The sequence below is a fragment of the Phalangium opilio genome, unplaced genomic scaffold (assembly GCF_054372755.1).
Source record: "Phalangium opilio isolate 3A_F unplaced genomic scaffold, DU_Popi_V2 ptg000056l_1, whole genome shotgun sequence".
Lineage (NCBI taxonomy): Eukaryota > Metazoa > Arthropoda > Arachnida > Opiliones > Phalangiidae > Phalangium > Phalangium opilio.
In genome coordinates this window covers 4,330,040-4,474,218 of record NW_028324175.1, presented here as the reverse complement: position 1 = coordinate 4,474,218, position 144,179 = coordinate 4,330,040, and the positions used below count along the sequence as shown (strand labels likewise).

Sequence of the window (144,179 nt, the reverse complement as noted above, 5' to 3'; positions counted from 1 at the left end):
AAATCCTAAATCTCCGATTTTATACAAAACTTCGATAGGGTAATTGCCTAAACCAGTTTGATAAAAATCTGTAAAATATCTGCAAACATTCAAAACCCATTGTACAATCCATAATGAAACAATCACATTCAGTTTCGAATCTAAGTTGGAGATTATCTCCAAAATTATATTGTGTTGAATTCCCAATTCATGTATTTTACGCTGGGTTTTCATCATATATTCACCCCATGATACAAATTTCACGTAAAGAGTCACGATGGTAAAACTTATCACTGACTGAGTGAAAAATACTACAAAAATACACAATGTATATGAAATGACGTGGATGCACATGTGTAATATAGAAATTTAAATCATAGAATAAATGGATTGTATTATTTGTGTTGAAAACATGGAAATATTCATGGATTGAATAGATCGTTGCTAAAACTATTACCATAATTTGCACATAATCCAAAACCCCTAGTTTCAGGCTCTGATAGTTAAGGTTCAAATTTGAATCAAGTGTCGGTAGATCATTAAATTGAATCAATGATTTTAAACAAGTAAATAAAACTCCACGCTTTGACATTGATACGTTAACGATGTAAATAAAAATAAACTCTGTCGCTATGAAAATTACATTATTCAAAGAGTTAATTAAGTTACTGAAATTGTTATACAAAGAGTACAAGTCTAATCGCACAAAGTTCAGCAACATCAATGTTATTAAACCACGCGTAACGATGGACAGAATTTGACTTGATCTCGTGTTTTGTAAGCCATGGAAACCACCCAGGAATTTTAAACATTAAAAAATGAAATTGAAAACGAACCTGGTTTTCACACAAACAAGATCTTCCATAGTTTAAGCAAAGTATCCGTAAGTATTTCGAGGAAAAGCCGGGTTTCTCTCCCCTAATTTAGAGATTAATGATAGAATTAATAAAAGAAAACCTTGATAGAGTCTTCAGGGCGTGAGAATTGTTGAAGGACCAGCTGTGAAATTGTATTCGAAATTTCGACAGTTTAAATTTTATTTGTGGGTGGTAGCAGACGCGCTCCGACTAGTCATTGTATTTACAGTTCGAATCTCACGAACCTCCGCCGATAAATAAATCTTAAACTCTTACCACAATCACTTTTCTCATTGCTTAATCATTGTTTATATACTAAAACACAAATGTGTCAAGCAGAAGAACACTTTACAATATTGATTCTCCGTCAAAATCACGCAAGAGTTCACTTTGTCTGGTGTTTCTTCTGACACTTTAATTTAAAATACTCTTTATTGATGTACGTAAGAACTCATTTTATTTTGACAAATGGTTTTTTGCTGATATTATTTTAACTCAAGCTACGATTCGCTCTGTTAATTTTAATAAATTATTGATCTTTGTAATAACGCGAAAAAAGGGAAAGTCGCGTTTAGATTGTCGTTTTGAAGCCTTGAAATGGAAAAGTGCAAGTTGAAATAATCTTTAATAGTCTTGGACAACTATTGTGTCTACAGTGATTCTTGATTTGTACTTGTTTTCAATGTCCATTGAAATTCAATAAATTTACTTATGTTATAATTGTAATAGCCCGGGGCTACAAGCTAGTATTCGTTTTTCCTATAAAAACTCTTCTCTATTTCTGGTGAAAAACACGTAACTTTACTTGATTGCATTAAACCGCCTGAAACCATTCTCAAAATACTTGCTTTTAAAATTTCTCTCGATTTCTTTTAATTTTGAAATTGGGGAGCAGGATTTAAAGCGACGGGTGACAGAAATTGAAAGGGAGTAGGAAGCTTTCATTTAAATTAAGGCAATCGCATAATCTTCACTTAAGCTTTAAATATCTCAAGTAAACGTAAAACACAATTCACAGTGCTCAATGTTACTTTTACAATTAAATGCAATGCTTAAACTTACTTTTATAATCTCCTTCCTTTTAAAATACACAAACGAAAAAAAGCATCTCACCACAATCCTCTCTCATTCACTCTCCCTTCAATGACGAACGAAAAATACTGCCAAAGGCGGTTACTCTGATACTACGAATACACCGACAACAGGACAGGTGAAACTAATATCCACATCGTAGATGTTCATCATACGATGTGGCTAAAGAAAATGATTCGATTCCCAAGTAAGGAATATCTTTTTACTATGACAAGGCCCCTTATTTACAATTAAAATAGAGCAACGTTTTACTAAGTTAACTTTAATGATACATGGATCCTTATTGCAATAGCAAAACACAAAATACATTTTGAACCTTTCAAAATTTAAAGTGCATGTTAAGATAATCAGAAGTCCATTAAATTAGCCTAGGAAGTAAACAATTACAGTAACTGGTATAGCGTACGTCTCTGCTGGGGTAAGAACTCCTTCTAACTCCATGGATAGGGGGTTAAATTTTTCCCCCTTTCCTAACACTGTTATAAATCTCGAGCTCCTCTCTAGGAAGTCTTTCTTCACGTGAGCAGGGCGGGACTTCTTCAGCCCATGAACGATGGATCTCTAAAGGGTAGATCGTTTGCTTTATAAAAAAATTAAAATAGGTTTATGAAGAGCCATAAAAAACTGAATGACCTTGACTGTTCCAAAATTCACCCCCCCCCCATCCCTTCTCCTGATTCTATGCTAAAGAGAGCTCGGTTTTACAGTGGAACGGGGCGTTTTCCGGTCCCTTTAGAGATAGTGTTTATTTTCAGCCAATAATTTTTCTCTCTCAATAGGGCAAATTTTGGCGTCCGAGTCGCACCTAAACCGGAGATCTGAGAAAAATTATCGAGAGGTGGCGAATGTGTCGCCCTTCTTCAGTATTGCTACACAAGAGAGGGAAGTCCCAAACCCCGCTTTTGGTTACTTCCTAGGCTTATTTAATAGACTTCTGAAATAATCTATAGTACTTTAAAAAAGTTTTGTATCAGCAATTATTATTACATTGATTCGTACTTGTATTTACAGTTCTTGGCAATTGCCAGAAAGGAAGGGAAATAACTCGATATGTTAAAATTTTAATATATATAAAGTTTTATTCAATTTTGATTCACATTCTTCAATTAATTCTTTACAGTTTGTCAAATTCGAATTATTCCCTTGTTGCGGTATTAACGTTACCATGAACGCAAAATACGACACTGCACCCATAAAAATAGTTAACAGTAATCCACTGTTAATTATAACGCAACCCAAAACGGTGAAATTCAATTCAGCGAGTCTTATTTTCGTTGACAAATAATTCTCCATGATCGTGTTTTTAAAGCTACTGTGTTCTCGAAAGTTGAAAATAAGAGTATTTTGCTGGTGGTGTTTTAGACAAAAGTTCAATAACAATTTGGTGCAATGTGACATTAGCGACAATGAGAATAGAGCAACTGCGGTGCTAATTGGAAATCCCAAATTTCCGATTTTATACAAAACTTCGATAGGGTAATTTCCTAAACCATATAGATAAAAATCTGTAAAATATCTACAAGCATTTATAACACATTGTACAATCCCAGGGTTGGCAACTACCTATCCAGTCCGGTTTAAACCACCTGGTTTAATCCGGATTAATCCACTTAAAAAAATCCACCTAAAATATCCGGCTTAATTATGAATGGGGAAAAATCAATTTTGTGCCCTAAAAATAATTTAAATACAACCAGAAACAAGGCAAAAATATATGAAGCGATAACTAAAGATTACTTATTATAAATGATAAAACTAATAGTTATGAATATGATAGCAGTTACTATCCAGCTACAGCTTACAATATATTACCAGTATTACTCGAACTTAAGCATAGCGTGGTTCCAGTGGATCCCCTACAAGTTGACTTTCCTTACGAACTCCAGTTTTGGCTTGGGAAAGCTAGAGGAATTTGTGGGCGGGATTTATACGTGCATGTATAAATACCGCCCACTAGCCTTTGCCAAGCCAAACCCGGAGTTTAGAAGGAAAGTCCCCTTGTAAGGGATCCACTGGAGCCGCGCTATTGTTAGGCTCGTGCACTCAGGAAAGAAATAGATTTCATGAAAACATTTTAGCAGTTAAATTAGAAGACGATTTTGTATTGGAACCGGGACTAGGGGTCGGGGAGTGCCCCAAAGCTCAAATAAGAGCTAAACAGAAGTACTTTGCCTTCAAAAAAACCTAAAATGACTCGTTTTTTAAAAAATCCGGATAAATCCAATAAAATCCGGTTTAATCCAATAAAAACCACTGGTCTGGATTTTATTCAAATTATCCGGATTTTTGCCAACCCTGCAAACCGAAGCACTGTTTACAATATTGATTCTCCGTCAAAATCACGCCAGAGTTCACTTTGTCTGGTGTTTCTTCTGACACTTTAATATAAAATACTCTTTGTTGAAGTACGTAAGAACTCATTTTATTTTGATAAATGGTTTTCGCAGATATTATTAAAGTTCGCTTTGTTAATTTTAATGAATTATTGATCTTTGTAATAACGCGAGAAAAGGGACAGTCGCGTTTAGATTGCCGTTTTGAAGCCTTAAAATGGAAAAGTGCAAGTTGAAATAATCAACTATTGTGTCTACAGTGACTCTTGATTTTTACTTGTTTTTAATGTCCATTGAAATTCAATAAATTTACTTATGTTATAATTGTAATATCCCGTGGCCATAACCTAGTATTGGTTTTTCCTATAAAAACTCTTTTCTATTTCTGGTGAAATACATGTAACTTTGTTTAATTGTACAAACCGCTTTAAGACCATTCTAATGAATAAACCTCAGTATATACTCGCTTTAAAAATTTCTCTCGATTTCTTTGAATGTTGAAATAGGCGAGCTGGATTTAAAGCGACGGGTGTCAGAAATTTAAAGGGTTAAGCCTAGATTAGGGCCAATAGGCTAAAATAAAGTCATACCATTATTATACATGGAAGCTAAGCCTTTGCAAAAATAGCGCAAAAATGTGGTGTTTTGGACTTTGCCTATAACAATTTTGATAAATCTCTATCATCCTTACTCTACAACGTAACCGAGAGTTAAGAGAACAAGGGATAATAAACATGAAAAATCGGAATAGCCCCTTCCAAAAAGTTTGACTGCCTTTGTTTGTTGTTTAAGTTCTTCGCGCATGCGCACTTGGAGCTAAAAAACGTCATATCTAGGTTGTGAACTAGGCTATGCGGGGAAACTACTTCCTGTTTGTAGGAAGAACTGAACTGACTCAGACTAAGAACATTTTTTCAAAACTTTTTGGAAGGGGCTGTTTACAAGGGTCTTCTCAATAATGCGCCGCTTCCCCAGTGAAGGTGAAAAGCTACTATACAGTGGTCTAGAGCTCCCTACATTCTCCTATTTCCAAACAACCAATGAATCAAGAGACATTAGCAACGTCACTGTGTGAAAAAGAAGTTGGGCGGTATTTCGCGGCTAGTTTGAATTTCAAAATATCTAACGTACTTTTCTTAATTTTAAACGGTTTAATTCGATTTTTTTTAGCACACATAATTTTAGGCACATATTTTTACCAAAAACTGCCCTCATCTTGTACTAGTCGGAAAACATTGATTCTATCCCTTTAAATAACAGTAAAGGCTACTAAGATTTCCGTGTTTGTACTTGTATTTGAACAGTTCTTTAAAGCTGGAGACAGTTTGTATTTTATAGCAAACAATAAAAACTTTAACCGGAACACAGTTAATTACAAAGTCACGTTGAATTTTATTTCACATTCATCAAAACAGTTCTTCCAGTTTGTAGAATTCAAATTATTCCCTAAATTTCTTTGATGTGGTATTAAAGTTACCATGTACGCAAATTACGGCACAGTACTCATAAAAATCGATAACAGTATATCACGATCAATTGGAATGCAACCCAAAATTGTGAAATTTAATTTAGCAAGTCTTATTTTCGTTGAAAATAATTTTTCATGATCGTGTCTTTCAACAAAATGTGTTCTCGATGTTTCAAAATAAGAGCATTTTTCGGGCGACGTTTCAGACAAAAGTTCAATAACAGTTCGGTAGAGTCTGACATAAGTGACATAACGAATAGTAACACGACGATGTTAATTGCAAGCCCTAAACTTCCGATTTTAAACAAAACTTCGTTAGAATTTTTGCCTAAACCTTTTTCATGAAAATTGGTTAAAAGTGAGCAAACATTAACAACAAATTGTACAATCCATATTAGAATTATCAAATTCAATTTTGAATCTAATTTGGAAACTGTCTGAAAAATTCAATTTCATGTATTTTATTCGGGGTTTTTCATTAAATTTTCACCCCATGACCTAATTTTAAAATTAATTGTCGCGATTGTAAAAATTACCGTTGATTGAGTGAAAAACCATACGTAAATACACAATGTGTAAGAAATGACGTGGGTACACATAAAATAAATAATAAAAGTGTGTTCTTTCAAACATTCCAAACCATAGCCGCTTAAATGAATAGTGTTACAAAAATGTACATGCTTTAGGATTGAAAAAATCGTAAAACCGCGACAAAAATTTGCAGAAAATCCAAAACCCATAATTTTAAGGTCTGAGAATTAAATTTTAAATTTGAATTAAGTGTCGACAGAACATCGAATTCGAGCAACGAGTTTAGACAGATAAATAAAACGCCACGCTTTGACATTGATAGATTAATGTCGTAAATTAGAAAAATATTTGTAATTATTTTAATGGCATTGTGCAATGCTTTAAGTACGTCATTCAAACTGTAATATATAGAGTAACTAAATCGTACAGAATCCATACACACCAATGTTATTATACCACGCGTAACAATGGACCGAATACGACTAAATCTTGTGTTCTGTATTCCGTGGAAAGCACCAAGAAATTTTAAGCATTCAGTAGAAAAAGAAGCTAGGTTTCACACAATCGGGAATTTTCATGGTTTGACAAGGAAAAATATTAATACCGCAAATACGTAAACTTTAATTTTGAGCGAAATTCTATTCGTTTTCCTCTACTAGTTTTGACTTTGATAAAATTTATCAACTACAACCGTAACAGAGGCAAGAGAATTTGTGAGGGAACTGCGGCAAAATTGTTTTCGAAATTTCGACTAGGCCTACTTATTAGACGCGGCCGGACAAGATTTTCCGATTTTCAAGTTCTACTGTTAAGAAGCCTCAATTCTCGCTGTCCGAATTGCTGGTAAACTGTATAAGCCCTATACTATTAGGCAAAATTAAAGTTTGACACTTTAGTCAAGTTAGCTTAGTTTCGCTAGACTACGCCCTTTGCTTTGTTTATGTACGATAACACGGAAGTTTGAAACAGACCCGCCTTGAGAACCATTTATTTTGCGTCAAAATAGTGAAAAAAAAAAACAGCTTAGTGGTTAAGTATACTATTTATTGAAGTTAGAACTGTCATTTTATTATGACAAAGCCTTCTTTAGATATTTTAAATAGTGCAACGTACGTTTCACTGAGTTAACTTTAATGGAACATCGATCCTTATTGCAATAGCACAACATAAAATACATTTTGGACCTTTCAAAATTTAAAGTGCATGTTAAAATATAGCACATCAAAAAACTATAGTACCTGCAGTGCTTATTACATTGATTTGTACTTGTATTTACAGTACTTGTCAATTGCCAGGAAGAAAGGGAAAAAACTCGATATTGAAAGTTATTTTTTTAAAAAATATAAAGTTATGTTCAATCTTGATTCACATTCTTGAATAATTTCTTTACAGTTTGTCAAATTCGAATTATTCCCTTGTTGCGGTATTAACGTTACCATGAACGCAAAATACGACACCGCACCCATAAAAATAGTTAACAATAGACCATTGTTAATTATAACGCAACCCAAAAGAGTGAAATTCAAATCAGCAAGTCTTATTTTTGTTGACAAATAATTCTCCATGATCGTGTCTTTCAAGCAACTGTGTTCTTGAAAGTTTAAAATAAGAGCATTTTGCTGGTGGCGTTTTAGACAAAAGTCCAACAACAGCTTGGTGCAATGTGACATTAGCGACAATGAGAATAGAACAACTGCGCTGCTAATTGAAAATCCCAAATTTCCGATTTTATACAAAATTACTATTGGGTAATTGCCTAAACCATTTTGATAAAAATCTGTAAAACATCTGCAAACATTCAAAACCCATTGTACAATCCATAATGAAACAATCACATTGAGTTTCGAATCTAAATTGGAGATTATCTCCAAAATTATAGTGTGTTGCCTTCCCAATTCATGTATTTTACGCTGGGTTTTCATCATATATTCACCCCATGATGCAAATTTCACATAAAGAGTCACGATAGTAAAACTTATCACTGATTGAGTGAAAAAAACTACATAAACACACAATGTATATGAAATGACATAGATGCACATTATAAAATGGTTAATAACGGGGTGTTCCTTTAAAAATTTTAAACCATATATATCGATTATATTATTTGCGTCGAAAACATTGAAATATTCATGGATTGAATAGATCATTGCTAAAACGAATACCAAAATTTGCACCAAATCCAATACACCTAATTTCAAGCTCTGATAATTAAGGTTCAAGTTTGAATCAAGAGTCGGTAGATCATTGGATTGAATTAATGATTTTAAACAAGTAAATAAAACGCCACGCTTTGACATTGACACGTTAACGACGTAAATAACAATAAACTCTGTTGCTATGAAAATTACATTATTCAATGAGCTAATTAAGTTATTGAAATCGTTATACAAAGAGTACAAATCTAATCGCACAAAGTCCAACAACATCAATGTTATTAAACCACGCGTAACGATGGACCGAATTTGACTAAATCTCGTATTCTGTATGCCATTGAAGCCACCCAGGAATTTTAAACACTTAAAAGTGAAATAGAAAACGAACCTAGTTTTCACACAAACAGGAACTTCCATAATTTGACACGAAAAAAAAGCCGTATTATTTACTTTTGAAATATTTCGAGGGAAAGCTGGGTTTTTTCCCGTAATTATGAAATTAATTTAAGTGTTCATCCACAACCGGGTTAAAGTTTTCAGGGCGTGGAAATTCTAGAAGGAGCAGCTGAGAAATTGTATTCGAAATTCCGACAATTTAAAATTTATTTATGGGTGGTAGCAGACGCCGTCATACTAGTCATTGTACAGTTAGAATCTCACGAAGCTTTTCCGATAAATAAGCCTTATGATCTTACCACACTCACTTTTCTCATTGATTGATCATTGTTTAAATACGAAAACACAAAGGTTTCAAACAAAAGCACTCTTTACAATATTGATTATCCGTCAAAATCACGCAAGACTTCACTTTGTCTGGTGTTTCTTCTGACCAGAGAGAATTTATAACAGGGAGTGAAACTGAGGAATATTATGTAGCTCAAAAATCACGAGATCAACAAAACTGGCCAGGTCTATTTCCGGTACTATTTTTTTGTGGCCCCTCCTTTTAGGGTGGGTCTTGAATGTTGCGGGAGGGTCTAGGGGAGATGGACACTACCAGAAGTTTATGACTTCTTATCCTGGGAAGTGTTGGACTATAACCATATCCGGAACCATCTCTGTTAGCTAACTTCCTATTAGGTCCGATTACTACGCCACCTACGGCGCTTCTCTCGGTTAAAGCTGGCACGCTGATATGGGCGCCAGCAGCGGGCAAGTAACGAATTTTTAAGGTGTGTCCTGTGGTTTAAGTAACGATTCAGAAACGGTGACAAGAACAGCTGTTTGCTAGAAATTCCGTTCAAACTAGCGTGGGGTCCTAGGCCCAAGGGATTGTAATGGATTTTCATAGAGTTCTAGACAGACGGCTTTTCAACGGTTGGCGGTGAAGAAGTTTTGAACACGCCCCACAGTTTGAGAGCCACAGCCTCTCAGTGTGTGATTTTTTTCAGTAGACTAGATCGTTTTTCTTGTGGGGAGGAAACTTTCGACCCTCTTTTACGATTGCCATAGGCAATTTTGACTAGCAGGGATGGATACTATATAAAGCCTTAGTGTCCAATACTTCCCAGGATAAGAAGTCATTAACTTCTGACACTACCTTTTTAGGGAAAGGGAACGGTCTGACTAAATTAACTTCAAATGGCGCCAGTCGCACTCGAAATCGTGAACCCTTATTGGGTAATTGTACAACCAACAGTGATTGAGGGCAAACTTTAAAATTAAAGGAGAGTCATGTGACCGGAAAGTTACCTGGCCAGTTTTAGCGTCGCAGCCTACTTGTTTGAGCTACATTGTATTTAGCACTGTCAAAGCAAGAGCTTCCACTCCCTATTATGAATTCTCTCTGTTCTGACACTTTAATATAAAATACTCTCATTTTATTTTGATAAATAGTTTTTGAAGATATTATTATAAATCGAGCTACGATACGATCAGCGTGTTTAAATATACTACTCTGTTATCTCTGTTTACAGACGAAAACGCACAGGTGTCAAACAGAAGGACATTTTAAATTTACTTATTCTCCGTCAGCATCACGCAAGAATTCTCTTTGTCAGGAGTTTCTTCGGACAGTTTAATTTATACTACTATTTATTGAAGTAAGAACTGCCATATTATTATGATAAAGCGGTTTTCAGATATTATTGTACATCGAGGCTACGTTTCGCTCTGTTAATTTTAATGAAATATTGATCTTTGTAATGACGCGAAAAAAGAGACAGTCTCATTGAGATTGCCGTTTTGAACGGACAAGTGCAAGTTGAAATAATAATATTCCAGGAGAACTATTGTGTCTAAAGTGATCTTATGCTGATTTATACATGTAAAATATTTGAAATTGGGAAAAACATGCTTCTTATTTTTATGGAAAAGAGGGAATTAGAACTTGAAGCCCAGACGTGTTAAAATTATGTTTTAATAAATACATCGTTCTGTTCAATTTGGATTCACATTCTTCAATGAATTCTTTACAGTTTGTCGATTCCAAATAATTTCCATCTTGTAGATAAGACCCCTTTAAAATGCTAAAGGGAAAAAATCTCACGTTTTAAGGTTAGCTTCCCATTGAAAAAGCAGTGTATTTTTTCATGTTTTTCCTAGGAATTGTCATAAGCAGTACTGAAAAAGTACAGCGAAGTTAGTTTTCAGAACACGATTAGCAAGTAGTTTTGCTCCGTCGGGATATTAGTGCGTGTGCCAAAAAGGGGGAAAATTCTTCCGCTAACTCCACTCTCTATCCGCTCGGTCCCTAGTTAGAAACGACCAGACAAATACCACTTTCAGGAGATGGCTAAGCAGACGATGGGGGAGGAGCTACACTTTTCAAAAAACTTAATAAATGATAAGGCCTCGCCATATGTTTCCACCATCAAGGGAACACCGGGAGCTCCTTTAGCCATTCCAACTCCACTCCATACATTCCTGGTACTATTTATTGAAGTAAGAACTGTCATTTTATTGTTACAAAGCCTTTTATACATATTTTAAATAGAGTAACGTTCTGTTCAATTTTGATTCACATTCCTCAATTAATTCTTTACAAGTTGTCAAATTCGAATAATTCCATTCTTGAGGTATTAAGGTTACCATGAACGCAAAATAGGACACTGCACCCATAAAAATAGTTAACAATAAACCACTGTTAATTATAACGCAACCCAAAACGGTGAAATTCAAATCAGCGAGTCTTATTTTCGTTGATAAATAATTTTCCATGATCGCGTCTTTCAAGCTACTGTGTTCTCGAAAGTTGAAAATAAGAGCATTTTGCTGGTGGCGTTTGAGACAAAACTCCAACAACAACTTGCTGCAATGTGACATTAGCGAAAAAGAGAATATAACAACTGCGCTGCTAATTGGAAATACCAAATTTCCAATTTTATACAAAACTTCGTTTGGGCAACTGCCTAAACCATTTTGATACAAATCTGTAAAATATCTACAAGCATTTATAACCCATTGTACAATCCATAATGAAACAATCACATTGAGTTTCGAATCTAAATTGGAGATTATCTCCAAAATTCTAGTGTGTTGCCTTCCCAAATCATGTATATTACGCTGGGTTTTCATCACATATTCACCCCATGATGCAAATTTCACATAAAGAGTCACGATAGTAAAACTTATCACTGACTGAGTGAAAAAAACTACATAAACACACAATGTATATGAAATGGCATAGATGCACACTATAAAATGTGTAATAAAGGTGTGTTCCTTTAAAAATTTTAAACCATAAAATAAATCAATTATATTATTTGTGTAGAAAACATCGAAATATTCACCGATTGAATAGATCGTTGCTAAAACGAATACGAAAATTTGCACCAAATCCAAAAGCCCTAGTTTATAGCTCTGATGATTAAGGTTCAAGTTTGAATCAAGTGTCGGAAGATCATTTGATTGAAGCAAGGAGTTTAGGCAAGTAAATAAAACACCACGCTTTGATATTGATACGTTAACGACGTAAATAACAATGAACTCTGTTGCTATGAAAATTACATTATTCAAGAAGTTAATTAAGTTATTCAAATCGTTATACAAAGAGTAGAAGTCTAATCGCGCAAAGTTCAGCAACATCAATGTTATTAAACCACGCGTAACGATGGACAGAATTTGACTAGATCTCGTGTTCTGTATGCCATTGAAGCCACCCAGGAATTTTAAGAATTTAAGTAAAATAGAAAACGAACCTATTTTGCACACAAACAGGATCTTCCATAATTTGACACAAAAAAAAATTCCGCTTATCCGTACTATTTACTTTTGAAGTTTTTCGAGCGAAAGGTGGGTTTTCCCCGTAATTTTGAAATTAATCAAAGTATTCATCCACAACCGTGTTAGAGTCTTCAGGGCGTGGAAATTGTAGAAGGAGCAGCAGAGAAATTGTTTTCGAGTTTAAGGGAAACCTGGTGAAACGTAATAGCATAAACCTACTAATAACTAAAGTTCCTAGTCCGCTAATCGTTAGACGTTCGAACCCGCGTCTTTCTTTCGAGTGCCAAAAAATAGAATAGATATTTCTGAACCTAATGCTGACGACGCAAATGAGACTCGCTTGAGAAAACCTTGAGGATTGCCTCTTATAAATCGCGGGCGCTGATTGGCCGGTAGGTCGCTTTACCAAAAAAAAAATGGTTCAGCTAGTCATCTTGCGACTTATTGCCATACTTATCTAACGCCTTTACAATGCATAGAGGGGTGGTGGCTAGCCCCTATGCCACAGCTAACCGACAGCGCCCTATACTAACTAAAATTCAAATGCATGTTTTGGATACAAAACTTCAATAATTGTTTAATACTATAAATAGCGCTTTAAAAAATCAGAAAAAAAATCAAGGCGGCATATTTCAACATAAGGAATCAGAATAATAATACTTAATTTTTGCCAATAGTGTCCCTTTAAGTGAGTTATACTGCCGTTTGTAGATAAAGTTCATTAGAACAGTTTAAGTAGGAAAGTCCAGGTTTGAAATTTTCAGAAAGTTGAGAGGGCACAATACTAGCAGCCGCGAAATGTTTGGAGAATGATTTTGATCTTTCACGGTGCAGCGGCATAAATTTGAGGCCTTAAGAGGATGCAAATAATATGTGTTACGAGGTAATTGTCCTGGTAACGGATAGAGACGGGTAAAGATAGGAAGAGGGCCTGAAATTGCATACTACCTGCAACACTATGTGAAAGAAACCTGTCTTTTGACCAACGTAAAACCCACACTCAGCCTGTTCAATGATCAACCACAACCACTACATAGATTTTAGGGCAAGAAACTTTGTGAGGTAACCGCGGTAAAATCGTTTTCGAAATTTTGACTACTTGTTTTAGACGCGGTCAGACAAGATTTTCCGATTTTGAAGCTCGACTTTGAATAAACTCTCTCGAACACTCGCTGTCCGAATTACTGGTAAAATAACCCCTCCTAGTACGCAATATTAAAGTTTGACACGTCAGTCGTGTTAGCATCAGGTTCGCTAGACTACGCCCTTTTCTTTGTTTATATACGATAACATATATATATACGGGAAACATTAATTTTCCGTCAAAACAATGTTAAAACTCTCTTTGTTACGGGTTTTAAATACGATTTATTGAAGTAAGAACTGTCATTTTATTATGATAAGGCGTTTTCAAAATATTTTAAAACGAGTAACGCTTCACTTAGTTAACTTTAGTGAAACATTGATTAATATAGCAATATCACAACAAAAAATACATATGAACCTTTCAAAATTTAAAGTCGATGTTAAAATAATCTATAGTATCTTATAAAACTATAATATATGCAATGATATTTAGATTGATTTGTACTTGTATTTACAGAATTTGTAAATTGCCACACGAAAGGGAAAGATAACTCGATATGTGGATCATTTAAAATTATGTGTTTATAAATACAAAGTTCTGTTCAATTTTGATTCACATTCTTCAAATAATTCTTTCCAGTTTGTTGAATTGAAATTATTTCCTCGCTGTGGTACTAACGTTGCCATGAACGCAAAGTATGACACAGTAGCCATAAAAATTGTTAACAACAAACTTCGATCAATTGATACACAATTCCAAACGGTGAAACTATATTTAGCGAGTCTTATTTTCGTTGACAAATAATTTTCCATGATCGTGTCTTTCAAGCAACTGTTTTCTCCGCGTTCCAAAACAAGAGCGTTTCGCTGGCGACGTTTTAGAGCAAAGTTCAGTAACAATTCAGCGCTATCAGACATCAGCGACATAAAGAATAGTACAATTGCGGCGTTACACAAAAGCAAAAATTTAACGATTTTATCAATTATTTGGTAAATATTTTTGCCTAAACCATATTGATAGAAATCCGTAAGCCATCCACAAGCATTCATAGCCCATTGCACAATCCATATTAAAACAACGACATGAAGTTTTGAATCTAAATCAGAGATAATTTCAAGAATGGTCGTGTGTTGCGACGCTAATTCACGCGTTTTACTCGGGGTTTTCATCAAATATTTACCCCATGACTGAATTTTAACCATAATAGCTGCGAGAGTAAAACTTATTATTGATTGTGTGAAAAAAATAATACACATACATAACGTAGAAGAAATTACGTAGATGCAATTTAGAAAATAGATAATAACGGGGTCTTCCTTTAAAAATTCCCAATCATAGAATAAATGTACTATTTGAAATGTGTTGCAAAAATTTAAATTTTCACGGATTGAAAACATCGTTAATGCAAGTGAAATAATAACTTGCACCCAATCTAATATTCGTAATTTGAAAATCTGAGAATTCTGGTTCGAATTTGAATGAAGTGTTGGTAGATCATTGGATCGAAATAGCGAATTTACACATGTGAATAAAACACCACGCCTTGACATTGATACATTAACAATGTAAAGTAGAGAAAACACTGTAGCTATGGAAATTAAAGAATTCAATGTCTCAATTACGTCATTCAAATTGCTATACAAAGGGTACAGTAGTAGCCGTACAGACTCCACCAATAAGAAGGTAATTAAACCACGTGTAACGATGGAGCGAACTTGGCTCGATCTCGTGTTTTCTAGGCCATGGAAAGCACCCAGAAATTTTAAACATTTATACATGGTATGGAAAACGATGCTACTTTCCACACAATCGGGAACTTCCATATTTTGAAAGTAAAGAAATTATTGCCACGTGTACGTATTTTTTTCCTCTCCGAGTGACGGAGAGATATTACACTGGTCGTAACTGTCTGTCACCACATTCGCAGTTGGCAAATCGGAGCAAACGTATTCCCAAAATCCGGACCACGTTCGCAGTTCATAGAAATCAATATTGGCTTCTACTCCACTATCATCGTTAGGGTTAAGATGTACGCTGCGATCGGCTATGGTTATGAGAAACGTTTAGCGTCCCAATGGCAAAGCTTGCACCAAAGGTTCACGCAATTGCGGGTTTTCCAAACATTTTCTGTGAGTCAATCGCCTTATATAACTTAACTTTACAAAAAATAGTTAAAGAGGCATACGCTAGAAGTAAAAAGTTAACAATAGCTATGTTTAAAATGGTTTTAGGAATATCGTTTCTTATAACGACTTAACTGGAACTAATGTAAATTACAAACCATTAAAATAATTCATATCAGTAATATTTACTTAATTATTTAAGAAAAACCTCAGGATTTGGTACATAGCCCTAGTCCCGACTAGGAGAGGTTTATTTTGGTTTCCCAACTTGTTAGTTTGAAGCGTGTGGACTAAGTGGAGTTTGAGAAACGTCTTCGATTGAGGTATCACAAATTTCCAAACAGATGAAAGTAATCTTCTAAAAGTATTGTTCAAATTTGTTTAATAGAATTATAATATTGACATTGTCGTTATTACACGAAAACTTGTCGAGGACCATAATTAAATTTAGTTTGAAGAGTTTTGAAATTTTTTTAAATATGAACTAGCAATGATACTAGACGCGATCAGAAGAAACTTTGCCGCGGTCGAAGCTCGGCTGTTGTATGCCCCTTACAACTAGACCCGTATCGCCAACCTATCTTATTACTGGTCAAGGCTACGCCTCCGAATATTGAGTTTTTCAGTTTCTTGTACACTACTTTAGCGTCGACAACGCCCTTATATCACTCATAAAAACATTTCTTTTCAGTTGACATAAACGACGTTTGTTAAAATTATAAATGGTCTTTCCAAGCCATTGTTACATTTGTTTGACTTTTTTATATTTTTCTCATATTTCTTTAAATAGAGTTTCGCTCGGTTAAATTTATTTTTTATTGATCATTTTATAGCCCTATGTGAATCTAACCTCTAATAATTTAAACAGACCGATTGAGTTCAAGTTATTTACTAGTTAAGCTAACCGGTGTTTCCCTTGCGGGTTAGGGACTCACTGTTGTGTGTTTCGTTGCTGCGTAAACAATAAACACCAGTGAGCACGTATGAGAAGGAGCCTCGGAGAGACATGCCCAATTAACGCAACAGAGAGGGATAAAATCAGAGACGTTATATTATATTTATATCAAGCTGTGCCCATATAGTTACCTACCCCTTTCCCTTTTTGACTCTCCTTCTTATACGTACTCACTGTAAACACTAAATTGTGTATGAAATATCAGGTTTTTCTTTTTCAAGAAACAAAAGTTTTTTCTTTTTCAAGAAACAAAAGTTTTTTCTTTTTCAAGAAACAAAAGTTTTTTCTTTTTCAAGAAACAAAAGTTTTTTCTTTTTCAAGAAACAAAAGTTTTTTCTTTTTCAAGAAACAAAAGTTTTTTCTTTTTCAAGAAACAAAAGTTTTTTCTTTTTCAAGAAACAAAAGTTTTTTTACAACTTCCCGTTTAAACAGAGAGAATATATAATAGGGAGTGGAAGCTCTTACCCTTGACAGTGCTAAATAAACTGGCCCGGTAAATTTCCGGTCACATGATTCTCCTTTAATTGTAAAGTTTGCCCTCAATCACTGTTGGTTGTACAATTACCCAATAAGGGTTCGTGATTTGGAGTGCGACTTGCGCAATTTGGAGTTATTTTAAGTCAGATGTTTCACTTTCCCTAAAACATTCTAGACCCACCCTAAAGGGAGGGGCCACAAAAGGTTGTACCGGAAATAGACCTGGCCAGTTTTGTTGATCACGTGATTTTTGAGCTACATAATACTCCTCAGTTTCCACTCCCTATTATAAATTCTCTCTGGTACTCCCTATTATAAATTCTCTCTGGTACTCCCTATTATAAATTCTCTCTGGTACTCCCTATTATAAATTCTCTCTGGTACTCCCTATTATAAATTCTCTCTGGTACTCCCTATTATAAATTCTCTCTGGTACTCCCTATTATAAATTCTCTCTGGTACTCCCTATTATAAATTCTCTCTGGTACTCCCTATTATAAATTCTCTCTGGTACTCCCTATTATAAATTCTCTCTGGTACTCCCTATTATAAATTCTCTCTGGTACTCCCTATTATAAATTCTCTCTGGTACTCCCTATTATAAATTCTCTCTGGTACTCCCTATTATAAATTCTCTCTGGTACTCCCTATTATAAATTCTCTCTGGTACTCCCTATTATAAATTCTCTCTGGTACTCCCTATTATAAATTCTCTCTGGTACTCCCTATTATAAATTCTCTCTGGTACTCCCTATTATAAATTCTCTCTGGTACTCCCTATTATAAATTCTCTCTGGTACTCCCTATTATAAATTCTCTCTGGTACTCCCTATTATAAATTCTCTCTGGTACTCCCTATTATAAATTCTCTCTGGTACTCCCTATTATAAATTCTCTCTGGTACTCCCTATTATAAATTCTCTCTGGTACTCCCTATTATAAATTCTCTCTGGTACTCCCTATTATAAATTCTCTCTGGTACTCCCTATTATAAATTCTCTCTGGTACTCCCTATTATAAATTCTCTCTGGTACTCCCTATTATAAATTCTCTCTGGTACTCCCTATTATAAATTCTCTCTGGTTTCAATGAACACGATGCTCAATTAGGGGCTATTCATAAAGCTAAACCCTTACAAAAAATTTAAGCTGTAATTTATCAGCATACACGCTTTTTTATCACTACCACGCTGTAATAGGTAAACATTATTGCTTCCGCCAGGTTCGATCCTGGGACAGTGGCACCAGGTCAAAACCCTTCTGCGTGGAGGTTGCAAGTTCTCTCATCGCTTGTTAAAGGGAGGATTAAATGAAAATTATCTATCCATTCTTCTACTAATTATATTACTATTTATTAAATCTCACGCTAATTTCATTCCACATGGAATGATTAGAAAAGAGATTGTAAATTTATTCAGAAATTACGTAAGTACCAACTTATTGGAAACTTAAATTTAGCTATGAGTGCGGTTTAGCCTATACTACTCGATACATGAAAAACCAGAATTTCCATGTATCATTTATTACTCCGAGTGGTTATGTAATAACCATCGGAGTTACGCGCTGATACTCAGTTAGTTATTTAGTGGGGGCATTGGATGCACGCGAATAGGCGATGCACACGATTCCATGGATAATGCAATCGTAAAAAGTGACAGCTTTGATAGTTCAAAAAATCGTAAACGTAGTGTTCCTTGTTGAACTCTATCTCAATATTTTCTTCTTCGAATAACTTTGAGTAAAATATACTCGAAGCAATTGTATACCGACGGAAACGATAAACCTAACCATAATCCCAAATAACCGCCCACGTTGCTGAATACATCTCCAGTCTGCAAACACAGAAACTATTCTAATGGCAAAGAATAGTATAGACGGTGTACAGAACCGATTAATTTGTACTTACACTGATCCTTGGATTATGGTAATACCTCACGTTTCTAGCGCTATCGGTGTCAATGTATATTGTCGACTTGTGTTTCTTCAGCAAACTATATAATTTCGGGGTTTTTTTATTTAAGAATTAGTTGTGCATTTGATATTTGCCGAATCCTGAGTAGTAGGGTGTTGTTTTTCGTCTTAAGGCGAGTACGCCTCTTAAGCTCTTGCCTTTTCTAACCTAATCAAAGTGAACGGAATATTCGACACACTGCGTCGCCCTTCCCATAATACGAGCAGCAACGTCTCTATACTCGGCAAATAGCGAATATGTTGCGCCGCCTTAATAAGATAAGGTTCGCTTACTTGTGTATCTGTGAAGAGAAGGTAACGGAAAAGTCGTGAAACACCAATTCACAAGATTTGCGACACATCAATGAACAATTTTGCTTGATTTCTTTCGTGAATGTTGCATTGTTGCATAGAACTTTTTCTAAAATTAGCAAAATATAAAAATTTTCGTTCGAAGGCCGAGTGTCTATGGATGGGCATTGAATTCGTAGTTTTGAGCTACGTAAATCTGTTCTTGTATGTTTTTTTGTGTGGAGCTCGAATACACGGAAAGACCTTCATAAGGGATTACACTAGATCTCATGGATACTTTTAATACGGCTGTAATTGCATTAAATTTTTATTGATCATGGATGTTACCAGGGAGCTAGAGATGGGAAATTACCGTAATTTTTAAAAACGGAAATTTACCGGGTAAATTACCGATTGAATTTTTGGGAAAACAAAAATTACCGTTCAGTCGGTAATTTTTGGTAATTTATATTTTCCTGTGCTTACAATCCATTACTTAAAACAAAGCTTAATTGTGAGCACTATCTGACTGCTTTTCACGTATTTGTGGCTTTTTCTACCAAGACGGCAACTGTGGCCTTTCTAATCTGATTTCTAATTACAGATTTATTAAAAGGCTAATTTCTAGCGCAACTATGTAAGTACTGGTTAGCGAATAGCGCCTGGTGAGTCATTTTGGAAGTAAACACAGAAATAATTGATCATCGAAGTGTAAAATGAACATTGTTTGGTAATTTACCGATAGATTACCATTGTAAAATTACGGTCAATTATAAAACGGTAATTAACGCGGTATTTGGTAAATTACCGGTAATTTACGGACGGTAAATTGGGAGTTAAACTATACTAACTGCTTTTATCACATATGATCATATCTTTGAGCATGGGATCTCCAAATGGAACGCATTTACAATATTGATGGAATTTTACCCAATTGCATACTTGTTCGCAAGTCTGAAATGTTCACAAAATATATTACAAAAAGAAACTCGAGATGTAGCGATGGTTTACTTGTTTATTGAGGAGTCTTGACCATTTTCCGTATTGATATCCGGTGTATCTATAGCACATAGTTTGATAGGGTGGTGGGAGAAGGTAAACCGTGGTCTTGACAAATTGGACATTGTAATGCGTACCGGAAACGACCCTGACGTTAAATGTTTTCGTAGAAGGAGGATGCTCGTCGTTGTGCAAGAACAAGTAACCAGAAGCGACGCTGGAGCTCTGGAACGTTTCATTTGTCGTTTCCAAAGGGTCTATGTGCACGATAAACGAAGACCTAAATTTAACAATAACCGAGGCTTCATTAATCAGGACAATATAGGAGGTTTGTACAACCGGTGACGGAAGGTGGAGTTGGGGGAAGGAGGATATATAAGAATGGAGACCAGTTCTAGCAGAGAGAATTAATAATAGGGAGTTGAAGCTCTTGCCCTTGACAGTGCTAAATACAATCAGGAATGTATTGACGGATTGGAATGGCTAAGGTCAAATCCTAATCGGCGTGAAATGATCTTGGAAACAAGTGGCGTGGCTTAATTTACGCTAGTGACGTCATAGCCTGACGTAAAAATCGTATTTACCACTTAAATTATTTTCATTGGCTGCCAAAAAAAACTTGTTTGCTATAATTCTCCACCCTCTACCCTAGGTCCTCTGTCTAGGCTGAGAGAATCGAATATGAACGCGTACGGCGGCAATCAGAGCATTTAACTTTAAAAAATCTAAAAGGTTTCTTTCTGCCATGCCTTTTTTAACGAGTCATGACATTTGTTGCCTTCGGTAGACAGCTAAACAGACGTAGGGGGAGGAGCTACACTTCTAAAAAAAAGGACTCGCCTTATGTTTCCACCATCAAGGGTACAACGAGAGCCCCCTTAGCCATTCCAGCCCCTCCATGCATTCCTGATACAATGTAGCTCAAACAAGTAGGCTGCGACGCTAAAACTGGCGAGGAAAGTTTCCGGTCACATGACACTCCTTTAATTTTGAAGTTTGCCCTCAATCACTGTTGGTTGTACAATTACCCAATAAGGGTTCGCGATTTCGAGCGCGACTGGCGCCATGAGGAGTTATTTTAAGTCAGATGTTTCCCTTTCCCTAAAAACGGTAGTGTCCATCTCCCATAGAGACCCTCCCGCAACATTCTAGACCCACACTAGAGGGAGGGGCCTCAAAAATAGACCTGGCCAGTTTTGTTGATCACGTGATTTTTGAGCTACATAATATTCCTCAGTTTCCACTCCCTATTATTAAATCTCTCTTGTTCTAGAAAGGGAGAAGTAAAAAAACAAAGCTGATACAGCATGCAGTGGCGCGCAACTTCGAGTCTTCGACCCGCAAGCCGTTGATAAAGACACGCGTCACGTGATACTTGTTGTTAACGAGGGATATTCAAAACTATAAACAAGCTGATGATGCTAGAGCTAGGAGGATTAATGAACGCATGCGCCGCGAGAGGGTAGCGGTAACCATGTCAACCGGGGAAGGGCACAGTACCGTTTTCTGAACCTTGGCTGAAGAAGAGAGACTGTGGTCCAACAGCACTGCGTTCTAGTCGCGTTAAACTCTAGGGTTAAATTAATTGGGCATGCAGTTGACTGGCTAGGCTTTGTTAAGTATAGTGGACATATTTCTCAAATTATTTAGCAGCATGCCTATCAAAATTAATGTTGAATATACGGGCATTAATACTTACCAATATATTCTCCGTTACTTGTGTAAGTGGCATCTTTCCAAGTTGGATTTAAACACCAACAAGATCTTTTGGTCCCTAACGGGATCCAAACTGATTCCCTAATACATTTGTCAAAGAAAATTATAAAGTATTTAGTTAAATATCGCGAATGAATAGAAAAGAAAACTTTGAATCATTTCATAACCAGAAAATGTTCAGAGGCAAACTCGCTTTAACATCAATAGTTAGACAGTGAAACAACTCCAAGGGACCAGTACCATTTCGCCAAAGTTGTGACTTGCATCGTTCTCTACTGAATCTACCTTGATTTGAGAGATACGTTTCTAAAAATGCAGATACGACCGAGACGTAACTTTCAACAAATGAACGCTGCCCTGCGGTAGGGAATGAAGAGATGCGTTTCTTTTGGGTTTTAGCATTTTCATAATAACTCGTGATGAGTCACAGAGCACCCTCCGCAATTTATTTGGTCCCTTGGATTTGCATTATTACTTTGTGAGAGTTTTTAAAATGAGTATATACTTTATGCATTTTTCTTGGGCATTTAAAAAGGTTTTGTCATCCATGTATAGCTTTAACATCATTATCAAGTCTTCCTCTTTTGTCACCAACTCGTATCTTCGTGTTAACATGGTTTGTTCGATACTTTCCATACTTGCGTTCATCTAAATTACATTTTCTTGTCTTAAATCAGCGTTGAAAATTATTAAATGTTCAAATTACTCGTAACATATTTTCCAAGGCAGATTTCCGAAACCTGAAAATTTAAATGTGTTGGTTAATAATATCATTATGTTACGTATTAAGTTTATTCGTCTAGATTTAAATATCATGTCCAAAATGGAAGAGATCGTAACAGCGATTACTTTTTCTGGACACAGCGATGCTGCCAATAGACCTTTTCACACTTATGGCCGCGCATGAGCAGTTGCAAGTTTGTTGGCATGAGTTTTACACTTCAATGGAGTTAACGTCTAAAATAAACTAAGATGGGCGTGTTTTAGAACGTTTTGTAATTTAATATTAAAATAAAACGCCTAGTATTTAAACCGAGAGAGTAAAATTAAAACCAGGTTAAGAAACAAACAGTTTTTAAGTTCTAATGGAAACGGTGCAATGATAATAATTGGTTAAAACTCACTAAGCCTTGGCGACCGTATGGGATCGACGCTTCATCGGCGGACATCGCGGATGCCGTACCCGAAAGCGCCGCGTATAACACGCTCGTAAGCCTTGGCGCCCAATTTGGTCTGTAGAATATTATTAACTACCCCAATTTTACGTCTATTAATTGAATTCGATAAAATTTTTCTTGGAAGTTGAATTTATACTTTTACAACCAATAATACAACACTGTTTTATAAAAATAAACTCAAATGCCTTAATGCCTAACTAGTAAGGTAAAAGCAATAGTTACATAAATACGACTGGCAACAAAACATTGTTTCTGCGCATGCTCACCTCTCGAGAATTTTACCCCCTTTTCACCCTCGCTCTAAGTGTGAAAAGGTCTATGGAATAAGAGTTTAGTCTAGTGAAACTGGGTATGTTTAAAGTATAAGCAAGAGGCCTTTGATCTTGGTAAAAAAATAAATTTACGTGGTTGCGTCGCAAAATGTTACTCCTGGTATGGATGATACACTGTCTTCGTCGATGGACAAATCGACGCTTGTTGGATACGTCAAGTACACAGTCAAAAATATGTACAACTGTATGCAACAAATTAACCCGACACCAATGTAAAAACTTAGTTTCAAAAACGCCATGCAATAATTCAGTAACTTTTTAAATATATCCATGTTTGTTTTTGGTACATGATTTATGCTTCGTCTTTTCACGAAAAGAGTTTTAACGCGACTCGCATTACGTTTAAGCATTTTTACCGCTTTCAAGTTAGTCGGACCAATAAATGCAAACGAACAATTTCATACGTAGCATTGCTTAAAAGAAACGCCAAAAATAGTTATGACGCTAACCTTTCGATTTTTGTATGGCTCGAATTGCACAAACTATGATAAAATTATCTTGCAATATTTGCCATTTGACGACTTTTGTCGGATATGCTCTAGTTGGCACTGAACGCCCTCACCCGTTGCAAATGACTTCGAAAGACAAACTCGACTTTACGCGCGTCTATAATAAATTTTATTTTTCATTTTCATCAGAGAGAATTTATAATAGTGAGTGGAAGCTCTTGCCTTTGACAGTTCTAAATACAATGTAGCTCAAACAAGTAGGCTGCGACGCTAAAACTGACCGGGAAAATTTCCGGTCACATGACACTCCTTTAATTTTAAAGCTTGCCCTCAATCACTGTTGGTTGTACGATTACCCAATAAGGGTTCGCGATTTACAGTGCGACTGGCGCCATGAGGAGTTATTTTAAGTCAGACGTTTCCCTTTCCCTAAAAAGGTAGTGTCCATCTCCCGTATACCCTCCCGCAACATTCTAGACCCACCCTAAAGGGAGGGGCCACATTCTAGAGACTAGACCCACCCTAGAGCCACAAAAAATAGTACCGGAAAGAGACCTGGCCAGTTTTGTTGATCACGTGATTTTTGAGCTACATAATATTCCTCAGTTTCTACTCCCTATTATAAAAGCTCTCTGTTTTCATTAAGTGACAAACCATCCGCGGAGTAATAGTCCCATAGAGAAAACGTAATCGTTGACAATTGATATTGGTCGTTAAAAAAAGTGAAAACGAGTGGTCATTGTAGGCGGACAAGTTAATTTCAAAAAAAACTAACCTTACTCAATTTTGTAAAATCTAGCGCTGTAGAATTATTTAACCGGTTCATTAAAAAATCACTGGTTAACGTGTAAATTCATTTGGATTAATTTTAATAAAATGTAACTTGGACGAAAAATTTTGAACTTTGGAACTCTTTCTCGATCCTTTTGTTTTATATTTAACTTTCACTATACATTGATCTCTTACACACTGTGTTTTTATAAATAAATAAAGTGTCGCAAAATAAAAGCAAAATATTCATAAAGAACACTTAAATAAATGATAGAAATTTAATGGTGATATGAGTGATTCTGATTTGTATTTAGAAATTTTGCAACAATCAATATGCTTATGCAAACATCGATCTTGCGGTAGTTAGAGGCTTGAAAGAGAAGTAAATAGAAATAGTCTTAGTCCCTTTCCAAGTCTTTAGCTGATGATATTGGATGGAAATCGTTCAATCACACAAGATTCTCCAGCGAATTTAGTTACAACAAATATGACTGACGGTCGTACAAAAAGAACAAAGAGTGTAGATTAAAGAGAGTAGACCGATGTTAAAGGGCTCGAACTAAATTATTTGTGGAGATAATTCACTTCAGCTTACCAATAGACCTATAGGCCACGTTCTCCAGGCCTTAAACACTCATGATCTCCCACTCTTACGCACTCCACGTCCAGTCGCTTCGCGCTTAACGAACAGTTGATCATTGACCCTCCCAAAAAGCTAAACCGCAGGTGCTTGGCAAAAATATTATATCATTTGTTGTTTCTCTTCGATGAGAAGTTAAGAAAACACCAGACAATGAAAGTTCATACTCTCAGTTAATACCTCTTGATAATGTCAATATATTCAAAACAGAGAGTGGGATGTAGATCTGACGCCAATGCATAATGATGTGTCGAAATGGTTGAATGTTCCATATTTATTAAAGTTTGTTTTGGTATTTGGAAATACACCTTTCGTTCAGAGCCGTTGTCAAGCGAATTCTATTTGTGAAGAGAAATCTCTCAAGAATAAACGTTAAGGTAAGTTCAGGAGTTTGGAGATCAAAAGGTATAACATTAATTACTCGCGATATTTGATTATGCTGTGTATGTATATCATTGAATCCAAATTCATTAATTTCAATTAATCAACGTTAATCCAGTAATTTGAACCATTAATGTTTCGCATATCGCCTAGAGATATTTGTGTGCCAGATTAACTAGGTAAAGTGGTGTCATATTATCCATGTATTTGGCTACCAACTGGGCTAATAAATACAAGAAACATGGAGAAAATGTAAAGAAACAGTGCACAGTATACTACTAACTGTCAGGGATAGATTTATTTTTTAAGACGGAATGGGTAACAGGGTTATTCGGGTGCGCGTCCAAGTCCACGACCCCCTTACCCGTGACGGAGGGGTATGAAAGAAGAGGCGGGTCTTATTTTCGTTTTGGCGTTGTATGTATATCCGGGTCAAATAAACGTCGTCTGCCCCTTCGTCTGCCAAGTTGGAATGGGCTCGGATTGTAATTTTTGAAAGAACATTGTTTAAAAATGGAAGTTACACAAGACATGGGTCTTGCAACTAAGAAAACGGGGAAGACCCAAGAACATTAAAAGTGAGTTAGAATTGAGTAATAGTATTCATAGATATTACAACACAATCAGGTTTTAACCAAACACTAAGCTCACAAAACTCCTGGCCATTCACTAAGCCTTGGTTAACTTCATCAAATGCGTTTACAAAATCATGAGTATAGTTGACATGATTGGCTTAAGAAAGAGTTAGCGAACACTTTTCACCCTTACAGATGTATTCCAAATCCAAAACACTGGCACCAAATTCACTAACTACCTTCTTAATTGCTATTAAAAACAATTCCCGAATAATTACCGGACCCTCGTATTTAGACGGGTCTATTTTGAACCCCTGTGAAGACGCTTATCTGTACAACTCGATCCGCGGACGCTGCGCTGCTTGTGTCGTGACGCGCGTGATCGAGTAGGCTATGGTACAACGCAAGAGGGGTCGTAGTCATAGCGACAGAGGTAAACAGGAATTACGTATTTTTGGCCCTCATTGTCAGCAACGTCACCAATACGTAGTTTTAGTGAGCCAATAAGATAATTTAATTTTTTGGTTACGTGTTGAAGGAAGGGGCTATATACTCGGCTATGAGTCGGACTGCCGTAAAAGCCAAACGTTGTGCATTCCGTCTTAAAAAAATAAATCAATCCCTGGTACAAAAGAGGTTAGTATCTTAAAAACATCCACATAGAAGGAATCTTTATAAAGTGTTTCGTGTCTACATGAACATAATCCTGTTCACGGTTTCTACTCCATATTATACACGCGGTAAACGCCAAGTAGCATTGTTAGTAGTTTATGGACAAAAAAACCCCTGACCATTTTTCTCCATTTGCAAAAATACTGGTTTATTCAGGTTTCGTACGAACCTTGCTAAAATTCGATTTGTCATATTTTCCATAAATATCTTTCCAAGGCCTGAGAACCATTTCATAATATTCTCACATATATCGATATAATGATCTCAAAAACTGGCACTATAGAACATGATAACTGTGACAAGGTAATTTTTCTGTTACGTTAGACATCGTGCTAATTCCCATCCTTCGCTGCTGATAAGTTGCACTCAATATAAATCGTTACACTCAAAAGGTAACATCAACAAATAAAGCTACTTGTCTTGGTTTAAAAAATTTTGGGTGTCGTGCAAGATAGAAGAAAAGCAAATGATAAACTTTCTTATATATTTAAAGAAAAAATATGTTTATAGCATTTATCTAATTCAAAGTATAAACATTCAATTGTCAAACAACATAATTTGAATACTGCGTAAACCAAGGTAATTAGTAGCAGGGATAGATTTAGTTTGAGAAGTAGAAATGGAGAACAGAGTAATGTGGGCGCGCGTCTAAGTCTTGGACCCCTTCCACGGGACGGAGGGGAATGAAAGAAGAGGTGGGTCATAGTGACAGAGGTAAAATGAAACTACGTATTTTTCACCGTACCCGTCAGCAAAGTCATCAAAACGTAGCTTAAGTGAGCCAACAAGATAATTTAAACTTTTCGTAACCTGTTTGAGGGAGGGGCTCCTTACTGGGCTATGAGTCGGATTGAAGTAAATACTTACCGTTCTCCTTTCTTACTTCAAACATTAAATCTATCCCTGGTAGTACAGTCAAAACATTTATCGCGTGAGAAGTGTTGGTAATAACTAACGAAGAAAATATTAAATATTAATTATATTTATTTTAATATTTAAGATAATCTTGTTTCTCAATTCAAAATTAATACGGAAAGAGTTAAAAAGCAGTCTATGTTTTTGTCTGTGTGTGTCCGTCCGTTGTTACAGTAGTGCGCTGCGTTAGAAGTTCGTTTTGTTTTAATGTGTAAAGAAATCCTACAGAACCATAATATTCCCTTTATCCTTAATATAAAGTGAATATGTGGAAATATTTTTCGTAATTATGATGCATTTAGTACTTTTGTAGCTTTAAAGCTCTATTTCATTTTGATATTCCAAAGCTTGTTTTTAATATTATTATTTAAAATGGATGTTTATATATTACTTAAGCTATACTACATCTCTTTATAGCATAATCCTTTCTAAAGTGAATACAAGCACAACGCTACTATGTTGGTCGAATGAACTTTTATTTGTCAATAGGCCTAGTGAACCAAAAAGTAAACGCTTGGGTATGGTTTTCGTTTCTGTAATGCAGAGACATTAACGGTTCAGAGTGAGCCGAAAGTTAAATACACTTTTAAATAATTAGGCTTAGATTTTATAATCATGGTGGAAATCTGGGCCGCGTTCAGCAGAGCCCAGCGCTGATAGCAGTGTCCTACATTTTGACGTCACGGTGGTTCGCGCTGAGCTAGCGCGGTCTTCAAAGAGAATAGTCGGCTTTTTGAAAAACGTGACGTAAAACGCGTAGTTCTCAGCTTGGCGAAAAAACCATGGAGGAATTAATACAAATAGCTTGATGATTCTTATGGGACTATAGCTATTTAATTGGCGTGAAACCAGTTGATCACGCGAGAATATTAAGAGAAATGTTAGTTTCTAATTTTAATTATAAAAGTTGTTATCTATCTCTATAAATATGTTATCATACAATTTTTGTTAAACCTTGGTACCTTGCACGCTTTATTGCGCTAGCGTCATTTATAAATCGCCGATGACCGGAGAAAAGCTATGACGACAGACCTCACCGGTAAACATTTCCAAAATCCGCTGTCTTTTTTGGTGAGCTCTGCTGAACGCAGCCCAGACCAGTGAAAGGTCTGATCGTAATCGGATAATAGCTTCGTGTTTTCATGCTTTTTATGGTACGCATTTACTTTCAGTGTGTGTAGCCACAAATAAGCTTTGGTGTTATGTAACGTTAACAGTCATGTTGACAAACTAAGAAAATCGTTGAGATGAAACGAGAGGATAGTGTTTACATGGCAACCCTGTTGTGAATATGGCTTTGAACATAGAGGGCATACAGTTAAGGAGTAGAAAATTGGGCCTTTACAAACACGTAAAGGTAATATCCCTCCAAAGTTTTATCTCTTCATTTCCCGTTTTTCCCCCATCGGATGATTTTAATGTGTACAAGCATATCATTATTGGATGTAAAATGTCGTCTGATTTACAGTATATTTGCTATGCTTTGTATACTGCTTTAATATTTCATAAATTTTAACTTAAGAAACATTTCCATATCTGGGTAAATAAGTTTGTAAGTAGTCGTCTTGACTCGGAGAGGTAATATTTTGGTTTTCCCAACTTGTTCTAATGGTATATACGACATACAAGTTTATCTGGACTTATTGGCTTCTGACAACACCATCATATAGTCTTCTGTGTATACCACATACACGCCAATCTGAAACATTGGCTTCTACTCCATTATCATCGTTGGGATTAAGATGTACGCGCGATCGGCTTAAGTTACGAGAAACGACCAGCCTCCCAATGGCAGGGCTTCGACCAAAGGTCCACTCAATTGCGCTTATTCCTACCATTTGTCAATCAATCGCCTTATATACCCTAAATTTCCAAAATTTGTGAAAACGGTTTACGCTAGAAGTCAACCGTCAACAATAGCTATATTTAAAATCATTTTAAGAATAACGTTTCTTTAAACCACCTAACTAGAATTAAGGTAAAATACTGACGATTAAAAAAATTAATATAATTTATATTTATTTAATTATTTAAGATAATCTTCTTTCTTCCGAACGACACAAGTGAAAGTTTATATAGAACGAGTAATGAAGATTGCATCTGAATCGAAACACTATGCGCATATCAAAATTAATATAAAGCGAGAAAAATAAAATTATCTCTTACAAAACCATAACATTTTCTTATTGTAGAATATTAAATGAAAATATTTAGTATGTTTCGGCATTACGATTCATTTTGTAGTTTTGTAGCTAAAAAGCTCTGTTTCATTTCAATATTCCAAGAACATCTCTTATATTAATATTTCAAATTTGGTGTTTACTTTTTAATTCAGCTTTACTACATTTATATACAGTGTAAACGTGAAATTAAACTTTCCCAGTTACACTGAATGCTACATTTAAAGATTTTGGTAAGTGTTGTTCGGTTTGGTTCCATGAATTCGTGTGTCTTTGAGGAGGTCTTGACGGTTCACAGTGAGCCGAAAATTAAATACACTGTTGAATGAAATAAATCAGGTCCTTAAAAAGAACTATTGAGGATATACAGTAAAGGTTAAACGTAACCATTTCGCACGCGTGGTTTTGATCTTGAGAGAATGAACGTTATTCTTTTCGCGCTCGAGGAAGGATTGTTTTCAAGGTCCTTACTATACGTCAGATTTAAACTACAATCAGGCACAAATGGAAATAATATAAAGTAGTAAACTTTAAGGTCTCGTTTCACTGGTCGAAAAATCTGCGTTCTACTTTAATATTATCATAAGTTTATCATGCCTCTAAGTACACAAATATGGGTTACAACTGGGCATCTTCTGCAGGCTACTGTTACGTCAGAACTCGTATAGCGCTTAGATCCAAAGAGAGAAAATTTTGAAATTCCTGTCGCGGTGCAGTCACCAAACGGACGAGACGATTACTAAATGGCTCACATGGAAAAAATTATCCATTGGAATAAAGGAGATTTTTACGTTTCGTATAGGCAGGCATTGGGAGGGGGACGAATTTTACTTAAGCAACCCCCAAAATCCCACTCTCTCTCGTGAGATAGAGGCGGTTTCAGTACTGAAACATTTTAAAAGGGTTAAAAGAAATGCTAGACTAGGAAGTACAATTTTGTTTTGAAGTTGAGGTAATAAATGATACGGAGAGAGTATAGGGTTTCATTAAAGAGAGCCAGACAAACACTATTTCCATAGGAGTAGCAGCCATATCTCAACTTAGAGGCATGATAAACTTATGCTTTCTGTTATCTGTATTCATCTTTGGTATAATTCGTAAATATTTTGATAAACCCTTTGCTTGTTGAATGATTCTCGTCGTTTTCGATAAAATGCTGAAAGGTTCAAGAGCTTTTAGATAACAGCAACAGTGACGGATTTGATATGTTTAAAAGTGTATCTAGGAGTCCCTTGTCGGGTTTAACATTATATATTACCATAACGTTGATAACTGAAAGACAGTTGCCTACTTAATTAGTTAGCCACGAGAAATCCACGAGCCACAATTTTATGAAAAAATGTTCCTTTAATCAGTCGATTACAAAAGGTCAGTAATATTAAACATTATACCATCAATATTCAGATAAAATACACCACCTTGAACTCTTGAATATTAGGGTAGTATCTAATTTAAAAGATGGAACTTGTTTTATCTAGGTAAGACATTAATCTCAAAATCCGCGGGCAAATTAAAGAAGGGGTTGTTTTCACTCTGCATTTTATTGGCGTTTCTGCTCGCCACAATGCGAACTTTGCGCGTGACATTTGCAATGATGAGAAATAGATCATTTCGAGCTAATTTCTCACCAATGCACATTCGCTTTCCTTCGCCGAATTTAAGATAACCGGGTATTTTCTTGGACGCATAGTTACCATCCGAGTCCAAGAACCGTTCCGGCTTAAATTTCAACGGTTCTTCCCACAAATTCGGATCAAGGTGTGTAGCGGTAATATCGAAAAACACGATTGTCCCGTAGGGAATTTTCTTGCCGCCAATTGACGTGTTGACGTTGGTGGCGTGAGGAACGAGTACGGATAAGGGCGGTTTGTACCTCAAACATTCCGAGATGAAGGCCCAAGTGAAGGGACAATCTTTCCTGCGGTCCACGGTTGGTAAACCGGAACCTAATTGTAATTAAATTGCATTTCGGTATAGGTAATATCGGGATAAACATACAAACGACGTAGGTAATTCTAATGGTGCTTGTTCCGAGCTTAAAGGCCGACTTCCAGCGAAAAGGGCTCTAGCGAACTGACAACCGAGCATCGAGACTAACAGTGGAGCGACCGTGCCGATTTTCGAATCCCCGCTGGGGCAAAAGTTGGAAGGCTTCTAGCTAACTGAAAACCGTGCAATGTGGTTCTAGCGAACTGAAGATACGCAATAGAGAATTTCCTTCCGAGGAAAGCAAAATTCGAGAGGAAAAAAGATTAAAAGGATTTCTGTTGTTCATCTTCAGTTCTCTAGAACCACATTGCACGACTTTCATTTAGAGAGAACCCTTCCATCTTTTACCCCAGCGGGGATTCGAAAATCGGCACGGTCACTACATTGTTAGTCTCGATGCTCGGTTTTCAGTTCGCTAGAACCCTCTTCTTTAGAAGTTGGCCTTTAAGTTTCATCCTAACATAAGACCGTTAAGACGGGAGAGGAGAATAATTCCCCGCGACCCATCTATTGAATCCTACGCAATTAAGAAAATGTTTGTACCTATGTTGTCGTCTATTTCTTCACGAATTTTTTCCTGAATTTCAGGAAAGGCAGCTAAAGCTTCGAATACCCACGTGATGGCAGTTGTAGTTGCGTCGGTACCAGCTGAAAACATAAGTATATCTTGATGTCGCGTTTCCCCGGAGGTGGATAGGTCGAGGCGGAACTGTTGCGTGGCCAGCAAGACCTCCCGATCTCAACCCATGCGATTTTTTTCTTTGGGGCCATCTCAAGGACTTGGTATATAAGGTTTCCCACAGTTCGGTTCAAATCGGTTTGGGACTAAAACTGAAACTGAACTGAAACTTTTCAGTTAGGAGTTTCAAGAACTGAAACTGAACTGAAATTATCAGTTCGGTTCAGCCAAGAAACCGAACTGATCAGTTCAGTTTTCAGTTATAACTGAACTGAACCGAAAACCCCAGATTGTAACTATTAACCACTAACTTTTTCTACTACTACTAAATATTTGGAATCGTTAAGTGTCATACCTTAAGAGTCATGTTTATTTCACAAACTACTAATTATTAACATTTAACAATTTAACTTTGACTAATTAACTAATTATGATACCCTTTTTCTAATGTTGTTAATTTAAATAAGAACTGCTACTTCATGGAGTAGCATTTCTTATTGAAATTAACAACATTAGAAATATTAAAATACCATGGATCAGAAATTCAATATCTACGATATGATACCCTTTTTAGTTACTAATTATTGGTATTCTTTTAGCCTGTGTGTCTCTGCAGAGGGTCCCAGCTAATCACGGGACTTAAATTAAAAGCTTATTTCTATACATAATTAAATATACGCGACATAAATGATGAAATATACGCGACTCTAATAAGGTAACTTAGGGCTGTGCGAATAGTGGTTTTTCAAACCGAATCGAATACGAATCGAGTACTCGTTCAAACGAATATTACTCGTTTTTCAAAAATTCTGGTTCGAGTACTCGTTTTTTTTCGATTAATCGGTTTTACCAGGCGAATATTCGTTTCAAAGCGATTAATCGTTTCCTAAATACACGTAGCAGTCTAAAAATATTGTAGTTCCACATAGAATGGAATTTTTCCTAAAACTGAGTAATTGGTGAGAAAAAAAACTAAATATCGCGAATTGCGCAATCGCAATGAAATTCCATAAACAAAACAGCTTCATATATGTCATGTGACCACAGTCCCTCCCATTTCCAATCGATTTCTCGTTTACTATTCGAATTTAGCCCATTGGAAGCGAATAATCGGTTTAGGGAGCTGTATTCGTATGTAAATCGGTTATTCGAATTTCTTTTCGAATAATCGTTTCTTAATTCGAATACTCGTTTTTCTCCAAATGGCAAATTCGATTCGTCGAATCGAATAATCGATTCGAATTAAACGAATACTATTCGAAAATTCGAGTATTCGCACAGCCCTAAGGTAACTTTACGCGACACATCCCCCAAAATATCATACAGCTTGCAATACTAAACGATGCCAGTTTTCTATTTTTCTACTTATGTTTGCGGGAACGTATTGATATCGTTTCTCGCGATAGAGTACTTAACTAACTCTTCAGTTCAGTTTTTATCAGTTCAGTTTAAGAATTAAACCGAACCGAACTGAAAACTGATCAGTTTGGATATGTGCAAACTGAAACTGAACTGAAGCAATCAAATCAGTTTAGTCCCTAAACTGAAACCGAAAATAACTGAACTGAACCGAAAACTGAACTGTTTGAACTGAACTGTGGGAAACCTTATTGGTATACCGAAGTGAAGTTCGCATTACGACAAAGGATAATTGATGGATGTGATAGCATCCGTACGCGAGCAAGTTTGCTTAAACGTTGATGGTGCCCATTTTGAAAATTTTTTGTAAAACAATGTAATTGGGTTTCATTCGAATTATTTTAAAAGTAATGGGGTTCGATTCGAATTATTGTAAAAGTAATGGGGTTCGATTCGAATTATTGTAAAAGTAATGGGGTTCGATTCGAATTATTGTAAAAGTAATGGGGTTCATAAGAATTATTGTAAAAGTAATGGGGTTTGATTCGAATTATTGTAAATGTAATGGGGTTCATTCGAATTATTGTAAATGTAATGGGGTTCATTCGAATTAATGTAAATGTAATGGGTTCAATTCGAATTATTGTAAACGTAATGGGTTCAATTCGAATTATTGTAAACGTAATGGGTTCGATTCGAATTATTGTAAAATGAATGGATTCGATTCAAATTATTGTAAAATTAATGGGTTCGATTCAATTTATTGTGAAATTTAAGGGGTTCATTCGAATTATTGTAAAACTTAAGGGGTTCATTCGAATTATTGCAAAATTTAACGGGTTCATTCGAATTATTGTAAAGGTTAAGGGGTTCATTCGAATTGTAAAAGTAATGGTGTTCATTCGAATTGTAAAAGTAATGGGGCTCATTCGAATTATTGTAAAAGTAACGTGTCTAATTGAAATAAAGAATTAAAGACTGGCCAGTTACCAGTACATCTGAACAAACAAGCAACCGATATCTGAGCTACTTTCCTTGCCTTTAATTACAATCATTAATAAAAACCAAGGGATTAACGCTTTTGGCCGTTTAACACGTTCATGGTCTTCCACTAGGTTTGAACTTATTTCGATCATTGCCTTATGCTCAATAATCGAAAACAATTGGGTCAAAACCACAATACTAGTGCTATAATTCTGCAAAATCTTGTTTTTCGGCCTACTTTTGAGAGCCCATAACGTCGCAACGGATCGCTTTACCCCAAAACGTCATAGGACCTTTCGGACTCCTTTTGACCCAAGGAACATGCCTGTTAATTTGTGCCAGACTTTTCAGAAACACCCTGTATATTCACCTATTCCAATCCGACCGGAACCAAAATTGGGAGGTTCCATTCGACCGAACTCCAGCACTTTGGGCGGTTTTCGCAAAGTGGAAAATAGCCTCAATATACTGCACTTAACGAAATAGGCCAGGACAGATAGACTAAAAATGGGCTTGACCTAGAACATTTTAACATAAAGATGAAAATTGGTACATGTGTTGTTTTTGACCCAACAAAAAATAAACTAAAAGTCCCCAGCTGTAGAGCGCGAGCTTTCGCAGCCATTTTGGAAAATGGCCTCCGGGAATGCCAGCTTCAATGTATTCCACATTCTTCTTCAACAATTCTGAAAATTGGTGCATATTTGGATTGTAGCCACCGGATCATCATTGTAAAATTTTAAAGCTCTGTGTTCGATATTTTGGTCGCCATATTGGAAAATGGCCGTCGTGAATGGTGGGTGCACAATATTTCACCATGTTGTTAGAAAATTATGAACATTTATAGATTTTATAATCAGAGCTGTGTGAACCTCATTGTAAAATATTGAAGCCATTCATAAGATAGTTTGGCCGCCATGTTGGAAAATGGCCGCCAAGAATATCATTTAGATACAGTATATTTTTCAAAAATTATGAAAATTTGTGAATATATTGTTGCAGACCGTCTAAACATCGTACTTAAATATTGAAGAAGTACTAAATATAGTTTGGGCGCCATATTTTTGATATATCTATTTTTGAGTATATGATTTTCATGAACGCATTAAACACTATAAAAATAACTATTTCCAAGTCTTAGTTATCGACCCCATCTTTAAAAATGGTCGCTGAAAGATTACTATTCTAAAATCTGAAACAAAGAAAAGCAAAGCTATATTACTCAGATGTTGATTAGGGAATATCGTTTAATATGGGGTTTATATTATCTAGCGTCCTTAAGAATTGGATTTAAGACACGTTTTGAACATTTCGTTCATATTTATCGTCATCCTTTAGATTTTTTTTATTTTAACATCAGGAAGGAGAGTTGTGTGAATGGGTCTTCGACTTTCGCGATCGCGAACCCATACCCACTGTTCGGGATTAAATCGTTTCCTAGCTATTGTTGACTAAACATTGTCATTAAAAACTCTCAACGTACTTGTAAGATGTTGATTATCTGTCATTACTTCAAACCCCGCCTTATCATAACCACATCCAGTTACAGCATGTAAATGAAAGTGTTCTCGGAACCTTTTTAGCCACATCGTAGTATACGATGAGGCTCTTAGTTTTTTTTTCTCAAATGTCTCGATTTGAGATCTCTTCTTGGTGTGGTTTTGGTTTCAGATTTAAGAATGAAGACGTTCCAATTCGGGTGTGATGGTCTAGTAAAAGAACCAAGATATTCCGCTACTACAATGGCTAGGAAACGATTTAAACCCAGAAGAATGGGGATGGGTTCGCAATCCCGAATCCTAAGACCCATTCACACCACTCAAGACCAACTTTTATTACTAATTATCTTTAAGTGCGGAACCTCTTGTGTAAAGAACTGTGAATGTAGACGATCCGAATTATTTTGCTCAGCAATGCGTGGAAATTGTCGCGGTACTAGCTGTGACGGAGCAGAGCAAAAGGACTTGTCGTGGCTGAGGGCGCCCGAGTTCGGGGTGCCGGTTCGGGAGTTGCTTGGGTTCGCCCTAGGTTTGGATCGTTCCCTAAAGGTTTCGCTCGGCCGTTTCGCCCCGCCCAGTTGTTGCCTTTGGCTCTCCCCGCTATTGGCAGAAGCCGATTAGGCTTTACACATGAAGTACGTAACATGTGCCTGGTGGATCTACACGATACTCTCTAAGCTCCTAGGAAAGAACCTCCCCTTACGCGGAGGGAAATAGTTCAGTAACGCGACTCCTTCGGATCCATCCGATCCTTCCGCCTAAAGAACCGATTTACCACGTACCTAAATTCGAGAACTACTATAAAGACTGAGTAGGGTGTCTAAAATATTCTAGAGATAAAACTATTCACAATACCAAAGATTATTTGGGAGTAAGGCGTTAAAATGTTATAAAACTGGGTAGTTTTTGCTTGGACTATTTAAGACGCCGTGCATCTGTTTTTTAACGAGGTATTTTTCTGTTCTCGCCATTACGGCGGCTCGAGACGTCACATGTTTTCGAAAACGGAGTTGTTGAAACGTCTTACCCTCAAAGTGCAAATGGCTCTTTTCAATTATTTACCAGCTCGCAAATAATGAAATTTTTTAAGAAACTTATGTCTATTTGAACGGTAGAAGTAGTTTTGTAAAGAAAACTGTAGGAATAGCATTATTGGAATTTAAATTTTAAATCCCGCGCCAAATTTTCGTCTGTCAAGTGTTCAGCAATCAAGCGCTACGTCACGCCATCAAAAAAGCCATATCGATTGGATGATTTTTTGATGGGCAAGCGTTGAGCATCATGACGTCAAAACCGGAAACGCGAAAAAGCGTACAGTAGGGAAAATCTGACATCGCTTAGTAAGCGCTGTCATCAAAGAGGGTCAGGGTACGTTCAGTAACCCTCTTTGATGACAGCGCTTACTCAGCGATGTCAGATTTTCCCTACTGTACGCTTTTTTGCGTTTCCGGTTTTGACGTCATGATGCTCAGCGCTTGCCCATCAAAAAAAACCATATCGATTAGATGGTTTTTTGGATGGCGTGACGTAGCGCTTGACTGTTGAACACTTGACAGACGAAAAGTTGGCGCGGGATTTAAAAATTAAATTCCAATAATTCTATTCCTACAGTAATTGTATTCGTTTTCTTCCAAAACTACTTCTACCATTTAAATGGACATAATTTTCTTAAACAATTTCATTATTTGCAAGCTTATTAATAATTGCAAAGAGCCACTTGTGCTTCGTAATGATTTGAGGGCTAGTAAGACGTTCCCCCTTTCGAAAACATCGCTAACTTCAAAATGTCACTTTTCCGTTCAACAACCTTTTACGTCACTATGACGTCTCGAGCCCATCAACCTAACATCAAGAAAAAAGCGATTTCTTTGAGATTTTCGTTACTGAACGTACCCTGAACGTACCCATTAACTCTTCAATTCAAATAGACATAATTTTCTTAAAAAAATTGACTTTTTGCGAGGTCGTTTTAATAATTGAATAGCGCCATTTGCGCTTCGTGACGTTTTGAGCAATGAGATAGATAGAGTTACAATTCAAATCGGCTTAATTGTTTTTATCAAGCACGTTTATCAAAACATGACAGCGCCACCTGTCAGCCCCTAGCGGAACTAATTACAACTTTTACTCGCTTATTTGCAATCAGAAACATCGTTATGATTTTTATTTCATCTATTTATTAGATTAAAATGGACTAGTTTTTATATCCCGAATCCTAAGACCCATTCACACCACTCAAGACCAACTTTTAATACTAATTATCTTTAAGTGCGGAACCTCTTGTGTAAAGAACTGTGAAATATACTGCACCCAGCACTCACGGCGACCATTTTCCAATATGGCAACCAAACTATCGAAAACAGCTGTAAAATTTTACTATGATGTTCATGTGGCTCTTATCATAATGTGCACCAATTTTCATAATTTTTGAAGAAGAATGTGGAAAACATTGAAGCTTGCATTCCGGGCGGCCATTTTCCATGATGGCGGCGAAAGCTCGCGCTCTACAGCAGGGGAATTTTAGTATATTTTTTGTTGGGTCAAAAATAGCACATGTACCAATTTTCATCTTTATGTTCAAATGTTCTAGGTCAAACCCTAAAAGTCCTTGGCTAATAGTGTTCATTGATCAGTTCGCCCGATAATAACTGAGTAGCAAAAACTTACATTTTCAAACGATTTGAAGGCTTATCGTAATCCGTAACATTTCTTTCTATATTATTCAGTGGCGCCGCCAGGGGGGAGGCTGGGTAGGCTCCAGCCTACCCGTAAATTTCAGAGGGGCCCCGAAATGAGGTAACCATAATTCTAAAATACCATTTATACAATATTTTGACCTACAAGATAATTTACGCTAGACAAAGTTTCACAAGTATGATGACCCTTTTAGCATTTGATTTTTACAATATTCTACAAAATGGGAAATGGGTTAACACTCGTGGTAAAAGTTTTTGACTAGCCTGATAGGTTATCTCGCTTTTTGATTTTTAGCATAATCGTATGATGAACATTTTTCGTACGTCATTTGAAGGGAGAGTGAATGGGAGAGGAATGTGATGAGGTGCTATTTTTCTTTTGTCATTGAAGTGAGACTGAATATTAAGCATTGCATTTAATTGTACTAGTGAGGTTAAGCATTGTGAATTGTGTTTTACATTTGCTCGATGTATTTAAGGCGAGAGATAGGATTATGGTATTGCCTTGATTTAAATGGGAGGTTTCCTACTTCCTTTAAAATTTCTGTCAGCCGTCGACAATAAGGATTTCACGCTTTCAATCCCGCTTCCCTATTTCAAAATTCAAAGAAATCGAGGGAACTTTTAAAAGCAAAAGGAACTATATACTGATGTTATTTTTAGAATGGTCTTAAGACGGTGTTTATTACTGGAAGTTACGTCTATTTCTCCAGAAATCGAGAAAAAATTTAAAAGCAAAGGAAAATATATACTAGTAGCAGGAGTTCATAACAATCCCCTTCGGGGTTATTATGAACTCCTGATACTAGCTTGTGGACTCGGGATAGTACAATTATAACATAATTACAGTTATTGAAATAACGCTTACGACCAATCATTTTACCACTGCTTAAAGAATTTTAAAAACTTAATCAAGAATGTTACGCTTTCAAGCGCAACGAGAGGCTAATCACACATTGGGAAAGGAATTTAGCACTGTGAAACAGTGAAAGATAGGTCATGGTGAGGCTAATCACTCAAATGTTTTGTTCCTCTATGAAGTCAGAATTACGGGTAATCATTTTAGCACAGTTAATGGTAGAGAATCGAGGGGCTATTCATTCAAATTTTCTGTACGCCTGTTTAGTACAGTACGATGTGGCTACTATTACGAGCCCTTGGGTCGTCTTGTTTCACGCTCTTTACCTAACCTTCTTCTCTCCCATTCCTTCTGTTCCCATATAACTTCTAGGTCAGACTCCTTTTGGTAAACCGAGTTCCCCTTTCCTCACCACATCGACAGTGCACAATGACCTCACAGGGGGCTTAACTGAAAATCCCCTCACCTCCCCCCTCTCTCTCCGGCTCCGTATTTTTATTATTTTCGCAAACTATAGTTTATATAATCAAGGATAGATTTAATTTTAGAAGTAGGAATGGATAACGGCTAGTATTTGCTTCACTCCGACTTATAGCCCAGTAAAGAGCCCCTCCCTCCAACACGTAACGAAAATTTAAATTATCTTATTGGCTCACTTAAACTACGTTTCAATGACGTTGCTGACTGTGACGGCGAAAAATCCGTCATTCCTTTTTACCTCTGTTGCTATGACCCGCCTCTTCTTTCATACTCCCCCCTTCCCGGGAAGGGGATCCGGGACTTTGACGCGCGCCCAGATTACTCTGTTCTCCATTCCTACTTCTAAAATTAAATCTATCCCTGATATAATAATATAAATTGTCTATTTTCTGAAAATACTGAACTTTAATACATTATGATACAATATGATAAAAATAGTTGTAAATATAATATTATCGACGCTGTGGAACTAAATGTTTCTCTTGAAATTTTAAACAAGACGGCCCAAGGGCTCGTAATAGTAGCCATATCGTACGAGTGAATAGCCCCTCTATACCCTACCCTAATGAGTGGATAACCCCTCTATACCTTACCCTAATGAGTGAATAGCGCTATCTTTTACAATGCTTAAATGATTTACCGTGCATAAAATCAGAGTGAATAGCCCCTCGATTCCCTACTCTAAAGTCTAAACAGTGATTAAATTATAACCGTATAAATTTACTTATGCTGTAATTCTAATATTCCGGCGAATCGAAGATCAGATAGTTTTTAGTGATAATCCCCTCGATGAGTTTACAACATAGACTTATGCCGATGCACACTTATCGCATCTTATAAATTTCAAACAAGGACTTATGCCCAGAAACTTTTGAAAGAGAAAGTTTAGTTATAGTGATTACGCATTTTAGTGATTATCCCCTCGAATTACCTTTAGCAATGCTAAAATGATCAAACGCATAACGCTCATTTAACACTATGTTAGCTCTATCTAAACCCACATTTGAATTAACCGCCAAAACGTTCCAGTCAAACATAACATAGATGACGATAGATACCGAACGAGAACGAAACACATGAAACGGGGAAAATCGTTATCTATTTAATTAGCACATAAATAAAAAGGAAATAAATATAAAAACCCCAAACATACAAATTCATAAGTATCCGACCCCACAGATAAAAATTCAAAAGTATCCGACCCCACAGATTAAGAGGTACCCCACCCCACATCACCCTGACATTTTAGAGATAAAAATAAATAATAAAAAACTCGGGGTTTCTATCAAGTCTTTATAGCTCAGTGGTAGAATTTCCGTTTACTACGTGAGCGACCCGGGTTCGAATCCCGGCTGCAATCTTAAAAAAATTTTAATTAAAATTAAATTTCTAACCGAGCCCAGTTACCCCTATGGGTGGGTTGTGGTAATATAAAGTTCATTTTAAGCTAAAATCTGACGATAACGATAGCGAAAACTCCGGCCACTACTGTTACTACTGTTACTACTATTACTACTGTTACTACGGCTCGGGTCAAACTAAGAGCCTATCGTATACTACGATATGGCTAAAAAGAGGCCCCCAAATCTTCCTTAGCCTATCTGCAAAAAAATCCTGGCGGCGCCACTGATATTATTGTAAATAATGCTTCTAAAGTTAAATTTATATTCAAATCAGGGTAAATAGACATGTTGCAGTAAATTGTTGGATTTAAAAAGAAAATGTTTTTAGTTGAATTTTTAAGCAGCAGAATCAAGCAATTTTAGAGCAGAATGTTCTTTTCGTTCTTATTGCTGTTTTTATTCTTATGAGGAAATTTGTAAAACACTTTTCATCGGTATGAATAAATTAGTTTTACCAGGGATAGATGTAATTTTAGAAGCAGTAATGGAGAACAGTGTAATGTGGGCGCGCGCCAAAGTCCCGGACCTAGGGCTTAAAATTATGAACTGTTCCTTCTTTTATGACATCTGATTGCGATATCTTTCCCGCGAAATCGTCAACAGTTCATTGAACGTCGTATTTACTTTCAGTTATTAAATCTGATCCGATAAGGTGATAATTTTCATCCGACCTAGCGCTATCTGAACGATTTCTAATCTTATATCTGTTCAGATATCTTTTTAATTTTACAGATATCCGTGTTTAACTTTATACACTGATTACATGTACAACCATTCCAGTACACATTAAAACCCTCAATTATTTAGCCAAGACTGAGATACAGAGATTCATGTAATTTTACAAGCAGGAATAGAGAACAGGGGACTTTTTGAGCACGTCAAACACCCTTCCTTGAGTCGGGGCCGGGGGGGTATGAAAGAAGAGGTTGATCATTAAGACAGAGGTAAAAAGCAACGATCTATTCTTGGCCGTCTCCGTCAGCAACGTCATCAAAACGTAGTTTAAGTGAGCCAATTAGATAATTTAAAATTTTCAATACGAGTTGAAGGGATTGGATTTATACTGGGCAATGTGTCGGACTGAAGTTTACACCATGAACCTTCTATATAATGGACCAAAATCTTAATGGCGGATCCCATGTTAAAGTTTTCTTGCTAAAGTGTCCCAAAATAATAAAGAAAAAAAAGCTAGCAGACGACAAGGTCTTGGAGAAAGACGGTACAATGTAAACTAGTAAAATGGCCGCTTGGTCTCACTTCGCTAAGACTTTGGACAAATGTAAATTTTTTTGCATCAATTTAAAAGTAGAGTTTAATAAAATAATTAAAAATAGGAAAATTAAAGATTTGTGCGTTTGGCAATTGTGAGAGTGATTCAAAGAAATTAAAATGTAAAAACATAAGATTTGTACTCTTCCCAAAAGCGTCACGTTTGTATACGTTGTACCGCGGTGCGCGTACCTTGCAAAATTGGCGGGAACTGCGCACAGACGTTGTAAGCAGAAAAAAAACCTCCCAGTTTCTGGCAGGGCCGGATTAAGGGGGGGGCAGAGGGGGCATCTGCCCCCGGGCGCCAGCAAAATAGGGGCGCCCAAGATGTCTGGTGATACCCAAATCTGAACGATTGTTTTATTAAGTTTTCGAAAAACTCAAAAACATGACGTTAGTTTTGAATGATTACGGGACTGTTTTTCGTTTTTAAATAGGTATATTAGCTGTCGAGAAAAATTTATTACACCAAATTAGTTGGGAGGAGACGATAAATAGATTTTCCGAGTCTAAATCTAGAAAAGCCTATTCAAAGACATAGGCAGGGCTGATACTAAGTCACTTTTTTCAAATTCGGTTACTAAAAGCAGAAGGGGATAATACAAGAAGGATGACACTCTGTATCCTCTTAATGCTTTAGTTATGTAACGTCATTCTTCCCAGGCTCACCCTTTTAGTTTGCTTTCCCGCTCATCAAACTACAAATGGGCATCGCACCGTAAGGTGAATTCTATAGCTGTTTGGCACTAAATCCCCAGCAATCATCCCACAAACCTCGTCTTGACGTGGGACAAAAATGCACAAGCACGTCTTGCCAAATAATTCAATGCTAATAGAGTAATGATGAGGGAACTATTTATCGTGTATGTGATTCGGTTTAGTAACCTTGCTCTAAATGTTCCGATGTTGGGAAGAGTGACGTTACACTTACCCCGCTTTGTGGTACACTTCTCTCGAAGAGAAGTATTATATACTTCTGCTAAAAGTCACTTTTCCAAAAATTAGTTACTATTTGTCTTTTTTTTTGGATTTTTGAGTCTTTCGGTATTATTTATCTTCTCGACCACAAGGTTAAACGTAATATATTTGACTGTATGACGGTTTAAACGCAAAACAGCGAGATTACAGTTGATCAAACCTAAAAAATTGTGGAGCTCGCTTCGCTCGCTCATCAAATATTTAACTTAATATTTATAATCAATCCAATTCAAATGAATGTTTTAGTTTTTATTTAAAACGACATCAATTAGTTTGCATTCTGAGCTGTGCTCCAAAATGGTTTAATTCAGTTTCGCCGTAGAAATTTTATGATTGGACCTTTCCTTTGTCTGGAAATATCTAAGCCCATAGATTGGGCTTAATTACGGCACCGACCTTTAAAATATCTTTAACTACTGAAAATAATTATGAAAATCGATCATGTCTGAAAACATTTCATTTAAAGTGCCCTTATTTTATAGCTTAATTTGCCCTTATTTAGTCACTTTTTGCTTACTATTTTATACTCAGAATTTACTTGTCGCTTAAGATCACCAATTGCAGTGGCGAAAGATCCTTTTCAAAACTGAAAAGGATCAAAACCGCGCAAAGAGCGACAATGATACAAGATAGATTGAACAGTTTAACGCTATTAAGCGTAGAACATGAATTGCTGGACGAATTGGATCTTCTAACTATAATTAAGTCCTTTGCTAATGCCAAATGCCGAAAAATTCAAATTTAGCAGTACCAATTAAAATGTATTGAATATGATTATTAGCATTTTGTCAATGATTTCGATATTAGTGAATAAACATAGAATTTTTAACTTATACTAAAAAATCAGGGGCATCGCGTTAGCAATCTGCCCTAGGCCTCGCATTGGCTAGATCCGGGCCTGCCCCCATGACGGCCATGTTAAAAGCTGACGGCTTTGATTTTCGGTTTAAAATGCTTGATTTTTCGAGCGAAAATCCCCGATACGCGCTTTAACATAGAAAAATAATTCTTTGGGCGCAAACAGCCTGCGTCCGCGAGTCGCGTGATCCAGGAGGCTATGGTTTTGAAATTATTGCGCTAGCCGCTAGTGGTTTGCCCCTACATGGTTTTCGAGGATGTGAAGCGAGATTTTTCAACAGTCAATAGTAGGCTGTCTACACTCTTTATATGTCTATGATGTCCAATGATCGCATCTTCTTTCAATGTATTACATAACCTAATATATGACATAATCCCTTTAAAAAATACTAGTGGTCACTCCTTTTTAAATTTCTAGTACATTTTCTGAAATCTTATGTCGATTAATTCCATTGCCAATTTCAATGGAGTAATTTCTCGGAGCAAGAATGAATGTTTTCTTAGTAACGCTTCAATTTCAACTAAGTATACAATAATACTACTCCTTGGTGGTAGTTTCTAGCAGACAACGGAACTCCAGCTCCATCTCTCATGTCTTATCCCAGGATAAGTATCCCTGAGTTAGCGGCTATAGCTTATGATTTCCCGGCGTCCAGTGCCGTCCACCCACCGTGACAAGGAAACAAGTTTAACGGCACGCGGTATTTTCGGCGGGAAATTGGGTAGAAGAGGACAAGTTTATGCGAGTGTGCCGGCTGTTTTCTGGTGATGGTGAGTGAATATTGTTTAACTTTAAGAATAATAAACTAGCTATTTATCCAAATAATGGTAGGATTTTACTTTACCTACCTAACCCAACCAACACTTGATTCTGATTAATTAGGCCACGGGGAGTTCGGAAAAAATTTCAATACTACACTAGCAATTTATTGTAATTACTTCAGAATTTTGACCGAACTCGGGGCAAGGGTTATCAAATGTCAGATCAGACGACGGTTTATAAACTTCTAAAATAGCGCGTGATCCAGTGGGCTATGGCTATGACATAAAATTCGTTGGTTTTTTCATTGAGTTGAGAAAATTACTACTAGAGTGGCCTTTGCCTATTGGGGTACGTGGGACACTTTTGAAAACATGGGACGGACGGATAGCTTCCAAGTTTCTCACGCGATGGTGTCTCCATCTCGAAGCCTAGATGAGAAATGTATAAATACATGTATTCTTGAAATCAGTCAAATTTCCCGCCTTTTCTTTTAGTTCCCTTGTTTGCACCGGGATGGCGCCACGAGCGCATGATATAGTTAATTGGGTCTTCCCGCCTTTTCTTTTAGTTCTTTTGTTTGCATCGGGATGGCGCCACGAGCGCGTGATATAGTTACTTGGGTCTTATATCCAAGGATGGAAGACTATTCTAGGGGTAATTTTCTCAACTCAATGGTTTTTTTTCGCCGGTCACGGACTCCCGTGCCTGAACTTCACCTGACCTATTTAGCCAATCACATTCACATTCAAGAGATTTCCCGCCTATTCCGCCTAATATTTTCAAAGTGTCAACTGTCACGATCAACCTTGGATAGTTTTGTCTATTCTCAATTGAAGTTAACATTTAGTTTGAATTAAATATTTAATTAATCAAGAATGTCGCGGAGAAAACCTTTAAAGGGAGATCCGCAGAAGGAATCTCGCGAGGCTTTAGCCCTAAAAATAGGACAGTGGGCTTTTGATGAACTTGAATATTCGGAAGAAGCAACTCGACCTGTTGTTGCGAGTGCGTGCAAGGTATTTCAAAATTTAAGTAAAGGCGTAAATGGGAAATTGTGGGAAAATGTAATAAACAACGTAAAACGAGTCAAAACAGATGGTCCAATTAACGCCTGTACTAGTAAAGCTTTAAAGAAACTGTCAGAATTGAATGAACATTCCAAGGCTCTTGATTTAGAGTTAATGCGAGAAATATCTAATGTTGAGGAGTTGCAAAAGACAGCAACTACCCTTCAATCTAAGATTGACAAAGATTTAAACCAAATAACCCACCTTCAACGCGTGACTGTAATGTTAGAGTCCAAATCCGAAGAAACCAAGTCTAAGGCCTTACATTTTACGCGAGTTAACAATCATCTTCGGGAGAGTTTTGAGTTATTGAAAAAACCTGACGAAATAGTCGATGAATCCTTTTCAATCGCAAGCACGTGTCAAAAAGTACAAAAACGGAAAATTTTAGCCACAAATTTAATGATGGAGATTGAAAAGAATGTTTATTCTCTTTGCTATGATCATTGTATTGGAAAGCTTAATACCGAAGAAGAGTCCTTCAATAAAAGAATTCTCACGGCACAAATAATTGACTTAAAGAAAAACATCTCCTTGAAGACCATAATGAAATGCTTAAGCCATCGAGCCCAAGAAGCGACTAATGATGTAACCAAATTAAGAAATGCATTTTCCATCAGAGGACAAATGAGTGATCTGGGTGAAAGGGCAGCTTCAATGGGGGATGGGAAAGGCGATTTAATTCACGAAATTGAGGACAAGTGTATGCAACACCACTTTCATACTTTGCGTTGTAAACACGCAGCAATTGATTCTGAATACAGAATGATTCGTAATCAGATTGAAACCTTACTTTTGAGGAGGAAAAACCTTGAAAAAAAAATGGCCGCCTTAATCTCAGATAGTTCCAAACGTCAGATGATCTCTGATTTATTAAAATCCGAAATAGGCTTAAAAAACGCGGAGACAAAGTTAAGCGCAATTCGCGAAGAAATAAATCTCATTGAAACTTCAGAATTTAACCCAAGTTTGAATGAAAAATTGGAAATTATTGAGGAAACTGAACGATTGATTCGACAAAAGCATATTTCAATATTGTCCGCGTTGTCTACGAATGCGAAAATGAAAGCTGAAATAGTTCTACGCTTCCAAAATCGAAAAGATGCGAGATTAATGTTTACACATATGAATCTTTGCAATAACTTAACATCTATCGAAATATGGAAGGAGAAAATGGCACTAGGATTTCACACGTTCTGTGAACTGGATATCGAAAATTTATCCCGTCTAAAAATTAAAGATAAAGTTGTCCCTTACACAAAGACGAACCTCTCTTTAATTGAACGAAATCCGTTTTTGTCCCAAATTAAAGACATATTTAATGTTTCTCGAGTTCAAAGCTTTGACTACCTTATGAAACGCGCCATTAATGAAAAACAGATGTACGCAATCAATGGAGACATTTGTCCGCAACAAGTGCAACTAATTAATGAAATGAAGAATTTTCAAGCAAAGCAACGACAATTTGTAGAAGACTATCAGAAACGTTTGAAAGACTTGAACCGTGAAATGGCTCAATGTGTACCAGTTATTAAAGAATTCTTAAACGAAATACCCCTTATTGAACAGAGATGTAAAGAGACTGCGGAGCAAATTAACACATGGTGGACTCTACCCGCCTTTAATGTTAAATTTTAACAAAATAATTAACGCTTCTTAACCATTGTGATTTATCAAATAACATTTTTGTTACATTTTCACTTCATGTCCTAACAAACCCGTAGCAGAACCAACTATTTTGTCTTTTTCAATTAACCCCAATGCAAAAGCAGCGACCAAGGCTGCACTTTGTTCCGCAAATTTCTTGTTCTTTTCACTATGAAAAACAAAGACGTTAAATTGTTTATATAATATTAAATAACCATGCACTTACTAAAATGAACTTGAGTATTTTTGGCCTCCAACTATAACCGCATAGATGAAAACATTTTCTCCATTGGCCACTAAGGAATATTAATACTTAATTATCTTTGTAATTAAATTAATAATAAAAATTATATATACAGTCTTATAAAAAGGTTGCTTTTTGTTATTTTGTCGCGTCCAATTTAACAAAATTGTTTTAGGTAATTCTTCCATTGGAAACATTGATCTTTTTACGCAAAAAATATAGTCAGTCAATTCAAGTGCAATTAAGAACGGATTAAAATTATTTTACTTGATATATCTGGCTTTCATAATCCACGTTTCACCGTCTTCAGTTTTCATTTTCTTTAATGAGACTTCTGGTGGTTCATCTTCATTACCATTTCCATCTATACTTTCTTTACGTTTCCTATTATTTTGAAAGCTGTGAGCTTAAAGCTTTAAATTCTTTTGGTATTCTTCGTAATAGTCTAACACGCCCCATAGTTCGCTAAAATTGTTGTAAAGTTTAAAAAAACAAATAACAAATCAAATTTTAAATTATATTTACCATATTTCCTCCATTCTTTGAGAGGCCAAGAGCTTTTTTCCACGTTCAGACTCGTAGTGAAGCCAACATTTGTTGAATGCAATATTTTGTATTGTGAAAATGGTTATCATAATCTATAGCCTAGAAAGTAACACGCCTTTCAATAAATTATAATTTAATTATTTTAATTAATTAAATGTAATACCAATTTTAAATAAGCAACAATTAATTCATCCAATGGTATTTTCCCTTCTGGTCTCAAAATGGAACAATTTTTTCAATTTGTCTGGCAAGCATCACGGAAGAAGCTCCACACCTCTCTTTAAACTCTTTAATATCATTGTAACAATAAATTTCACCGGAACCACCACTAATTTTATTTAAACAAAAGGGGTTAAAGTTTCAAAGTTTGCATTAAAAATTTAAAATTGAATTTTTTTTCTATACTTTGCTATCACCGGGATTTTTAACATTTGGGCTATTTGTTTAATTTCTTCATTTCTGTTCTTGTGTTGAGGTCTCTCTTCTTTTCTTCGCCCATGAATGGCTATAGCGGAAACAGCCGTGCTTTCAATGACCTTGGCTAGTTCTGGGAGCACGGCAGTGCTCCCTGCCGTGCTCCCAGCCAAGTCGAGCACTGACATCCTTTTCTCGAAGCAACTCGTGGCACTTTTAAGCCCACTGTAACTTCGTGATGGGTTCAGGTAGAAGTCTGAAATTTTGCTTGCCGCGAGGACTGTCAATCCTAGCTATAGTTTCCAAATTTCAAGTTCCTACCCTATATACTTTTCTCGAAATATCGCAGGTGAAACTTACCTTATTTTGTCACTCACTCACTCACTCACCGATCATCAAAATTCTAAGGTACTTTTAGGGGAGATAGAAACTTAAAATTCATGATTTAGTTTTCATTTATTTTATAAAGCACAGAAAAATTAAAACATCCCGAAATTTTTATAAAATTGTTCTTTAGTTCTTTATTTTAAAACTAGATGGCGCCGCCGTCTTTTCAACAGAAATAGTGTGTGTTCTTGATGAAAGGACGTAATGGTCCAAAGTTAACCGAAAGTTAAATATATATTAAATCTAATAGGAGTAGTAGTTTAAAAGAAATGTGTCGTAACTGATGCTATTCTTATATTAGGATATCGCGTACAATCGTTATTGCATATTCTCTGCGGGTCGAAAGGGGTAATTCAGCGTAAATATGGACAAACGTTAGCGATTATATTAGGAAACGAAGTACCACGAGTAGGGATGGCAAAAATACGGAATTCCGGATCATACGGAATACCGTTTTGAACGGAATTCCGGATCATACGGAATGTTTTCAGCCAACAGCCCAACATTACTCAAGAATCAAGAGTAAGACACACCACTATTGTATTCAATCTTCATCTCTTCAAATAATACAAATGGAAACCTTCCATAAACGGCGTCACACTCTTAAGGGGGGAGGAGTTTCTGAATTTGTGACGGTCCGTGACAAGGGGGAGATTGGCGTAATGCTATTCGTGGCGTCACATTCAACTTTAATTTTGTTAGGAAGTCGGTGTATAAGAGGGGCGGATTGGCTCTCTTTCGTGATAAAATAATAAAAATAAAATTCTAAATACCACCGTTGAAGCCGGTTTGAGGCCAGAATTGAAACCGTTTTGATTCCGGAATTGAAACCGTTTTGATTCCGGAATTGAAACCGGATTGATTCCGGGATTTTTCGGCTCGTAAAAAGAATCCGGAATTCCGGAAAATTCCGGATTTGACATCGTCAAATACCGGTTTCGGAATTTTCCGAAAACCGCCATCCCTAACCACGAGAGGGTCTTGTTTTAATATAACTACCGAAGTATAACAAGAGGATCTACAAAAAGAAGTGAGATCCTATGAAAAACATTAACATGTACAAAAATGGGCCAAGCCTCGCTCGTGCCCTCTCCGCCGTAAAACGTTCTGAGATCCCATCAGGGCCGTCGCCAGGGTCAAGTTTTAGGTAGGGCCGTGGTAGGGCATATTTTCGGACGAATGCACCTTATAATCGATGCGTGTGCCAAGTCTTAGCACAAGATTTTTTCTGAAAAGTCTGGTTCAAGATGATGTATTTTAGAAAATAACTTAAAAGTTCCTAATGTGAAGAACACGTCGCATCATTTTGCTTCAGATTGTTGAATTAAAGCCGTGCTATAAGCCTTGGTATACTCATCGGGAATAGGGTGGATTAGTATGAAAATCGTGTCTATACAAGAAATTTTAAAACTTTGTACCTTTTATTAAAAATTAAGCGAGGGAAGAGACAATGTCAACGAGGTCTTAAAACAAATTAATAGAAGGGTTTAACAACTATAAAAATCATAATTACGCAAGTCATAACAATAATATGTAAAAGAAGAAATTAAATTGTCAAAAATAAGTATGAAACTTGTTCATTAATTGTTTGATCTGGTTAAACATAAATCTCAAATACACGGTTTAAAAATTAAGCACTACTGCGACTAAACGATTAACACTAAATGACTAGTCACTCTTTACAAAACCTCCTGGATCACGCGAAACCGGGACGCTGCGCTCGGGCTTTGGAAGCCAGTTCAAAGATATATTTCTTTGAGCGTGTATCTTTGACTGTCACTTGAAAATTCGAGGCCGTCAGCTTTACCAAGACTGTCAATATGACGATACTAGTTATCGCGCAAAGTTTTAAAAATAATGGTTCTTTTCCTTAAAAATGTCTATGTTTCTGTGATAAGTACAAGAAAGTTTCAATGAATTTTGAAAAAAAACTATTAGTTTTAAATTTCTGAACCCTTTGCACGATAATTTAAAGCCCTTCATTATACTTCTCACTAATATTTCAGAAGACTTGAACCAGTGAAACCGTAAAATAAACATATTTCCTCCTCCTCATGGCTAAATCCTTTAATCATAGCTAATTTCCGTTTTAATTTTTTTTGTAAAAAGACCATGAAATGTGAACTTTTGAAACTTGGCAAAAAAATAAAATAACCTTACGCAGCATATATGTTGACCATAAGCTAAAATATGTATCAATGACAATAAAGACTCAACTAACATTAAGACAGATGCGGTTAGGTTTGTAAACGACAATAAATATGCCAAATGACGAAATGTTCATAATTTAAATACAATATTAATATTTTACGTTCCTCAACATTAGTATTTATATTAAAAATTATTTATTTCACATTGGCAGGAGTGGTTGGGTCAGGTTACGTTTGCGAATTAAAAATAAATGTCAACTAGCATTCGCGTAGATCTATTACAAATAAGATCCCATCTTACAAAAAGGGCCCTGATAATTAGTATGGTTTGTTTCACCTTTTCCAAAATATATGAATAGATAATTGCTACGTTTTTCAAATTATATAACCAGCTTTTACCTTTTACAAAATATTGGTCCTAATAATTAGTTGCTACGAATGCGACAACCACACCAGGCAGGGCCCCTATTCCGGAGCATAGGAAAAAACTTATTTGTAGGCCTACCTGATTTCACGAAGCTCTACACAGTAAAAAAAGAACATTCGAAATTGAATGTTTCAGCGTTCAATACCTTGCCACTGTGGTGGTACGCCTTAGCAATCAAATATTAACGCATAAAGTGGTATTCAATTGTACACGTTAACGAAATGTTCATATTTGAACGCTAATATTGATATTCAAAAATTCACGCTAACGAAGCATTCAGATTAGGTCATTTTGGCATTCAAATATAAATAAATAAATAAATAAATAAATAAATGCTTTATTTAGGATATCCTTTTAAGATAATATCTTGTTTACGAAAGGGTCCTATGATTAAGTTAAAATTTCCATGACAAAATTAAAAATTTTTCACAAACGTATTGCGTTATTCGTTAAAGAGAGATAAGTTTTAAGTTCATTTTTAAAAATAGTAATATTATCCAATATTTTGATAGCCCTAGGTAGTTCATTCCATAATTTAATTCCATTTTGCATAACACTCTTGGTCCTGAATTTAGATGGGAAAACTTCCACCACAAAATCGGTGTCACTAGCTCTAGTATTTTTATGATGGTCATGTGGAGGGAACCGTTCGACAATATATTGGGGCACCATTTTATGTTTAATTTTAAACATCAGTATTAATAAGTTTTTCATATAAATTGAATTTAACTCAATGATATTTGCACTTTTCCTCGCTAATGAGGCGGACGATTTCTTTGGCTGTTTCATAACTAACCTAGCACAATTATTTTGCATGATCTGCAATCTTTTTAAATTAGAGTTAGAAGCAGTATTATAGAAAATGTCTCCATACTCAAAAATAGGTCTATTTTATATGATTGCACTAGCATTTAAACGAGAGCGTTTTGGCGTTCAAACGAGATCGTGTTTGCCGTTCAAACAAAGTAGTGTTTGGCGTTCAAACGAGGTCGAGTTTGGCGTTCAAAGGAGGTCGTGTTAACATTAAACGAGATCGCGTTTGGCGTTCAAACGAGATCGTGTTTAGCGTTCAAACGAGATCGTGTTTGGCGTTCAAACGAGGTCGTGTTTGGCGTTCAAATGAGGTTGTGTTTGTCGTTCAAACGAGATCGTGTTTGTCGTTCAAACGAGATCGTGTTTGGCGTTCAAACGCGATCTTGTTTGGCGTTCAAACGCGATCTTGTTTGGCGTTCAAAGGAGATCGTGTTTGGCGTTCAAACGAGGTCGTGTTTGGCGTTCAAACGAGATCGTGTTTAGCGTTCAAACGAGATCGTGTTTGGCGTTCAAACGAGGTCGTGTTTGGCGTTCAAATGAGGTCGTGTTTGTCGTTCAAACGAGATCGTGTTTGGCGTTCAAACACGATCTTGTTTGGCGTTCAAACGCGATCGTGTTTGGCGTTCAAACGAGGTCGTGTTTGGCGTTCAAAGGAGATCGTGTTTGGCCTTCAAACGAGATCGTGTTTGGCGTTCAAACGAGATCGTGTTTGGCGTCCACATATAAGCACTTTTGGCGTTCAAACGAGAACGAATTGGCATTCATACGTAACTGTTTCGCGTTATAATAGGATTGCATTAACAATTTAATGAGAACGATTTTGGTGTGATCAATTCACGCCATGGTCAAATATTATTTGCCCGTATTAATACCCTAATTTAAGCCTCTATTCACCTAATTTACCTCATTTTAATACCCTATTTACAGCATTTCAAGTTGATTTGACTATAGTAGTTAACCGCTTTCCTCCCATTCTGCCGACAAACGCCGCAAAATGGGACAAACATCTTGGGTTAAATGTTCCCAGTGAAATTAAATTACTAATTCCCGGGAACGCAAAGATTCTATCTTTTATTGCAAAAATCTACTTAACCTATAAGGATTGAGTGGCTAGATAAAATGAGCACTAAACCCAATTATTTTGTAAAATATTTAGCAAAATTGACAGTTTACAAGAACCAAATAATTTTAAATTAAAGAAATGTACCTTTTAAAAAACATTTCTTGATATTTATTTTCATTTTTAAGTCATATGCATCACATAACACTGCAAAGAAATTTTAACATAAAACAAGTACCCAAATATGATTTCCTAACGTATAAAAAAGACATCAGCAAATATTTTATTTTTAAACGCTGCCGACGATAAAAAATTTCTTATTATTGAAAAAACCAAAAATATTACCTCTCCGAGTCAAGAGGACTACTTACTTATTTAATCTAGATAAGGAAATATATCTTTCTTTATTGATGTAAAAATTTACGAATTATTAAAGCTAGGCTCCCTCTTGACCGAAAATGACGACCGAAAACTTTAGCGCTGCGTGAAAAAAATGAGTTTTACGCAGGCCTTCGACGGCAAGACTTTAGTTCGGTTTACACATACGACCGAATTCAGACCCAAGGAGGCGGTCGGCAGGTGGTCACGTGGCACGAGTTGGAAGAACTTAAGCCTTTGATTTTCCTTTGATGGTATCTTAAATAGGGAGCTTACTTCTACCAAATTAAGGTCAGAGATTCAAATCAAAGGTCTATTACATACAAACACGGCAATAGCGACTAGCGATCAAATCCGATTAGAGAATTCAAACTCAAAAGTTCATAACATGCAAAGGTGGCAATGGCGACTGGCGAGTTGAAAAAAAACCTCAAAGAGGCGATAAAAAACTCCCCTATTATGAGGTCAGCAGAAGCTTCATCCCGAAACGAATTTTGATTGGTTATGAAAATAATTTTACGTCGGCCTCTGCTTCAAAAATAGAACACCAATTCTGTTCGACCGAAAGCAGTTTCGGTGACGTAAGGCGGAAGATGTTTTACCGCAGAGGTACTTTTGCAGTGTTTCCGTCGTGTTTTCGGTCAAGTGCGAATGAGCAGATGACATTTTACATCCAATAAGAATGTGCCTTGAACACATTAAATCAGTCAATGGGGAAAAAACAGGAAATTATGTGCATAACTTTTGGGAGAAATATAGTATTTATGTGTTTTAAAAGACCCAGTTGTCTACGCCCCAACTGTTAACCCTGTATTCTCTTAACTACATTCACAACTGGTTTTGCAGTATAAACACTATTGTCTCGTTTCACCTCATATATATTCTTAGTTTGCCAACTCGGGTTTTAACGTTCATTATCACCAAAGCTGATTTGTGGTTAGACGCAATGAAAGTCAATATGCACCACAATAAGAATGGAAACTCCGAAGCTAAAACCCGATTACGATAAGCCTTTCAATGATCTAATTGCTACCATGGTGCTTACATCTATTTTAATAACTAGACCTTATTTAAACGTGTACTTAACTGTTGGTTCACTCTGAACCATTAATGTCTCTTTAATACAGACAAAAAAATCAAAACCCATAATTTACTAAATCTCGGGTCTCAATTACTTCCTCTTTGGCTCACTAAGGTAATTACTGATAATCCTTGATTTACCCGACGGATCCTATGCATTAGTTTTCTTTTTGTAATCACTATAGCAAAGATTATTGTATATACAGATGTAGGATAGCTTAAGTAATATATAAACAGCCATTTCAAATAATATTATTAGAAAATATCCTTGGAGTATCAAAATGAAACAGAGCTCTAAAGCTAGAAAACTACTAAAGGCATCGTAATTACGAACAATATTTCCACATATTCACTTTATATTATGAAAAAAATGAATATTAAGGTTCTGTAGAATTTCTTTACACATCAACACAAGACAAACTGCTAAACAACGGACGGACACACACAGACAATCACATAGACTGCTTTTTAACCCTTTTCGTACTAACTTTAATTTGAGAAACAAGATAATCTTAAATACTAAAATAAATATTATAAATATTAAACATTTTCTTCGTTAGTTTTCCGCCTTATTGAGCGTTACATCGTTTTAAAAAAGAACAATAAATCATTCTTGAGAGACTTGACTAATATTGACGTTTGAATTGAAGCATACGACTGCTGCTTCGCCTTAATCAAATAGGTAGTATATAAAGGACTCGAATCGCAGCTGTTGATAAGAACATCGAAATTGCGTGAACCTTTGGAGGAAGACCCCGCCATTGGGAGGCTAGACGTTTCTCGTAACTATAGCCGATCGCCGCTTATGTCTAAACCTTAACGATGATGATGGAGATAGAAGCCAGTATGTACCAGGGTGAGAAATAAGGCGGTGGCACTGGGCAAATGACCAGTTTAAAAATTGCTTTGACCAGTTTATTTATTAAATGCCTGAGGGTCTAGTGGTCACCGTGACCACTTTTTAAATTCCCCTTCTTTAGTAAAAAATAAATTCCCAGTAGTGGGTTATAGAAATTAATACATATAAAACAAATAGACAGTATATAAAACCTAGAACCATTTCAGCGCAGTTCTGACAGTATGTAGAAATATTAAGTGGTCATTGACCAGTTTTTTAATTAAAACCCTTGGGATCCACTGGTCAAATGACCAGTTTAAAAAATTTCCTTATTTCTCACCCTGGTATGTACAGATTGGTGTCCATGTGGGATGGACAAAAGACCGGATGATGGTGGTATTTAGAAGCCAGTATGTACAGACTGGTGTCCATGTGGGATGGACAAAAGACCAGAGGATAGTGGTGTTAGACAGACAACGGAGTAATAGCCATTATAAGTGGAATACAATTTTCCAAATTTCAGGTTCGGAAATTGAGAACACATTTACCCCGATTTTCCAACTGCGAACGCGGTCCCCTGGGGTGCAACATCAGACAGATTCGTCAAAATTTGAACCTCTCCGTGACATACGTCACCCGGAGAGGTAAAAATTCAATTTATAGCATTTATAGGATGTGTGCACAAGTCTAATATTAAGAGGATCAATGCTTAAATTTGGAACCGTAGGTATTAAGGACACCTAACCTAAACTTAGTTTTACCTAACACTTACCAAACCTAACCTTAGCCTTTTCTAACCCTAACCCAACCTGTCCTGACCTACAAAACAAGCAATATTTTTAAAAAGGCAGTTGTTTATTGTATATAAACTTAGCTAGTAGTTTTCACGATTATTTAGAGAGGACGATTGCCTATCAAACTTAGTTATGTAATCAATCACCCAGTTAAGCAAGTAATTTAGTTTAGGTTTAACCTCCATTTTCTAATAATATTTCTTAATTTGAGTCTGTGTGTGCTTGTGTTCCTGAACGAATCAATAGTCTGAGCCAAGAAAATCGACTTAATAATGGTAATGAATAATTGGCAAATTATTATGCTCTTGAACATCAAAATATTATAAAAATGATTTGTTGAATTATAATATTAAAATTTTGATTAAATGAACCTGGATTTTTACCATTGTAAAAATTACACCCAAAAAACTAGCCAAGAATTGCTTCCGTGAACTTTAAAAAAGCTCTCCTTTGAACAGAAAAAAAGCTCCCTTGTGAACACTCATAACGTTCTCGTTAAAATGCCATAAACGGTCTCATTTGAAAATTAACAAGTTGGGAAAACCAAAATATTACCTCTCCGTGTCAAGAAGATTATATAAACTTAAGTATCCAATGAAAACGTTATTATGTTTCTGAGTTGGGGTTTCCCATTTTTGTTGTTGTTTTGAAAAATATATCGCAATGCACGGGCCTTGATAGATATAGGAGGCAATGAATGAAATATATCACAATGAACGGGCCTTGATAGATATAGGAGGCAATGAATGAAATATATCACAATGCACGGGCCTTGATAGATATAGGAGGCAATGAAGGAAATATATCGCATGCACGGGCCTTGGTTGATATAGGAGGCAATGATAATCTCTCTCTTTGCACGAGAGGTTTATCTTTAATATTTAAATAAATATAATTATTTTTAATTATTTTTAATTATTTTAATCTTCAATAATTAACATTAATAATAGTTAAATCGTTTAAAATAAAGTTATACCTATTATCTTCTCAAACTTTGCTAATATTGACGTTTAAAGTGAAGGGTACCCCTCTTGCCCGCTTTTTTCAAATTTGGGGTATATATACGATTCGTTTCCATTATAATAGTAAGGAAAAAGCGCAACTGCGAAACCTCTGGTGGTCGATCCCACCTTATGAAGGCTAGACGTTTCTCGTAACCCTAGCTGATCGCCGCGTATATCCTAAAACCAAACGATGATAATGGAGTAGAAGCCAATGATACAGTTTGGTGTCTATGTGGAATAGACGGAAGACCAGTGGATGGTGGTGTTAGAAGCCAGTGTAAGTGCAGACTGGTGTCAATGTGGGATTGACAAAGAACAGAAATTGGTGGTGATTAGAAGCCAGTAAGAACAGACTGGTGTCCGTGTGGGATGGACAAAGACCAGAAGATGGTGGTGTGAGAACTCAAGTAGAGGAGCCATTTCCGTGACTGTGAAAGCAGTTCGGAAATGGCGAACACGTTTGCTCCGATACGCAAACTGCGAACGCAGACACACAGACACACACAGACAGAAACACACACAGACAGACACACACACAGACACGGCCGTTACAGAACCTCTCCTGGACTACGTCACACGGAGAGGTAAAAACAGTCACATTTGAACGCCCATAATGCTCTTGTTTTAAAGCCAAAACACTCTTGTTAGAACACGAAAAACAATCTCATTTGAACGCCAAAATGTTCTTATTTGAACGCCTAAAACGCTCTAGTTTGAATACTAATACAATCCTATTAGAACGCCAAAACGACCATGTCTGAACGTTTCATTAGCGCAAGGCAGTTATTCAAAATTGAATGGGATAAAGATTCTTTTTTGAGTGGTAATATATAAGCTGTTCAAAAATGAATGCTATTGGTTAGTTTTGAACGCGTAAAACACTCCTTGATAAAAATTGAATGTTTCTGGTTAAATCTGAATTCGTCAATAGAGGTTTGTTCAAAATTGAACGGTCGTCATCATTTTTGAATGCCGAAAGCACGCTCATTTTTTTCAGTGTAGACCTCCCGAGAGTTCAGAATCATCCAGTGTGGCCGATGTGTGAGAAATTTTGGTAAGATTTTAGTCTCTGTGGGAAAAACGTATTTTCCGAAATCGGTTAAATGTTGGAATTTCCCTGTTTAAGTGTTTATAGTGCAGACTATGCAGTTAAAATTTGTGCATTTTTCCCGGTTAAATAATTGCAAGTGACATTTTGAGATTCGGTTATTTTAAATTTGACACTGGAAAAAGAGTAGCATATTTTGAGAATTTTAAAGCTTTATAACGTTTTGGTGCATTTGTACATATTGTCAAAGCCATGCGGAGTGATATTTCATATAAAGCCTAGTAGGAAAACATAGTCCAGATAAATGTGACTGTAACTTTTCTTCCATATTTTAGCTGGGGGGCGTGTGGGAAATGTGAGAAATTTTTCAAATGGAAGTGAGAAATCCACTTTCAAACATTGGCAACACTGGAATCATATGCTCTACCGTCTACGAAGAGTGTGCCAATTTGCCAAAGCTTGGCGAAAACGTTTTTCTATGCCATGACAATAATTATTTAAATTTCGTTTTAATTATATGGGATTTATAAGGCTTATCCTAATGTGATGAACATAGTCGGGTGGGGTTAGGGGTAGGGTTATCAAACTAAAGGCTCTTTCAGACGATCCAACTTTTTGACTCAGCTCGATGGGTCAAAAAGTTGTATCAACTTGCCCAACTTTTGAAGGGAAAAGTGTAGTAAATCCTTCCTTTTCACACAACTAAACTTTTACCGCCAAATGGAACTTTTTAAGCGCCACCTACCTTGGCACTTACGAAAAAACCCGCGAAAAAGGCTTTTTTTGTAATTCATTTTGATTGGCTGGAGAAATGAACTTAAGAAGTTGAGTCAGCAAAAAATTGGATCACTGATCCAATATTTCCTAGCCAATTTTTTTGGTGACTCAACTCATCCAACGTCTATTCACACGATCCAACTAGTTGATTCAACTCGAGTTGACCCATCAAGCTGAGTCAAAAAGTTGGATCGTCTGAAAGAGCCTTTAATCATTTCATTAGTCACCCTCATATATTGTTCTTCATATTAATGCATTTCATTCTTTCAAATATTTAATATTACTATTAAAATTTATAGTAAATATTTTAATCTTTCACCTCTTAAATCTTGTACCTAAAAAAATATAGTAATCATTTATCTTCAAATTCTTTAAAAATAACATCCCAAATTTAAATACTTATTATTTGCTCTTTAAATACTCATTAAAGATATTTTATTTTATGCATCAATTGAACTTGTTAATCATATAAAGATAAAAACGTTTTCCATGTCATTCGATTTTCTGGAATTCTTAATTAATTTAGATCACAGTCTTTAGATCGTTATAGAAATGACGGATTCTTATCTGAAAGCCTAACGAAAATACTATTTTTGGCACCCCTACTTCGCTAATAATACCTGCTTTATAAATAGGCCATTTCAATGGGCAGGAAACGCACGGTTTAAAACAAAACTTTCCTAGGTATTACATTTGTTAATTTCACAAAAACATATAGGCTCACATTACCTAGATAAATTATTTATTACTATAACAAGTTGGGAAAGCAAAATAAGCCTCTCCGAATCGAGAAGCAATTTAGAGGTTTTTCTTAAATAACTAAATAAATAAAATTGATATTATTTTAATCGTCATTAATTTACTTTAATTCTAGTTAAGTCGTTTCAGGAAACTATATTCCTAAAATCATTTTAACGTAGCTATTGTTCACGTTTGAATTAAAGCGTATGCCTCTTTAAGAATGTTTTGGAAATTTAGGGTATATAAGGCGATTGATTCAGATTTAATGATAAGAAAACACGCAATTGCGTGACAATTTGGTGAAAATCCTGCCATTGAAAGGCTAGACGTTTCACGTAACCCTAGCCAATCGCCGCGTACTTCTTAATCCAAACGATGGGAGTAGAAGCCAATATTGCTTTCTGCTCTGATTTGCGAACTGCGAACGCGACGACAGACAAACAGGAAGACACACACTGAAAAGTTCAGTGTAATACCTCTCCGTGATGTCATCGTCACTCGGAGAGGTAAAATCGTTTCTCCCCAAAAAGGGTCAAATATTATACAAAAACGAGTTTTGCTTCGCAGTCCTTAAAAACTGCATTTATACTCAATCCCACAAATAGGTTTTGAAATTTGGAATCAACTTTAATCGATAAGAAAAATTTTCTTTGAATTGCATAGCTCAAATATTTTTTGTCATTCGAAATTTTCCAAAAAAAATGGGTATAAATGCGGCCTTTTGGAACAGAATCCGTTTTAAATTTTAGGACGATTATCAGTTCAAGTCATTAAATTTCAAAAGTCTAGCGTACAAACATTTCAGTTCAAGTTCAGTAACCACTCAATTTATGAAATGCATTGCACATCAAGTCTAACACTATTATTAATCAAAACTCTATACCATCGATCCATAACCATTTGTTCAGATAACAGTTGCCACATACCAATTCCCCAAAACAGCAATTTATATTATTTCCGTGGATCAAACAAATTGCAACATCGTGTGTATACATCATACAACGTCACTAGAATTCATAAACTTGTTACAAAAATTCATTCTGTAATTGCTTGCATCGAATAGTTCACACGCGTAGTTTATATGGTAATACGTTTCTACAATTAAAGCTCAAATGTGGAGAGGACAAGTATTATTGTAACTAGCTTATACTCGATGTGAGATGTAAATATAGCGATAAAATACATGACAATAGATCATCGTGACTTTCATTCGAAAATTACAAGTAGTCTCGGATTTTTTGATGAACAACTGGTTTTGCTATCGCACAATGCTTCCGGTATAATCTTTAAAATAAAAAGTTAGGGTATCCACTCACCGGAGGGGGGGGGGAATATGTTGTAGTATCAGGGTTCAAGTATATCAGTAAAATAGTCAAAAACATTTTATCTCCATAAGATTATCAATGTCTTACAATTTATATGCTAGAGTATGCCACATTGAATGAAGGTTCAGTTTTTACAGAGCTAATATTAGAACGGTGCAGGTATATGAGGCACTTACAATCGTACGCTATATACTTTCTAGGTTTCTACACGGCATAGAGGTGATATAAATTAAAATTCATACACTCTAATAAAAATTTAAGTCAAATAAATATTCTGAGTTCTTACATTACTTGTGAAATTGATAGATTGATCATGCCGTATGTTTCAAAGGCCGCATTTATACCCATTTTTTTGGAAAATTTCGAATGATAAAAAATATTTGAGCTATGCAATTCAAAGAAAAATAGAAAATTTATCTTATCGATTAAAGACAAGTTGATTCCAAATTTAAAAACCTATTTTTATTTATAATTTCTACAGAAATATAAATTTCTAATTTCTTCAGAACAATTAAATTTTAATTTCTGGCCCTTTGTGGGTTTGACGTGGGATTGAGTATAAATGCAGTTTTTAAGGACTGCAAAGCAAAACTCGTTTTAGTATAATTATTATATTATTATTCGCGTCCGTATGACCTATCCCCACGGGATCCAATAGGAAAACGCAAAGCAATGACGGACATGAAAGGGGTGGGGCTTACTTGTCAACTGATACCGGTGCAAAATCTAGCGAATTATTCTTATTGCATATTCCATCTTGCTATGGTTTAACTATTTAAATAAATCGGTCTAATTTACTTACGATTTTGCAATAAATCAGCAAAGTATATCCAGATGCACTTTGAAAAAGTCCAGCAATTCTTTTTCCATAATTTCATTTGTTTACAGGTAGCTAGAAGTGTCACTAGCGATACTAATATCAGGGAGAAAGCGTTCAACGTCCAAACTGTGTTATCGTGTCCTTTGAAAAAGTCCAGCAATTCTTTTTCCATAATTACATTTGTTTACAGGTAGCTAGAAGTGTCACTAGCGATACTAATATCAGGGAGAAAGCGTTCAACGTCCAAACTGTGTTATCGTGTCCTTTGATGGTGAGATTCTTTTTTGAATGCTCGTTCATAATGGGCGAGGGGGAAACCACAAAGAAAATTTTGTACACCTGATTTCAGATTTCAAATGACTTCAATTGAACTATCATAGACTTCATTTGACTTCAAAGACTTCACTAACTGTATTTGATTTCAAATGACTTCATTAAAATTTAAAAAGACTTCAAGTGACTTCAATATAATTTATAAAGACTTCAAGTGACTTCAATACAATTTTTAAAGACTTCAAGTGACTTCAATATAATTTTTAAAGACTTCAAGTGACTTCAATATAATTTATAGACTTCAATATGACTTCAACATAATTTATAGACTTCAATGTGACTTCAATTTAGTTTGTAAAGATTTCAAGTGACTTCAACATAATTTAAAGACTTCAAGTGACTTCAATATAATATGTGAAGACTTCTAGTGACTTCAACATAAGTTAGTGACTTCAATAGAATTTATAGACTAGAGCCGATTTATATTTTTTCCCAAGACTTCATTAAATTGCAATAATTGAAAAGTATCTATGTACTTTGCTATTTATTAAGTACTAAGATGCAGAGCAACCAAAAGCAAGTATCGATGCCGAATTATATGGCGCAGATACAAGCCCGAATAGTATTGGTCCATTTGATCGCCGCTTATGTCTCACTCTAAAGAATTCTGCGGCGTTATACGCGGGAAAAATATGATCACGTGATCGGCCGCCATTTACGGAAAGAAGATTTTATATGGCATAGCTAACTCGATCACGTTCGTGAGCGCGTGGGCTTTGTTTTTGAAAGTGATTATCGTCTGATTCATACTCGGATTCATGGTTCAGAGAACTAGATGGCGCAGTTTTTAAATAGGCAGCTTTTATGTCGTATTCTCTGACTTTTTATTATTTTCTTACACGTTTCGAAATTAAGGTTCCCAATTTAGTTAAATAATAGTTTATTAAGCCAATAGGTGATTATATTAAGTATTTGGTCTTGCTGAACTTGTTGAAAATAAGAAATCGTCATCACGCCGCGATTTTTTACGTGACTTGACACGTGATTTATAGTAGAATGCGCGAGATGAAATTTGTTTTCAACAACATGAAAACAAATTTCCTCGCGCGCATTCTTTATCCATGATCTTATGATTCTGAGCGCGAGCGCCATTTCTCCAGACTAGATACGTCACTCGATAGTGACGATTTGTTATATTTTTCAATTAACTAATCCTTCTTTATATATTTACTTATAAAACTTGGTCACAAACAAAAATATATCGTTTACGAATATTCTTTGAAAACGGAATGATTAGCCGCCGACAATAAGTCCAAAAAGGCAAAAAATACTGGGGGAAAGTGTCTGGCACGAGGGTAAGATTGCATTGCACCTCCAAAAACGGCCGAAAATTGAGTGCCCTCTGTAGAGGAGGCGTTACTCCAAAACGGACCAACTCTTGAAAATAATAGTTGTAGAAGAGGAAATTTCCAGCTACGATTTTCCAAAAAAAAACCCCGCAAACCTTAAACAATACTATCGTATTTTTTGACTAACATAAGCTGTGTAGCTTGACCGCAAACATTAGAAGTGAAGTGCGAAAGAACCTCAAAATTTCGCAAAGTAAGCTTATCACTGGTGTATGTATAGAGCTATTTCAGAGGGGGTAATGGCTACGTCACCAATGCTATTTGCCCATAGAGAAAACCCTCACAAAATATCCGCCCTACACACTCAAAGGCAGGCCCAATTTTCGTAGCAGACGAAATTTTTCCCCCACTGAAATAGTTCTATTGTGCCAATCAGGTGGAATATCGCTCCATTCCAAACCTATAGCGACCCTGTTGATGAGGAATTAATACTCTCATTCTTTGTGAATATTAATAATCGCCTTCAAAAATACTATTATCTATTATTATAATCAGGTTGTGGAAACTTTTCTGTTTTGGATTTTGTACTATATTCTGTAAATAGTCTCTTTTTATCCGAGCTGAGCCTCCAAAAACACGTTTAGATACACCAAACTCAGTTTCAATCGGTTGGTTTTTCCACGCTAACAAATAAGCGCACGTACACGCGAGTGAGATTTCATCGGACCTCACCTCGAGATTCCAGAATGGAAATTTACCGCAACCCCAGGAGAGAGGAATTTTTTGGGAAACAACTGGGAGGCTCCGCTGGGTCAAGAGAGGCTACAATTTTAAACCCTTTTTTGTGACTTTACTCTAAAAACTTGTATGAGAAACTGAGAAAGACCTGGCTACCCTAGCAGGCAATGGAAAAAATTTTGTTGTTTTTTGTTTTTAAACTCTGGACTTTTACTTTAGTTGTTAAAACTCGGCCTTTCATCCTCGAACCAACTCTTGGTTTAGTGATTTTTAATCTATCCTAGAAACCTTGTTTTTCAGTCGGCAAGGTTTTAGTGCCTAATTATCTCTCCACCCTTCAAATGAACTATTTCTCCCCCGCAGACCCAATCTTTAAGAAACGAAATGAGAGAAAAAAATTCATATGCAAGGAACTTCATGAGACTTGAATAGATTTGAAACGGAATTTCAATAGACTTCAAGATATTTTTAACGGATTTCCTTGGACTTCAAGAGATTTTTCAAGAACTTCATATGACTTCAAGCGATTTCCAACGGACTTCATCAACTTCGAGAGATTTCAAGGGGACTTCGTATGACTTCAAGAGGACTTCGTATGACTTCAAGAGATTTCCAAGAGACTTTCGAGAGACTTCGAGAGATTTCCAAGAGACTTCGCGTGACTTCAAGCGATTTCCAAGGGACTTCGCGTGACTTCAAGCGATTTCCAAGGGACTTCGCGTGACTTCAAGGGATTCTCTAGGGACTTCCTAAGACTTCCGAGATTTCAACCAAATTTTGCGATTTATAGAGACTTCAAAAATAATTTATGGACTTCAATCGTGATTTCAAAAATTTTGTACACCTGATTTCACAAGTGGTTTCCCCCTCGATAATGGGCATGCTTGAAAATATGGAGAATGAATCGAAGTAACTAATCGGAGAATCATGATGTAACATCGTGTCCATTTCACCGGCGAAATATTGCAGTACAACAGTGTCTAAAATCTTTTAAAAAAATATATATATTGTGAACTAAAATTTAAGAAGCCTAAATATGAAATTTTGGATTTAAGGTTTGCACTATTGTTTTGTTGAATGCATCAGTTTCTAAGATTATATATATATATTATACATAATCAAGTATTATAAAAATTGCATTGCCACGAGAAATTTGTTAATAAAAAGGCAAGGCATTACGCGATTGGTCGGAGGACCTTCTTTAAAATTATCCTTAAAATCTGAACCTAATTTGAATTTTAAAATCATTCGGAAGTATTTCCTGAATGTTTGACTATGCAGACTGGTCTTATAATTAGTAGAAAAATCGATAAAAAATCACTTGATTTTCTACTTCACCCGCCCTTTAAACTGTAGGCAATACGTTAAACATTATTTCGATTACAGCAGTCTATTGCATTACATATCTATTATTCACGTTATCAATCCTGCAACACAATATGGTAGGAAACATACTATTTTCAGTGGAATAATACTATCCCATAGAAGCTATTGGCCACAAATACCGAAGCCACCCTGTATAATAAAAATGAACGATTTTACAAAGACAATAAAGTCTAAGAAAATCGATAGGTTAATTCGTATTCAGACCCTTCGAGGCATTATTTAGTCCCTACGGGTTTTTATTTAGACTAGAAGCCATAACGAGTGGGGAGACCCAAAAAATACCTCTCTGAGTCGAGAGGAGGACTATCTACAAACTTATTTACGTAATTATGCAATTATGGCTCTTGATTGACAAGCAACTGCTGAAGTTTAAATGAATGAATTATTATTTACAAATAGGTTGCGTGTTAGCACTACAATCTCGTTATATTTCAAAGAAATTCTTAGTTTACTCCACTATCCTTGATTTAATTGTAGTGATGAACGGACTTTGGACCGTTAAATTCGCTCCATAATGGACACGTAAAACAAGACAATTTTTTTTAATCAACTAAATTCCAGTTGCACGCCAGGATTGTCACATCGCGCGCAAATTTAATTCAAATCTCGCGATAAATTTCATTCGGCATGGAGCGTGCCACGAGAATTTTGTTAGCAGGAAAGGCAGGGCGTTACGCGATTGGTCAGAAAACCTGAACCTAATTTTAAAATTCTTCGAATATTGTATTTCCTGAATGCTTCACTATGCAGAATATGTTGAAGTTTTTCTTTAATAAATAGTAGAAAAAAATTTAATTTCTTGCATAAAGGATTTTAATACCAAATTGCCCGAAAATGTGCCCAACCGCGGCCCTACCAAAAATTTCACCCTGGCGACGGCCCTGTTGACACCTGACGAACGGAGGAGCGAACTGAAGGCGCGAATAAGTAAGCGAATAAATCCAAGCGAATGAAGGAGCAAAGAGCTGTTACTAGGCGAATTAAGGGCGAGCTCTCCAAAATTTAAGCGGTGTCATAGCTGTAAGGGGTGCTATATTGGCGGGAAAATCAGAAAACTGGGCTGGTTTGTCTTTTTTCATAATTTCGTATGGATGTTAGAATGATAGAAAGAAGAGGATGCTCGCATCGCATTGGCGTAGGATTTTTGTCCACCAGCCAATAGTTGACAATGACTCCGACAACATTTTCATAGTTTATTGCAAATGGTGGGTCCTTATATTCGGAAGAACGACACAATTTTGAGAGAAAGCATTCTGCCAGGTAAACGTCTTGTTCTTGCTTAAAGATAAGGCCAAGTATATTTGGATGAACGAAAGAAAAGAAAATCTTCTTTGGTCGCTTGATAATAGATTTTTGCGCGATAATAGATAAGAGGGCTGAGCAGCGAATAAAAAGGCCTCCTACCCACCCACATTTTATACGGGCAAAGCTGACCTATTCGTTCCGGGCGAAAGGGGTGAGCGAAAGGCCAAAACTATGTCCGAATAGGCCAACGGACGAGCGAACAGTTCATGACGGGCTATTCGCTTCTCCGTTCGCCAGGTGTGAACCAGGCTTAAGACATCGATGTCATCTTCTAGTCATCGATATTTTTGATGCCGGTTACTGAACGCAGCCATTGTAAATGTAATAGTTAATGTCAATCTCGCGCCTCAACACGCTGCTATTCTATGCTGATACGAGATCTGAAGTTGGAATCTTAAGAAAATAGTATATAGCTCCCTAGGGTTTTGGGAACACCCTGTCTTTACCCTTAAACAAGCACCCAATTAAGTTCACAAAAGAGGGGGCGTGTAGCTAGGTTTTAAAGGAAGTTCGCCAAACTTCCCAATCCTTTCGGACGATAATCAAAATTTTCACATGAGTAAATAAATATGCTTATGACAAAATAAAGAAGACCATTGTTGTAGCAAAATTTTTAACTTAATAAGGTACCATTGTATATAAAAATATGAACAGGATAAAAAAAATTTTGGAGTAAAATTTAAAATGAAAAACAAAGAAAAGGAAATTTAAAATAACTAAAACAAGTTAACTAAATGATGAAGGGCTAAAATTTAAAGGACGATTTTCGAGAAACTGTCTCCAGCAGTTTGCGAATGGTTTTTTCCGCATGCGAATGAGATTTTAGTTCCTAATCGGGATCATTTACATTTAATTAATTATTATAAGACAGGCAAGCTAGAAGGCACATTTTAATTCAATTATCCGTTTTTCACAACTGCTCTTTTCGGCCGAGATCTACCATCATCGCGAAATTTCGACCGCACCACCGCCTTATTTCCCTCGCAGGTTATTTCCATCCCTGCATTTATAAAGATTGAAAATTTGTTGACCAATAAGATTCGCGAAAGCCACGCGCATTCGAAGGCGATTGAATATAAAAACGGCAAACCGGTCGTGATAGAGTTTAGTTATCGATTTGACGTGTGAAATTTACTATAAAAATATTTTTGCCGAATATTTAATTAATAAAGTTAAGTTTAATTATGGCGTCGTCAAAGCGAAGATTTATTTTGGGTGCTCTGCTGCAGCCTCTGCATGAGTTTAATAGCGAGTAGAAGCCTTGGTAGAAGGACGACCGCAATCCTGTCTTGATAATAGAAAGGTAAGTTAGTGTTCTTCGTCTTCAATACAACGCGTGCTAAATTCAGAAAGGTTTTATGATGTGCTGCTAAATGCGCGCCTGTTTTTGTTATTATCAAGTTTTATCTCAGACCACTAATCAAAATACAGTTTTTCCAATTAATTTCTTGATGTTAATTATATGATAATTAATTACATTTAAGTCGCGGAAACTATTTTAATCGATATTTTCATAGTCATAAAAACCCCACCAGTTCCTTCTTCCTAGCCACGATCAGAAGTAAATAGATTATAAACAAGAAGTTAATATCTCCCCGGCATGGGCGCGTTATGAAAGTTGAGATTCCCGCTCCTATTCCGCGGCAGCGCACAAATGGCGTAGCACCTAGCGAACCACTTGACATGTACCTATCGTATCTAGTGTCGCGCCGCTCAGACAAAGTAGTGCGGGTTGTTGAAGGTTTAATCGACGCGCATGCGTTCTAAAGGTAATTTCAATCAGCTGTCTGCTGTGAGACTGTAACAGTATAGCCTAGGCCTAGTACAAAATCTGTGAAGACTACATGTGATTGCCTATGAATGTGATAAAATAGTAATATGAAAAATGGATAAGGAATATGATTATGACGAATTCGTGAAACAAAAAGATCAACGTAAAACAATACTACAATGTTGGGAGAGCCAAGGACGTTTGAAAAATTTTGTTTGCAACATGATGCAAGAGTATGAGGTATTATTCGTAGGTTTCAGATAAAAATTGCACTGGGTCGATACCGAAGGCGAAACTAAAATCGTTTTTTACGCGGCATTATGAAACTAATTACAGTTTTAGACTAGTATTTTAATATAATTTACCATAATTCAGCTATTACCCGCACTACTACGGCGCCATTTTCCATCACGTAAGCGCGGCTACCAATGATATTGCCCTAAATTTACTCCCATGATGCTTAGTAATTTGTACTGCTTTCCAATATCTCTTGTCGCTTCTATGACGTCATGCGAACATCCTATTGGTTACAAGCAAGCCACGTGATACTTGATACTAATTTTACATAGCATGCAGGCGGGAAGGTATGATTGACTTAAAGCTAATAACTTTTTGATATCTATTTACTTTTGCCACGATGTATCTAAAAATATAACATAACCCAACCTAAACTAACCTATAATATGAAGGGTAAAATATAGAAAAACATGGAAAATATATATTTTAATTAATTTACGCATCATAACTTTAACAAATTATCCTATAATTAACCTTGAATAAATGATATTTATTGATAAAACTGTATTTTGAATGTGCGAGCTAAAATTTAGCCGTTTTTACCCTGATAACGTAGGCGTTGGTAGTACGTCACACACTCCCAAGTCTTACCGCTGTTCTGGTAGCCATATTGGGTGGTCTCAGCTTCGTTCTCGCTTTAAACCCACCAATATGGCAGCGTAAATTTTGTCACGAGACTCTGCTCCTCCTCCAACTGAAAGCTCCCAATTTTGTTATTTTAGTTTCTTTCTAACCAAATGAGAGTCGCGCATTCAGCCATTCATGTTTTAAGCGTCAACTCCTAACAGTCCGACCTAGTTAGATCGTGGAACCCCCCTTTAACTATTAAAGTTTGCGTAGGGAGAAAACAGCAACGTTTCCGTTAATTGGAAAGTAAATCCGCCTAATGAGATTCATCAACTGGATTCCAACGATTGCCTCATTCCCGGGACGCAGTATGTTTTTGGATTTTAAATTTTAAATTGGATTTTAAATTTTAAATTGGATTTTAAATTTTAAATTAGATTTTAAATTAAAACTCTTAAAGCCAAAATGTTAAATTAGATTTTAAATTAAAACTCTTAAAGCCAAAATGTTAAATTAAATTTCAAATTAAAACTCTTAAAGCCAAAATGTTAAATTAGATTTTAAATTAAAACTCCTAAAGCCAAAATTTTTGAGTTATTTCAAACATTGGCCCACGCTTTCCTCCAAGAACCTAGTTATAGGCCAGTTCAGGAAGGCCTTAAATTTACAGTTCCATTTTTAATTAAATTTTAAACTTTTGTAAAAATTAATATTGGTTTTATTTTTCCAAACAATAAATGATCTAACTTGTTTCCATAACTTCTCGCTTGATTGATTTTATGAAAATGCTCCAAAACCATAGACATTATAACATACTATTTAAGCCTAAACTATTGGGGAAGGCGGCGCTTGAACGTTTTTGTGAGGGATTTTTCGCTTCTTCTCCTTGGCGTATGTGATGGGGTGGCGCCTTCTGTTGACGAGCGAAGGAGTTATTAAATAAAGCGCGGGAAATCCAAGTTGCAATTTCTGCATTTTTGAAAACGTATTTTTAGATTACCTTCGCCGCGTGTAGGGGCGCCACCAGTCTTTCACCCCCTCACACACGCGAAAGGGCGAATGCCTTAAAACCGTCATCTTTTCTCAACCCCTGCTGAAACTATTATTATTATCCACCGCCAAATTCTAGATAACGGGAATTGTTCCGAGTTGTTAAACCTAATTTACTTCAATTTCGTCTAATTAGATTAATTTTAATCAAAAAATTATAATTACATTACCAGTTACCATTCACGCGGCTTAAGACGATCGGTACAGTTCTTCTCACGCTGCTTCTTCCGCTTTGAACTGAAAGCCCATAGCCAACTCGCTCGAGGCTCTGCATCACGACGCGAGCGCGGATCGAGTGGGCTATGGTTTAGGAAACGTGTCTCTTTGGGAGTTTGGGGGCTCGAGTTGGCAATTTGTATTTATCCAGTTCTTATTATGGAATTAACTTTAATTAATTATCACGAAGATCGAACCATCTATCATTTGGGCCTTTTATTTAGTTTTCGTAAGTGCAACGTTTGTTTGTTTGTTAAAAAGCCTGGCGCGACTTTCGAACGCGCCGCGGTCACTTCACTCGCAGTCCATAAGCCTTGGCTTAAAGTTGACGCGTCAAATATAACTGTATTTCATTTAGATTTCGGTAATAAACCGGAAGTGTTCAGCCGTTGGTTTAAAGTGTTATTGCCATAATTTTCGTCATCCACAAACTTCAAATGCTTCTAGTTTATTATGATATGTTTACTTTTGTATTTGGTTTCGTAGCAATTTATAAAATTGCAATCAAAGTATTGTAGCGTTTGGAAAAGACCTAGTTCAAATTTTGTTTCGCTTGATGACGAAGTAAGGAGAAATTTTCTCTCTTGATGTCGCTCACGTGACGCCTCTTTGTGTCTCAGCGCCGCGTTAACCCTATATTATTCAGATTCGCGCCGCGGCATTAGTAGAGTCGGGAGTCTTGGGCGCTTGGCTTTTCCGCGAGATGCCGTGAGTAACGTAGCAAGGAGAAAAACCTGCCAAAAATCTCCGCAAATTTGCTTTTGCCTCCCAAATTTCAAGATTGCGAAGTGTTTCTTCTGTGTTTTCTCTCATATTTAAATATTTATCAAATATATTTTTGGAATCAGAAGAGTTTAAACTCTCAAAAAAGTAAGGTTTTCTTTAGATTTGAGATAAATTTTAAATCGGGTCACTATTCCTTTAAGCGAAACAACGTGATGAATAAATATTTCAGAATGTGTTTATAGTCAGAAGTAAGATAAGGCACTAGAAGTAAAGAGCTCTAGCATTGGTGGTAATAGATCCTGAGGATTTTATTCGTCGTTTCCATCCCTGCGCCTACACTAGACTGAGAAACAAAATTGGTCGAGTTCCAAAAACATTTCCTACCCCCATTCCCCTCAACCTAAAGCCGGGGGTGTACACGGACGAAGCGGGTGCTTGAATCTAGTTCGGCTCCCATCTACCGCCACCCGAGAGAGAGTCTCACTTTTTGGAGGGAAAACTCAGTAACCTCTAACAGAGGGCCAACCGTTGCTGTCTTATCAAGAATATTCACTTTCGCCAAGTGAAGAATTTTAGTAAACTCGATACTTCAAGTCCCCTATCTTACTTCTGTTATAGTTTATTCGCATCTAAGTTTGAACGTTTCTTTCTCCTTAAGCATTAACAATAATTTTTACAGAATTTAAATAAATCTTATTGAATGTATTTAATTGCGATGGTACGGAGGCCAATTCTTCCTAACCATTGAACGAACCAATCTTGACCCTTAATTCAAGTACTCAACTCTTATTTAAGCCGTAAACGTCTCGTTTCAATTTTGCGTTGTATCAAAAGTAGATAGGGGGAAAGTAAAGCTCGAGGATGGTTCCCCACCTTTGACTGTGGGTTTCCTCTAAGTTTAGAAGCTCTCTCTCCTCTCCCTTACGCCCTATGCGAGTTAGCCAATGACGTTTGAGAAAACACCCCAACCCCTTATCGATTTTTTTAGAGGTAGTTCATAGCGACAGAGAGAATTTAGAAGGGGAGTGGAAGGGGTGGTTTGGAATGTAGCGCAACGTCGTCTGCTAAACGTTATCTAGGCAGGTCGATTTCCGGTATGATGCGTTTGTAACAGAGATATTTTAGAACACGTGGCCGGAAACTCGCCTACCCCAAAAAGCTCAACGCGACATCTTGTTTGGGCGTCATCACGTTTAATAGAGTCAAAGGGGGGCCTTCCACTCCCTTTCAAAATTCTCTCTGATAGCGACGGCAGCGCCCCGGGACAGTAGCCGGTGAAATTGTCTGCTCTAAAGGAAAATTCAAATCAACCAAGTGTTACATCGTTTAAAAATTCGGGGCGCTGATTTTTATCCTTTAATAGTCCATGCAAAAAGAAATGCAGAATAACCACCACTATCTTCTTCATGTTTTGACTTAAGAAGATCACAAATCATATCATATAACAGTTCATTCATGGATCCATTACCTTTCATACAGTTAAATATTCTAATTCTACTTCCAGTATCGTCCGTGGTAAAAAGATCGTCTTTTATTAATTTTAACGTTTCCACTCACAGATGTTGCTTTACCCTATATCCGTATGCAATCTTGTTAAGCCTTAGCTAGTAGGAGTCCTTTTAAAACTGTTTACAGAACTATTTTTCAGTTGCAAATAGGCACTGGCAATGTGCAATGCCTCTCCTACGCGAGGGGGTAGGAACTGTGAGAGAGAGGAAAGGGGGTTTCTAGGTTTTCATGGCGCGGGGATCTTCCAAGTGCTTTACTTTCCCCCTATCTACTTTTGGTTGTATCTAAAATTTTTCTTGGTCTCGTCAGGGATAGATTTATTTTTTTTAAGACGGAATGCACAACATCTGGCCTTTACTTCAGTCCGACTCATAGCCGAGTATATAGCCCCTTCCTTCAACACGTAACCAAAAAATTAAATTACCTTATTGGCTCACTAAAACTACGTATTGGTGACGTTGCTGACAAGGAGGGCCAAAAATACGTAATTCCTGTTTACCTCTGTCGCTATGACTACGACCCGTCTTGCGTTGTACCATAGCCCACTCGATCACGCGCGTCACGACGCAAGCTGCAAGCAGCGCAGCGCCCGGGAGACCAAATTGTCGCGGACCGATCGCTGCATACTTCTTAATCCTAATGATGGGAGTAATACCAAAAATCGCTTTCTGCGAAAACGTTAGCTCCGATTTGCCATTTTCGAACGCGGTGAGGGACACAGACACGTCCAGTGTAGTACCTCCCCGTGACGTTATCGCCGCTCGGAAAGGTTAAAAGAAGTGACATCCTAACAAAAACACTTAAGTGCTAAAATATGAAAATCTTCGTTTAGTAGCTGCTAAACCGTATAAATTCTCAGATTTCATGTACAACCATGTCCCATATAAATAATTTTTAGTTTTATACACTTTATATAAAACATACTGTCACTGGCTATAGCACAGCAAAATTGAGATAATAATAAAAAAGTAAACATTATTATATGCAAGTGGAGATATTTAAAACTTGCCTGTGAATAGGATCTCAGAACATTATACCGTGTAGCATGTCCAAAGTGAAGCTTGTCATATTTTTCATGTTTTTGTTTCAGTACGGATAACTAGTTTAGAAGTTAATTTAACCAGAAGTATATAATACTTCTCTTCGAGTGAAGTATACCACATAGCGGGGTAAGTGTAACGTCACTCTTCCCAACATCGGAACATTTAGTGCAAGGTTACTAAACCGAATCACATACACGATAAAAAGTTCCCTCATCATTACTCTATTAGCGTTTAAATATTTGGCAAGACGCGCTTGTGGATTTTGTCCCACGTCAAGACGAGGTTTGTGGAATGATTGCTGGGGATTTAGGGCCAAAGAACGATAGAATTCACTTTACAGTGCGATGCCCATTTGTAGTTTGATGAGCGGGAACGCAAACTAAAAGGGGGGGCCTGGGAAGAATGACGTTACATAACTAAAGCATTAAGAGGATACAGAGTGTCATCCTTCTTCTATTATCCCCTTCTGATTTAACTTAAAATTATGATACTCTTTAGGCTTCTTTAATTGTAACTTACAAAATATCAATTTACAGCTAAGCGACTGCAAGACGCTATCTGTACTACATGTTGTGTTGTTAAATTATAAGACTACTTTGCCGAAACCCATAACCATAAACTTTCAAGTTAGAAAGCTGTTGCTATATGCCTTATTGGTATATGACTTTCTACTTTATGATCAATTCAATAATATTCATGAACGCCCTATCGTCCACAGCAAAGAAACAACTCGAAAAAAGTTCAAGTTTTTCCGGGGCACAGGGTGATTCCCTTGAGGAACAAAACTTAAACCTCCGTTTATAATTTACTGATTCATGGTTTTGGAGAATAAGGGACTGAATGCATTTTTAGAGAAGGTTTAATTTGTAAAACTACCGCTCTACATTTTCTTTTTGCCTTTTACTGTTTAAAGTCTAGTTGAAGATAACATTTTTTTAAGTATTATATTTATATTTTCACAAACATTATCCACTAAAATTAAATAAGGTCGATGTCTGACCGGGCCCCCGAGAGGTACGGGCCCCGGGAAAATGGACCGAATTGCCCCGTCTCTCGACGGCCCTGGTCTTTGGGCGTGACGTCATGATGCTCATCGGATGCCCATCAGAAAAATCAGCTGTGAGGTTTTTTCGATGAGCATCAGATTCATGACGTAAATTTCGTCATTTTGCAAAGCAATGTACTATTTCGGTAATAAAAGGTTTATGACAGAGTTTTAAGAGGTAGGCGTTTCGATTTAATTGATGAATTGAAGTACAATATCTTTGCAAATAGTTCGGTTTTATTATATAAGCCTCTGCCATAACGTCATCATAATATCGTCGCCATTTTGAAAAGCATGGATTTCACAAAATTGTGCAGTTCAACAACTGCAACGTCATCATGACGTCAAAAGAACACATTTTCCCAAACATCGATGTTTTTCCTGATGAGTGTTACTGAACGCAGCCCAAAATAAACCTCTCCGAATCGAGACGCAATTAAAGAGGTCTTTCTTAAATAATTAAAATTGATATTATTTTAATCGTCATTAATTTAGCTTAGCTCTATTTAAAACGTTTTAAGAAACTTTATTCCTAGAACAATTTTAAACATAGCTATTGTTGAGGTTTGAATTCAAGCCTATGCCTCTAAACAATTTTTTATTTAGGGTATATTCACTATAAACTTGAATATACAGCTGCGTTACGCTGTCTAACCTCTGGATAAGGTTTGGACGGGGCTTAGCGAAAGGAGACATCAGTCACGTGTCTGCTAGTGTTAGGAGCGGGAGAAGGAAGGGGGAGTCCGGGGTTGTGTAAATTCGAAACGTCACTTCCTCTTGTCTCGTGATTGGCTATTAGAGCTACGCAAAACGCGTCAAAGCTAGGAGGGTAACACCCAAACCAAATCGACTTGATTGAAGGGGCATATGGCAGAGCTGTATATTCATAGTTATATAGATTCATGCTATAAATGATAAGAAGAGCCGCAATTGCATGAACCTTTGGGGGAGTTGCCATTGGGAGGCTAGACGTTTCTCGTAGCCCTAGCCGATCTCCGCGTACTTCTTATTCCTAACGATGATGATGGAGCAGAAGATAATATTGCTATCTGCGAACACGTTCGCTCCGTTTTGCCAAATGCGAACACGGTGACACAGACACGTCCAGTGTAATACCTCTCCGTGACGTCATCGTCACTCGGAGAGGTAAAAAGCAGTTCAGATTATAGTAAACGAAATTATCACAACTTTATTTTTTTACATTTGACTTGGAATTATTCAAGGTTACAATTTTTAAAAAAATTAAATTTTTTAAAAAATTAAAATTAACATTAACAGATAACCAAATAAGCGTGGCTTCTTATTAAACTTTTTGCAGAAACTAAAACTTTTTAATTTATTCTTTGCAAGTTAACGACATTAAAATTTCTTGGCATATGGCTTTGGCCAGGGGTGGGGGAACAGCATTTCCAATCTATAAAAGTATCCAAACAACATTAGAAATAATAATAATTAAAAGTTCAAATAAATGCAAATAGCAAATTACCAAAAGTATATAGATATAAAAACAAAAAGTACACTTCATAAACAATTCCCCGCCTTTGGCTGTAGACGGCATGTAATCTGAGAAGCAAACTACCCCAAGCTCAACCGCCTACAGGAACTAACCAATCAGGGAAGAGCTTTTCTGACGCGGTCATAGGTTTATAGAAAGCAGTACATGATTCTGGCCATCCAAACGTTACTTTTTGATACTCATTTATGAGCTTATTCACGGCTTGTTCCCTGTGCCACGGTCGGGAAGGTAATCATACGCAGAGGGGCCTTCAACACTATTCCGGCATAAAGGAGGCCGACGGCACGAGAAAGTTTCAATTAACGAAGTGTACTTTTTGTTTTTAAATCTATATACTTTTGAAATTACTAATCGTACTCAAGCCATAAATCATGGCCGACTGTGAAATTTTTCATCTTTTTGCTAGTAGGAGGCTTGTCAGCTTCGCTAGTCACAACAAATAACGTGCGCTACCAACACAGATTTGACAATGTTTTAACTATGGGGACATTGATTTATAAGCATTTTTAACTTATTTAGAAATATTTTCGTCATTCAATTTTACATGAAAAGTCATTCTAATTCACATTTAGCGTCCCATTTCATAATTTTCCGGTCATTATTTGACGAATAGTCAAGACTGAAAGTTGGCGTATTTGGAGAAAATGAATCAGACTGCCTTGGTCAACATTGAATAGTAAAAGCCGTAGAGTATCAATTTTCTGCACGTTTAAAGCAATGCCGGCATTCGAAAATAATCGGCGGAAAATTGAGAAAATTGTAAATTGGAACTTAAATAAAATCAAATTTAAAATCCAGCTTCAAAAAGATTGGCTAAGTATATTTAAAATGCTCCGAAACCAAGTTCACTTTCAAAAAATTGTCACCATATTAAAATGATTACGAGAAAATGTGTGTTTGTAAGGGCGAAAGTCAGGACTTGTAACGCTTAAAGGGTCAGTAAAGTAGTCGGCGGACCGTTGAAGTTTTTTTTAAAGTCGTTATTGACGTCACAACACCTCCCCCCCAAGGGATTGCAAAACAAAAATATTTTGTGTTACTCAACATTATCGTGCAAGTGATAAAATATGGGCAATCACAGCACCTTTGTAAAAAAAATTCTCAAGGGTCCGCCTATTCTTCATAGTCCCTTTAAGTCCGCTCCTCGATTTTACCGTAACGGCTCTACAAAGACAAAAAGTCTCGAGTCTACTATCAAAGTCGGCAAGGTCCTTAACAGTGCCATTATAAGACAGTTAGTTAAAAATCAAAAAATTCTTTAATAGGTTTTTTCACGTTACCCAGGGCTGATACTCACTGATACGCTCAATTTCAATTGAATAAGTGAAAAATTAATTTAAAAATAGTAAACAAAAAGTGACTGAATAGGGATAGGGCAAACTAAGCTATTTAAAGGGCCACTTGAAATGATGTTTTCAGAGATGACTGATTTTCGCAATTAAAGATATTTTAAAAGTCGGTGTCGTAATTACGCCCAATCTATGGGCTTAGATATTTCACGCAGTCAACGGAAAGGCACCTCATAAAAGGTCTACGGCGAAATTCAATTAAATCATTTTGGAGCACAACTCAGAATGCAAAGAAATTGATGTCATTTTAAATCAAAACCAAAATATTCATTTGAATTGGATTGATTTTAAGTATTAAGTTAAACATTCGTTGAGCGAGCTTCACGATTTTGGGCTTTGATCAACTGTGATCCAATGTTTGCACCGCCTTACAGCTGGGCAATTGAAATATATAACGTTTAATGTTGTGGTCGAGAAGATAACACCGAAAGACACAAAAATCCAAAAAAGTGACTTTTAGCAACCGAATTTGAAAAAAGTGACTTAGTATCAGCCCTGCGTTACCACATACCCTATGCGCACATTATTTAGAACAATACGTACCTGTCTGTGGCGCTCGAGAATATTTCCGCAGAATTGAAATCTATCTGGGAACCCCTGAGACCGCGAACACTCTCTGACACTTATCACCCGATGATCACCGGGGTGTAGTATGCAACCCTGATAGAATAAAGATTGAAATTAGAGGCGCAACTATGACCAACTAGCTTTTACCCGCGGCGTCGCTCGCGTGTAATAAGAACTTCCATGAAAATGATATAAAGAATGGGTGGATTTTACTGATGACTAATTTTTTGAAGCACCCTAGGAGCGAGGGCACTCGGCGTTGCCCGTCGGGACATTTTTTATTATTTTTCACGCGAACATTATTCCATAAAGAAGGGTTTTTAAATTTCTGGCCGCCATTTAAATAGATGGCAACAAATTGAACCCAAAAGACCATTCAGCCCGTCTATAGGTTAAAGGAAAACAGTGTACTAAATATTAGTGAAATCGGTTGAAACGCGCGGACTTTGTTGCATAGAGAAGATCTTTTACATTTCTGGGCGCCATTTTTTAAGATGGCGGCGGATCGGAAAAATCTTTCTTAGTACGCGCCTACTACTTATGAGTAACTTTCCTGAAAATTTTCAGCCTTCTAGGGCAAGCGGTTTTGGGCTGGGCGACGGGCGTTGATTATCAGTCAGTCAGGACTTTGATTTAGATATAGATAGACTTTTGAAAACTTTATGTAATACTTATCAAACAATTATAAAGCTTGGTTCCAATTTGACAACGATGGAATATAGTCAATTATTTCCGTAATATAAATTGACTAAAATATAAAAGAGTATCTCCATCCAGGAATACAAATATTATTGAAAGATATCACTTTGCAATTATTTCAAGAACAAATTAAACCTTGAAATAAATGTTTGAACTATATTCATTTTAATCGATACTTTAGTCTTCTTATTGAAGCCCTCGGGATAGAGTTGTCTAGGCGGTACTAAAGTCAACATTAGAATATGTCGATGATAAGCCGAGCTGGCTCGAAAACCAGAATCGGTTCCGTGTAAACGGTCCAACACACCCAGAGCTCCAAAATTTTGATTGAACCTAATAATTTATTCATAAATTAAATATAAAGAGATCGTAATTTATTCAGTCATTTATTACTTCAAATGGTGAAAATCGTGGGCTTCTGGAGATGGGAAAAATGGCAAATGAAAACCACTGTGAGAGTTTAGAGTAATAAATATCATTCCAGTGAACCATAGCCATATGACCCGAATGTGAGAGTCCATAATTAAAGGCCCCATATATCCTGGTAACATATTTGACATCAAATGCTCCACAGGATGACAATAAATCGCAGTTATTGATATGGGTGAAGTCCATGAGTGGTGCTGTTTGTGGATATGTTTATACACAAGTGGACGGTGCAATAACCTAATAAAACAATAGATATTTATGGACTAAAATTGAAACATTTTTACTTAATTTCCACGAGCTAAAAGGAACTACCCACCCTAATCCTGGAGCGTTGACCAAACCAAACCCGAGGGGGTAGACGCTTTGGATCTCTGTGTACACCTGAGTTCAAAAAAGTTCAGCTTTGACAGTGCATTGAGTTCAAAGCCTTCGGAACTCACAGTTCAGCTTTGACAGTGCATTGAGTTCAAAGTCTTCGGAACTCACAGTTCAGCTTTGACAGTGCATTGAGTTCAAAGCCTTCGGAACTCACAGTTCAGCTTTGACAGTACATTGAGTTCAAGACATATCGTACACCTGAGTTCTCAAGTGTCTACCCCCTCGACCAAACCTAACCCTACCTAAGCGAAAAGAAAAACCTAATCTAGCCTGGCCTAAGTTTGACCAAACACTATCGACTTTAATTCCTTTCAAAAATATGCCCGATAAAGTAGGCGGAAAATGAAACAAGCTGTGATTTTCCGAACTTTTACCTCACCTATGACTGTAATAAAACCCCGTTTCTTGTACAAGAGTGAAGATCATAAACTCGAACAGCAATCTTTGGAATGTCGGTAACTGTCCACAACCGCAACCTCGCAGTTTCAATAATAGGAACATAACTGCGCTGAAAGGTATTACCACTAGTTGGTTCAAGATCACTTGAGCGATTACTTTCCATAAACGGTTTGTTTTTATCTGATATAAATATAAATTCTGGCAATTAAGAACCCATATATGACACGAGAACCTTTAAAGAGAGACGGGGGGGGGAGGGTTTCAGAGCCATATAACTGCACAGTGTAAATCCTAGGTTCTCATCAGTCTAGTTTTTAAATTCAAGAATTGGGGGTTACTGGTCCTCGGGACCAGTTTCTTAATTGCAAATCTGTAGGAGAACAAAGGCTGGGACCACTCCGTTGACAAGTTTATTATTTCGGACACTAGGGGGGTCACTGGTCCAAAGGACTAGTTTAAAAAATATCCTTATTTCCCAGACTGGGACTCATCATGCCTTAATTAATTGTTAAGGTTGATGACATACTGGATACTCTCTTGCATTTTGTACTTCAAGAGAAACTCGGATTTTCCAGTCACATCGATTAGAGTGAAAAGGCCACCCAACACCCAATAGACTATAAATCCCATTAGGTTCAATCCTGTTAAGACAGATTATTTAATTAATAAGTATCAGGAATGCATACAGCTATAAGGAATCATTATGCAGCCATGCATATTCTCATTTACGTATGACGAAATTTTACCTCGCGAATAAGCTGTATTACACTTGGTCTTTCAAATTAAACATTTGCGCGAATAACTTGAATTAAAAGTCAACTTACCCCAAACCGCCGCATTGAAATCATCTTTTCCGCATAGTTCATACAAATAATCCCATATATTTTTTACCTCTCCGTGTGACGTAGTCCAGGAGAGGTTCTGTAACGGCCGTGTCTGTGTGTGTGTCTGTCTGTCTGTGTGTGTGTCTGTGTGTCTGTCCGTTGTTACACCCACGTGACCGCGTTCGCAGTTTGCGTATCTTCACAGTCACGGAAATGGCTCCTCTACTTGAGTTCTCACACCACCATCTTCTGGTCTTTGTCCATCCCACACGGACACCAGTGTGTTCTTACTGGCTTCTAATCACCACCATTTTCTGTTCTTTGTCAATCCCACATTGACACCAGTCTGCACTTACACTGGCTTCTAACACCACCATCCACTGGTCTTCCGTCTATTCCACATAGACACCAATCTGTATCATTGGCTTCTACTCCATTATCATCGTTTGGTTTTAGGATATACACGGCGATCGGCTAGGGTTACGAGAAACGTCTAGCCTCCATAAGGTGGCATCGACCACCAGAGGTTTCGCAATTGCGCTTTTTCCTTACTATTATAATGGAAACGAATCGTATATATACCCCAAATTTGAAAAAAGCGGGCAAGAGGGGTACCCTTCACTTTAAACGTCAATATTAGCAAAGTTTGAGAAGATAATAGGTATAACTTTATTTTAAACGATTTAACTATTATTAATGTTAATTATTGAAGATTAAAATAATTAAAAATAATTATATTTATTTAAATATTAAAGATAAACCTCTCGTGCAAAGAGAGAGATTATCATTGCCTCCTATATCTACCAAGGCCCGTGCATGCGATATATTTCCTTCATTGCCTCCTATATCTATCAAGGCCCGTGCATTGTGATATATTTCATTCATTGCCTCCTATATCTATCAAGGCCCGTGCATTGTGATATATATCATTCATTGCCTCCTATATCTATCAAGGCCCGTGCATTGCGATATATTTTTCAAAACAACAACAAAAATGGGAAACCCCAACTCAGAAACATAATAACGTTTTCATTGGATACTTAAGTTCATATAATCTTCTTGACACGGAGAGGTAATATTTTGGTTTTCCCAACTTGTTTTATCCAATCTCGTAATAAAATGCATTCGACACGGAACGTGCCACTATGCAGACTGGTCTTATAATTAGTAGAAAAACCGATAAAAATCACTTGATTTTCTACTTCACCCTCCCTTTACGAAAAACCTTCCAAATAGACCACTCCATTAATTTCAGTAGAGAAGGCTCAAACACCACAAGAGAGAGGTCGCCTTCTTCCCGCGTATAGTGAACTGAGGCTCCGTCGGGCGGTGCTGCGCGTCTTGCAGCGAGGAAATAACCTAAGATGGCCGCCACGCTCTTACTAAGGTGCGCGTGCGCGCAAATAAACGGTATCGGTGGAATTTTCATATTAAACAACAGTTGCGTATTTCACAACTATAAACAAACCAAGGTTGTAAAACTAGTACTCTATTTTATTTATTTATCCAATTATACAGTGATACAGCTGTTAAATTATGTATTTAAATATTTATTTTTAATGTACACTTACAATAATTTAAAACTGAATGCGTTACATCACTATAGGTATAGCAGCATTTGCGATTTTAACTATGCTAAATAAAAGGGGAAATATTCTCCCACAATTTTAAAAGTTCTAGCAATATTCATAATACTATTTATTAATTAAAATAATACCGACAGGGTTTCAATACTGCGCTTAAAGCTGCTAAGTTATTCGTTACATTTTTTTTTTTGGTAAATATGCTTATTCAGTTTTCTTAGTGGGAATTGCTTTCTCTTTAATATTATCAGGGTAAAGTTGTTTCAAAGGAAGCGATCCAATACACCCATTACACCAAAATTTTGATTGAATCTAATTATGAACGAGTAAAGAAGAGGAATACGTCAGACGGGGACTTTTGGAACTATAATGAAAGTCCCTACGTCAACCACGGTGACTTTAGGGAAGGTCCCCCACTCCCACTTTGAACTTTATGCCCTTATTTGTCAAACAATGGAGGAGAGAGTGTGTCAGACTGTCAGTGTAGTAACCGGCCACTCGCGCGTGCGCATTAGCTAGAATCGTGAGGGAGAGAGAGAGAGAGATAAAATTCCTACCCTCCCTTTTTTCCCCTTCCATTTATATTACTGCTTCTTAAACATTAGACTAACACTCCCTCTCGCCTCACTCCTCCAAGGTTAAACTTACTGTAAAATGACTCATACCTAGTTTTCAACCACCTAAAAGTATTTGGGGATGACTACAAAGCATGCTACCCTCCCGACTCCTGTACAACACGAATTTACTGTTTAAATGCTCCGGACCCTCCAATAATGGAAGCTTTTCTCACTATATAGCGAAAACTTTGCTTTTATGACTTAAGCTGCTCCAAATAACTTTGATACTAAAAAGGGAAACTACCCGAGTTGCATAAGTTTATAAACTTATGCAAATGGTGATAGTCGTGGGCTTCTGGAGAAGGGAAAAATGGCATGTGAAATCCAGAGTGGGCATTGAGCGTCGAAAATGTGACCCAGGTGAACCACAGCCATGTAGTAGCGGCGTGAGAACCCATAACTAAAGGTCCAATCAGGAATACATAGATTTACTACTTCTATGTATTCCTGATCGCGATTAATATACCCTATTTAAAGATGAATAATAATCATTATCAGGAAGTCAATTATAACAATTTTATTATTAATTTTTCCATAACAATTTGGTAACAAATAACATGAGGGTTTGCTAAAGATGAATTTGTGGGAGGAAGCTTTGAAACCCTTTGGGTGTTATGAAGTTTGTGTAATGAGCTTTCACGACAGTGTCATTAATAGTGTAGTGGTTGATAATTGGCATCTTACCTTATTTTCTTAGAAGCCAATGAATTATGTTGGTTGAATATTTTCCGTCTTATATACCACAATGTTAATAGTCTTTCAATGTCATGGGCTGCGTTCAGTAACCGAGATCAAAAACATCGATGACTAAAAGATGACATCGATGTCTTACTGAACGGTTTTTCGCGTCTTTGGGCGTGACGTCATGATGCTCATCGGATCCCCATCAGAAAAATCAGCTGTGAGAGGAGGTTTTTTTAATGAGCATTGGATTCATGACGTAAATTTCGTCATTTTGCGCCGCGACAAAAATAAATGGAGGGAACTACATCCCAATCACTGCAATTTTAAATAATAAAGAATTGACAAATATTATCCTTATGGATAATAATACTAAAAAGCAATATATTATTTCGTTAAAATAAGGATTATGTCAGAATTTAATTGATAAATTGAAGTACAATATCTTTGTAAACAGTTCGGTATCATTATTTAAGCCTCTGCCATAACCTTATCACTATATCGTCGCCATTTTGAAAAGCATTGATTACACAAAATTGTGCCTTTCAACAACTGCAACGTCATCATGACGTCAAAAGAACACCGATTTAATTTTTCCAAACATCGATTTTTTACTGATGAGTGTTACTGAACGCAGCCATAGCTATTGTTTAAAAAACACAATACTACACTAGCAATTTATTGTAATTACTTCAGGGGGCAAGGGTTATCAAATGTCAGAGCAGACGAAGCGTTAGACGACGGTTTATAAACTTCTAAAATAGCGCGTGATCCAGTGGTCTATGGCTATGACATAACATTCGTTGGTTTTTTCATTGAGTTGAGAAAATTACCACTAGAGTGGCCTTTGCCTATTGGGGTACGTGGGACACTTTTGAAAATATGGAACGGACGGACAGCTTCCAAGTTTCTCACGCCATGGTGTCTCCATCTCGAAGCCTAGATAAGAAATGTATAAATACATGTATTCTTGAAATCAGTCAAATTTCCCGCCTTTTCTTTTCGTTCCCTTGTTTGCACCGGGATGGCGCCACGAGCGCATGATATAGTTAATTGGGTCTTCCCAACTTTTCTTTTAGTTCTTTTGTTTGCATTGGGATGGCGCCACGAGCGCGTGATATAGTTAATTGGGTCTTCCCGCCTTTTCTTTTAGTTCTTTTGTTTGCATCGGGATGGCGCCACGAGCGCGTGATATAGTTACTTGGGTCTTATATCCTAGGGGTAATTTTCTCAACTCAATGGTTTTTTTTCGCCGGTCACGGACTCCCGTGCCTGAACTTCACCTGACCTATTTAGCCAATCACATTCACATTCAAGAGATTTCCCGCCTATTCCGCCTAATATTTTCAAAGTGTCAACTGTCACGATCAACCTTGGATAGTGTTGTCTATTCTCAATTGAAGTTAACATTTAGTTTGAATTAAATATTTAATTAATCTAGAATGTCGCGGAGAAAACCTTTAAAGGGAGATCCGCAGAAGGAATCTTTAGCCCTAAAAATAGGACAGTGGGCTTTTGATGAACTTGAATATTCGGAAGAAGCTACTCGACCTGTTGTTGCGAGTGCGTGCAAGGTATTTCAAAATTTAAGTAAAGGCGTAAATGGGAAATTGTGGGAAAATGTAATAAAGAACGTAAAACGAGTCAAAACAGATGGTCCAATTAACGCCTGTACTAGTAAAGCTTTAAAGAAACTGTCAGAATTGAATGAACATTCCAAGGCTCTTGATTTAGAGTTAATGCGAGAAATATCTAATGTTGAGGAGTTGCAAAAGACAGCAACTACCCTTCAATCTAAGATTGACAAAGATTTAAACCAAATAACCCACCTTCAACGCGTGACTGTAATGTTAGAGTCCAAATCCGAAGAAACCAAGTCTAAGGCCTTACATTTTACGCGAGTTAACAATCATCTTCGGGAGAGTTTTGAGTTATTGAGAAAACCTGACGAAATAGTCGATGAATTCTTTTCAATCGCAAGCACGTGTCAAAAAGTACAAAAACGGAAAATTTTAGCCACAAATTTAATGATGGAGATTGAAAAGAATGTTTATTCTCTTTGCTATGATCATTCTATTGGAAAGCTTAATACCGAAGAAGAATCCTTCAATAAAAGAATTCTCACGGCACAAATAATTGACTTAAAGAAAAACATCTCCTTGAAGACCATAATGAAATGCTTAAGCCATCGAGCCCAAGAAGCGACTAATGATGTAACCAAATTAAGAAATGCATTTTCCATCAGAGGACAAATGAGTGATCTGGGTGAAAGGGCAGCTTCAATGGGGGATGGGAAAGGCGATTTAATTCACGAAATTGAGGACAAGTGTATGCAACACCACTTTCATACTTTGCGTTGTAAACACGCAGCAATTGATTCTGAATACAGAATGATTCGTAATCAGATTGAAACCTTACTTTTGAGGAGGAAAAAGCTTGAAGAAAAAATGGCCGCCTTAATCTCAGATAGTTCCAAACGTCAGATGATCTCTGATTTATTAAAATCCGAAATAGGCTTAAAAAACGCGGAGACAAAGTTAAGCGCAATTCGCAAAGAAATAAATCTCATTGAAACTTCAGAATTTAACCCAAGTTTGAATGAAAAATTGGAAATTATTGAGGAAACTGAACGATTGATTCGACAAAAGCATATTTCAATATTGTCCGCGTTGTCTACGAATGCGAAAATGAAAGCTGAAATAGTTCTACGCTTCCAAAATCGAAAAGATGCGAGATTAATGTTTACACAAATGAATCTTTGCAATAACTTAACATCTATCGAAATATGGAAGGAGAAAATGGCACTAGGATTTCACATGTTCTGTGAACTGGATATCGAAAATTTATCCCGTCTAAAAATTAAAGATAAAGTTGTCCCTTACACAAAGACGAACCTCTCTTTAATTGAACGAAATCCGTTTTTGTCCCAAATTAAAGACATATTTAATGTTTCTCGAGTTCAAAGCTTTGACTACCTTATGAAACGCGCCATTAATGAAAAACAGATGTACGCAATCAATGGAGACATTTGTCCGCAACAAGTGCAACTAATTTATGAAATGAAGAATTTTCAAGCAAAGCAACGACAATTTGTAGAAGACTATCAGAAACGTTTGAAAGACTTGAACCGTGAAATGGCTCAATGTGTACCAGTTATTAAAGAATTCTTAAATGAAATACCCCTTATTGAACAGAGATGTAAAGAGACTGCGGAGCAAATTAACACATGGTGGACTCTAACCGCCTTTAATGTTAAATTTGAACAAAATAATTAACGCTTCTTAACCACTGTGATTTATCAAATAACATTTTTGTTACATTTACACTTCATGTCCTAACAAACCCGTAGCACTTTGTTCCGCAAATTTCTTGTTCTTTTCACTATGAAAAACAAAGATGTTAAATTGTTTATATAATATTAAGTAACCATGCACTTACTAAAATGAACTTGAGTATTTTTGGCCTCCAACTATAACCGCATAGATGAAAACATTTTCTCCATTGGTCACTAAGGAATATTAATACTTAATTATCTTTGTAATTAACTTAATAATAAAAATTATATCTACAATCTTATAAAAAGGTTGCTTTTTGTTATTTTGTCGCGTCCAATTTAACAAAATTGTTTTAGGTAATTCTTCCATTGGAAACATTGATCTTTTTACGCCAAAAATATAGTCAGTCAATTCAAATGCAATTAAAAACGGATTAAAATTATTTTACTTGATATATCTGGCTTTCATAATCCACGTTTCACCGTCTTCAGTTTTCATTTTCTTTAATGAGACTTCTGGTGGTTCATCTTCATTACCATTTCCATCTATACTTTCTTTACGTTTCCTATTATTTTGAAAGCTGTGAGCTTTAAGCTTTAAGTTCTTTTGGTATTCTTCGTAATAGTCTAACACGCCCCATAGTTCGCTAAAATTGTTGTAAAGTTTAAAAAAACAAATAACAAATCAAATTTTAAATTATATTTACCATATTTCCTCCATTCTTTGAGAGGCCAAGAGCTTTTTTCCACGTTCAGACTCTTGTAGTGAACCCAACATTTGTTGAATGCAATATTTTGTATTGTGAAAATGGTTATCATAATCTACAGCCTAGAAAGTAACACGCCTTTCAATAAATTATAATTTAATTATTTTAATTAATTAAATGTAATAGCAATTTTAAATAAGCAACAATTAATTCACCCAATGGTATTTTCCCTTCTGGTCTCAAAATGGCGAGGATGCCCATTTCCGCACATTTTTCGAGAATCATAGCCCAATTCCGAACACTTTTTATGGCCCATTTCCGCACTGTTTTCACATTGAAATTTTAGTTCACCATTTTTTACCATAGCCCATTTCCGCATCGTTTGCAAATAAAACATTTTTTATTTTCTTGTTGATTAGGTTAGGTTCGGTTCGTTTAGGGTTAGGTTCGATAGGTTAGGTTTGGTTATGCTACAATAGGGGCATGCTTTTAAACTTTAGATTTGACCATTGCAATTTCACTATAGATATAGTTTAGGGTTATGTTAGGTTTGGCTATGCTACAATAGGGGCATGCTATTAAACTTGTGATTTGACCATTTCAATTTCACTATAGATATAGTTTAGGGTTAGGTTTGGTTCCGTTGGGGTTAGGTCAGGTTAGGTTAGGTTAGGTTTGGTTTGGTTCGGTTCGGTTAGGTTAGATAGGGCTCGGTTCGGTTAGGTTAGATAGGGCTCGGTTCGGTTAGGTTAGATAGGGCTCGGTTCGGTTAGGTTAGGTTAGTTTACGCTACAATAGGGGCATGCTATTATACTTGTGATTTGACCATTACAATATCACTATCGATATAGAAAAGTGTAATGATAGACGTAAGCATTAAACCAAGTGTGATTTTGTTAAAAAAAGAAGTAAAAGGAGCATTAAAAATATATCTGTCGTTAAAGAGCAGTCATAAAACCTCACATTTTGGCTCTTTTCGGACCAATGGGCAAGCAACATAAGTTTAAGGTTTTTAAAATGTAATCAACTAGAAATATTTATTTTTCTATTTTTGCAAACTGTGCGGAAATGGGTTATGAAAAAGTGCGCGGAAACGGGCTATAGGTTTTTAAGGTGTGAAAAATAAAACTGTGCGGAAATGGGCGACCACCCAAAATGGAACAATTTTTTTCAATTTGTCTGGCAAGCATCACGGAAGAAGCTCCACACCTCTTTAAACTCTTTAATATCATTGTAACAATAAATTTCACCGGAACCACCACTAATTTTATTTAAACAAAAGGGGTTAAAGTTTAAAAGTTTGCATTAAAAATTTAAAATTGAATTTTTTTTCTATACTTTGCTATCACCGGGATTTTTAACATTTGGGCTATTTGTTTAATTTCTTCATTTCTGTTCTTGTCTCTCTTCTTTTCTTCGACCATGAATGGCTATAGCGGAAACAGCCGCGCTTTCAATGACCTTGGCTAGTTTCATAGTTTCTTCTAACTAAAAATGATCATTATATAAGTAAAATTGACTTCAGTATCTATTTAAACTTAACATACACAAGGAAGCAACCGGATTTTGCAAGTTATTGGCATCTTGGTATTTTTAACAAGAGTGGTCAAAATCTTTTCTACTTTTTCAGGATTTTTTAGCAAAGCAGCTCCCATACCACCCTCAAATTTTTAAGTATTGTTATTTAATGTTACCTGTTTTTTTTTTTTTAATAATTTTTTACTTTGATTGAGAATTCTTTAGGACATCCCATATTTATATCTATTCCAGCCACATCATTCTGCCTGTTAAAATGTTATTTTTTTATTTATTAGTTTATACAAGTGATGAAAATATATACTTACACTTTTAACGCTACTTGTTTATATTATTACGAATGCTCAGTAAAAGTTTAGAGAGATTGTTGTAAAAATTATAAGGTTTAATACGTTAACATTTGTAAAATTAATTGCTTCTTTTCATTATCACATGTTCGGAAGACTATGTTTTGATCATCATCAACATAGTCAACAGTACCCAAAACATCTAGAGCAATCGTTTCATAATTAAATTTTTTAAGTGGGGTATTTTTAATACATATTAATTGAACAAGTAGTTTACTATTTTCAATTCTTCGGCATTTTAATAATCGGTAATCAATCAGTTCCTGCAGGAATACATAGATTTAGTACTTGGAATCTTTAAGAGGCCATAGACCCCACACAAATATCTGATTGACTGTGAGGGGAAGCCATAGTTAGACCCGTATATATATCTATGGTCGAGACCTAACCGTTAAGAGACCCAAGTGAAACTAAAATTATCAGGCATAAAGGATAGTGATCATCTGCGTCATTGTAATGGAAACGAGGTGTTATGTTGTTAATGTTATTAAGTTTGTTAACCCTGTTTAAAGTCACAAATTATGGGAAAATCAACCACTAATATTTGGCGGTACTTTAATAAATCTACTAAAGTTGGCAAAATAACTGGAGAATGTTTTAAATCTTTAAAAGTTAGATAAATCACGGAGCTTCTATTTACAGGGAGAGGAAACTCGGACTTTCCCCCCTAGCCCTTAGCGTACCTCGGTTCTGCGCAACGCTTTCGCTCCTCGCGCGCACCCCATGTAAACAAAGTCTGACGTCATTTTCTTGGTGGAACTTCAATTCCTTGCCATTAAATGATGATTTGTACCGTGAATCGCTTCTGTAGCTACGGTATACACATTTCTCCTCATTCCCTCTAGTGCAAACTATTAGCCTGGAATCGCAGTCCATTCAAAATTTAAAAATTAAACCTTTAAAACACCAAGGCTTATGCCTTTCAACGAACTAGCGAAGGCGGCCATCTTCGTTGTTTACATAGGCTCCCTTTTTTGCCAGCGAAAACCGAGGGGGGTTAAATATGTGCCCCTTTTTATGGACAAATAGTGTCTACGTTTCCTAAGAGCGTTTACATTACTAGAGGGGGATGAAGTTTCCTCTCCCTGTAAATAGAAGCTCCGTGGTAATACCATGGTTGTTTGCTCTTCTCACTTTAAAAAAGACGATTATAAAACAATTCCGCAAGAACATAGAGGTAAGACACTTGCTGGAGTAATAAAATTTGTAGTAGTTTTAATTCTACAATTCTTTAACAGATCAGTTCAAATACCCACCGCGCCTAAGACCTTTGACAATTCCATCCCAGAATCTGCCTATTCGTAAACATGACAGAACTCTTTGAAAAATAAAAACGGGGGAATGAGTTCAGATGATGGTGAGAATTTGAAAAATCATTTGTTTGCGGATCATGATCATCAAGTACAGCAAATTGGTGTTAATAACCAACCCGATGACGTAACTGAAAGTGAAGAAAATGGAAACAGTACTCGACTACGAGACACACCTGAAATTTGTGACACTGATAACAGTTCCTTAGAAAAAGGAATTATGGTGAACACATTAGAAGAACATAAATGTAAAGTGTCAGCTAGTTGCGGAATTTTGAAACAACAAACTGTAGTAGCTTTGACTGGAATTCAGTCAATGGAACTTTTTAATGAAATAGTTAAAATTGTTAGTGAAGAATATCCTAGTAAAAGTCCACTACCTGTAGCTGACGGAATTTTACTTACACTAATGAAACTTAAACTTGGTATTTCATATTCCGCTCTCGGAGCTCTTTTTGGTCTAAGCCAGCAGATAACTTCTAGTTATTTCAAACAATCATTATGCAAGTTAGCGACTCTCTTGGAGTCATCAGTTACATGGCTAGAGAAAGAAGAAATTGTGGAAGCTATGCCGCATTGCTTTAAAGAATACACTGATACAAGAGTGGTATTAGATTGCACCGAGGTATCTGTTGAAAAACCCAAGTGTTTAAAATGCAAGATCAAGACTTATTCTCACTACAAAGGGACCAATACTGTAAAAGTACGCGTTTGTGTAGCTCCATCCGGTGTGATCACCATGGTGAGCAGAGCATATGGGGGAAAGTCAACAGATAAACAAATAACTGAAGAATGCGGGGTCCTAGAACGATGCATACCATACGCAGACGCCATAATGGTAGACAAGGGGTTCGCTATTGAAGATCATTGTAACGAAAGAGGGCTCAAACTAATTAGGCCACCTTTTCTAAAACATAAAGCTAAAGGTCAAAAAATAAAAAAAGGGAACAATTCCCTAGAGAAGATGCTTTGCTTACGTCAAAAATTGCGTGTGCTAGGGTACACGACGTGGCTAAAAACACTGAATTAGGATAGGCAATAATTGTATACACTGTACATGATTCTGTTGGTTAAAGGTACAATGTGATAATTGCCTCATATTAACTATGGGCAATTTTAACTATGGAGATATTGTAACCAAATATATCTGGAACAGAAAGAGGACCATGCCTATCGAATAAATTGCCAAAAGGTGAGCTCCCCCCAACGGGGGCGCATTCGCCGAATGAAAGAGAGAAACTTTCGAAATCATACAGCTAGTAGCCAGTGACGTGCGCTGCTAGTAACCAGTGACGTACTGTATATTTTTTGGTGGTATTATTATGTTGGCAATTTTATCTGTCTCTAAACTCCGTTAGCTGTGATAAGGCTAAGAGGATTGTGATTTTGGTAGTATATAAATAGTATAAAATTAAAATAATTCAAACTTGACAAATTTAGAAATATTTTAATTTCAAATGCTAATTTTTAAGTATCTATTATAGGGAGAAAGAATAGAACATGCTTTTTTTCTCGAGTTGAAATTAGGAACATTATAATCACAAATTTAACAGTGTTTTCTCTTGTTTAATATACATAAAGTCGGCTTTCAGGTCTGTTTCATAATCATCAGGAGTAAAATGATGGGAAAATATTCTAGCATTTTCACTTGAAATTGATTGTTTCATATAGCAAGTTGCATTTACTTAAGCAATAATGTCTGATAATGTTATCAGAAGGGAATCTATGATAAGACACATCTTGAATTCTGTTTGACAAGAAAGTTGTTTGCCTTATACAAATCCAATACCTAATTACCGATAAGTTTAAGCCTATGCTTTGCCCGAATGTTGAAGTTGAACCTGATATTTGAATAACACATCAGCATCTGAGCTCAAGGTCCGTAAAACCGCAAAAGCTCTATGATCTGAGCTGATCCCATCTTGAAATTTAACTTATAATAAATAACCCTTTCGGATACAAGTCGTCAAGCTGCCGGTAGCCCGGCACCTTGGCCACCGGGCGGCGTGCCGGCCCGTGAATCTCGTCGTAATCCCTCTCGCCTCGTGATTGCCGTCGCCGGCTCGCCTCGGCTCTCCACAAAAAAGCTGGACTACATTCGGGTTCATGTTTTCGAACGCGACTACTTATTCCTAAAAAATCCGTAGCCAACTACGTCACGCGGCAGGGAATACATCGTTTTCTTGGCCCCCGGTGATTTTGAGAATTTACCTTTGTACAATAAGGCTTTATAAGCTAACCTAAATATAGCTTTTGCGATTTTACGGACCTTGAGCTCCCCCTTCCCCCAAAAATATATATCGAAACTAGGTCACAACACGCTAAATTTCCCCAGTCCATAATAGCTTAGCATCGAAACTGTGGGGTAGGACGTTTTAGAAAAGGTGTACGGTATTTCGAAATCCAATTGGATTTCTTCGGATTTCACTTGATTTCAAAATTTGATAAAGTCCGACGGATTTCATCGAATTTTGCGATTTTTTCCCGTGATTAAGACGGATTTTGGGATATTTCCCTTGATTTCGTCGGATTTTGTAATGGATTTCGTTTTTTCTTTACTGATTTTATGATTTCTTTACTGATTTTAAGATTTCGTTGCTGATTTCGGATTTTTTTATGGGATTTCGAAATCAGCAATGACCGACCCCTCGATCGAAAACACAGCCAATGCAAAGCACCAACCACGCACTATAGGTTGTGTCCCGAAAAGTGGCTTGGCCCGGCCAATTAAGACCATTAAGTACGCCGTGATTTAATATCGACCCCCCCCAACCTTTCCCTGCGTAATAATGACTCCGATATATCTTAATTAGATCTAGAATAGCCTTACGCGTACGTGTACGCCTAAGCACATACACTACACTACAATTCCAATAAATGTATGGAGGAAGAACAGGGTTTATACAACTTTTCGAAGAAAACAAATTTCCCTGAGTTTTCCAGGTTTTTCCCGTATATGGAGTATCCTATGGAGCAAATGTTAACGAACGAGAGTGGTGGGCAAATACGACTATTACATACTCAGAGGGCATCCCCGTATCTCTATTAGAACCAGAGTTATAAGCCTTCAAAGTATAGTGTAATGTTAATCCTATGGAGGGTATGTTTGTTTACTTTTTGCTTAATTACTCGGCCCTGTTTGTCGTAGCCCTACGTTTTTAGTATGGTTGGATGGGGGTCAAATAGGACTATAACATAATCAAAGGACATCCCCGTATCTCTAGTAGAACCAGAGTTATGAGCCTACAAAGTTTAGTGTAATGTTAATCCTGTGGAGGGGAGTATGTTTACGAACATTTTGCTTAATTACTTGGCCCTTGTTTGACACAAATTTCCCTGATTTCCCTCAATTTTACTAAGAAATTTTAAATTTCCCTGAGGTTTTTGTCAACTATTTTTTTCCCTGATTTTTCCAGGTTTGTATGAACCCTGAGGAAGTATGTTCCAAACACAAAAGGACACGCAATTGCGCTATAGAGAAACTAGGGAAAGTTTCAAGATGATATACCTATAGTTATTGAATATATTCAAGATGGTTTTATCGTAGAACAGAATTTCAAGTGACTCAAATCAGGGATATTAGGTGTTTTAAATTAAGAGGCATTAGAATTTTAAAGGGAGAGGGAAATTGTGGAAAGTTATCGGCGTGTGCCCTGTGCTATCGCCTTATTTCACACGCTGGAGGTAAGGGTAAGGTAGAGCATAGCCAACTCAATCACGTAGGGGTAAGAGGTTCTATTTAGCAGACGCCATGCACTAAACCAATGGAGGGTGGTGCAGTAGTCCTTGATTATTTTAAACCCTAATTAAATGTACTAATTATAATTTGTAATAAGAGATCATAATTATTTTAATTTGAATTAGTTTTATGTTTATAATAAGACTGTTCCTTTAAGGTTACTTAAACTATCCCTTTAAGAAAAGACAAAGGGACATTATAAGATGGAGGCTTATAAAACAAAGAGCTACTGAATGAGGAGGTCGTTCAGGTATAGGCTAAAGAATGACGGGCGGTGCAGCTAGGGATTACCGCATTACTGTCTGTGTAATGGTTTTCCATTATTATAGTGAAGGATAAGCTTACGAGCTCACAGGTATGCGACGTTACAGAGAAGACAGTTCTACAGAAGATGCATGCGTCATGGACTCATGGCTGCTGATAAGGATTGCAGTCGTTACCGAGGAGGATTTGCCATCGAACTGTAATGAACATCACTCTTCTTATAAGGAAGGACCAAAGAGGAACTACGTTATACCTTTTACAAAAGGTGCCATGGAATTACAAATACTGAATTATCAGTCTTGAGTTTATTAAAGGTTTAGAGCTTAAATTATTACTTGATCTAAACCCCTCTAATAAAACCACTAAGTCATAATAGAACGTCAGGTCATGATGTAACACCATAAGTTCATAAGATATGTTCATGTTCCATAAGTTTGTTTAATTAATCTCTGGTAACTTAGAAACTCAGCTTGTAATTTTGAAGTGAGTGAGTGAGGTCATAAGGTCATAGATGTAAAGCGAGCGATGGGAGCCTGGTGAGTGGGGCGCTGCTGTCAAAGGCCTAATTAGTAATGCAGATACTAAATAGGAGGACCTAGATGGAACTTGGTCCTGCATGCAAAAAAAATTAACCACTTGCACAGAGTGTAGTAAGGACTTCAATTGAGTTCTCGCTTAATTGTCGTTCTCCTTCTCGAACTAGTTATCATCTCGAGCTTATGTAAGTCTCTCAGTAGCATTACTTAGCATTGAAAGTGACATACTTATGGAAGGAACAAATCACTTATAAACTTATGGTAACACCAATTTAACTAGTTCCCTATAACTAGAACGATCATGTTGAGGATAATATGGAATTAAACTTCCTCTCTCACTTGTTTTTACTTTTGCGCTCCTTGAGAGCTGCAAAACTATTAGCTGGTCACCTTCCGGCTGGGAACCTTTACCCCCTTTCTTCCCCAGTTTTTGGTGTGACCTTCTGCACCATATTTAAAGTCCCCCGTATTTCAAATTTCCCGCTCAAAAAACTGCATATAGACCTAGGTGGATTCACAAATATTATTTCAAATTAAATTTATGTATCGTGATCCCATCGCAGGTAAAATTTGGGTCTCTGATAAAACACTCGACTCCGTTCAAGATACCAACTCCTTCTTTAACTCTCCAAGGATTTTAAAAACAAATACATCTGGATGAAGACCCGCTCACACGCCATTTAAGAAAGCAGCTTAAACTTTCAGATTCAAATTCCCAGCCTACTTGTTCAATGACCATGTCAAGAGTGCATTATTTGTTAAAAATAATATTGTGTTACAAACAAGTTGATTCTGCATTTCGAAAAAATGCTGATTTAACAACGTTTCTGATAACTCGTAAAATCCTTCAAGGTCAGTTTCTACTACGTCACGCCGATCACGCGTACTTTTATAAAACCAGTCTCTTTGGTACGTGCATTGAACGCCCCCTGTGTGATGTCGACAAAAATAGTAAACCAATGAGTAAAACTATCAGCTGCCCAAACAATTTTACGAAGCGCAGCTAGATGGGCAACTCCCGTTTCAATCGAAAAAATTATGCATAAGGGGTTTCATACTGTTTCCCCCAGTGTTGCCAGGCCGTTGGTGAGTCAATAGATTGCAGAGTGAAAGCCTAGCAGTTCAGTTTCACTCAGAGCAACCTGACTCGCAGAACTAGGGCCTAACAACACCGCACTGAAGTTTAAACCGAGAGAGGGGGAAGAACTTTCCACAGCCCCTTTATTGAAAACTATCAATGCCGCGCCAAATTGGTAAGTTGCTGTCTGTTCGTGTAACCGCGGCTTAAAAATAAATTCTAGATTTATTGGTTCGTCCAGGGACACCAGCTAAAGGAAATTTGTTGACTCCGTAATTTTTAGCACGGGTGTCATTTATATGGACTCTTTGTTTTAGGCGAGATTTTCACGCCTAGCTTCCTTAAAAAGTAATAATAAATGAAGCATAATTACTTTATAGTATTTTGAAAAAACCGAGGGGACAGACACTGCGAACGCTTAACCCGGTTCACCCTGCAAAACCGCCTTTCAAATCGCTAGCAAATGAACTAATGCCCTATTACTAAGATAGCCAGTGAGAGCTCCTTTTGAGACCCTGTACTTGAACTCGAAACTTGGTAACATAATATTATAGCCGCGTCAAGCCTATTTTATTCAGATTCGCGCGACATTATTAGTAGACTCGGGAGTCTCGGGCGCTCGCGCTTGGCTTCCGTCGTTCTCGAACTAGCTCGAGTAAGCCTCTAGCATTACGAAGTATAGGTAGTGTCATCCTTACGGAACATATCGCTTCTAAACTTAATGGTGTCTACAATCATAGACGGGAAACACTTCCCGGTATTCAGATCCTTATAAGACCGAGTAGACTATCGATAATATGAAAGCGAACGAGAGACAAAAGCGGGGTCCATGACGTACCGCTTGCCAGGCGCAATCGTCACACTCAATTGTTGAAAGTGCAGCTCAATGTCGATATCTTTTCAGGGTGACCTAAACCTTAATCCAATGACCAGATCGTATTTTACCGCAACACACCGTGATGGCACCCCGTATTTTTCGGAGCCAGTCATGTACGTTGACAATTACTTGAGGTCTGAGCGTCACGAGAAGGTTCAACGGGTAACGCCGGGAGCCTTAAGGCTTATGACCTTATGACCTCACTCACTCACTTCAAAATTACAAGCTGAGTTTCTAAGTTACCAGAGATTAATTAAACAAACTTATGGAACATGAACATATCTTATGAACTTATGGTGTTACATCATGACCTGACGTTCTATTATGACTTAGTGGTTATATTAGAGGGGTTTAGATCAAGTAATAATTTAAGCTCTAAACCTTTAATAAACTCAAGACTGATAATTCAGTATTTGTAATTCCATGGCACCTTTTGTAAAAGGTATAACGTAGTTCCTCTTTGGTCCTTCCTTATAAGAAGAGTGATGTTCATTACAGTTCGATGGCAAATCCTCCTCGGTAACGACTGCAATCCTTATCAGCAGCCATGAGTCCATGACGCATGCATCTTCTGTAGAACTGTCTTCTCTGTAACGTCGCATACCTGTGAGCTCGTAAGCTTATCCTTCACTATAATAATGGAAAACCATTACACAGACAGTAATGCGGTAATCCCTAGCTGCACCGCCCGTCATTCTTTAGCCTATACCTGAACGACCTCCTCATTCAGTAGCTCTTTGTTTTATAAGCCTCAATCTTATAATGTCCCTTTGTCTTTTCTTAAAGGGATAGTTTAAGTAACCTTAAAGGAACAGTCTTATTATAAACATAAAACTAATTCAAATTAAAATAATTATGATCTCTTATTACAAATTATAATTAGTACATTTAATTAGGGTTTAAAATAATCAAGGACTACTGCACCACCCTCCATTGGTTTAGTGCATGGCGTCTGCTAAATAGAACCTCTTACCCCTACGTGATTGAGTTGGCTATGCTCTACCTTACCCTTACCTCCAGCGTGTGAAATAAGGCGATAGCACAGGGCACACGCCGATAACTTTCCACAATTTCCCTCTCCCTTTAAAATTCTAATGCCTCTTAATTTAAAACATCTAATATCCCTGATTTGAGTCACTTGAAATTCTTTTCTACGATAAAACCCATCTTGAATATATTCAATAACTATAGGTAGATCATCTTGAAACTTTCCCTAGTTTCTCTATAGCGCAATTGCGTGTCCTTTTGTGTTTGGAACATACTTCCTCAGGGTTCATACAAACCAGGAAAAATCAGGGAAAAAAATAGTTGACAAAAACCTCAGGGAAAACTCAGGGAAATTTAAAATTTCTTAGTAAAATTGAGGGAGATCAGGGAAATTTAAAATTTCTTAGTAAAATTGAGGGAAATCAGGGAAATTTGTGTCAAACAAGGGCCAAGTAATTAAGCAAAATGTTCGTAAACATACTCCCCTCCACAGGATTAACATTACACTAAACTTTGTAGGCTCATAACTCTGGTTCTACTAGAGATACGTCAATGTCCTTTGATTATGTTATAGTCCTATTTGACCCCCATCCAACCATACTAAAAACGTAGGGCTACGACAAACAGGGGCCGAGTAATTAAGCAAAACGTAAACAAACATACCCTCCATAGGATTAACATTACACTATACTTTGAAGGCTTATAACTCTGGTTATAATAGAGATACGGGGATGCCCTGTGAGTATGTAATAGTCCTATTTGCCCACCACTCTCGTTCGTTAACATTTGCTCCATAGGATGCTCCATATACGGGAAGAGCCTGGAAAACTCTGGGAAATTTGTTTTCTTCGAAAAGTTGTATAAACCCTGTTCTTCCTCCGTACATTTATTGGAATTGTAGTGTAGTGTATGTGCTTAGGCGTACACGTACGCGTAAGGCTATTCTAGATCTAATTAAGATATATCTGAGTCATTATTACGCAGGGAAAGGTTGGGGGGGGGGGGTCGATATTAAATCACGGCGTACTTAATGGTCTTAATTGGCCGGGCCAAGCCACTTTTCGGGACACAACCTATAGTGCGTGGTTGGTGCTTTGCATTGGCTGTGTTTTCGATCGAGGGGTCGGTCATTGCTGATTTCGAAATCCCATAAAAAAATCCGAAATCAGCAACGAAATCTTAAAATCAGTAAAGAAATCATAAAATCAGTAAAGAAAAAACGAAATCCATTACAAAATCCGACGAAATCAAGGGAAATATCCCAAAATCCGTCTTAATCACGGGAAAAAATCGCAAAATCCGATGAAATCCGTCGGATTTTATCAAATTTTGAAATCAAGTGAAATCCGAAGAAATCAAATTGGATTTCGAAATACCGTACACCTTTTCTAAAACGTCCTACCGGAGCCTCCGAGATATCTAGGCCCATGCATCTAGCGAAGCGAGAATATTTTTTTGACTAATTTAGTTCGCCGTGTTTTCCCGCTTGGTTGTGCTTTTAGCACCGTAAAATAAACAAGTTTAGCCTCATGACCCCGTTGACTGCTACAATATTAGGGCAAGATATATACGTAGAGCGGTGAATCCGAGGTCGCGGATAGTTAAAAAATGTTTTTGAAAATTTTATTGAAAAAAAAACCTTTATTAAACAATCATTCCAAAGAAGTAAAGGATAAAAATGTTAAGGTTAAAAAAATGAAAGGTTTTGAAGGGGTAAAAAATCCTCTAATGGTATATGAAAACTGTGAATTAGCAACTTCAAGAAGTTTTGTTTTACTAAAAAAACAACGATGTTAAAATTTCATAATTATTTTTTTGTCCATACAATCTAACCAATAGATTCAATAAAAAGTGAATAGCCCCTAAAAAATTACGTTAATTTAAAGGTGAAACCTTTCTCTTTCATAAAAGTTTTATAATTGGCCCCTAAAATATCAACGATAATTTATGGAAGACCCCGGTCGCAGCGGTCATTAAAGCGCCACCTCGTACACACAAAGGGTAAAAATATTTCCTCTATGAAACTGGATATTTCCCCACGTAAAAATCGACATGCATGGGCCTAGATATCTCGGAGGCTCCGAAATTTTAGCTACCCTAAAGTAACTATTTGAAGTAATGAGTTTTAATTATGATTTAATGTTTTAATTATACCAATTAATTTTTAAAATAGGCTTAAGACGGATTGGTCTGCCTTAGAGTGGAAGCAAAGCCTACCTGGACCAGCTTTGCAGATGATAAACACATTAGAAGAAAAGTAGATTAAAACTAATCAACATAAACAATTACAACTGGATCTTGTTCAAGCTGATCCAGTAGTTGGCGTTGTAATGAACAGATACAACGCCAACTACTGGATCAGCTTGAACAAGTGGCTCAGAAACACAAAAAGAAGGTAAGCTTTTCTTTATAATATCCCTTACTTATTGACAGGCCACAGCTGGATTTAATTTAAAAGCAATAGAAATGTATACTTTGTTTACGTTCATTGCCCTATTACGGAAGATGCTAGTTTCCATTTTCCTATTGTTTGTTTATTTTGAAGCTGTTATTACTTTAGAATTATTGAATATGTATGAAATAATAAGGCTATGTAGTTCTTTTATTCGTTGAAACATTGGTTTTAAAGCTTCCTATCTCAAACCAATCTACATTTTAGTTTTAAATGGCTTTATATTAGGCCTAAAGCTAATAGGACCTAGAACTTCTAACGGAGTCATGTTGGGTTAAATTCATTATAGAATGACCCTCACAAAGAAGTGTTCAAGGAAAAGGAGAATGCGTTAAGGGAAGAGTTGAAAATTTTAATTTTTACAAGTTTTAAACTTATTTATTTTAATTTTTACAAGTTTTAAGGAAGTCTTAAGTTTAAGTCTTGGGGACACCTCTGTCCTTGGTACCACCATCTCTAACTGCCAGCAGCGGGACGGAACCAATAGTACAACAAGTACCAATCCCATCATCAGAAAGACAGTCCTCAGCAGAACCTCCATCCATAGCAAAAGAAGTCGAGACACCAAGCCAGACCTCCAATCGTCCTATCCGGAACAGACGAGTTCCTACACGGCTAAACCTTTAAACGTCATTGCCTAAATTTAACAATCAAGTGATAACCTGACTCTGAGACAATCAAATTTTGATTCCTTAGAGTAGTACAAATTCAAAATAGTTGATGCCCTTTTAAAAATAACTTTACAATTTGTTTAACAACATTATTACATTAAGTGCACAACCACAGTCCCTTTTAAAAATGTAAAACTAAATTCTTAAAGGCTTTTATGAGTATTATTTTGAACTTTCAAATTCTCGCGTTTAACTTATTATGTACCTCGAACTTAAAATCTAACGGGAGAGTATTGTCATATTCACATGTAAACTATTCCATACAAGATGTAGATGGCGCTAGTCTCACTAATCAAAGGCTAGAGCCTACCTCCCGACGGGAAAACACTCTCGCTCTCTCCTCGGCTCTGGATGGTAACGTAAACGCGTTGCTCCCATCCTGTACTATGTAATAACCAACCTTCATTAAATGTAGAATAAATCTTAAGTGTATAATTATCCCGACTAATTATTTACCCCGGATTTGAACACTACAGTATGTCTTCAGACAAGCCAAGAGCGAGAGATGAAAAAGCTTTCTCTACCCATAGTTTATACTTTTGTCGAATATCTGCAGACGCTGATGGGTCAGGTGCTGTTTCTGTCTTGTTTACAATATCCCAAAGACCTCGATCCCTCAAGACCATCTCCATTTCAAACCGCCAATTGACACAATTGGTTGACTTTAGTTTCGTAATCTGTCCCATGAGTGAGGTGCTACTGCCGTCCGCCATCTTTGTTTTTGTTTACTACGCACTAATGTTGACGGTACCTTAAGCCTTTGCCTTCCAACGTTATTGCGTTTTTAAAGTTGTACATTGGTAACCACGCTCTGCTACCACATTGTTGGATGATCGAGTTAACGCAATAAAACAATGGCTTAGTTAATTAAATTAATGCAAAAACGTTTATTAGGAACAACAATAATACTGTTAAGAAAGACTGTATTGTACATCACCGTTAGGGTTACCGGTACACACGCGAGTGAGACTGGGTGAGATAAAATACAGGCATGACAATGTGACGTCATTAATTTTGACGTATAAAGCTCCCCCTATGGGTAGTGACCCTTGACCTATGTTAAAGTTTAGGCTATATTCTAACAAAAACGTATACTTACAATCCGCGACCTTGGCTCAAATACCTAAGCAGTCGACAGGGTCACGGGGTTGAACTTTGTTTATTTCAGAGCTGTGCTAATTAGCTGACAACTAATTGAATTAGAATTAGCAATTAGGGAAATATTTATGAACTAATTAATTAGCCAATTAGCAATTAGGGAAATATTTATGAACTAATTAATTAGCCAATTAGCAATTAGGGAAATATTTATGAACTAATTAATTAGCCAATTAGCAATTAGGGAAATATTTATGAACTAATTAATTAGCCAATTAGCAATTAGACATAGAAACTAATTCAATTCAATTAGAAATTAGACATTTATTTATCAAACTAATTAATTAGAATTACTATTTTCTAATTAAGGTAAAAAGAAACCATAAGTAAATATAAAAGTTTGAAAGTGCCCATGGATTTAGTACTTTGGTAATGCAAAGTTTAATGTTTTAATGCCATTGAAAAACGGGTACGGAAGCCAAAAATGAGACAAGCCTCGAGCCTTCCGTCATGTTAAAATTTGTCTCATTTCTTCATTTTCTTGCCACAGTTCCTATAATGGACTCCGGAGTAGTAAATACATGCGCACTACTATTAATTCGAGTAGGTAAAACAGTCGAAATTTCGAAATGGGGCAGTTGCGAACTACGAAATTTTCTACTAGTACTAGTATTCTCTCATATTTGAGGAGCTGAAAAATTTAGAGTAGCACTAAGGTTTCCTCATTGATGTAATAAGGCTTTTTCATATTCAAATAGAAGAATCAAGAGTTAATTCCTCGATTTTTTTACAACAAATTGGCGTAAAAGAATAATTGAAAATCCAATTGGCTAATTAGTTAATCCTAAATCTAATTAAATTTTAATTAGATAATTACCTTTCCGATTCATACTAATTAATTAGAATTACTTCTCAATTAGAACTAAGGTAATTAAAATTCAATTACCATTTTCAATTAGTAAATGTTGCTAATTAATTAGAAATTCAATTAGCTAACTAATTAATTAGCACAGCTCTGGTTTATTTTACGGTAATATAAGTGCCCCCAAGCGTATAACCACGGCGAACTAAATTGGTTAAAAAAATATTCTCGCTACGCGACACGCATGGGCCTAGTTCATCTCGGAGGCTCCACTCTAACCCAACTCAAATATGGAATAAGTTACCTTTCGAACATCATTATTTCGATTGCTTCCATTCCTGGTCTCACCCTAAACATTGATAACGTTCAAAGGGCAGAACATACAAGATGTCATAATCCGGTGAACAGCGTTAAAATTCTTATCATATCGAAGGGATTATAGTACATAAATCCCATTGATTTGAAATCCGTCACTCCTCAAATTTCAAAAATACTTTGGCACATTTCGGCAGAATGGGATTTCCATTCAATGGGAGTTCGGCTGAATGGGATTTCCATCCAATGAGAATTCTGCTAAATAGGATTACAGAAACGAAGGCAAGAGTAGAATATATTATTTTTGCCTTATAGAGATGGCAGATTTCATAGTGAAAACCTGTTGAATATAATTCGATTTGCCCTATAAATCGCGCATGTATACGACAGAAAGTTAATCGAAAATATTAGTGTTCACTCTTATTAGTGTTTCACTTTATTGTTAATTCTGTTTGCCTTAAATAATAATCCTGTTAAGGGAAGAGTGAAGTGGAAAATCAAGTGAGTTTTTATCGATTCTTCCACCAATTATAAGACCATTCTGCATAGTGAAACATACAGAAAATATCTCAGAATGATTTTAAAATTCAAATTAGGCTCAGATTTTATGGATAATTTGAGATAAGGACCTCCGACCAATCGCGTAACGCCCTGCCTTTTTGTTAATAAAATTCTCGTGGCACGCTCCATGCCGAATAAAAAAAGCGCGAGATTGGATTAAAGTTATACTCGCGATGTGACAAACGTGGCGCGAGATGTAGAGTGTGCAAAAGAAATTTTGTTAAGAGAAAGGCAGGGCGTTACGCGATTGGTCAGAGGTCCTTATTTCAAATTATCCATAAAATCTGTACCTAATTTGAATTTTAAAATCATTCGGAGACTATATTTCCTGGATGTTTCAGTATGCAGAATGGTCTTTTAATTAGTAGAAAAATCGATAAAAAATCACTTGATTTTCCTCTTCACCCTCCCTTTAAAGAGCTATGCGTTTCTTACTAGTCTTTTTAATGGATACAGTTACGAGTTGGTATTGTCGAAAGAACGAAGTTTCGGATTCAAGAAACGCGGCAAATGGTTTGGAGTCGTAGGAATGCTTCAAAGAAAAGTAAAGATGAATTTTATACATCTCACACACAAACCCCAAACCTTTAATTTATTATGTACAAACTTGTCACTGTCGCTCACATATTACATTATTTATGGAAAGTTATATTTCACAAAAAAATAAAATTCTTAAAATTATTTAACCTTCCTGTATAGTTATTCCAAATTCTCAAAGGTTATTTTAGGGCATTTATTTCAAAGAAAAATAGTTTTAAAAACTTGACAAATTAAGAATCTTTATTGTTAATTAAAAGTGGCTTTGGGTTGACAACACATTTTAACCATTGCTATATTTCGTGCCTTTGTGTCATCATAAAAGAGACGAGCTCAGACCTGATAGGCCTAAACGTGACCCCTGGTGAAATCTTATCGGATTTTAACGAAATTTGTCTTAATTTAAAGAGAAAATTACCCTCTACCTCCATAATATAGGAAGTTAACTTCAGCATGACGCTTCAGAACAGCTTCCCAAGAAGTCTGGTGGTGGATTTTGTCCAGCCAGATGTCAACGACAAAGCCACCTTCGTTTTGCGCGCTCCGCTTGAATTGCCAAGAGCCTTGGCACTAATTAAACCATTTAGCTTGGAAGTAAGTACACCAGTAAAGGCGCTCGAAATATCATAGGACAGACGCTTACAAAAAGGGACTAGTGCGTGGTAAGCTTTAGTGATCCAAAAGATAATTTAGTCCTAAAGAGACCTAATAAAGAGTTACTTTTTCCACTGGAAAATTAAAGGTGAACTTAAAAGAGTACATCTCATCTCAGACCACTTAACCCATGGACAGGCAAAACCATGTTAAACCCACGCTAACAAATGGCAATGCGTAGCACGCGCCCTCACGCGTCTGCCGACCGCAATTTGTTGCCAAATGTCCCGTAAAGAAAAATTTGTCTCTAATGGTTCGGGATATATTTTAGTCAAGGCTTAATGTTAAACAGACTTTATAAACAATACCAGAGTGATATTTACAAAAACTAACTTGATAGATCGTTTATGAATCTTTAATGAGGGAGAGGCTAAAATAAATAAATAATGAAATTCAACTAACTTTTATAATTTAGTCAGATTTTCTCCCCATATCGGTGACTGGAGATCTCTACTCCTCAAAAAACAAAATGGCGCGAATTTTACTATGGTTTGGCGAAAAACTTCCAACATCCGCCGCCACAGCGCTAGTGTCAGTCTTTGCTATAAGCAAACCTAGCCCCTATTCAGTTGCCTGTCCATGGGTTAAGTGGTCTGAGATCTCATTTACCCAAGTCCATCTTTAAACAGTAATTTGAAAATTTTTAGTAACTTTGTTGTACCAGAAAATGAACTGATCCTTATTTACCGCCAACACTAAAGGCATTAAACAGTACTAAGAAATTCGAACGTTCCAAGATGTATTAGATTACTAATCTCCTGTTGCTCGTGCCGTGATTTCCTTGCCGCCACCGCGTCTAGTTTTCCCAAGGATGATGGGGGGAGGGGGATGATCCGAAATCTGAGATAAATGTAAGTGCACTACGTGTGGCACGACTCAGTTTGGGTGGGACGCCAAAAATGCAGGAGGAGTAGTCGGACTCAATTGTAATTGGCTCAGAAGGGCTACAGAAGAACCAATTACAATTGAGTCCGACTATTCCTCCCCCATTTTTGGCGTTCCACCCAATGTTAGCCGTTCCACAGTTAGCGCACCTGCTTCTCTAAGATTTCGCATCCAACCCCCATCATCTTTGGTTCTCCTATCCCTATAGCGTTTAAAAGATCAAGGCTAAACAAATTTCTTTATTGTAACTTTGCTAGGTATGGATTTGCATTCTGTGCCTGTTTCCCGCTATGGCCATTTTCTTGAAGTTGCTGGCGGTGCGATTTTTTGTCGATTTGAAGGCCTCGAATAACAGGTTTTTTGGTCGTTCGGTGACGCTCTTTGGTACGAATTCGGCGCCCTCCTTGACACCGGAGCCGAACCAACCAGGCGATTGGAGCGCAGTTCCATGAAAGTCGACTTGATTGGTTGGCTCATCTTTTCCATGATCGCCTACGCTTCCTTTTCGGGTCAATTAAGTAAGAAGCAAAATGTCTCTCATATATATCGCTATATTAATTTGTAGATGTAATTCGGTTTGCATTCGTACTCGCGATTTTCATGGACGAGTTAACCCTAGATGTTCGAAAATAAATCGTTGTCTCAAGCCTGGTTTTCACTGCCGAATATTTAACGTAACATTAAAAAATAATCGGCAAAATTTTGCGGAAAATTCCTTAAAAAAAGGCGGCAAAACGTTTTCACTAAAACTTGCAATATCATAAGTACCATAATTACCCCTGATAAGTAAAACACGCCCGTTGGTCTAATGTAACCAGCATGTTCATCTGAACCCTATACAAGTTAAGTATAAGCGACGCCGTGCGGCCTTTTTTGTCCCAACTTTTTAGCCAATGGGAAACGTTTCTAAGGGTGCTCTAACTTCCCAGAAGTCTGACTTAGAATCTCGGTAAATGGATAGTGCTCATTCATAGATTCTGGGTCAGAATTCTGAGTTAGTAAACATTAAGGTTTCGTCTGCTACACGTATGGACACAGGCCACAGAAGCCCAAGCTACAAATATCGTAAGTGTAATTGATGAATTAGTACCGTTATCCATCATTGTTTAATATATGTCGCAACAAAAATGTTTTAAGTTACAACCCTAAACCTATACTCGCGCGCTTAAAGGTCGCCATTACTCCAACACTGGTCCGTGGCCTACAAGATATCTGTAGGGGAGGTCTGAATATGAGCCTCCGCGGACGATTTACAGTTTCAAATGACTACAAGAGGCCGCCTCCATCGTTTTTTTGGGTGAAAATGCCCGTTACATTGGTCCTATGGGCGTGTTGTACTTATCAGGGGTAATTATGGTTGTTATGGTAATATCATGAAAGTGGGCAAGCTCGTGGAGACCAAGTCTTACCAGTTATGTTGAAAACACACCAATAGCAACCATCGATTTTTTTTAGAATTTATTGTCTTTGTAAAAACGTTAATTTGCCAAAGTCCTTTAACAAATCGTTAACTATACATTTTTAGAAATTTAACTCGACCACACAAACGCCTTCAATTAAAAAAAATGGCGTCGAAAATAAACCTCTCGCGAGGTGATCAAAACCAAGCCTATGACGTCCCGCATTCGTCGATTTCTATTGGACACCGCTTTCCTTTAAGCAAAAGTTTATTAGGTAAGTAAGTAAAAATTTGAGGAAAAATAGAAAACCAATTCCGTGCTTGCCGCCCAAAAAACGCGAAATTTTGCGGCAAGTTACCGGTTTTTTCTGCGTTTTGGGCCAGTGAAAACCAGGCTTTAGAAGCGAGGGGTTAGTTACTTGAATAATCAGGTGTACAAAACCGCAGAAATCGATAACTTGATTTCTAGAATTCTTAGAAAATCATCAGTAATCAAAATCATTCTTGTGGGTAATCAGAAATCTCCGATAATCACTGGAAATCACGTGAAATCATAAGAAAATCGGAAATAATCACATGATTTACTTACAATCTTTCGTAGTCACCTCGGAAATCACACATTTCGTGAACTAATCACGCATAATCAATCGAGGAATTCGATAATTCCAAAATAAAATTCGTAACCAGTTCAGATAGAAATAATTACTGAATTCATCGTAATTCACGAAGAATGGTAATCACGGCATTCACCAAAAACGGAATTCGTTGGAATCCAATCAGAAATCGCAAGCTATCTACGGCAATAACGGGAAATCAGTTTAATGGTTATGGAAATCACTTATGCTATGTTCACACTTGCACGGGAACCGGTTGAAAACTCGTCTGTCCAACCAGTTTTGAAACGCTCTTTAATGGTAGTTCGGAGCGATTTCAACTGCCTCGGTTCACACTCTAAGACGATTCTGTTAGTGCTGTCTGCTTATCATTTCGTTGGTGTTGTCTGCTAAGGCCGGAGAAAATACACTTAATACTAGTCTCATCCTTTTTTTTTGTTCCAGGTTTATTTATTTATTTAAGGGCTAGGGTGAAATATCCCTGAAAACTACAAACTAGCTTCCATAGCCGCTTTAAGTTGGTTCGCGAAGCAACTTCAAGAAACCGCGTTTGTAATTAGCTTCTCGAGTATCAGTTTTGTTCACACCTAACTTTGGAAGCGATTTGAGTCGCTTCGAACCGGTTTCCCATGTAAGTGTGAACGTGGCTATAAACTAATCCTAATCACGGAAATCAAGGAATTCGTTCAGTAATCAACGGAATTCACGTAAAAATTAAGAAATCAGGCGTAGAAAATTTTGGCGAATGACTAGCCCCTCGCTCAGAGGCAATGAGAATCACGCGTCTCACTTTTTACCTCTCCAAGTGACGTATGTCACGGAGAGGTACTAATTGTAATTTCTTTGTGTTTATGCTAATTATGGTGTCTTTTTTGCGCAGTTTCCTTTTTGAACTTTCCGGGTTTGGAGGATCCGATCGACACTCTTGACCAATTAGCCGCCGATGTCCATCAAGGGAAGATAGTTGCGGGCAGTGTGCGTAGCACTTTCTTTCATCAAGCCTTAGAGGTCAGTCATAGAAGGATAAAAGTTGTTTTTGTGACCACATTTAGCTTAGAGGAATACAGCGCTCCTACCTTTGCTAGATCATTTATATTTTCAGTGACTGTGGTACACTAAAAAAATCATGTGTTAACCCCTCTTATTTAAGTTCTAGCTTTCAAAATTTATTTGAAGTTTAGAATTGTCTTGATATAGTTGAATTCTTTTTCTCGTGCGTCGCATAATTTTGGTATCACTAAGAAGTGATATCTAGGGAGAAGGTACAAGAAGCCTAAGTATTAGCGCGCCATAGTCACAGTCCCTCTTTCAAAATACAAGGGGGGACGTAAAAGGAGGTCGGGCTATTTCGCCCGCGATTTCGCCTCTCCTCAGTCGGAAAATACGTAATTTTCGTCATTCGCGTCGCGCTGACGCGAGTGTCAAGAACCAAGGAGATACTGGTTGTAATTTAGAGGAGGGTATTAACTCCGGACCTACGTTTGGACTGGAAATAAAGCTGGAAATGTGGCTAATTTGAACCTTCTCCCTAGTAAACTAGATATCACTTCTTGGTATCACCAAAGCGCCAATTTTTAACATCACCTAAAACTATAGTCTTCTAAGTGTGGTTATAACCAGTCTGGTTATGCTTCGAAATCTTTAGTGAGCCTTACAAAATGGAAGACCTCAGTAATTCCGAGTTTTCGAATGAAATTATAAATACATTATTTACTTTTACTTATATAAATTGCTTGCACTTTGTGAACAAACGCTATCACTAGAGTGCTAGTAGACGTTTTGGGTTGGGGATATTTTTAAGAAGTGGAAACAACAAGGATGCCAAGAAAATTTGGTCAATGAAATGTGACGATGGGATGATTAGAAACATTTTAAGTAAACCTTTGAATGTAATCTGTGTTTTTACAATCTTCTTTTGGACGGCATTTCGAGTCTTTTATGTCCTCGGCAATATCCACCGCAGCGTATTGCACAATTTGTTGAAATTTCCCGGGACATAAGATAGTGGCGTCACTACAACGCACATTTTCATTGGCTGACGTATTCCATTTACGCCGGGAACGACCGAAAAATTAGAACACGTTTTAAGCCCGACCGAAACGAGCGGAACGGCAATTCCGTCGTGTTTTCGGTCAAATGAGAGCCTAGATTCCCACTTGACCGAAAAAACCCGGCGGAAATCAGGCAGCCGACGGAAGAAATTTTAACTTACGCCGGAATCCGGCGGTAGACCGTTCACACTACGACTGAATTTTGAGTTTGGCGGTAGATATTTTTGGGTCACGTGATAGAATTGACTGGTTTCCACAACATCTATTTCGCACTCTTAATTGATATATTTGTCCCCTTGTCGCTTAGATCGTAGATATAGCCTCTACCATAACGTTATCAGAATATTTTTGACCATATTATAGTACAGACTGTTAAAAAAGTCTTTGTGCGTTGCAGTTTTCGCACATATTTCACTATATTTCAAAAACTATTCAAGCTAGCGCTCTGGAATAAAGTGCGTTATAAAAGTTTTGCATTTCTCTTTCATATTTTACCCGTTCCACAGTTGTCCTTTGCATACTTATACCGGAAACCGGAAATGTCAAAATTATCAACTTTGAAAATATTGGATTCTCGAGGATATAAATGCAATTTTCGGATTCCTTGGGGTCGATTCATATTTGAAAAGTTTTCACCAAATTCAATTCGGATGAATAGGTCACGAGTAATCAGCCTTTATTCAAAATCTGGCAACTTCAATTTAAATGGCGATAATTCATAATCGAGTATCGAATCTTTGTCGTAATAATGCTTGTTAGATGTTATGGCACTTTATGCATATATATATGATTGGTCTTGTGGCGCGATAATTTGAAACAATTCAGACGCTCGTTAAAGGGATGGTGAAGTGGAAAATTAAGTAATTTTTTATTGATTCTTCTATAAGACCAATCTGCATAGTGAATTATCCAGGAAATAACACCGAACGATTTTTATACGTCAATTAGTTTGAAATTTCATGGATAATTTTAAATAAGGATCTCCGACCAATCGCGTAGAGCCCTGTCCTTTTATAAACAATTTTCTCGTGGCACGTTCCGTGTTGAATCAATTTATTGCGAGATTTGAAACAATTTGCGTAATGTGATAATTGTGGTGCGAGACATGGAGCGTGCCACGAGAATATTGTTAACAAAAAGGCACGGCGTTACGCGATTGGTCGGAGGTCCTTATTTAAAATTATTCTTAAAATCTTAGCCTAATTTGAATATTAAAATCAATGGGAGGTATTTGCTAAATTTTTCATTATTCAGACTGGTCTTATAAGAACCGATAAAAAATCACTTTAATTTCCACTTCCCCCTCCCTTTAAGAGAAAACTCGCGTCTTTTGAAGAGGAGAAGCGGTTTGAAAATATTGTTATTTGGGCCATGATATCATAATATTTAGAACTCATATTAATTACGTCTAGGTCTTCAGCCCGACTCATTGCAGCCTAGTGAAAATCTCATTCATGATGGCATATGCGCTTCACGAGATCCCTACAAATAGACATATTCAACTATTCCATTAAGAAACAACTTCAGAGGAGATGGCTTCTATGCTAGGAAGGTTCGCTATGCGATTGAGCTTCGCTAAACGGAGCCTGGGGTTGCCTATAGCCTCCCGCGTATAGAGCAAATGTCAGGCCATTGAAAGATTTTATTTTAGAGGTAGGAATAGGGAACAGAGTAATCTAGGCGCGCGTCAAAGTCCCGGACCCCCCTAAAAAGGAATTACGTATTTTTCGCCGTCCCAGTCAGTAACGTCATAAAAACCTAGTTTAAGTGAGCCAATCTGAAATTTTAAACTTTTAATTACGTGTTGGAGGGAGGGGCTCTATACTGGGCTATGAGTCGGACAGAATTAAACACTAACCGTTCTCCATTCCTACTTCTAAAATTAAATATATCTCTGGTGAGGCTTAATAATAAAGCCGACCGCAACCAAAGCATGGGAAAGGCGTATTTCAAAACTGACGTTCAAAGCTACCGATGGAAAAGCCAAAAAATTAAATGAAAAAAAAATGAAAGCCGGTAACAATGATCACAACTGAAAATAACAGCTAACAGCTAAAACGAACCCGAACGGTAAAAACTTGAAGTTAGTCTCAACGCTGCTGGTCTGCTACTCCTTTCGTTTAGTTTCTATGGCAAGATTACTAGCTTTGGAAGGTATTGGGATATTAGGCCATTTTGTGTTTTAAGACTTTTATTGTGAAGGAAAGAAAACAAACCTGTTTAAAGATATTTCGAATAACTTTTAATATCTTTATAAGTTTAAAATTATCTATAAAATTATTTGGACGAAAATTTTCAAATAACAAGATTTCCTTCGAGTTTCAAAGTGAAGAATGTTCGTGTGCTTTATTGAACTATTCTTTTACAAACAAGGCAGTCACTTTCAGTTTTAAATGTTGCTTGATTTTTTATTGGGCCTACCCTAGCCCTTAAAGGGAGGATGAAGAGGAAAACAAAGTGATTTTTAATCGATTCTTCTTCTAATTATAAGTTCATTTTGTATAGTGAAACCTCCAGGAAATAAAGTCTCCAAATGATATTAAAATACCAATTAGGCTCAGATTTTATAGATAATTTGAAATAAGCAAGTCTTACCAATCGCTTAACACCCTGCCATCCTGTTAACAAAATTTCCGTTGCCCGCTCTATATCACGCACCACGATTGTCACATCGTGAGAAACTTTTATTAAATCTCGCGATAAATTCCATTGGGCATGGAGCGTGCCACGAGAATTTTGTCAATAGGAAGGCAGGGCGTTACGGGATCGGTCGGAGGTTATTATTTTAAATTATCCATAAAACCTAAACCGAATTTGAATTTTAAAATCATTCTGAGATATTTCCTGGATGTTTCACTATGCAGAATAGTCTCATAATTAGTAGAAGAATCGATAAAAACACATTTTTTCACTTCACCCTCCCTTTAAACACATTCTTAGTCTTATTCTTAAAGACAGACATAAAGTCTAATGAAATTAGGAGGTAAAGCATTGTAATATTCAACAGATCCGCCCGGTTCGCTGGTATTATTTTCTGCGTAAGATTAACCAGCCCTAATCGTGACCGGTATTAATATAATTAATAAGCTAACAATTATTCTTATCTAACATGAAAAATAGTTTTAGTGTATGGTTTCAGGCTCTGAAGGACAATTGGCCAGCCCATGCGTCCCGACTCGTTGCAAGATTTCGGGCGAACGAAGAAAGTGACGCTTTTCACGGGGCCGTTCTTTCGCCCGACTTGAACCCTATTTAGCGTTTATGTCTCTCATTAAATAAAAAAAGTGTTTAAGGGCTAGGGGAGGTTAAGTAAAAAATTAAGCAACAATTGAAACTGAAAGTGACAGTCTTGTTTGTAATAAATAGTTCAATAAAGCAAACGAACTATCTTTAATTTAAAACTCGATGGAAGTATTGTTATTTGAAAATTTTCCTCCAAATTTTATTAATATTTGTCAGCTTTTTACTAATTATTAATAAAGATAATAAAAGTTTTCGAAAAATTCTTCAAAAAAGGCATGTTTTCTTTCCCTCATAATAAAAGTCTTAAAACACAAAATTCCCTAATATCCCCATTACTCCCTAACTGCATTTATCACGCCCGAAGTAATATATTTATATAAATGATCTTGTTATTTGAAAATTTTCGTCCAAATAATTTTATAGATAATTTTAAACTTATAAAGATATTAAAAGTTAGGTAAAATAGTAGTATTCCCCCTCCACGGATTTTTAAAAGTTTGTACTCATTTCTGATAGTAAATGAGGTGAGGAACACGATGCCGTTAAAAATTTCCACCGCAAATGATTTTGAGTTTTTTTTTTTGAATTTTTTTTTTATGAAAATTGCAATATTTTGGAAAAGGAGAAATCTAATAGAAACTGAACCTAACCTAACCTAACCTAACCTAACCTAACCTAACCTAACCTAACCTGAACCTAACCTAACCTAACCTAACCTAACCTAACCTAACCTAACCTAACCTGAACCTAACCTAACCTGAACCTAACCTAACCTGAACCTAACCTAACCTGAACCTAACCTAACCTAACCTGAACCTAACCTAACCTAACCTGAACCCAACCTAACCTGAATCTAACCTAACCTGAACCTAACCTAACCTAACCTAACCTGAACCTAACCTAACCTAACCTGAACCTAAAATATCCCAAACATAATCTAATCAAGTGTATGCGCCCCAAATATCAAATATACAAACAACCATAAGTAATATGTGCTACTTTTTTTTTTTTAAATCATTTGCGGTGAAAAATTTTGACGGCATCGTGTTCCACACCTCATTTACTATCAGAAATGAGTACAAACTTTTAAAAATCCGTGGAGGGGGAATACTACCATTTGGCCAAAAGGTATTCGAAATATCTTAAAACAGGTTTGTTTTCTTTCCTTCACAATAAAAGTCTTAAAACACAAAATTGCCTAATATCCCAATACCTCTCAAAGCTAGTAATCTTGCCATAAAAACTAAACGAAAGGAGTAGCAGACCAGCAGCGCAGAGACTAACTTCAAGTTTTTACCGTTCGGGTTCGTTTTAGCTGTTAGCTGTTATTTTCAGTTGTGATCATTGTTACCGGCTTTCATATTTTTTTTCATTTATTTTTTTGGCTTTTCCATCGGTAGCTTTGAACGTCAGTTTTGAAATACGCCTTTCCCATGCTTTGGTTGCGGTCGGCTTTATTATTAAGCCTCACCAGAGATATATTTAATTTTAGAAGTAGGAATGGAGAACGGTTAGTGTTTAATTCTGTCCGACTCATAGCCCAGTATAGAGCCCCTCCCTCCAACACGTAATTAAAAGTTTAAAATTTCAGATTGGCTCACTTAAACTAGGTTTTTATGACGTTACTGACTGGGACGGCGAAAAATACGTAATTCCTTTTTAGGGGGGTCCGGGACTTTGACGCGCGCCTAGATTACTCTGTTCCCTATTCCTACCTCTAAAATAAAATCTTTCAATGGCCTGACATTTGCTCTATACGCGGGAGGCTATAGGCAACCCCAGGCTCCGTTTAGCGAAGCTCAATCGCATAGCGAACCTTCCTAGCATAGAAGCCATCTCCTCTGAAGTTGTTTCTTAATGGAATAGTTGAATATGTCTATTTGTAGGGATCTCGTGAAGCGCATATGCCATCATGAATGAGATTTTCACTAGGCTGCAATGAGTCGGGCTGAAGACCTAGACGTAATTAATATGAGTTCTAAATATTATGATATCATGGCCCAAATAACAATATTTTCAAACCGCTTCTCCTCTTCAAAAGACGCGAGTTTTCTCTTAAAGGGAGGGGGAAGTGGAAATTAAAGTGATTTTTTATCGGTTCTTATAAGACCAGTCTGAATAATGAAAAATTTAGCAAATACCTCCCATTGATTTTAATATTCAAATTAGGCTAAGATTTTAAGAATAATTTTAAATAAGGACCTCCGACCAATCGCGTAACGCCGTGCCTTTTTGTTAACAATATTCTCGTGGCACGCTCCATGTCTCGCACCACAATTATCACATTACGCAAATTGTTTCAAATCTCGCAATAAATTGATTCAACACGGAACGTGCCACGAGAAAATTGTTTATAAAAGGACAGGGCTCTACGCGATTGGTCGGAGATCCTTATTTAAAATTATCCATGAAATTTCAAACTAATTGACGTATAAAAATCGTTCGGTGTTATTTCCTGGATAATTCACTATGCAGATTGGTCTTATAGAAGAATCAATAAAAAATTACTTAATTTTCCACTTCACCATCCCTTTAACGAGCGTCTGAATTGTTTCAAATTATCGCGCCACAAGACCAATCATATATATATGCATAAAGTGCCATAACATCTAACAAGCATTATTACGACAAAGATTCGATACTCGATTATGAATTATCGCCATTTAAATTGAAGTTGCCAGATTTTGAATAAAGGCTGATTACTCGTGACCTATTCATCCGAATTGAATTTGGTGAAAACTTTTCAAATATGAATCGACCCCAAGTAATCCGAAAATTGCATTTATATCCTCGAGAATCCAATATTTTCAAAGTTGATAATTTTGACATTTCCGGTTTCCGGTATAAGTATGCAAAGGACAACTGTGGAACGGGTAAAATATGAAAGAGAAATGCAAAACTTTTATAACGCACTTTATTCCAGAGCGCTAGCTTGAATAGTTTTTGAAATATAGTGAAATATGTGCGAAAACTGCAACGCACAAAGACTTTTTTAACAGTCTGTACTATAATATGGTCAAAAATATTCTGATAACGTTATGGTAGAGGCTATATCTACGATCTAAGCGACAAGGGGACAAATATATCAATTAAGAGTGCGAAATAGATGTTGTGGAAACCAGTCAATTCTATCACGTGACCCAAAAATATCTACCGCCAAACTCAAAATTCAGTCGTAGTGTGAACGGTCTACCGCCGGATTCCGGCGTAAGTTAAAATTTCTTCCGTCGGCTGCCTGATTTCCGCCGGGTTTTTTCGGTCAAGTGGGAATCTAGGCTCTCATTTGACCGAAAACACGACGGAATTGCCGTTCCGCTCGTTTCGGTCGGGCTTAAAACGTGTTCTAATTTTTCGGTCGTTCCCGGCGTAAATGGAATACGTCAGCCAATGAAAATGTGCGTTGTAGTGACGCCACTATCTTATGTCCCGGGAAATTTCAACAAATTGTGCAATACGCTGCGGTGGATATTGCCGAGGACATAAAAGACTCGAAATGCCGTCCAAAAGAAGATTGTAAAAACACAGATTACATTCAAAGGTTTACTTAAAATGTTTCTAATCATCCCATCGTCACATTTCATTGACCAAATTTTCTTGGCATCCTTGTTGTTTCCACTTCTTAAAAATATCCCCAACCCAAAACGTCTACTAGCACTCTAGTGATAGCGTTTGTTCACAAAGTGCAAGCAATTTATATAAGTAAAAGTAAATAATGTATTTATAATTTCATTCGAAAACTCGGAATTACTGAGGTCTTCCATTTTGTAAGGCTCACTAAAGATTTCGAAGCATAACCAGACTGGTTATAACCACACTTAGAAGACTATAGTTTTAGGTGATGTTAAAAATTGGCGCTTTGGTGATACCAAGAAGTGATATCTAGTTTACTAGGGAGAAGGTTCAAATTAGCCACATTTCCAGCTTTATTTCCAGTCCAAACGTAGGTCCGGAGTTAATACCCTCCTCTAAATTACAACCAGTATCTCCTTGGTTCTTGACACTCGCGTCAGCGCGACGCGAATGACGAAAATTACGTATTTTCCGACTGAGGAGAGGCGAAATCGCGGGCGAAATAGCCCGACCTCCTTTTACGTCCCCCCTTGTATTTTGAAAGAGGGACTGTGACTATGGCGCGCTAATACTTAGGCTTCTTGTACCTTCTCCCTAGATATCACTTCTTAGTGATACCAAAATTATGCGACGCACGAGAAAAAGAATTCAACTATATCAAGACAATTCTAAACTTCAAATAAATTTTGAAAGCTAGAACTTAAATAAGAGGGGTTAACACATGATTTTTTTAGTGTACCACAGTCACTGAAAATATAAATGATCTAGCAAAGGTAGGAGCGCTGTATTCCTCTAAGCTAAATGTGGTCACAAAAACAACTTTTATCCTTCTATGACTGACCTCTAAGGCTTGATGAAAGAAAGTGCTACGCACACTGCCCGCAACTATCTTCCCTTGATGGACATCGGCGGCTAATTGGTCAAGAGTGTCGATCGGATCCTCCAAACCCGGAAAGTTCAAAAAGGAAACTGCGCAAAAAAGACACCATAATTAGCATAAACACAAAGAAATTACAATTAGTACCTCTCCGTGACATACGTCACTTGGAGAGGTAAAAAGTGAGACGCGTGATTCTCATTGCCTCTGAGCGAGGGGCTAGTCATTCGCCAAAATTTTCTACGCCTGATTTCTTAATTTTTACGTGAATTCCGTTGATTACTGAACGAATTCCTTGATTTCCGTGATTAGGATTAGTTTATAGCCACGTTCACACTTACATGGGAAACCGGTTCGAAGCGACTCAAATCGCTTCCAAAGTTAGGTGTGAACAAAACTGATACTCGAGAAGCTAATTACAAACGCGGTTTCTTGAAGTTGCTTCGCGAACCAACTTAAAGCGGCTATGGAAGCTAGTTTGTAGTTTTCAGGGATATTTCACCCTAGCCCTTAAATAAATAAATAAACCTGGAACAAAAAAAAAGGATGAGACTAGTATTAAGTGTATTTTCTCCGGCCTTAGCAGACAACACCAACGAAATGATAAGCAGACAGCACTAACAGAATCGTCTTAGAGTGTGAACCGAGGCAGTTGAAATCGCTCCGAACTACCATTAAAGAGCGTTTCAAAACTGGTTGGACAGACGAGTTTTCAACCGGTTCCCGTGCAAGTGTGAACATAGCATAAGTGATTTCCATAACCATTAAACTGATTTCCCGTTATTGCCGTAGATAGCTTGCGATTTCTGATTGGATTCCAACGAATTCCGTTTTTGGTGAATGCCGTGATTACCATTCTTCGTGAATTACGATGAATTCAGTAATTATTTCTATCTGAACTGGTTACGAATTTTATTTTGGAATTATCGAATTCCTCGATTGATTATGCGTGATTAGTTCACGAAATGTGTGATTTCCGAGGTGACTACGAAAGATTGTAAGTAAATCATGTGATTATTTCCGATTTTCTTATGATTTCACGTGATTTCCAGTGATTATCGGAGATTTCTGATTACCCACAAGAATGATTTTGATTACTGATGATTTTCTAAGAATTCTAGAAATCAAGTTATCGATTTCTGCGGTTTTGTACACCTGATTATTCAAGTAACTAACCCCTCGCTTCTAAAGCCTGGTTTTCACTGGCCCAAAACGCAGAAAAAACCGGTAACTTGCCGCAAAATTTCGCGTTTTTTGGGCGGCAAGCACGGAATTGGTTTTCTATTTTTCCTCAAATTTTTACTTACTTACCTAATAAACTTTTGCTTAAAGGAAAGCGGTGTCCAATAGAAATCGACGAATGCGGGACGTCATAGGCTTGGTTTTGATCACCTCGCGAGAGGTTTATTTTCGACGCCATTTTTTTTAATTGAAGGCGTTTGTGTGGTCGAGTTAAATTTCTAAAAATGTATAGTTAACGATTTGTTAAAGGACTTTGGCAAATTAACGTTTTTACAAAGACAATAAATTCTAAAAAAAATCGATGGTTGCTATTGGTGTGTTTTCAACATAACTGGTAAGACTTGGTCTCCACGAGCTTGCCCACTTTCATGATATTACCATAACAACCATAATTACCCCTGATAAGTACAACACGCCCATAGGACCAATGTAACGGGCATTTTCACCCAAAAAAACGATGGAGGCGGCCTCTTGTAGTCATTTGAAACTGTAAATCGTCCGCGGAGGCTCATATTCAGACCTCCCCTACAGATATCTTGTAGGCCACGGACCAGTGTTGGAGTAATGGCGACCTTTAAGCGCGCGAGTATAGGTTTAGGGTTGTAACTTAAAACATTTTTGTTGCGACATATATTAAACAATGATGGATAACGGTACTAATTCATCAATTACACTTACGATATTTGTAGCTTGGGCTTCTGTGGCCTGTGTCCATACGTGTAGCAGACGAAACCTTAATGTTTACTAACTCAGAATTCTGACCCAGAATCTATGAATGAGCACTATCCATTTACCGAGATTCTAAGTCAGACTTCTGGGAAGTTAGAGCACCCTTAGAAACGTTTCCCATTGGCTAAAAAGTTGGGACAAAAAAGGCCGCACGGCGTCGCTTATACTTAACTTGTATAGGGTTCAGATGAACATGCTGGTTACATTAGACCAACGGGCGTGTTTTACTTATCAGGGGTAATTATGGTACTTATGATATTGCAAGTTTTAGTGAAAACGTTTTGCCGCCTTTTTTTAAGGAATTTTCCGCAAAATTTTGCCGATTATTTTTTAATGTTACGTTAAATATTCGGCAGTGAAAACCAGGCTTGAGACAACGATTTATTTTCGAACATCTAGGGTTAACTCGTCCATGAAAATCGCGAGTACGAATGCAAACCGAATTACATCTACAAATTAATATAGCGATATATATGAGAGACATTTTGCTTCTTACTTAATTGACCCGAAAAGGAAGCGTAGGCGATCATGGAAAAGATGAGCCAACCAATCAAGTCGACTTTCATGGAACTGCGCTCCAATCGCCTGGTTGGTTCGGCTCCGGTGTCAAGGAGGGCGCCGAATTCGTACCAAAGAGCGTCACCGAACGACCAAAAAACCTGTTATTCGAGGCCTTCAAATCGACAAAAAATCGCACCGCCAGCAACTTCAAGAAAATGGCCATAGCGGGAAACAGGCACAGAATGCAAATCCATACCTAGCAAAGTTACAATAAAGAAATTTGTTTAGCCTTGATCTTTTAAACGCTATAGGGATAGGAGAACCAAAGATGATGGGGGTTGGATGCGAAATCTTAGAGAAGCAGGTGCGCTAACTGTGGAACGGCTAACATTGGGTGGAACGCCAAAAATGGGGGAGGAATAGTCGGACTCAATTGTAATTGGTTCTTCTGTAGCCCTTCTGAGCCAATTACAATTGAGTCCGACTACTCCTCCTGCATTTTTGGCGTCCCACCCAAACTGAGTCGTGCCACACGTAGTGCACTTACATTTATCTCAGATTTCGGATCATCCCCCTCCCCCCATCATCCTTGGGAAAACTAGACGCGGTGGCGGCAAGGAAATCACGGCACGAGCAACAGGAGATTAGTAATCTAATACATCTTGGAACGTTCGAATTTCTTAGTACTGTTTAATGCCTTTAGTGTTGGCGGTAAATAAGGATCAGTTCATTTTCTGGTACAACAAAGTTACTAAAAATTTTCAAATTACTGTTTAAAGATGGACTTGGGTAAATGAGATCTCAGACCACTTAACCCATGGACAGGCAACTGAATAGGGGCTAGGTTTGCTTATAGCAAAGACTGACACTAGCGCTGTGGCGGCGGATGTTGGAAGTTTTTCGCCAAACCATAGTAAAATTCGCGCCATTTTGTTTTTTGAGGAGTAGAGATCTCCAGTCACCGATATGGGGAGAAAATCTGACTAAATTATAAAAGTTAGTTGAATTTCATTATTTATTTATTTTAGCCTCTCCCTCATTAAAGATTCATAAACGATCTATCAAGTTAGTTTTTGTAAATATCACTCTGGTATTGTTTATAAAGTCTGTTTAACATTAAGCCTTGACTAAAATATATCCCGAACCATTAGAGACAAATTTTTCTTTACGGGACATTTGGCAACAAATTGCGGTCGGCAGACGCGTGAGGGCGCGTGCTACGCATTGCCATTTGTTAGCGTGGGTTTAACATGGTTTTGCCTGTCCATGGGTTAAGTGGTCTGAGATGAGATGTACTCTTTTAAGTTCACCTTTAATTTTCCAGTGGAAAAAGTAACTCTTTATTAGGTCTCTTTAGGACTAAATTATCTTTTGGATCACTAAAGCTTACCACGCACTAGTCCCTTTTTGTAAGCGTCTGTCCTATGATATTTCGAGCGCCTTTACTGGTGTACTTACTTCCAAGCTAAATGGTTTAATTAGTGCCAAGGCTCTTGGCAATTCAAGCGGAGCGCGCAAAACGAAGGTGGCTTTGTCGTTGACATCTGGCTGGACAAAATCCACCACCAGACTTCTTGGGAAGCTGTTCTGAAGCGTCATGCTGAAGTTAACTTCCTATATTATGGAGGTAGAGGGTAATTTTCTCTTTAAATTAAGACAAATTTCGTTAAAATCCGATAAGATTTCACCAGGGGTCACGTTTAGGCCTATCAGGTCTGAGCTCGTCTCTTTTATGATGACACAAAGGCACGAAATATAGCAATGGTTAAAATGTGTTGTCAACCCAAAGCCACTTTTAATTAACAATAAAGATTCTTAATTTGTCAAGTTTTTAAAACTATTTTTCTTTGAAATAAATGCCCTAAAATAACCTTTGAGAATTTGGAATAACTATACAGGAAGGTTAAATAATTTTAAGAATTTTATTTTTTTGTGAAATATAACTTTCCATAAATAATGTAATATGTAAAAGGAATTACGTATTTTTCGCCGTCCCAGTCAGTAACGTCATAAAAACCTAGTTTAAGTGAGCCAATCTGAAATTTTAAACTTTTAATTACGTGTTGGAGGGAGGGGCTCTATACTGGGCTATGAGTCGGACAGAATTAAACACTAACCGTTCTCCATTCCTACTTCTAAAATTAAATATATCTCTGGTGAGGCTTAATAATAAAGCCGACCGCAACCAAAGCATGGGAAAGGCGTATTTCAAAACTGACGTTCAAAGCTACCGATGGAAAAGCCAAAAAAATAAATGAAAAAAAATATGAAAGCCGGTAACAATGATCACAACTGAAAATAACAGCTAACAGCTAAAACGAACCCGAACGGTAAAAACTTGAAGTTAGTCTCTGCGCTGCTGGTCTGCTACTCCTTTCGTTTAGTTTTTATGGCAAGATTACTAGCTTTGAGAGGTATTGGGATATTAGGCAATTTTGTGTTTTAAGACTTTTATTGTGAAGGAAAGAAAACAAACCTGTTTTAAGATATTTCGAATACCTTTTGGCCAAATGGTAGTATTCCCCCTCCACGGATTTTTAAAAGTTTGTACTCATTTCTGATAGTAAATGAGGTGTGGAACACGATGCCGTCAAAATTTTTCACCGCAAATGATTTAAAAAAAAAAAAGTAGCACATATTACTTATGGTTGTTTGTATATTTGATATTTGGGGCGCATACACTTGATTAGATTATGTTTGGGATATTTTAGGTTCAGGTTAGGTTAGGTTAGGTTCAGGTTAGGTTAGGTTAGGTTAGGTTCAGGTTAGGTTAGATTCAGGTTAGGTTGGGTTCAGGTTAGGTTAGGTTAGGTTCAGGTTAGGTTAGGTTAGGTTCAGGTTAGGTTAGGTTCAGGTTAGGTTAGGTTCAGGTTAGGTTAGGTTCAGGTTAGGTTAGGTTAGGTTAGGTTAGGTTAGGTTAGGTTAGGTTAGGTTAGGTTAGGTTAGGTTCAGGTTAGGTTAGGTTAGGTTAGGTTAGGTTAGGTTAGGTTAGGTTAGGTTCAGTTTCTATTAGATTTCTCCTTTTCCAAAATATTGCAATTTTCATAAAAAAAAAATTCAAAAAAAAAAACTCAAAATCATTTGCGGTGGAAATTTTTAACGGCATCGTGTTCCTCACCTCATTTACTATCAGAAATGAGTACAAACTTTTAAAAATCCGTGGAGGGGGAATACTACTATTTTACCTAACTTTTAATATCTTTATAAGTTTAAAATTATCTATAAAATTATTTGGACGAAAATTTTCAAATAACAAGATCATTTATATAAATATATTACTTCGGGCGTGATAAATGCAGTTAGGGAGTAATGGGGATATTAGGGAATTTTGTGTTTTAAGACTTTTATTATGAGGGAAAGAAAACATGCCTTTTTTGAAGAATTTTTCGAAAACTTTTATTATCTTTATTAATAATTAGTAAAAAGCTGACAAATATTAATAAAATTTGGAGGAAAATTTTCAAATAACAATACTTCCATCGAGTTTTAAATTAAAGATAGTTCGTTTGCTTTATTGAACTATTTATTACAAACAAGACTGTCACTTTCAGTTTCAATTGTTGCTTAATTTTTTACTTAACCTCCCCTAGCCCTTAAACACTTTTTTTATTTAATGAGAGACATAAACGCTAAATAGGGTTCAAGTCGGGCGAAAGAACGGCCCCGTGAAAAGCGTCACTTTCTTCGTTCGCCCGAAATCTTGCAACGAGTCGGGACGCATGGGCTGGCCAATTGTCCTTCAGAGCCTGAAACCATACACTAAAACTATTTTTCATGTTAGATAAGAATAATTGTTAGCTTATTAATTATATTAATACCGGTCACGATTAGGGCTGGTTAATCTTACGCAGAAAATAATACCAGCGAACCGGGCGGATCTGTTGAATATTACAATGCTTTACCTCCTAATTTCATTAGACTTTATGTCTGTCTTTAAGAATAAGACTAAGAATGTGTTTAAAGGGAGGGTGAAGTGAAAAAATGTGTTTTTATCGATTCTTCTACTAATTATGAGACTATTCTGCATAGTGAAACATCCAGGAAATATCTCAGAATGATTTTAAAATTCAAATTCGGTTTAGGTTTTATGGATAATTTAAAATAATAACCTCCGACCGATCCCGTAACGCCCTGCCTTCCTATTGACAAAATTCTCGTGGCACGCTCCATGCCCAATGGAATTTATCGCGAGATTTAATAAAAGTTTCTCACGATGTGACAATCGTGGTGCGTGATATAGAGCGGGCAACGGAAATTTTGTTAACAGGATGGCAGGGTGTTAAGCGATTGGTAAGACTTGCTTATTTCAAATTATCTATAAAATCTGAGCCTAATTGGTATTTTAATATCATTTGGAGACTTTATTTCCTGGAGGTTTCACTATACAAAATGAACTTATAATTAGAAGAAGAATCGATTAAAAATCACTTTGTTTTCCTCTTCATCCTCCCTTTAAGGGCTAGGGTAGGCCCAATAAAAAATCAAGCAACATTTAAAACTGAAAGTGACTGCCTTGTTTGTAAAAGAATAGTTCAATAAAGCACACGAACATTCTTCACTTTGAAACTCGAAGGAAATCTTGTTATTTGAAAATTTTCGTCCAAATAATTTTATAGATAATTTTAAACTTATAAAGATATTAAAAGTTATTCGAAATATCTTTAAACAGGTTTGTTTTCTTTCCTTCACAATAAAAGTCTTAAAACACAAAATGGCCTAATATCCCAATACCTTCCAAAGCTAGTAATCTTGCCATAGAAACTAAACGAAAGGAGTAGCAGACCAGCAGCGTTGAGACTAACTTCAAGTTTTTACCGTTCGGGTTCGTTTTAGCTGTTAGCTGTTATTTTCAGTTGTGATCATTGTTACCGGCTTTCATTTTTTTTTCATTTAATTTTTTGGCTTTTCCATCGGTAGCTTTGAACGTCAGTTTTGAAATACGCCTTTCCCATGCTTTGGTTGCGGTCGGCTTTATTATTAAGCCTCACCAGAGATATATTTAATTTTAGAAGTAGGAATGGAGAACGGTTAGTGTTTAATTCTGTCCGACTCATAGCCCAGTATAGAGCCCCTCCCTCCAACACGTAATTAAAAGTTTAAAATTTCAGATTGGCTCACTTAAACTAGGTTTTTATGACGTTACTGACTGGGACGGCGAAAAATACGTAATTCCTTTTTAGGGGGGTCCGGGACTTTGACGCGCGCCTAGATTACTCTGTTCCCTATTCCTACCTCTAAAATAAAATCTTTCAATGGCCTGACATTTGCTCTATACGCGGGAGGCTATAGGCAACCCCAGGCTCCGTTTAGCGAAGCTCAATCGCATAGCGAACCTTCCTAGCATAGAAGCCATCTCCTCTGAAGTTGTTTCTTAATGGAATAGTTGAATATGTCTATTTGTAGGGATCTCGTGAAGCGCATATGCCATCATGAATGAGATTTTCACTAGGCTGCAATGAGTCGGGCTGAAGACCTAGACGTAATTAATATGAGTTCTAAATATTATGATATCATGGCCCAAATAACAATATTTTCAAACCGCTTCTCCTCTTCAAAAGACGCGAGTTTTCTCTTAAAGGGAGGGGGAAGTGGAAATTAAAGTGATTTTTTATCGGTTCTTATAAGACCAGTCTGAATAATGAAAAATTTAGCAAATACCTCCCATTGATTTTAATATTCAAATTAGGCTAAGATTTTAAGAATAATTTTAAATAAGGACCTCCGACCAATCGCGTAACGCCGTGCCTTTTTGTTAACAATATTCTCGTGGCACGCTCCATGTCTCGCACCACAATTATCACATTACGCAAATTGTTTCAAATCTCGCAATAAATTGATTCAACACGGAACGTGCCACGAGAAAATTGTTTATAAAAGGACAGGGCTCTACGCGATTGGTCGGAGATCCTTATTTAAAATTATCCATGAAATTTCAAACTAATTGACGTATAAAAATCGTTCGGTGTTATTTCCTGGATAATTCACTATGCAGATTGGTCTTATAGAAGAATCAATAAAAAATTACTTAATTTTCCACTTCACCATCCCTTTAACGAGCGTCTGAATTGTTTCAAATTATCGCGCCACAAGACCAATCATATATATATGCATAAAGTGCCATAACATCTAACAAGCATTATTACGACAAAGATTCGATACTCGATTATGAATTATCGCCATTTAAATTGAAGTTGCCAGATTTTGAATAAAGGCTGATTACTCGTGACCTATTCATCCGAATTGAATTTGGTGAAAACTTTTCAAATATGAATCGACCTCAAGGAATCCGAAAATTGCATTTATATCCTCGAGAATCCAATATTTTCAAAGTTGATAATTTTGACATTTCCGGTTTCCGGTATAAGTATGCAAAGGGCAACTGTGGAACGGGTAAAATATGAAAGAGAAATGCAAAACTTTTATAACGCACTTTATTCCAGAGCGCTAGCTTGAATAGTTTTTGAAATATAGTGAAATATGTGCGAAAACTGCAACGCGCAAAGACTTTTTTAACAGTCTGTACACTATTATAGTAACATATATATCAAAAAGCATCGATTACACAAAATTGTGCCGTTCAACAACTGCAACGTCATCATGCATGACGTCAAAAGAACACCGATTTAATTTTCCCAAACATTGATGTTTTTCCTGATGAGTGTTACTGAACGCAGCCTTGGTTGTTTCTCAGCAGTAATGATTCCATCGTAATCTCGGGTTCAAAAAGCATTTTTTTATATATATTTTTCAAATTATTCTCCAAACTAATGTTTTTGTAGCTCTTGTAGAAATCATAAAGCATGGTTTTCACTTGGCGTAAATCACGACTATTCATCCGACGTCAAGCGACAACGGAAAAAAACATAGTTACGCTGGACAGAAATCACGTTAAATGTGGCGACGTTGGTTTTCTATTTTTTGGCCACTCTGCGCCAGCCAATCAGCAATAAGCTCGAGTCGTCACGTTATTTTCGACCACGCGTGTTCGGAAAAGGGCGTCCGTGGTCCGCCATGTCTTTATTTATTTAGTTCCTAATCGACTTAGTTACTAGTACAAATCCCTGAGATTGCCGAAGTCGAATGCTGAAAGTTTTATTGAAGAGGTTCGGAGCCATCCATATCTTTATGATATTTGACACAAAGATTATAAAGACCAAAAAAGAAAGATGGGCCGCAATTGGTACAATGTTCAGTTTATTTGGTAAGTCTTGGTTCCATTATTTGCGAGAACTACGCTAAGTGAAATCGCTATAACGATGGGCGACAACGTAAAAAGCCAATCTGACGTTTGACGTCCAGCTGCAAAGTAGTTTTTTTCGGTCATGTGAAAACCATGCTTTAGTCGCCATTATGAAACGGATGCAGTAAGAAATAACGCACTCCCTTGCCATTTGGTTCGTTGACGGTTCGATTAAAAACGTCACGTGACAACCAGAATTGAAAACATCTTTGAATCAAAAAATTGGAATCCGTTTCGAATTGTTGAAAGCAGCCGACGCCATGCTTAAAATGCTTTCCGTATACTTGTAGGCGATCAGTACCGGTCGTTTGGGTCACTTGGGCGACGGAGTCAGACGAGACCCGATCAGTTCCGGGGCGACATCGGTGCCTTCGGGTGTCTTGAAGGTCTTGCACGAGAAGTATGCCTTCGGTTGGGGCCGAGAGAACATGCAAGGGTCAGTCGCTCGGTTGGGAGAACATAATTTTCACTTTCTTAGTGACCAACTCTTTAACACTTTTTTGGGACACGCTGGTAAGCAAACATGTAACTTCACTTTCAATTTTCAGAAAATTATTATTGTCTATCCCGGGGATCTAGTATTACCAGAAGTATATAATTCTTCTCTTCGAGAGAAGTGTACCACAAAGCGGGGTAATTGTAACGCCATTCTTCCCAACATCGGAACACTTCGAGCAAGGTTACTAAACCGAATCACATACGCGATAAATAGTTCCCTCGTAATTACTCTATTAGCGTTTAACTATTTGGTCAGACGCATGCGCTTGTGGATTTTTGTCCCATGTCAAGACAATCAAGGTTTGTGGGTTGATTGCTTGCTGGGGCTTAGTGCCAAACAGTTATAGAATTCACCTTGCGTTGCGATGCCCATCTGAAGTTTGATGAGCGGTAGAGCAAACAAAATGGGTAAGTCTGGGAAGAATGACGTTAACTAAAGTATTAAGAGAAAACAGAGTGTCATTCTTCTTCTATTATCCCCTTCTGGTAATACGATGTAGTTAAATTGAAGCTGTCATGTAAAGATGAAATTGGCGATAGTACCTTGTATAGAACCAGAAGTAAGATAAGGGACTAGAAGTAAAGTGCTCTAACATTGGTAACAGATCCTGGCACAAATTTGAGGATTTTATGCCGCTTCCATCGCGCCTCCATTAGAGAGAAAAAAATTGGTCGAGATCCAGAAAAACTTTCCTACCCCCTTCCCCTCAACCTAAAGCCGCGGAACACGGACGCGGGTGCTTGACTCTAGTTTGGCCGTCTACCACCACGAGCGTCTCACGGGTTGGGGGGGAGAGAATTCAGAAACCGCTACCAGAGGGCCAACCGTTGGTGTGTTATCAAGAATATTCACTTTCGCCAAGTGAAGAATTTGGTTAACTCGATACTTCTAGTCCCTTAAGCTTGATTCTCACTCGACGGAAAATCTCGACGGAAATCTGCCGCTCGGCGGCTTGAAAATTTGAAAACGCCGGGCTCCGACGGTGTCTCATTCTCATACTTCTGATAGCACTCAATACGCGTGAGTTGATCACTCTTATCCTGGAAAGTATAAGACTAAGATCATTTTGATCTATAGGGCAGAGGATTTATCCCAAAAACGTACAATCTCCCACAAAACTTGATGTTAATTTTGGATACCTTTGAATTCAAAGGAATAGGAAATTAACATCAAGTAAGACTCGCTCTTATACATGGTAATAGAATTCTTTGAATGGGCTTCTATATCTCGAGAAGCTAGCGTCCGTGGGTGCGTGATCAAGTGGGCCATGACCAATCTCACTCACCATCCCCCCCAACAATATCCTTATTGTCAAAATATCTAGGAAGATCTAATGTATCAGTTCTTGGATCGTCTCTATTTTTAGCCACATCGTATATATACGATGAGGCTATTAGTTTGTCCCGCGAGCCTGTGGTGGTTTTTCGCGATTTGGAATGTGGTCAGAGTTACCCAAAGAAATGGTTATGTCAGATCGAACCGAAGAAATGGTTATTTTATGCCTTTGGTAGTATAAAATGTTTCGTTCGTCATTGAAGGGAGGGAGAGTGAATGTGAAAGAATTGTGGTGAGGGGATATTTTTCGTTCGTGTATTTTAAAAGGATGGGAATTATAATAGTATGTTTAAGCATTGCATTTAATTGTACCATGGAAGAAGAAGGGTGTAATGGAATTGTGAGGTGAATAGGCAGACGGCTACGCGAAATGTAGGGTCACGTGGGAAAACTCTCCTCTCCTCTCGGCACTAGCTGTAACTCGATTACTGCTCTGCGAAATATTGGCGCGCAAGCAGAGAAAGGGATACACTGTTTAGATCCGCTCTCTACCGCCTCTACTACTGCGCAGAAGCTTTCAACGTTGGTGATAAACTCGGGCAGGAGGTGATGAAAAGGGGGAAGTTACGATTTTTCAATGCGCTCTCTTTAACACTATAGGACCCTTCCATACATCCTTCTTCTTCCATCATAGATAATAAACACCAGGATCAGAACGTCGGGGCAGAGCTTGCCGCGCTTTGTACAAACTGGGTGGGTTCTACTTCCGGAAACCAGCGCATGCGTACAGCGTAGAATCATGGATAAATAATGCACGTGTGGAAAAACAAATTTCCCCACGTGCATTCTTTAAAGTTTTTATATAAACATTAGGCCTAGCGGTTATCATCTTATAGTATCATGCGAGCATATCTTGGTACTATGGGTTTAACTAACTATAAACTACTTACTGGAAACAAAAGAAGGTAGGTCAGGTTAATTTATACTTAAGTATTTTCAATAATCATTGAAAAACATCCTAAGCCTCGGTTTAGATTTAGGGCCCACACGGGTGCCACGGGGCGGCACGAAAAACGGGCAGACAGACCTCGTCTGCGCATAAGCGGAAGTCAACTGCAAAAGTTTGGCGTGCGCCCCCCCCCCTGCACAAGCGCGGCAAAGAGAGATGCACTACGGAAGGCATACCTTCCGATCCTTGTGTTTATTATCTAAGCTTCCATGATTGTGCAGGTAAGGTTAAGGGTCTCTAAAGAGGTCGGCGGACCGTTGGATTTTTTTTTGAAAACGTCGTTATTGACGTCACAATCCCCGGGAGTGAGCAAAACGAAAGTCTTTCCTTCTAGCAAACGCAACGGGGGTCTCGGACTATCGCGGGTCAGAGCTGGGGAAACGCCGAAGCAGAGCGGCACTCAACCAATCACAAGAGAGGGGAGGATGGGTGGGGTGAGTTTTTTTAAAAAAAAATTCAACGGTCCGCCGAACTCTTTACAGTCCCTTTAAGCTTTGTGGTTTACGTTTCCTCGATATAGCTAGAGAGAGAGAGGATTTTAGTATTGCCTTAATTCAAATGGAAGGTTTAATACTCCCTTTAAAATTCCGGTCACCCGTGGACAATAAGGGTCTCCTCAAATCGAGAAGAATTTTAAAAGAAAGTCCGAGCGGGCGAGAATTCTAGAAGCGCGTTTTAGAAATTTTTTAGTTTCTTCTTAGCTACAAGGTATCGATGGGACTAACAGTTTTACCTGAGTAGTAGTGGTAGTAGTAGTAGTATTAGTAATTTAGTAACGGGCGTTGGCGATATTTGATTCTCTTTGCCAAGCAGCCATTGCAAAATTATTCCCTCTGACCGGTATATTAGGGGATATTTCACTAGAAGTATATTTATTGTAGTAGGGATAGCGAGAGTACGTAAACGATGTGGCTTAGTTATGGGCTAGACCATCTTGTTTTAACACAATTCCAGACCACACAACCGTATCTGGCGAGCTAATTTTAGGTAGAAAGTTGATCGATACTAGAGTTTGATGGTTTCGAATATGCACTCCGCGAGTTTTACATTTCCTTGGGAAATGCTTGAATGAAGTGATCAATTCCTGCTGTCAATTGATGGTGAAAAACATGAGCACTACCCTTTTAGAGCTGTGATTGGTTAATAATGAAGTAATACTTTTGTTTCAATCTTCAAAGTGCCAAAAGGCTCCCTCTTCAAGATCCCCTCAATATGGTGTAAGCTATTTAAAAATACATCCATTCTGCTTAATTAATGCACAATGTTATTTAAATTTTTTATTCTAAAAATACACCATGTGCATGCTAAAAACGTTAAGTTAAAAATAGTATTGAAATCCAAAAATGTACTTGGTCCCACACGTGGTATCAAAGAGGGTTGAAGCTAGCGGCTTTGGCAAGGCATTTTGGGTGTTCTCGCTTTTCTTCTTTATTTATTTGTTATATTTCCCTCCTAATATCCGGTTCACTGTATTTCAACCAATAAGAGGGCAGAGAAAGATGCGCGCGCACACCGGAAGCTTAGAGGTAAACTTTCAAAGCGAGAACACTCCAGCCAAGCCTTCTACTCCCCCTCTTTCTATCCTCTTTGGTGGTATCCACCCGAAAGCGATCAAGAGCCCGTAGTTAGTGAAGTGTGAAAAATAACCTGAGAGGGTTAGACTGGAAAATTTGATAGATCTTTCAAAGCATTACCGCCGCGATATAGTTTTACCATGGATAAAAATGCGTGTAAGGAAATTTGCTCTCGCGATATAGGATAGGCAACTCCCTATCTCGAACGACAGCTTATTCTGTATATACCTTGTTACAACATCGATTGTCAGCATGCGAAAAACTAGGTCTCTATGCAACCTAGCTTTGTGCGCGCTGACAAGAGAAAAAAAACTTTAAATTTTCAAGATTTAAAATATCCACAAGTTTTTTAGATCGAGTGCACGGACCTCTTGGCCTTAGTGTCAAATACGTGTAGTAGGCTGTAGACAATTTCACAAGTATTCTCCATAAAATTTCAAACTAATTTTAATTTTAAAATATCTGTCACTTTATACCAATATCTGTTAGATAAGTAATTTTGATCTTTTTCTTTTCACATTGTTTTCAAAGACACTTTTTATAAATGAACCTAAGAATTTGCTACAGCGAAGATAAACTCGCATGCTGTCAGCTTGCTAATTGATTCGCAAAATTTTCGAGAATCATAGCCCAATTCTGCACACTTCTTATGGCCCATTTCCGCACAGTTTTTACATTGAAAATTTAGTTCACCATTTTTTACCATAACCTATTTACGCAGTTTGCAAATAAAATTTTTTTATTTACTTGTTGATTAGGTTTGGTTCGGGTTAGGTTCGTTTAGATTTTGGTTAGGTTAGGTTATGCTACAATAGGGGCATGCAAACTTGTGATTTGACCCTTGCAATATCACTATCGATATAAAAAAGTGTATTGATAGACGTAAGCGTTAAACCAAGTGTGGTTTTGTTAAAAAATAGAAGTAAAAGGAGCATTTTTTAATTCCGTTTGTTAAATCTGCATTAAAAATTAATCTATCGTTAAATAGTATCGAAAATTTTATAATCATAAAACATAACATTCTGGCTATTTTCGATCCAATGGGCCAGCATCATAAGTTTAAGGTTTTTAAAATGTTTTGCAAACTGTGCGGAAACGGGCTATAGGTTTTTAAGGTGTGAAAAATAAAACTGTGCGGAAACAAGCGACCACCCGCGTTCTCTACTACGGTTTTAAAAAGCCAACAATTACACTAAATAGAAAACTTAATTCTTATTGTTTGTGATTCAGAGTACCTCGTCTGCAGGATTGTGGTATCCTGGAAAAGTTCCGTAAGGACACGATTGAGTGGGAAAGGATTAAGGGCATGTTTGACACGGACCACCTCCAGGAAAAGAGTGGGACAAGACCTTTGGTCATAGTGGACCTGCAAGGCGCGTTCGCCATCTTGACCATCGGACACGCTCTGGCTTTACTCGTCTTTCTGGCAGAGAGACTCTCTAACCTCTTATCCAGATGCTTAAAGATGATTAAATGACCACACCTGAATGTATCTCGACGTTTTACCATGTTATCAAAAGGCACAGTGATCATCTAATTGCATAAGTTTATAAGATATGTTCCATAAGTATGACACGACTTATGCTTCGAAATGCTAGAGATTTACAGCTCCTACGTTTTACCTACGTCACTTCATGTCAATCTCTCAGTAACCAGTGACAAACTTATGGAACATATCGTATGAACTTATGATAATTTCTATAAACTTCCACAATTTTGCATCAATCTTTTACCTAAAATTTCATAAAGTAATGTAATAATTGTTGTTGATTAGTAATAAATAATAATAGTCATAGCACAGCACCGCATAAAATAACTTAAATTACCATATTGCTGTATTTGTTGTTAGCCGGTTCCAACACGAACCAGGCAGTTTGTAGAACGACGCCGAACAGAATAAAACATGTTAGCTGTCACTAAGAGTCGTTAATGAGACTGGGTTGTAATTAATATGCAAGCAGTCAGAACGAATAAGAAATGTCGTCAGACTGACGAATCTATACGCTTTTATATTTTCTTCGCTCGCTCCGAAGGATGGGAGGATTAGCCGCGCCTTAGCGATAATGTGGATCAATATTAGAGGTCGTTCAAACCAAGGTTTCTATTGTTCGAGGAAGCGTCTGCAGCCAAGCCAGGTCAGACTCACAAAAATTTGCTTTGGTGTTACTTGTCGCGGGACAAGCGGCAATTGATGTATTCGATTCGACTACTCTACAGAACTTTGACAACACTATAGCAAGGGTTTGAAGCCCATTGCATCACTAAAAAACACGAGGTACATTGAGATACACCTCGGCCTTAAACCTTTGTCAGAAGATGAACGCCGGTTTGGCGGACTATACCAGGAATGATACGGACAACTACTTGGATCTTTTGCAAAAAAAAAAACGGGCAGAGTCAAACTCCGTTGACTCCCATTTGGGTTCAATCCACGGATAAGTTCGACTGCAAAGACATCAGTTTTCCCATCGCATTTAATAAACCTTATAATAAAGAATCGGCGATAGTCTGTAGAGATGGGCCGATACCAGTTTAAACCGATACCGATATGATCCGATACTTCGGAAACCGATACGTACCGATACCGATATTTTACCCGATCCTTCGATTAAACCGATATCAAACCGATACCGATATGGTATCGGTATCGGCCCATCTCTATAGATGATTTTCGATCCAATTTCGGTACTTCAAACTATAAAACTGACTTATCATACGACAAACCCATTTTGGACATTAGTAACGTTATCCAAAAATAGATGAAAAACTGTGCGGTCTCAGAGTTTAGGCCACCTAATCTTAACATAAGTATTTATTTTCTTTAAAAAATATCGGGTAGAAATATCGGTTCATTTATAACCGATACCGATATATCGGTTAAAGCCAAATATCGGTACCGATACCGATATGGCATCGGTATCGGCCCATCTCTAATAGTCTGTTGAAAACCACGTAAGCCTAATTCTTCTTTTGGGCCTCGTAAGTCAACTAACCCTAAAGGCTCGTTTACACAAGCGCGAGAATATGAAGCTTAAAGATGAGAGATGAAGCTGACCCGTGTTTCTGTTTCTCGCGTGACCGTTCACATGCCCGCGAGAATATCACTTGAACGAGCTTTTGCCTAGAGATGACGCTGATTTTCCGAATAAGCTCGCGACCTGGGACTAGAAGCCAAAAATTGCTTTATGTGAACACGTTTGCTCCGATTTGCCAACTGCGAACGCGGTGACAGACAGTCAGACACAATGACAGAAACACACACACAGACACGTCCAGTGTAAAACCTCTCCGTGACGTCATCGTCACTCGGAGAGGTAAAAATTGCTTTATGTGAACACGTTTGCTCCGATTTGCCAACTGCGAACGCGGTGACAGACAGTCAGACACAATGACAGACACACACACACAGACACGTCCAGTGTAAAACCTCTCCGTGACGTTATCGTCACTCGGAGAGGTAAAAATTGCTTTATGTGAACACGTTTGCTCCGATTTGCCAACTACGAACGCGGTGACAGACACACACACACAGACACGTCCATTGTAATACCTCTCCGTGACGTCATCGTCACTCGGAAAAAGTAAAAAATAAGAATTATGTCTTTAATCAATATTTTTAATGAATCTACCTTATGAAATGCAATGTTAAGTTTCTATTTCGTGCGTGATATTCCATAGAATCGTTCATACGGAAAACGAGGCACGAAACCAATCTAAGTTTTACTACTTTGACATATTTTGCGTTCGGGTTTTTCTGTAAAAATGCAATCAACCCAATAGTAATTATACTCAGCTATCAGGCTATATCATGAATACTAAAAGTAATCAGTATTTAGTCAGTTTGGGAACCGAGGGCTTTGAACTGTTCTTATTCATTGTATGATGAATGCTCGCTGCCTTTAGCCGCTATGTTGGAAGAAATTCACCATTTGAAAGCAGTACGGAATGAAAATTGAAATCTAGAACAAACTTTAATAACAAATTTTTACTCGGTCATGGTTTGGCGCTTACATTAATTGAAATAAATATTAGCAGACCTTTTCGCTACTAAATTGAGATTATGGTGAAGCTAAAATCATTGTAAAAGTATGGTTAAACCGGGTTCAAAGCACAACATAAAAATCTAAATATTTATTAACTAATTAAATAACTGGGCATCCGCGTGTTGCTCGTTCGTTTTTATTTTGTCGCCATCTATGATGGGTCAAAATACTACGGACATCCATTTATGAGACATAAAACGGAAATTAGCTCCGCCTTCGTCGTCGTCTCGCCTTCGCCCTCTTTAAACTACAGTTCCCTATCACAAGCGACTTTGTCGCCATCTATGATGGAGTCAAAATATTACGGAGCTTCGGTAGGTTGTAGTAAGTGGGTTCGAGTCCAACTGCGGGAGGTTATATTATTTTCTTTAAAAATAGTTATTAAATTATTTAAATATTTACATAATTTCACTCAGTAAAAATTATTTGAATATTCATGTAAATTCACTCATTATTTTACAGAAGAAAAACTATTAAAACTAGCTACTCTCAAATCTTAATGCAATTTCAACATTGAGATAAGCGATAATTCTACTTCTTTTACCTATTTTCAAACATAACTGATTCTTGTCTAGAACTGTAGAACACTTAATATTAATTAGCAATATTACTGTATATAAGTAAGACATTAATTATACAGTGCCTAAATATAATTTTTGTAATAATTATCCTTTGCTATTATATCAATATGGAGTTCATTATACATTGCTAAAATACATTAGAAAGCGCGACAAAATTGTAAGGGTTTCCCTCGGAACCTCTTGTTAAATAACCACACGGAGTAAAGATCCACTATAAAAGTCATCAGAGGTAAGTAAATTACGTAACAACGCAATTTTTGCCATAGTTATATATTCATGTATTACCATCGTTTTCCAATCGTCCACGTCGCAGATTTTTTTAATTTCGGTGCTCAAAATTTTTGCGAATGCTTTAAGGTGAAGACGCAGTTTTAATTTTACTTATCTATAAATTTGAATGTTAATTTTTTGTTTAAAACACTTTTTTAATGAGAATAAATATTTACCCGATTGTACCAAGGCAACAATTTTCCCTCATTAAATATAATCAAGAAGGGATTTGCTATAAGAAGGCATAAACCGCGAGATTTTACGCTACTACTCTTACGCCGGTGTTAGTGGACAAGTAAGCCCTACCCCTTTCATGTCCGTCATTGCTCTGCGCTTTCCCATTGGATCCCGTGGAGATAGGTCATACAGACGCGAATGACGTATTCCGAATAGAGAAAAATAATAACTCCAGCAAGGTAAACAGTAAATGGATGCTGAAACGGTACGACAGTTGTTTTTAATTGCCATTAACAAGTTAGTTAAAGGTTTTGAACCAAACTAGATGGATTTAGAATATGTGTCTCTACGTGAAAATCATTTTTTAATTATTTCTAAATCGAATCAAAGTGTACTAATGATTTCGTGAGTTCTAAAAACCTAACCAAGGCTTAATGAAAAGGTAAAAGAGATAGATGATGGAAAACAGAGTAAGATAAAATATTAAGTCCCGCCTCCGTTTCCACCCCTCCCCCACCCATGAAGGGGGTATTGTCGACTGTCACGCGAGCACCTGACACTAATTTATGCCTTCCTATAGTATACTCCTTCTTGATGTAACTAAGTAGGTGAGAAAAATCTGATTTGTCCTCAAAACACTTGGAGAATGGAAAGTCTGAGCCGACATTGGAAAAAAGCAACATTCATTGGATTACATTTAGGCACAAGTACTTCGGCAAAACTTAAAATTTAAGTTTTTCTTTAACAATATTACAATTTCAACAGAAAGGAAAAAACCATGTTTTTCGGTTATCTTCACTTTAGTTGTTTTGTAGGTTGATATTTTTTTTAAAAAAAAGAAGTAGCCCATGCTCTTCTTCAGTGTTAAAGCTACATGTAAGACAAATTTCATCCAAATCTGTTTCGTAACAGACAGAAAGAATGACTGAGTTTTTGTTGAATTTCTAATATTTGTATGAATTGAGATATTTAAATCATGATCCTGAACCGAAATCCCTGTTTTTAAAATGTTGTTGGACGAGCATAAATTATTTTGTAAATCATTACACCATATGAAATAGTCGGGGTAAAATAGTGTTTTGTGTTTAGTCACCTTGTTGTCTTAAGACAATTTGTGGATGCAACGAATTTACAAGTTGGGAAACCAAAATAAACCTCTCCGAGTCGAGACATAATTTGAGGTTTTTCTTAAATAAATATAATTTATATTAATTATTGTAATGGTCATTAATTTAGCCTAGTTATAGTAGTTAATTCGCTTTATGAAACTTTATTCCAAAAATCATTTTTAAACATAGCTATTGTTCCTCGTTTGAATTCAAGCGTATGCCTCGTTAACAATTATTGGAAATTTGGGGTATATGAAGGGATTGATTCTCAATAAATTATGAGAATTTAGCAAATGCGAACGCGGTGACAGACACACGCACACAGACACCTCCAGTATAATACCTCTCCTTGTCGTCAACGTCATTCGGAGAGGAAAAAGTTACCAGTCCTTATTGTTTAAAGCCCCATCTAACGTCTTTGAATCCACATACCGGATATGTACCGCTTAGTACACGATAAGGCAGCATGGTCTATAAACCTATTAAAATGGCATAGCACGTTTACTAACTCAAATACAGCAAAATGCAATTGATTTCGTTCCTTAGACGCTTTAGCCCGTGTTTTAGGTTTCCCCTAATGTTATCAATATATATTTTTGTTTTTGTTTTCAGGAAAGGGTTCCTTGAGGAGTCAATTAAAATTTTCCTGCAAAAGATAATGGAAGAATTATATAATCCGAAAAATCCCTACACCTTGACTTTTGCATTTCCACATGAGGTAAAAACAAGTTGGGAAACCAATTTTAACCTCTCCGAGTCGAGGCGCAATTAAGAGATTTTTCTTAAATAATTAAATAAATATAATCATTTTAATCGTCAGTTATTTAGCTTAAATCTGTTTAAATCGTTTTAAGAAACTTTATTCCTTTCACCAACTGCGAACGCGGTGACAGACACACAGAACGTTCAGTGTAATACCTCTCCGTGACGTCATAGTCACTCGGAGAGGTAATAATTACTCACATCAAATGTGGATGAGAGGGAAAGTATGACAATGGCTATAGAGCCTGTGTTAAAAAACGCGGACTCAAAGTTTCGCCAATAACTATTTAGTTTACTAGTGCCTGATGGACTTGCAAACTCGCGACTGAAAGTAGTTCCGACATTTATGCTCCTAACCATAGCCCACTCGATCACGCGCATCACGACGCAAGCTGCTCGCGCTATAGCTAAATTACCGAGATTTGTTTTAAACGTATCTAGTTTTATGTGCTCTTCTATTGCTTCGATAACCTTACTTAAATCCATATTATACCTTCAAATACCTTTTAAAACATTACCAGCTACTCTGCCCTGACTACAAACACAAATCAAGGAAGTTCTAGCATACACAATAGCAGACGACGGTAACCGCGTAACCGCGAATTAACACAAGACCTATTTTAAGGGAGTGAACAGGCCCAGTATAGCTACGCCAATAAAACGGTCAACTACGGCGAAACTCTGATGACTCGCCACTTTTGGCCATTTTCATACTTTTCCTCTCGTCCACTTTTGCTCACATTGATTGAAATGTAGTTGTGTAGCATCTAGTATGGAATTTAGCTTTCCCGGTTTTCAAACGTGCTTTGAACTTTAATATTCTCAGAGTTTCCCAGGTTTTTCATGACCTATGACAACCCTGCTGACCTTTTGTTAGTAAGAGTAAGGTGAGGCGGGCCTACAGATAGTTCAAAAATCGTGGCACGAGTACGGTTTTGAAGTTCAGTATAAAGCTCGGGTTCTAAAAGGAGTTGTGAAACGTATCTTATAAGAGTTTGAGGAAGTGTAGAATCATTTTTAAACTTGTCCTAGAAATGAAGAATTTGGCATTGTTTGCTAGTCCCGTATAAGTTTATATTGTCCCTGGCCACCCAGGCTTTTGACTTCAGAACCAGTTTTTGTATACATATACATGTACTAGCTGTTACCCGCGGCGTCGCTCGCGTGTAATAAGAACTTCCATCAAAATGATGTAAAGAATGGGTAGATTTTACTGATGACTAATATTTTTGTAGCACCCTTGGAGCGAAGGCACTCGGCGTTGCCCGTCAACCCGTCGGGACATTTTTTTATTATATTTCACACGGACATTATTCCATAAAGAAGGGTTTTTACATTTCTGGCCGTCATTTAAAAAGATGGCAACAAATCGAACCCGAAAAACCATTCAGCCCGTCTATAGGTTAAGGGAAACCAGTGTACTAAATATTTGCGGAATCGGTTGAAACGCGCGTACTTTGTTGTATAGAGAAGATTTTTTACATTTCTGGGCGCCATTTATTAAGATGGCGGCGGATTGGAAAAATCATTCTTAGCACGCGCCTACTACTTTATGAGTAACGTTCCTGTAAATTTTCAGCCTTCTAGGGCAAGCGGTTTGGACTGGGCGTTGATTATCAGTCAGTCTGTCAGTCAGTCAGGACTTTGATTTATATAGATATAGATAGATAAACAGTCTTGCCTCACTGCGAGAAGATTAGACAGGGTGGGGTTGGCTTCGAACTTTCTAAGATATCGGGAACACCTTCAATTGACCAGTATGTTGATGGATTTAGTGTTTTGGCAAACGAAATTGTGCAATTAGTTAATGCAAGGGTTTTTTTCTGATAGTGAAGATTTTCTACGATTTACGGTTAGAGAAAAAAAATGTATGAAATGGCACCTTATGTATTGTCATGGTTACTGTATTTCGCGTATATTGAATTGGGCAAGCATTTCTCAATTTTATGCGGGCTTGCTGCACTCTTCGTAACTTTATAGCATATGATTATGTTTATAGTGTATGCCAGCCACTGTTTAGCCTTAGATCATTGTTGGGTGCTGTACAACCTTAGCACATTGTAAACCACGTGGAGTAATTTAAAATTATTTTGGCCCCTGTTTTAATTTGAACTGATAAGGCAGGAGATTTTAATGTTAGTGAAAACATAATTGCAACCTGTGTAACATTTTGCATTTATATTGCAGACTTGTATTTATGAGCAATAAATACATCGAATTTCGTTTGAAGGAGATCAATGTGACGCACAGTGGCGTCGGAACCGGGAGGGGGGGCAGGGAGGGCTCAAGCCCCTGCTATAACAAAATGTGAGGGGGCGCAGCCCCCTCATATTTGGTTTTTAATTTTCTTAGTTTGTATTCATTTAGGTATTAAATTTTAGATTAAAAATAAAAAATTTCTATATTTTTAGTTACACATTGACATCGTTATCGCGTAATTCGTGCCGTTAATGTTATATGTGTGAATACACTGATTCACAGAACCAGTGGCTTAGGAACGGGGGGGGGGTACAAGGGTACATGTACTCCCCTAAAATTCTACTAGGGCGCCTAAATGGGTCAGAAAGGGCGCCAAATTTATATTCAAAGGGCGCCAAAATGATACTGAAGTGAGAATATTTTAGAAAGTATCCCATTTTATCCTATAATTTCACTAATCTTCCTATATTTTGGGGATTTTGGAATAATTATTTATAATCCCAGCTGTATGACGTTTGAAACGCAGAATTAGCGACATCTCATTTGGTCAGATAAAAAAATC

The 144,179-nt window shown here is 37.0% G+C and overlaps 6 protein-coding genes, 2 long non-coding RNA genes and 2 pseudogenes across 22 annotated transcripts; 3 read left to right on the top strand and 7 right to left on the bottom strand.

Moving 5' to 3' along the window:
- Positions 1-31,715: 31,715 nt before the first annotated feature.
- LOC149668089 (cytochrome P450 1A1-like) lies at positions 31,716-33,031 on the bottom strand. The gene is made up of 2 exons (XM_089840989.1): positions 32,803-33,031; positions 31,716-32,216 (listed from the first exon to the last, which is right to left on the bottom strand). The coding sequence occupies exons 1-2, from the start codon at positions 32,915-32,917 to the stop codon at positions 31,741-31,743; spliced, it is 591 nt and encodes a 196-aa protein (XP_089697115.1). The 5' UTR covers positions 32,918-33,031; the 3' UTR covers positions 31,716-31,740.
- Positions 33,032-45,580: 12,549 nt separating this feature from the next.
- On the top strand, positions 45,581-48,791 carry LOC149668088 (uncharacterized). 4 transcript variants are annotated; one of them, XR_016367936.1, is made up of 2 exons: positions 45,581-46,094; positions 46,816-46,937. XR_016367936.1 is itself a non-coding variant. In XM_089840982.1 (2 exons), exons 1-2 carry the CDS (start codon positions 46,092-46,094, stop codon positions 48,789-48,791), a joined length of 1,182 nt encoding a protein of 393 aa, XP_089697108.1. In that variant the 5' UTR covers positions 45,581-46,091. The 4 variants fall into 4 exon arrangements, 1 of the variants encoding a protein (XP_089697108.1); XR_016367935.1 differs by lacking the exon at positions 46,816-46,937 and adding an exon at positions 46,218-46,800; XR_016367934.1 differs by lacking the exon at positions 46,816-46,937 and adding an exon at positions 46,156-46,800.
- Positions 48,748-91,011, bottom strand: LOC149668086 (tRNA-dihydrouridine(20) synthase [NAD(P)+]-like; annotated as a pseudogene). The gene is made up of 6 exons (XR_016367939.1): positions 90,160-91,011; positions 49,570-49,689; positions 49,312-49,509; positions 49,158-49,245; positions 49,027-49,096; positions 48,748-48,969 (listed from the first exon to the last, which is right to left on the bottom strand). The product of XR_016367939.1 is annotated as a tRNA-dihydrouridine(20) synthase [NAD(P)+]-like (transcript).
- On the bottom strand, positions 75,138-81,714 carry LOC149668087 (fatty acid hydroxylase domain-containing protein 2-like). Of its 2 annotated transcripts, none has more exons than XM_089840980.1 (3): positions 81,446-81,714; positions 80,330-81,385; positions 75,138-75,640 (listed from the first exon to the last, which is right to left on the bottom strand). In XM_089840980.1, the coding sequence occupies exons 1-2, from the start codon at positions 81,610-81,612 to the stop codon at positions 81,166-81,168; spliced, it is 387 nt and encodes a 128-aa protein (XP_089697106.1). In that variant the 5' UTR covers positions 81,613-81,714; the 3' UTR covers positions 75,138-75,640; positions 80,330-81,165. The 2 variants fall into 2 exon arrangements, with proteins under 2 accessions (XP_089697106.1, XP_089697107.1); XM_089840981.1 differs by lacking the exon at positions 75,138-75,640 and adding an exon at positions 78,119-78,335.
- On the bottom strand, positions 89,235-92,178 carry LOC149668085 (tRNA-dihydrouridine(20) synthase [NAD(P)+]-like; annotated as a pseudogene). The gene is made up of 12 exons (XR_016367917.1): positions 92,146-92,178; positions 91,873-92,090; positions 91,668-91,728; positions 91,492-91,605; positions 91,283-91,432; positions 91,089-91,205; positions 90,135-90,177; positions 89,945-90,073; positions 89,687-89,884; positions 89,533-89,620; positions 89,402-89,471; positions 89,235-89,344 (listed from the first exon to the last, which is right to left on the bottom strand). The product of XR_016367917.1 is annotated as a tRNA-dihydrouridine(20) synthase [NAD(P)+]-like (transcript).
- A 381-nt stretch (positions 92,179-92,559) lies between these two features.
- LOC149668084 (uncharacterized) lies at positions 92,560-94,889 on the top strand. Of its 3 annotated transcripts, none has more exons than XM_089840984.1 (2): positions 92,560-94,213; positions 94,294-94,889. In XM_089840984.1, the coding sequence occupies exon 1, from the start codon at positions 93,169-93,171 to the stop codon at positions 94,165-94,167; it is 999 nt and encodes a 332-aa protein (XP_089697110.1). In that variant the 5' UTR covers positions 92,560-93,168; the 3' UTR covers positions 94,168-94,213; positions 94,294-94,889. The 3 variants fall into 3 exon arrangements, with proteins under 3 accessions (XP_089697110.1, XP_089697112.1, XP_089697111.1); XM_089840986.1 differs by lacking the exon at positions 94,294-94,889 and having other exon boundaries at positions 92,560-93,879; positions 93,944-94,000; XM_089840985.1 differs by having other exon boundaries at positions 93,155-93,184; positions 93,276-94,889.
- An 8,508-nt stretch (positions 94,890-103,397) lies between these two features.
- On the bottom strand, positions 103,398-104,337 carry LOC149668083 (uncharacterized). The gene is made up of 2 exons (XR_016367940.1): positions 104,198-104,337; positions 103,398-104,125 (listed from the first exon to the last, which is right to left on the bottom strand). It is a non-coding gene; the product is annotated as an uncharacterized LOC149668083 (long non-coding RNA).
- A 4,701-nt stretch (positions 104,338-109,038) lies between these two features.
- Positions 109,039-136,392, top strand: LOC149668081 (uncharacterized). 3 transcript variants are annotated; one of them, XR_016367937.1, is made up of 5 exons: positions 109,039-109,171; positions 110,179-110,327; positions 111,547-111,674; positions 130,410-133,123; positions 135,707-135,843. XR_016367937.1 is itself a non-coding variant. In XM_089840987.1 (5 exons), the coding sequence occupies exons 2-5, from the start codon at positions 110,219-110,221 to the stop codon at positions 135,835-135,837; spliced, it is 591 nt and encodes a 196-aa protein (XP_089697113.1). In that variant the 5' UTR covers positions 109,039-109,171; positions 110,179-110,218; the 3' UTR covers positions 135,838-136,392. The 3 variants fall into 3 exon arrangements, 1 of the variants encoding a protein (XP_089697113.1); XM_089840987.1 differs by having other exon boundaries at positions 130,410-130,632; positions 135,707-136,392; XR_016367938.1 differs by lacking the exon at positions 110,179-110,327 and having other exon boundaries at positions 109,049-109,171.
- Positions 120,086-124,822, bottom strand: LOC149668082 (uncharacterized). 5 transcript variants are annotated; one of them, XM_089840978.1, is made up of 4 exons: positions 124,338-124,822; positions 122,875-123,135; positions 121,719-121,867; positions 120,086-120,499 (listed from the first exon to the last, which is right to left on the bottom strand). In XM_089840978.1, exons 3-4 carry the CDS (start codon positions 121,825-121,827, stop codon positions 120,261-120,263), a joined length of 348 nt encoding a protein of 115 aa, XP_089697104.1. In that variant the 5' UTR covers positions 121,828-121,867; positions 122,875-123,135; positions 124,338-124,822; the 3' UTR covers positions 120,086-120,260. The 5 variants fall into 5 exon arrangements, 4 of the variants coding, with proteins under 4 accessions (XP_089697104.1, XP_089697103.1, XP_089697102.1 ...); XM_089840977.1 differs by having other exon boundaries at positions 123,427-124,821; XR_016367933.1 differs by lacking the exon at positions 121,719-121,867.
- LOC149668080 (uncharacterized) lies at positions 136,085-142,147 on the bottom strand. Its single transcript, XR_016367941.1, has 4 exons — positions 139,547-142,147; positions 139,386-139,450; positions 136,303-139,311; positions 136,085-136,209 (listed from the first exon to the last, which is right to left on the bottom strand). It is a non-coding gene; the product is annotated as an uncharacterized LOC149668080 (long non-coding RNA).
- Positions 142,148-144,179: the final 2,032 nt, after the last annotated feature.

Bases quoted from the DNA above. Each gene is read 5' to 3' on its own strand.
- LOC149668089 (XM_089840989.1), bottom strand. From the start codon at position 32,917: ATGTTTTCAGCTGGTACCGACGCAACTACAACTGCCATCACGTGGGTA. The intron at 32,217-32,802 runs GTACAAACATTT...AATTACAATTAG, and splicing joins AGAAATAGACGACAACATAG to GTTCCGGTTTACCAACCGTG.
- LOC149668087 (XM_089840980.1), bottom strand. From the start codon at position 81,612: ATGTCAAATATGTTACCAGGATATATGGGGCCTTTAATTATGGACTCT. The intron at 81,386-81,445 runs GTAATAAATGAC...ATAAATTATTAG, and splicing joins CACGATTTTCACCATTTGAA to GTTCAATCAAAATTTTGGAG.
- LOC149668084 (XM_089840984.1), top strand. From the start codon at position 93,169: ATGAGTTCAGATGATGGTGAGAATTTGAAAAATCATTTGTTTGCGGAT.
- LOC149668081 (XM_089840987.1), top strand. From the start codon at position 110,219: ATGGCGTCGAAAATAAACCTCTCGCGAGGTGATCAAAACCAAGCCTAT. The intron at 110,328-111,546 runs GTAAGTAAGTAA...TTTTTTGCGCAG, and splicing joins TTTAAGCAAAAGTTTATTAG to TTTCCTTTTTGAACTTTCCG. The intron at 130,633-135,706 runs GTAAGCAAACAT...TTTGTGATTCAG, and splicing joins CACTTTTTTGGGACACGCTG to AGTACCTCGTCTGCAGGATT.
- LOC149668082 (XM_089840978.1), bottom strand. From the start codon at position 121,827: ATGGCGTCGAAAATAAACCTCTCGCGAGGTGATCAAAACCAAGCCTAT. The intron at 120,500-121,718 runs GTAAGTAAGTAA...TTTTTTGCGCAG, and splicing joins TTTAAGCAAAAGTTTATTAG to TTTCCTTTTTGAACTTTCCG.